The sequence below is a fragment of the Eumetopias jubatus genome, unplaced genomic scaffold, assembly GCF_037043125.1.
Source record: "Eumetopias jubatus isolate StellerSeaLion01/CBP00866 unplaced genomic scaffold, mEumJub1_p1.0 scaffold_1, whole genome shotgun sequence".
Lineage (NCBI taxonomy): Eukaryota > Metazoa > Chordata > Mammalia > Carnivora > Otariidae > Eumetopias > Eumetopias jubatus.
The window spans coordinates 175,946,650-176,090,828 of NW_028274807.1; the positions used below are offsets into that span (position 1 = coordinate 175,946,650).

At 36.9% G+C, this 144,179-nt stretch overlaps 1 protein-coding gene and 1 non-coding gene across 4 annotated transcripts; one reads left to right on the forward strand and one right to left on the reverse strand.

The window, feature by feature from the left end:
- Window positions 1-18,949: 18,949 nt before the first annotated feature.
- Window positions 18,950-97,712, reverse strand: CHL1 (cell adhesion molecule L1 like). Of its 3 annotated transcripts, XM_028101793.2 has the most exons (26): window positions 97,622-97,712; window positions 91,910-92,015; window positions 88,363-88,550; window positions 76,155-76,277; window positions 74,901-75,071; window positions 73,920-73,967; window positions 72,046-72,166; window positions 66,715-66,899; window positions 60,929-61,060; window positions 54,919-55,059; window positions 54,253-54,364; window positions 52,325-52,491; window positions 49,421-49,586; window positions 46,696-46,820; window positions 41,542-41,643; window positions 41,125-41,322; window positions 39,159-39,229; window positions 35,403-35,625; window positions 34,009-34,124; window positions 33,675-33,879; window positions 33,353-33,475; window positions 30,149-30,328; window positions 26,428-26,589; window positions 25,539-25,670; window positions 22,810-22,882; window positions 18,950-19,166 (listed from the first exon to the last, which is right to left on the reverse strand). In XM_028101793.2, the coding sequence occupies exons 1-26, from the start codon at window positions 97,710-97,712 to the stop codon at window positions 18,950-18,952; spliced, it is 3,678 nt and encodes a 1,225-aa protein (XP_027957594.1). The 3 variants fall into 3 exon arrangements, with proteins under 3 accessions (XP_027957594.1, XP_027957595.1, XP_027957596.1); XM_028101794.2 differs by lacking the exon at window positions 73,920-73,967; XM_028101795.2 differs by lacking the exon at window positions 26,428-26,589.
- A 41,314-nt stretch (window positions 97,713-139,026) lies between these two features.
- LOC114207826 (U6 spliceosomal RNA) lies at window positions 139,027-139,130 on the forward strand. The gene has a single exon (XR_003608923.1). It is a non-coding gene; the product is annotated as a U6 spliceosomal RNA (small nuclear RNA).
- Window positions 139,131-144,179: the final 5,049 nt, after the last annotated feature.

Consider the following 144,179-nt stretch of genomic DNA (forward strand, 5'->3'; position numbering starts at 1 on the left):
ATATTTACAATTGTTAGATCTTCTTGGTGGATAGACCCTTTAAGTAGGGTATAGTGTCCTTCCTCATCTCTTATTATGGTCTTTGTTTTAAAATCTAATTTGTCTGATATAAGGATTGCCACCCCAGCTTTCTTTTGGTGTCCATTAGCATGGTAAATGGTTTTCCACCCCCTCACTTTCAATGTGGGGGTGTCTTTGGGTCTAAAATGAGTCTCTTGCAGACAGCATATTGATGGCTCTTGTTTTTTAATCCAATCTGATAGCCTGTGTCTTTTGATTGGGGCAGTTAGCCCATTTACATTCAGCGTAACTATTGAAAGGTATGAATTTAGTGCCATTGTATTGCCTGTAAGGTGACAGTTACTGTATATTGTCTGTGTTCCTTTCTGGTCTATGCTGCTTTTAGGCTCTCTCTTTGCTTAGAGGACCCCTTTCAATATTTCTTGGAGGGCTGGTTTCGTGTTTGCAAATTCCTTTAGTTTTTGTTTGTCCTGGAAGCTTTTTATTTCTCCTTCTATTTTCAATGACAGCCTAGCTGGATATAGTATTCTTGGCTGCTTATTTTTCTCGTTTAGTGCTCTGAAGATATCATGCCAGTCCTTCCTGGCCTGCCAGGTCTCTGTCGATAGGTCTGTTGCCAATCTAATGTTTCTACCATTATAGGTTACATATCTCTTCTCTTGAGCTGCTGTCAAGATTTTTTCTTTGTCTCTGAGACTCATAAGTTTTACTATTAGATGTCGGGGTGTTGACTTATTTTTCTTGATTTTGAGAGGGGTTCTCTGTGCCTCCTGGATTCTGATGCCTGTGTCCTTCCCCATATTAGGGATGTTCTCTGCTATAGTTTGCTCCAATATACCTTCTGCCCCTCTCTCTCTTTCTTCTTCTTCTGCGATCCCAGTTATTCTACTGTTGTTTCATCTTATGGTATCACTTATCTCTCAAATTCTGCCCTCGTAATCCAGTAGTTATTTATCTCTCTTTTTCTCAGCTTCTTTATTTTCCATCATTTGGTCTTCTATATCGCTAATTCTCTCTTCTGCCTCATTTATCCTAGCAGTTAGTGCCCCCATTTTTGATTGCACCTCATTAATAGCCTTTTTGATTTCGATTTGGTTAGATTTTAGTTCTTTTATTTCTCCAGAAAGGGTGTCTCTAATAACTTCCATGCTTTTTTGGAGTCCAGCTAGTATCTTTAAAATCATGGTTCTGAACTCTTGGTCAGACATCGTACTAATGTCCGTATTGAGTAGGTCCCTGGCAGACAGTACTACCTCTTGTTCCTTTTGCTGAGGTGATTTTTTTCGTCTTGTGATTTTGTCCAGAGGAGAATAGATGAATGAGAGAACAAAATACTAACAGATTAACAATGTCCCCAGGAAATATACTCTAAACAAATCAGAAAAGAGCTGAAACCAGGGGAAAAGAAAGGAAAGAAAGAAAAAAGAAAGAGGAAAACAAAGAAAAAGAAAATGATAAAAACAAACAAAACAAAACAAAAAAAACAGAATATGCTCAAATATGATCAGGCTGGTGCATAGATCAGTGCCACACACTAGATTTTGGATTTATTTTGGTTTGTTAGAACAAAGTGCCTCCTAAAGTTTTAAAGAAAGAAAGACTTATATATGTACAACATAAGGGTTGATACAATGAAGGGATGGAAGATGACTGTAAAGATGAAAAATATAAAAGATTTTATAAAAGGAATTGATAAGATAAGAAGTTGTTTGAAAAAAGAAAGAAGAAGATTTAAAAAACAAAAAGGGGGAGAGAATGTGATCAGGCAGGAGACTAGAACAAAGCCATACACTAGTGATTTAGGGTATATTTTGATCTGTTAGAAGAAACTGTACCTCAAAATTTTAAAGAGAGAACAACTTATATATATATGCCAAAAATAAGGGTAACTACTATGAAGGGATAGAATATGACTCTAAAAATGAAAAATAAAAATGTTTTTTAAAAAAGAGATTGATAAGATGTTGCTTGAAAAAGGGAAAAAGAAAAATTCAAAATAAAAAGACAGTTAAAAAAATTAACTTTGAAAGACTAAGGAATCATGGTAAAAAAGCCATGAATTCTATGTGCAGTATTCCCCTAGCGCTGGAGTTCTCCCGTTCTCCTTGATCGGTAAACTTGGTCTTGGCTGGCTGTTCATGCTGATCTTCTGGGGGAAGGGCCTGTTGCCGTGGTTCCCAAATGTCTTTGCCGGAGGTGGAATTGCCCCGCCCTTGCCAGTCCGGGCTAAGTAATCAGCTCGGGTTTGCTCTCGGGAGCTTTTTTTCCCTGCAAGCTTTCCGTTCGGCTTTGGAGGACAAGAGTGAAAATGAAGCCTCCCAATCTCCGCCCTGGAGGAACCAAGAACTCGGGGCCCCGCTCCTCAGTGCACCCCCAGAGAAAAGCAGTCAGTCACTCCCGTCTCCTCAGTCTCTGGCCGCACTGCGTGCTCACCCGGCCTGTGACTGAGCATTTCTATCTCTGGCACCTGACCCCATGTGGAGTCTCCAAACCCAGCAGATCCTTGTGGTGCATTCCCACGCCACTCCTCCCTGGGGAGTAAGGGGAGTCTCCCCGGATCTGCCACCTGTTGGGTCCCTGATGCAGGAGCAGTGGCCCGACTGTGTCACTGATCACAGTTTATGGCAACCCCGAGCTGAGAGCCCGCGCCTCGGCTCCATCTCTGCAGCCGGCTTCCCCGCTCTGAAACCTGGGAGCTCTGCTGCTCTCAGGCATCCCCGGTCTTTCTATGACCCTGAGGGTCCTGAGTCCACACTGTCCCACAAGTGTTCCACCCCCCGCTTAGCCACTGGAGCAACGTCCCTCAGTGGAGCCGACTTCTAAAAGTTCCGATTTTGTGCTCCGGCTCTATCACTTGCCAGAAGTGGCTGATGGAGGCCCCCTCCCCCGCCATCTATCCTCCCGAATATCGCCTTGGATTCACTTCTCCACACGTCCTACCTTCCAGAAAGTGGTCGCTTTTCTGTTCAGAGAGTTGCTGCTATTCTTTTCTTCGATCTCCTGTTTGGTTCGTAGGTGTTCAGAATGGTTTGATCCCTATCCACCTGAGTTCCTGGGACCAGACAAAATCCAGGTCTCCTACTCCTCCGCCATCTTGCTCCGCCCCCCCCCCCAAGTTTGAAAGTTCTATCAGGTAAAATATTTTTACAATACTCTTAGATATCTGCCAACTGATAACTGATAGATTTGAGTCTATTTTAATACCTTTTCCATTATTATGGGTTTCTTAAAGCTATTTAGCTCAGTAAATATAAAGACTGCTTTATACTTAATACATTGGTTATTTGCACAATTAACATGAGCTCAGCAGCAGAAAGGGTTCTGTCAGATGACTTAGGGAACTCCCAAAAGGCCCAGAGGGGAAAGTAAGTAAATAAAAAAGAATGCATAAGGGTGAGTTTTAATGCTCAGCATAAATTTCAGACCAACATCAGTACCATGAGCATCAGTGAAGGGGGTGGTACCAGCTTTAGAGTGGACATTTTTGCTTCCTTCTCAATTTATATCCTCACATTTTTATATAGAATAAAAATAGTAGCAACTATTAGAATACAATTTATTAGCAGACATTGTGCTAACACTTTTATATTCATTATCTCCTTTAATCCTTTTGCCATTTAGAATGCCAGAAGAATTTAATAATCTGTCCAAGAACACATGATTAACAAACAGAGGTACTGAACTGATACCAGATCTATCTGGATCTATAACCTAAGCTCTTAAACTCTGCACTGTTGATGTTATTCCAAACCCTCTCTTAGGTTTTGTAGAAAACTTGTCCAAGGTCTGCTGTATCTTTCATGCCATGTATACACTCGATCTGTGAGGAGGCAAACATGTCCTGAGAGTTTATTCAATATTTTTTTCTTTAGTTTGGCTGGAGAAGAATCAAGTCATTTACTAGTTTAGAGAACAAGATTCTCTTTAAATTTTCCATATGGTCCACCAGGGACACAATCAAAATCAAAATCAATTTGGTCATGGGTTCAAAAGGTGCATTTTGTGAATATAAACAATAGAAAATAATTTTCTACTTCTCTGAGGAGAACCAGACAACCTACCATTAACTAGAGTGTTAGAGATTATGCCATGCATGAGTTTTAAATGCCCAAATTAAATAGATCTAAAATTATGGAGAGAAAGCAAGCAGTCAAGCAGTGTACTTAAGAGTTGGAGAGGAAATGACTAATTTTTACAATGTCTTGCATGATGTTGATAGAGATTCTATGAAAGAGCTCCAAGAACAACCAAGTATGTGAAACACTAGCTTGGACAGACTTCCATCCTATTACTTTCCCAGTCTTTAACATGATCTTGACTCTCTAAGAAGGAACTTCTTTACAGTGGACTCACATTCCTTTGATCACAGAAGGCTTTTGTCCCCTCCATCCATCCAACCCTCAGAAGGACCAAACAATACAGAGTGGGCTGTCAGCGCTCCCGGGACGCTTCTGTGAGAAACGGCGATCCAGGCAGTAATAGGTGGTCACTGCTCTAGTAAATCAATGTGAAGTGTGATTATTAGGAAAGAAATAAAAGTCAGAATTGTACGGGTGTTTTCATCTAAAGAAGAAAAATCAAAAGTTTTCGGGTGAGAAGGAAAGTGTCCAAGTCAGATGTTTCACCAGTAGGAACACTGCATAATGAGCTTTCACATTCAACCTAACCATCTGATGTGTGTACCCTGAAATGAATGGCAGGACTTCGGCTTCTCTTTGAAATTTTAAGTGATAAATGCTTATTTTTGGCACCAAAAGTCATGGTCTTTTTTAGATACTGATTTCCCAGCTGAAATAACTCATCCTAATGATCTGCACAGACCTTACACTACAGATAAACTTCCTTCTGCCATCTGTAAATGGAGCGTAAACAGTAGGAGGGCACTGTGGCTACAATATGCAGCTTCTGTTAGTAAAAACCAGAGAACAGATGTTAACAAGGAGAATGTTACAGTGCTTTCTTATTTATTTATTTATTATTTTATATCCCAAAGTGTTAAAGGAGTGATAGTAATCTCATTTTGCATTAGAGGAATAGGAGATAAGCTCTTCGGGTAGAAGGAGGCTACCCATTTTGCTGTGGAAGATGGTGCCCTTAAGATCCCTTTCACAGAAGCTGGATTTCCAGCTTCACTTTACTCTCAGACCCTCATTCCACATGGCTAAGCCCAACAAAATTGTCACCCATCTAGGGCTCATGTCGACAGCTCATAGACTGAACAGCCTTATGCCATGACCCTTATAAGCTAGTTCTCAAGTCACTCGGCCATTCCCGATCTTTGTGGGTGACCCCACAATTTCAGCAAACACTGCAACCATCACCTTTCAAATCTGTTCTTAATTCTTCGTGGAAATAGTTGCTGACACTTCCGACAGCATGAATTCTTTCCCACTGAATCTAAGGGATTCCAGCCCAGGGGATTGCCTCTTTAAGAAGTTCTGTTTTAATAATTAATAAAATAATCTTAAACAGATGTGACAAGATATTAATATTAGTAATCTCAGATATTGTGTAAATCGGTGTATGGTATTCTTTGAGCTTTCTGAAAATTTTAATGACATTAAAAGTCTTTATCTTTACATACATATAGTGCTTTTTAGGTTAGACATTACCTTTGCTTGCTGTGTCATGACGAAATCTTAAGAAAAGCTAGTGGAGAAGTAAGTATATAAAACCCAGCCCCTCGAATGGCCCAAGAGCAGCGGCTGAAATGGCAGAGCCTAGGTTCCTCTTCAGGCTCCAAGTTTCAAAGGTCAGCACACCTTCCACTATGCCACAGCATCTCTGCAAAGGTTATGCTTTCAGGTATTTAGTTTTGGACCTGCTTGAATGGGATGACCTCTGGGAGTTAAGAGAATAAGTGATTGCCGTGAATTCTTAATGTCGCTGCTGACTAGTTACTTCTTCAATGTGTGATGAACCTGAATAACTGTCCTTTCTTTATACTATGCTTGGCAGCAGTAGTAATAATACTACCTGACTGTATTGAATGTTCGACTATACACCAGCTCCACTTTACATGCATTTCATAGCATAAAGACAAGAGAAGGAGAGAGTTTCCTCAATTACAGGTTGATGAAAATGTGTGCTATAGGCTTTGAGAGATTAAAGAACTCTCTCAAGATCATTTAGTTATCTAGCTTGCAAGTGGTGATGCCAGGATTTACATCCAAGAATCTCTGGCTCTTAAAACCTATGTTTAGTTACCACAAACCCAGGAAAGGTAAATGCACTGTGTACGTGCTGCCACTGTCTAGTCCTTTGTCCATCGCAGACGTTGCTAATTGATCATGGCACTCTTTGTTGTCCTACGTCAATGTACCTCCCTTTCCGGACAGCCACGACTATGTGATTGGAGTGGGGCATGTGAAATGAGTTCCATTCTTTCCTTAACTTTGTTGACTTCACAGTTCATACTCTAAAGCATTAAGACATACTTTGAGGGGAAAAAAATAGCTTATATTTTATCATTGATTATTATCACCCTGTCACTGTTAATATGATATAATGCTATTTATATACATATTTTAGTTGTTGACAAGTAGGAAATGAAGTGAATAATTACTAATTTGGTACTGCAATGCATGCAGCATGAGAGTGATGATCACATACTTTGTTTGATATGGAGTATGCATTTTTAATTATTTAGGGAAGTGTAGTCATTTTGAGTAGTTCCAAAGTATAAATAACATTTTAGGTACCATGTGTCTAACCATCTGCAGTATTCCAGTTATAATGTGTATCCCCATGAACTTAACTATACAGTAGGGGATTGTACAAGCAATTAGCTGCATTCTTTGTGTCCTCTGATTTCACAAGGCTGGCAGAGAAAGAAATAATTTTGTAAGGAAAAGAATAAAGAAAAATATATGCTTTTAACGGATGGGATCATAAATGCTATAATATTATGCCCATAGTCCCAAAGAAAGTATAAGGACCCTGAAATCCTTAAAGAAGTTTAAGATCTCCTGTGTTTCATTAGTTTCTGAAAATCGTCACTTAAACTATAAAGATGGAGAACTACCCACTCAAGGGAAGCCCAGAAATGGGCTACCATTAGAAGTCCGTCCTCTATCACTTGTTTCAGTTATAATGACTCCCAGACATTTTTCTGAGAAAGGCTGCAGGCAGTGATCACTTTTGACATCATGATTTCAACTGGAGTACAGTAGTCCCCCGTGGTCTTGTTTTTCCAGGTTTCAGTTACTGGCAATCAGCTGAGGTCCAGAAGCAGATGATCCTCCTTTTGAGGTATCATCAAAAGGTCAGTAGTAGCCTAACATTACATCACAACACCTACATTCATTCACCTCACTTCATCTCATCACGTAGGTGTCTTAGCATCTCACATCATTACAGGAAGAAGAAAGGTGAGTAGAGTATAGTAAGGAATTGTGAGAGAGAGAGAGGGAGAGAGAGACCGCATTTACCTAAATTTTACTACAGTATACTGTTATAATTCTGTTTTATTATTAGTTATTGTTGTCAACCTCTTACTGTACTAATTTACAAATTAAACTTTATCATAAGTATGTGTAGGAAAAGACATAGTATATACAGGGTTTGGTACTATTTGCAGTTTCAGGCACCCCCTTGGCAGTATTGGAACCTATCCCCTGTGGATGGGGCCGGGGGGAGGCGCTGTTTTGGGGAAGTGGCAGGGGCTATTAGAGAAGCTTTACTTCTAGCAGTGGAGTAGAAAGATGTGTGACTTCTGGAGGGATTGAAGACTCAATAGTTCCTACCGGAAAACTGTTCTCCTGTAACTTGTGGTACAGATCTGGTTAAGATAGTTTATAAATATCCATAACATAAATTATAAGGGATTTATATTTTTTATAACCAGTCATGGAAGGCTCCATTTTAACCATCACAGTCATTATGTTACTTGCATTCACACATGACAATCATTATATCTTATAAGAATTTATCTTTGTTTTACAGTGTCCATCAACCATTTGGTAAGAGACTATTTTGTACCTTGTTATTTTGGTTATAATTTTCTCAATCATTCCTTCCACAAACCTGAAAGTTAGCTATTAGTACAGATGAGAAAACTGAATTTTAAGAGGCTTGTTAGGTCAGACTACTAAAAAGTTGGGGAGCCAGGCTTTGAAATCTGGAATATTGGATGCAAGTCTACCTAAAAAATCAGAGGATACCTATCTTTTAGCTTTCATCACTACAGATAAGCAATGTGACTTTGGGCACAGCCCTTTTACTGGGCTCATTCTATAAAATAATGATATTAAACTAGATACCCCATTTTTTTCTGAAGAGGCATTTTAATTTGAACAGTGACAAATATAAAAGCACAAACATCAAAATGTGTTATGGAGGTTTTATATATATATTTTAATATAGAGAGATATATCAATATATGGATATAAATAGAAGATAGGGAACTTTGCTGTATCCATACACTTTACCATACATTATAAATAGCACAGTGCCTTTGAGAAACTTATTTTTTTATACTCCAGTTTCCTCTTGTATTAAATGTGGGATTTACTAGTTAACCAACCTAAGAATGGTGAATAAAGCGGGCTTCAGAGAATTCCCCAGACGTCTTTTTAAATGCCAAACTGTGCATATGAGCAGCTTTGAGAATCATATTAAAGTTATTATGCACTTTTCCCAGAAAATATGCATGTGCACATAGATGGACTCTCTCTCTCTCCCTGTGTGTGTGTGTGTGTGTGTGTGTGTGTGTGTGTGTGTGTGTATATATATATATAAATATATATATATATTCCAGAGTATTGACTCCCTGATTATGAACTTGAGGTTTCTGTTATGACATTCTGTCACTATAAAATGCTATCTTGATAACAGGTGTTATTTCAAAAATTTAAAATTTGCATTATATTGATATTTTTCCCCTTAGAGTTTAATATAAATCGTAGGAAATGCAATGTTCTTAATTATATTCCAATACTTAATTATATTCCTAGAGTATATTTTGGGGGCTTCCTATACATTTTGATACATTTCACCAAATAGCTTTTTAATTTTTTTTTTTACGAGTTTGTGCTACCAGCAGGAGTTATAAACAGTTTGCTACCTTCCTTGCCAACCTTAAACATTATGATCATTTTTTATTTTTGCCAATTCTATGAACACGAATAGTGTTCTGTTTCTTTAAATTTTAATTTTACTATTATATTATTGCACTGGACTTACATGTTTCAGATTTGAACTTGCCACAGCTACAACCTAGGTTGTATATTTTTCTAACATCATGGAAAAACCAGAGAATGATGAATTTACCTCTGATAAGTTATAGTTTCAGGAAGAAGTACTAATATAGGTGCTTTGTCTCTAAAGAGCAAAGTTCTATGCTGGTCCATTTTGCACGGTAGTTTGCACGTTTTGTTTATCTTACCATGGACACTAGGTACCCCCATGAACACAAAAGCATCCTAAATATTTGTGAAACAGAGAAGCCTGGAGAATCCTGGGAAGTGGGATAATTTAGAAGAGGTTTACGTTTTAGGCATGTACTTCAACAGCTGCTGGGGGGATGAAGAAATAGCGGATGGAGTGGGGCAGGGGCTGATGAAGGGTGTTGAAGGATTTAAGGAAGTTCTGTGTTGCTTATCCCAGTGCAGAGGGACTTTCTGCCCAGATTGGGAGAGAACCAGGAGCAAATAGGAGATTGCTCTGCCACAAAACCAAAATGGATGCTGAAGCAATTTTCTAACCATTTTATAACTTCTGAGAGTCCATCAAGGTGAGATATTTCATTTGCTTAATTACAAAAAAAAAAATCTAATACAGCAGGAATTTGAGCAATTTTTCCTGGACCAGCATTTCCTGGGGTAAAAAATAAAATATCTGTTCAGATATTACAAAACATTGAAAATAGATACTCCTGTGTTGTGGATTTTAGTCCATAAATCATGAAGGGAATATGCTATTACTTTTCCTTCTGAAATTCAATGTACTACTTCTATGAAAAGAATATCCAGAAAGCTGATGGAACATTTCATTCTGTTTGAATTTTTCTCAAGTTTAACTGTTTTCAAATCTATGCATTGGTGTAGGTCAGTGGTTCTCAAGTTGCCATCTCTGAACCAGCGGGAAAAACAACACATCTGGGAACTTTTTAAAAATGCAAAGTCTTGGGCCCCATCCCAAATCTACAGAACCACAGACTCTGGGGATGGAATTTGGCACTCATGCTTTAACAAGCCGGGCAGCGGATGCTGATGCCTGCTGAAGTTTGGGACTATTAATTTGAAAGCTGCCAATTATGTAAAGGCATTTAACTTTTATGTACTGAAGTTCAAGTTGACTTTGATATTAATGCTTCATTTGGTTATATGTCAACTCAGATTTCACCTAATGACCTTTCTGGACAAAATTGTTTATTTCAAATGACCTCTTATTCTTTCCTGCAGAATTATCAACTATTCTGAACATAACTATACCTTCTCAGTTAACAGGTAGTTTCATAAAAGTATTTAATTACCACGTCATAATGTGTAATTAGCACATTTCACGGAGCTGAATTATTTGCATATTTTTATCTTTACAGTAGTCCTATTATATGGGTATTACTGTTCATATTTAGCTATACATATATTCATCACAAATTATTTTATCATTCACCATGCCTGGGTTATTCATATATTAAAGAAAAGAACTGTAAAAATATACCTTTGTTTAGAAATAGATAATAATATAAATCATTTAGAGATCACTTTTATCAGTTTCTACCAGAAGGAAAAAGGTTAAACTAAGAAACTATTTTTTTAATGTCCTAAGTATTATAATTTATCACACTGTGTTAAGATTTGAAAAATACTGATCCTTTCAAAATTAAGAAAGATTTGTATAATTCAGAAAACTTGAATTAATGAAAGCCAGTAATAATTATAATGAGATCACAATTTAGAAGTGAAGGACGAAGTGTGAAATCCCTAAGTAATACACACGTAATACATGTTTAAATCTTGAAAACTGCCAAGATAGAAAATGCCTTGGCGATAGGGTGCTTTCTGTACACACAGTTTATATTACTTTGAAACACTTCCATCTAGTGGTTGAGTCTTTTAATTACAAATTTTATTAGAGCAGTACAATTATTATAAGATGCTTCCACTGTTTAATTTCATGGAAAAGGCATGTGTAATTATTTTGTAAATTCATCTTGAAACATAGTTAACTTTCATACTATACATAGCAATTTACTGTTTCATGATATAAACATTTTCCCCATGGAATTACAAACATACATTAAAAACATTTTAATCATCATAATTACTCTAATATATATTGTACTGCAATTAGCTTCTTGATATGTAATTTACTGAAGTTTACCCAAAAGGAAATTTGTACTGATTCTTATTACTAAGTTAATTACTGAGTTACATAATTGTTTTACAAAACATTAAAAACTTCTTTTCCTAAAAGCAGAAGAAAGGAGGACTTGGTATCAGCTTTGGAAAAAAAAATTTTTTTCTTCTATGATCAGAACTTCTGTATACAGTTTTGTGTTCTTGTTGACATAGTTGTTTTTTGTTTTTGTTTTTTTTTTTTAGGTATAACTGACATGTAACATTCTATTGGTTTCAGGTGTACAACATAATGATTTGATATTTCTATATATTTCAAAATGAACAGCCCAATAAGCCTAGTATATTCTAAATATATGGATATTTTTAAAATATGAAACTCAGCTCACTGTGTTTTGATAAGCAGATTAGTTTTCCTGTATTTTAATTGTTGCATTGTTTCACATTTGGTGTTTTAGCTCATCCATTTACCCAACAAACATTTATCTGGAATGTATTATATACTGGGGCCAATTCTGGGAGTCAGAGCAACAAACAAGAGAGACAAAGTTGCTGTTCTCAAGGAGCTTACACTCGTGGGAGGAAGGATGGAAAAAAAATCACATAAGAATATGAAATAATACAGTAATGACTGATATAAAGGAATAGCATAAATAGCACCTGACTACTTTACAGCTGACAATCATAAACATCTTCCCTGAAAAAGTGACATTTAATCAGAACAGAAGCCAGTTTATACGAGATTCAGGAGAACATTCCAGACAGAAAGAACAGCAATTGCAAATGTCTTTTAGGCAGGAATCAGCTTTAGTGGGCCCTAGAAATACAGAGATGGTCAGAATGGCCAAAGCATGACTTTGGGAGGAACACTGTATGGGATACAGTCAGTCAGGTAGCAGGGCTCACTCATAGATGGTCATGTGGTTAGGAATTAGGGATTTTAGCTAAATTTATTGAGAAACTATTGGTATAATCTGATTTATATGTTAGCCAGTTCCCTGTTATTTTATTTTTCTTTAAAGGTTTTATTTATTTATTTGTCAGACAGAGAGAGCGAGCGAGCTCACAACCAGGGGGAGTGGCTGGCAGAGGGAGAAGCAGTCTCCCCACTGAGCAGGGAGCCCGATGCAGGACTCGCTCCCAGGATGCTGGGATTATGACCTGAGCTGAAGGCAGACGCTAAACCAACTGAGCCACCCAGCTGTCGCGCCCCTCCACCCCCATGACTGTTTTATAGATTGGAGAGGAGGGCAAAAAAAGGAGAAATATAAATAAATTTAAATATATATTTTGGAGTTAGGACTAATAGGAGGTGATGTAGAACAATGAGGGAAGGGACGCCTGGGTGGCTCAGTCAGTTGGGAGTCTGCTTTTGGCTTGGGTCATGATCCCAGGGTCCTGAGATCAAGTTCCATATTGGGGTCCGTGCTCGATGGGGAGGGAGTCTGCTGCTCCCCCTGCTTGTGTTCTCTCTCTCTGACCAAAAAAAAAAAAAAAAACAACTGAGGGAAAAAGTGTATTAAAAAGTGATTCTAAGTGCTTTGGCTTAAGTAATTGAGTGGATAGTGGGTTATTTATTAAGATGGAGAACACTGGATAAAAATTTGTTTAGGAGTACAAATGAAGACCTCTTTCAATATCTGGACTACAATTCTCTTAAATGCATTCATTATTTGGAATAGCTCCTTTTCATGACTCTCATTCTTTTATTTAACAAATATTTAATAACTCTTCATCAAGTGCCAGACACTATGCTAGATGGCTGGTATTTCCAGTAAAAATGAAGATGCATCCCCTGCCCCTATAGAATTTCTAGACTAATTGGAGAAATAAAGACAATAATCAAGTAGCCATACAAAAAAGCGCAAAATTGCAACAGTGTTTAGCACAAAAAAATGAAAAGTACATATTATGATACACTAAAATAGAGTGATTTGACCTAGTTATGTAAGTCTTAGGAGCTTTCCCTAAAGAAACATTAAACTTGATAGCACATCAGTGATTCTGTGAAGAAGAAACTCATAACAGGAAGGAATTTGCCAAATATTTGGACCTGATAAAAGATTAGGAGTCAGCCTGGAGTCCTTATCAGCAGAGTCTACAGCAATCAGTATATGGGCTATTAATTTATTAGGGAGTGCAATCCTAATAAGTTAGGATTAGGCATGAGGAAAAAAGAGAGTCAGGCAAAGAGGAAGACCCAAGAGAAGGTGCATTATTGGTTTGGCCACTATTAAATGCAGATTATTGCTCTAATCTGTGGGACCATTCAGGATAAGGGAGTGGAGAGGGGCCAATGAGAGAGGGCTGGAATTTATCCACCAGCTCCCTTCTCCCATTGGATAAACATTTGCTCCATATGGTGTTCATTTCTCCATGTTTCCATATGGAACCTGAATAGGCACCAGGCAGGGTCTCCCGGCACCTCATGCCATAGTGTTCAGGGAAAAGCCCCTCAGCAAGAGGTGCATCATGAGCACTACTGTTAATTCCCATCTGCAGTTAGTCTGTTGTAGTCTATAGAGTGGAGCTGCCCATGCCACCAGTGGCTGGTACCAGTTGGACTAGGCCTAGAGAATCTGAGGGATGTGATACAATCTTTATGACAGGATTGGAGAGGGGAAAGGGAGAATGGTGAATGATGGGATTGGGAGCTTAGTAGGGGTCTGACCATGCAGAATATTGAAGTCTAATTGAAGATTTTTGTCATTATCTTACAAGCAAAGGAAAGTCATTGGTGGGGGGTGGGGAGGATGGTCATCATAGGGAAACAGTATGAATAGATATGCACTTCAAATATCACCCTGCCTGTATACTGGTCAAAAGTTTGGAGAGGGAGCCAATGGACACAGAAAGCCCAGTTAGCAGGAAAGTGGTCCAGCCAAATGATCACAGTACAGAGCAGTGGGTAGGTTCAGGAGATACATAGGCAATAGTATCAACAGAATTTAGTCATGGACTGAGCATGAGGAAAGCGAGAAAGTTAGGGTTTTGGCTTGAATACTTGGATGGATACTATTGCCGAAAATCACTTAACTGTAGGTACAGTTGAGGAGTGGGGCAGTGTGTTGGACAGATTGGGAAGGGGAAACTTACTCGTTCACTTTTGAAACATTGAGTTTGAAATATCCTTCCAACATTAGGAGAGGAGATGTCAAGTAGGAAGTCATAAATAAAAAGCATCAGATATATGGAGAATTCTGGGCTAAAAATACCTTGAGGTCATGTGTCTGCACATGACAATCAAGCCTGATGTGTAAGACACATTTGAGGGACAGTAAAGTGGGCCAGAAACCTAAGATTGAGTCTGCAGAGAACTCCAGAGTCCAACAAGTTCGGATGCCATGTTTTCCTCTTGCCAGAATTGTAAGGCAGCAGATTTTCAATTTATTTCAATTACTGCTTTTTAGTTTACACACATTCAATTGTTTTATACATATAATATTGTTTCCCCCTATTGTATGTTTTGATCACATATCTTAAAACCAAGAAGTTTCTAAACATGATCACTAAGTGAACATTAAACTCAAACTTACCTTTCTTTAGCATTTCTAAGATAATGTGGAGGAGTGAGAGAATAAAAAAAATATATACTAATATAGACTCTAATATACTAATATAGATTCTGAGTCTGAGTTTTAGAGACAGACAGCATTGGGTTTAATTTCCAGCTCTAGCCCATGCTCGTTACACTCACCCCGTTATATAAGCATGTTGTGGCTTAATTCTACAAACAGAAGATTGAGTTTCAGAGGTTAAATGTGATAATGTACGTAAAGTGCTTAATACACATAAAACACTTTGCAAAAATAACAATTTTTAATAGATTGGGTGTCCCAATTAGTCGCTAGCCTTATTTGAAACTATAGTATATTGGACATTTTCTTGAAAATTGACATTTCTACATTTTTTCTAAAAACAATCAAATGAATACACATTCATCCTAATTTTACATTTATCATTAAGCACTGAATTTATTGGCAAATTACATTTTGTAGATGTTGCTATTAAATGGTCTATTTGTAAGTATAGTCATTCAAATAAAAATACTTTATTTATGTGTCATTTATACTTTATTAATTTATGCTTAATTTATAGATATTCCAGGATCAGAGGCAACTGGAGGTAAGGATGATTTATAAATTCTGATTCTTCTTGTCTGGAGAGAAAAGAATACAAACATTTTTAGAGTACACGAAGTTGAACTTTTATTTGGAAAGCTGAATTTCTTGTATAATGAAAATATTTTTAAACCATACATATTCATAAGCATAATACAAACACCACCTACAATACAAACACATTTTAATAAAGTTCTATTGTATTAATCTAAGCCAAAAAAAGAAAAGTAATCAGGTAAACCAGTTCTACACACCTTTTATCTCTTTTGATGATGTAATCAAACAATTTAAGACACAAAACAAAGTAAGCTTTGGCTCAACCCTACTTATTCACTATGGGAACACTAGGTTATATATACTACCACAGATTACAAACCCAATCCCTTTATAATCAGTTTAAAATTGTTACAAGAATCATATCTTAATGGCATGTAAACATATTTAGGGCTTCAATTGGCAATTATGTTTTAAATGCTTAGAAAAACACACCAACATTTCTCATTATTGTTCTCTCTTTATCTCATCTCTTCCACGAATACAAAATAGGAAAAAAATATTATTTGAGACTTCCAGCATAATTTCCTTGTGCTTTACACTTTTATAAACATGGGTACATCTAAAATATCAGATGCCTTTGTACTAATAGAATAATCCACCAAATTCACATTTTCTACAAATACACATGCAAAATCCATGAAAAACACTTTTGTATAGCAAAGACCCTGCTTAATTGTTTTCTGATTGATAATTTTGATGGCATGTGCAAATCATACTGCTCACTGAACAGTAGATTTTATTTCCTGTAGATTTGTTTTTCTATAAAAATATATTTATGTGCTCACAGGATAAAAGTTGAGTTGGTATGTGTGGGGTGGCTTTTGATACATTGTTAGATTAAAGGTTTGTTTACGAAGTTAAAAGGCATCTTAGCTTTTATCGTTTTCAAATTTTTCTTCATAAAAAAGAACACCCTGTGACAAAGATAAGGTAACTGAGATAATCATTAGCACTTTATAGTTGAGACAGTATGAAGCAAAAGGGGTCAAGCAACGTGCCTAAGGTTTATGTACAAAATCAGTGCTGGAACCAGGAAGAGAACTTGGATTTTCCCAACCCTTGGACAATTCTCTAGGAACTCATTCCCACCAACAATCCTTGAGATTATATACAATCTATTACATTAAATTAATATTGACAGTTAACAGAGAAAGTTAGTTACAAACCAATTCCTTCTGCACTGAAGATTCCCAGTAGAAGCCAAATGATATTAAGAAAAGGTACGAAAAATAATAGCAAAAGGCAGTGATAATGCAATGTCATTTATCCTAGCTGTGAGTTTTGGTCATTGAGAAAATATGAGCAGGAACATTCCTATTAGACTGCTAAAGGGAAACATAGAAGTCTAGGAAAATGAAACACTTCAGTACTTGCATTAACTTCTATCTTAAAGATTATCAAATTTATAATAAATCTATACCCTAATGCTTTTTGGAGATTATTTCCAACCTGCATGATTTTCTTAAAACCTTTTTGGCTGATGACAAAGAAGAGGAACTAGAAAAACAACAGAACTACAGTCAGAAGTCCTAACCTTGGCCTCATCAGTAGCTGAGTACCAGGAATTCCTCCCAGATAAGTCAAAACATGATGATTCTTCCTCCAGAAAAGTGCTTTAGAAATCAGATGGGGATGAAGCTCAAGGTGCACTGCTGGATGTGTGGATCCTCATACATTGGGTGAGGACCAAGATACCTTCCCCTTTGGAAACTCTTTCTTCTGGGAGTTTGGTCAGATCCTGAGCCCATGACACATTGTTTTAAATCAGACATTCTTTTGCTGCCTATATATTTTGGAGGACACACAAGGTTTAAAATGACAATTAGATACTCCATGTGGATTACTGCATTGATCATTATAAAAACATCCCTAATCTCGGTCCACAAGAAATACAGTGGGCTGCATAAATCAAAGTCAGGATTTAACAATATATGGCCACAGCTACAGTTCAAAAAATAAAGGAAAATCTGTGAGTCACTTTCACTTAATTAAGAATTTCATGGTAGGGTTAACAAATGTTTCCATAAAGTGAGAAGTTGAACACTGAATTTTACTGGCATTCATGCACAGTCCTTCATAATATTTTTAAACCATTTTCATGTGCAATTTTAGAAGGACTAGTAGCCCACATGCCAGGAAATTAATTCCCTGAATTTGTACTGACTTTGACAGAAGAGCAAAGAGAGCCCACCCTGAAGATATTTAAAATGTGAAAGGCAAACATATGTATGGAAATTTCTACCATAAACAGTTCTTTTTTCTTTTGGGGGCCAGGGTAAGAATATACTCAACAATAAAAACTTATTTTGAAAAATAGGAAAACATTTCCAATATTTATATGATATTTTATTTTGAGACTGTTGCAGAAAGCAATATAAGAACAAAATCCAAATGCTCTATACAAAGTCTTCAGTTTTGGAGCCTCATGCTAGTGGCATGTTATCTCACTATATACTCTAGCTGTACAAACATGCCTGTTAATGTTCTTTTTCTCACTTCAAAATAAAACACATCTATATTTTAAATTGTGTAAATATTAACATAATATGTACAATGCATTCATGAAATATATGCGAGCATACCATTATATAAACATAGAAAAAGGGTAAAAGCAGTCAATTTAGAAACGGAGATATTAAATGGGTTTAGCTATTAGGCTCTAGCATCATGGATACCTTGGCCTGTTCCTTCATAAGATAACCTTCTGACCACCACTTCCTTTGCAGCTGAATTTAGTCCAAGGAAAAAAAAAACAACAAAAAAAAAGATGGTTCTAGATGTCAGAACTGATAGACATAAAAAAAAAATTCATGTTGAAACTGAAAAAGTTAGCATTCTATTTTAACATGACCATCTCTGGGCAAACAGTTAGGTGCTCAATAAATACGAGTTGATTGTTCACCTAAGACTCCTGCTACTAACAATTTAAATAATAGATTTAGACTGTATATATTCAATGAACTGCTTTAATAAGACATTCATATTCCTCTTTACATTTTAAATAACCAGTTTGCTTACCATCTTTTTACCTGTAGTGAAGTAAAGTCACTAAGACAGTTCTCAGAGACTGAATACAAATGTGCACACAGAGAAAAACCCACAAGGTAGCAACAACTATGCAAACACAGTGAACAGTAAAACCAGGCAAAAATGGAGTACACTGAATCGATACTTTGGGTTCAGTTGAGGTGAATCTAAATACAGGATATGTTTTGTGTTCTGAATTTTCAGCACCTGAAGAACAAAACAAAACAATATAGGCCTATAGTGCTTGGTATTTTATTTTTTCAAGGCAGTGCTATTTTTCTCAATATAATTGCAAGATGTTCGAATTCTGGATGAAATCTTTTGCCAATACGTTTCTATTCCTATGTGAAAGTTCTTGCTCCCTTGAACAGATAAATATGGAAGGTTGGTGTGAACCACTGATGTTGTTTACATGGGATACATTTATGCTCGGAGTGGAAATGTTGCTGTAGAACTTCCATTGCTTTCAACAGAGCCTTTCTCCTTCGATCCAGCATAAGCACCGATAAATGATCCATCTTCACTGAACAGACCATGGTCGCCTTCTCCATACTGGACTAAGCTGTCGGCGCTTTCTGTGGCCTGCATATCCCTGGTAAGGGATCGAAGGCTTCCTTTGAGAGGTTTTTCATCACTGTCACTACAAAACAAAGAATCGTTCAACAAAATCTGAGATATTCACATAAAGCAAGACTCATGCAGTGGTGCTAATAGGTCTTAAAATTTTCAAGACATTCACATTAGCATTGCAGACACATAAACCCTAAATGACCCCTTCACAAATGAGTGCTTAAAAAGTCATAACCAATTTGCGTCACACTGAGTAATTGAGAAACTGTTTTCTATTATTCACAATACTTCTGCTTCCCTTTAAAATTGGGAGGTTTGAGATATGCAGACATTCAGTCTGCTGACATACATAGAGGATAATGTTATTCCCTCTGAGTTCATGAACTTTTGGAACTCCCAGTCATCAAGTCCTGATCTTTTGTCTTTACCTTTGATCCTGTACATACCCCTAAATCCTTCCCCAAATTTCTCTTTTGATTAGGGTAATCAGTCAAATTCTGTTTCTGGTAACCAAAGAACTTTCTTTAATATAGTTTATAAACTCAAGTTTATTCAAATTTTTTAAAGATGGCTGGCATTTTTAGAACCTAAATACTACAAGTATCCTAAATTTATGGTTTGGGTTTTATTCTTCAACAAAAATAACTCTTGAGGTAGTAAAATGTCTATAAAATGATATGGTCATCTAAATTTCTGGATCAAGATTTGTTTTTAAGTTCTAACTACTATCACACTATAAATGTGTACATCAAATTAAATGATTTCATAAAATTTTAACAAGGATGAATTTGGCAAAATATATATATATAATTAGAATGTGATTAGCACTGTGCAATTTTAGGTAATCAGTGTTGTTCATCAGATAGATCCATCTCTCAGCTTCCTGGGAACAGGGCAGGGTTGCATTTCTCTGTCTTTCCCGAGTTATACATTGTCATGTGACTTGCTGTGGCACAAGAAAAGTGAGCAAAAGTGGCATGTGTCACTTTGGAGCCCATGCTCAATTTGCTATGTTCTATTTCTCTTGCTGTGGTCCTCCTGGATGCTCATCTCCCAGCTAGCGCTCCTCAGGGATCAAGATGAATGGAGCCATCTGTGTTGGACACATAACTTGAGAAAGAAAAAGATTCTGGTGTTGTTTTTGACAGCAGCATAACCCAGGCTATCCTGACTCCTAGAGTAATTGGCTCCTGATATGGGATACTTACAGTTACCGAAACACAAAACAAAAACAAAAATATGGCATTAGCTTAGGGACCAGGCAACAAGTAGTGAAGAAACTATTACCAGAAGCTGGAAGGATGACAATTCATGTCATGAGCAAGAACAGCATCCAGTAAAACTGTCTCCTGGGATAACTTGGAGATTAGATCATTTTCTGGATGAACACGTAGTTTTGGGAAAAGACGATGGGAACATTAAGGGATTAAAGAGATTTAATTAAATTATTAATAAATAATTATATTAATGGGATGCCAGGTGAAATAGTGCAGGGGATGATTTTGTCTATCTTTTTTTTGTGCATTGCCAGTTTTTTTAATCAAAATATAATGTATTATTTGTTTCAGTATAGGTCTGTGATTCATCAGTCTTACATAATTCATGGCACTCACCACAGCACATAACCTCCCCAATGTCCATCACCCAGCCACCCCATCCCTCCCACCCCCCACCACTCCAGCAACCCTCAGTGTGTTTCCCGAGATTAAGAGTCTTATGGTTTGTCTCCCTCTCTGGTTTCATCTTGTTTCATTTTTCCTCTTTTCCCCTCTGATCCTCTGTCTTGTTTCTCAAATTCCTCATATCAGTGAGATCACATGATACTTGTCTTTCTCTGATTAACTTATTCCGCTTAGCATAATACCTTCTAGTTCCATCCACATTGTTGCAAATGTCAAGATTTTGTTTTTTGATGGCTGCATAATATTCCATTTTATACACACACACACACACACACACACACACACACACACACACACACAACATCTTCTTTATCCGTTCATCTGTCGATGGACATCTAGGCTCTTTCCATAGTTTGGCTATTGTTGACATTGCTGCTATAAACACCGGGGTGCACGTACCCCTTCGGATCCCTACATTTGTATCTTTGGGGTAAATACCCAGTAGGGCAATTGCTGGGTCGTAGGGTAGCTCTATTCTCAACTGTTTGAGGAACCTCCATACTGTTTTCCAGAGTGGCTGCACCAGCTTGCATTCCCACCAACAGTGTAGGAGGGTTCCCCTTTCTCCGCATCCCCGCCAACATCTGTCGTTTCCTGACTTGTTAATTTTAGCCATTCTGACCGGTGTGAGGTGATATCTTTTTTCAAGAGGCAGCAGGGTGTGGGGGAATGAGTTTTTGAACAAGGCATTATCATAGGTTTCTTGCCTATAAAATTGAACTATTAATATTTGTCTTTCAAATATATTTTGAACAGTTGCCATAGGCCCTTAATGATTCTTGCCTCATGGAATTTGAGCCACAATTTGTAAATTTGTAAAGTTCCAAGTTTCCCTCTCTTTCAGTCTCTCTTCTTCCCTTCCTTTTTCCTTCTCTCCCTCCTTCTCTCCCCTCTTTCCTTCCTTCTTCTCCCTCTAAGGATCCTTATTCTGGAAAGAACTTAAAGTGATTAATCAAGAAATATAAAAATATAAAGAGAGTTTTGGTTAAGTGGAAAAAAGAAGAATAAGTATAGAGCAAAGGAGAGCCTCTAATGAGGCTCAGGTGTACATCGGTTAACCCCAAACAGCTCATCATAATGCTCTATGTCATTGATTATAATAATAGATCCAGGGATAGGCCAGTTGGAGTCAATCAGGTCTCTTTTCCGATATGAATCCTGGCCTCCTGTGTGCTAAAGGCTGTAGAAGCCCGGGCATTGCAAGCTCTCTTGTCTGCAGTATACAGAGGATCTGACTGAAAACAAGAACATCCCAAATGGGAAGGGCTAAGAAACAGCGATGGTTGTGGAAGGGGTCAGATGGTGAGCAATGACAGGAGAATGGTAAGTTGAATGCATCCTCAAGAGCTACCTCCCTCCTCCAGATACCAGGCCATTCCTCCCAGGCATGGCACGCTTCTCCCCCTTGAGTTTGGTCATGTTGCACCCAGTAGTTAACAGTAACACAATCCATTTCATTCTTTACAGCCTATCTTATCTCTTTGGATGATCCATTATCAGCATCCCTTCAAGGCAGACAGAGCTGCTCCACTTTTTGCACTCTTACTCTCTACCTAATTACAGTGATTTGCAGAGATAGGTTTTTTTCCTCCTCCGACTAGGATCTGTAACTTGTTCACCTTTGTAAATCTAGACAGTAGGTGCACGGAGTACATGTTTACGGATATAAACTGGATACAACCTGGGCCCATAATGGCCATGCTGAAGACTTCAAGATGTTTTAATACTCCAAATAGATATTCACTCTAAATAAAAATAGTGAAATAGTGTCCTTTTGCATAGCACACAGAGCTTTAAGAAAAGTCTCCCAGCACACACATCTACCTAGAGTGTGGTTACACACACCCCTGCACCTGGAGGTCGGCTGCTCTCTCTTAAGCAGGTCCTATTTTTGCAAACTATTCTTTAAAAAGGCATTACAATATAGTAGTGTAACCTTTATTTTAAGAATACTTGTTTATTTTTGTATTTTTAAGCTTGTAACCTGATCAGTACACATTTTAATACATTTTAAAATGGAACACTATTTACCTGTATTCACCAAAGGTTTCATCTTTTACTGACTGAACTTCTGGATCTGGATGCAGATCTTCCTTTTCTTTCACTAAAAAACAAATAGGGGAAAGTAACACAAATAATTTTTGAAGACATATTAACAGTATTGTTAAAGATGGATAATCAATGAGAACAACATTGCTCCAATTTTTTGATACTAGTAAGTCAAGTTTTTTGTTTGTTTGTTTTGTTTTTTTTGTGGTTGTATCTACAACCCATTAGTTACCTCCTTGTTTATGCAAAAAAAGGGAAAATGATCTCCTGGATTCTCCTGATTTGTCATTAGAATTACAGCATGTTGTAGATCTTCATGTGGCTATTCAGTATTATGTGGGCAACAAGTCTTACTGGAAGAGTCAAACTTAGTTACGGTTTCTGAATGGAGACCAAATTACTAGATACACATTTTACTATCCAAAACTTTTTGATGATGTCATAGGCTTATACCAGATCTATGTCACTAAGCTAAAGTGATTAAAAGTCAACCGTTTGGTTGTTCTGCTCTCTCTCTCTTACTCATAATTGCCTCAAAAATCAGAATATTCAGGTCTATAGTGACATTTTAAATTTGAATTATTCCAAATAGTGGGACATAGGGCAAGGGGGCTCTTGTTTAACTTTACTAGGAAAACTCAAACAAAAATCCTGATGTGAGAGGCACCTGGGTGGTTCAGTTGGTTAAGTGTCTGCCTTCAGCTCAGGTCATGATCCCAGGGTCCTGGGATGGAGCCCCACATCGGGCTCCCTGCTTCAACAGGGAGTCTGCTTCTCCCTCCCTCTCTCTCTCTCTCTCTCTCTCTCTCTCTGTCTCTCCCCCTCTGCCCCTCCCCCTGCTTGTACTCTCTCGTTCACTCACTCTCTCTCTCTCAAAAAAAAAAAAAAAAAATCCTGATGTGGGAAACAAAGACAAAAGAAATGTAGCTTACATTAAAATCTCCTTAGAGCTTACAGCCCACTGATAGATACCTGAAACATGGAGAACATGACCTTCCTCAAGGAACTCATGGCTGCTTTAGTGCTTTAACATTTAAAATGAACCTTATCTTGGCAGCAGCTGGCCCCTCGAGGTCCTGAAAGCCTTGTTTCCAGATTCCTTAGAGACTTGCGCGATCCCTCAGCCCCACAAATTAAAAAGTATACAATCAGTCACTGCTCACAATCCCAGTATAGCAATTTCTGCCCACAGGTCCTGTCCCGTGAGTAGGGAAAGGGTTAAGGTCTAGGCAGGAGAGATAGGAGGCCCCTGACTCCCCTGGCCAGGCTTGGACACTATTCCTGGCAGGTGGAGATGCTGAGACAGAGAGGAACAAGAGATAAGGGAACAAACCAAGATGGCAGAAGACTCTCAAGACCACGAGCTTCCCAGTCCATTCTCAATAAAAGCCTGCCCTTAAAAGTCCTCAGTGGCAACCCTGTCGGGACCCCTCTCACTCGGAGAGCTTTTTTCTTTCCTTTCTGCTCTCACCTTCACTTAGTAAACTTTCACTTCACTTCACCCATGTGTGTCTGCAAGATTCATTCTTTGATTCTGTGAGACAAACCCAGCAACCCTGTAACGATTCTTCTTCATGGCATCTTTTACTACTACTTGCAGAGACCTAAGGGATTCTTTTAGTTGTCCTATAATGTGAAATGCTGACTTTTTTTTTCTTTTCTATTTTTTTTCTTTTTTTGTTATGTTATGTTAGTCACCGTCATTAGAATTTGAAGAGGGTCACATTTCACAAGTCTATTTGTTGGGGATCCTCAAAGCAGAATGCTATATGTCTTTAAATTTTCCAATTAACTAGGACATCTATTAATCACTGAAAATCTAATTCGTAATAATTCAGTCCTCATAGGAAAAAAAAAGAGATCTATGACTGCATAAATTTCCATGCATAATTTGCATTAGATGTTACAAAAATTTAAAAATTATGCTCGTCTTTGATTGTTCAATATACGTATAGATTCCCAATAAATATTTGTTAAATGAGTAATAAGCCAATAAAAGAACTTCTCACTAATCTGAACATCATCAAACTGATAGCAGTGGGATCTAAATCTTTCCCCTTATATAAAAGCATCTTGAACACTAAGCAATAACAATAACAATAATAATAATAGCAACAACATAATATGTATATCTAAAAGATAAATTTGGAAGTTGAATTAAATTAAAGCCAACTGTTACATTAACTTTGATGGTTTTTATTTACATTTTATGTACATTAATTCAGGAGGCAGTGTATCTAATATATGTCATGGTAATAAAAAATGCATTCCCAGCAATGGTTAACTCTAGTAAAGCTGACTAGTGGAGACAGTACTATTAGAAGGTACCAGTGCAAACATTCTCTGGGTCACAAACACATGACAAGGCATGCTATAAATAGGTCCTTCCTCTTAAAATATGTGTGTGTGGTTTAGTGATTAGTGTTCTGAACATCTCTGATATTTTACAGGCAGAAAATAGAAGGCTGGAAGTATTATGTGCCTCGTTAGAGACTAGTAACCACCAGAAAATAATACTCTAGACCTTACATCCTTTGGTTAGTTAATATAGGATTTTTTTTTCCTCTCAGTACATTGCATATCTATTGTGCTACCATAAATCTGACTTAAATGTGTAATTTAAAAAATAAAAGATGTCTCTGAAGAATGCCTCCTAGAAAATACTATTTAATAAACTGAAAGTATATTACTATATTAAGCAACAGCTTTACCTGAGTACTTCCCACCTCTGTTCCTCTTCACAAAGCAAACAGTTAACAGTATTAGTGTGAGAAGAGCAATTGCACACATCAGTCCAATAAACCAGCCTTGAGTGGAGATGTCATCGTATAAACCAGCGTACTCTGTTGTACAAAGAGAAGTCACACGTTGAATGCTAGAGACCATCTTTGGGATTATGGCCCCTTTGGGAAAGTGAAGCATCATTTTTAAACATACAAAATAGCATCCGTTTTATTTTGCCTTTCAGTGACCCTAGAGGGAATGTGATTGAAAGGACATTTCATTGGAAGAATACTAATGAATCGTTCATTCTGTATTTAGAAAGGGCCCTCTCAAGTTGCATTTGACTCTGAGGATGAAAACCAAAAAGGGATAGTGGAGGCAGACTGAGTGAAACACAGAAGCAGCGCAAGCAAGCAAAAGCATAAGCTGCCTTGGTTATATGCAGATCGCCGTGGGGTTTCTGCGGGTTTTATGCTGTTTTGGTTTTCTATGTTTAGTTTTGTTATTAACATGTGTTAATTGGCAGGAGGTATTTTTTTTAGTCAACTACTCTGGCAAAAACAATAAGGAATATGTTGGATCTTTGTGGAACATTTTTCATTTCGATAATTTTATAAATGCTATGATGAGCACTGGGTGTTATACGCAACTAATGAATCGTTGAACGCTACATCAAAAACTAATGATGTACTATACGCTGGCTAACTGAACATAATAATAATAAAAAAATGCTCTGCCAAAACAAACTGAAACTGTTATCTCTGTAACTAATGTACTCCATATTTTTATCTTTAATACAGGAAGTATGTAAAATTAAATAATCTACAAAACATATTTATTGTCTAAGAATGCCCCAAATACAATCTCATGTCTCACCTCTCCCTCTTGTCTCAATTACATCTTCAAAAATGCTATTGTTATCAACCCAATTCTTAGTCAATAGGCGAACTCTATGTTCAGCTCCCGGCTCAAATACCTCTACAGGGTGAGTCTTTTGAGTAAGATTCACTCCTTCTGGTATCTTCCCGATACTCTTACCTAAGAAATGTACACAGTTAAATCATATAAATTGTAATCATTGAAAAGCAGGACATGAAAAGTAAAAACAAAAAACAAACAAACAAAAACAGTGTTATTTGAGAAGAGAACCATTTGCAGCATTTTTTTTCTCAGATAGTTTTTGAATTACCGTGGAGATCAAGAAAATCAACATTTCAAGATTTCCTTTTGTAATATACTGAAGTGGAGGAAATGAAATGAATTTAATTCATGTCCTTTAAAGATGACGTACTTGTTGATGAAATGGTATTAAAAATCTGCCCGGTTACATGAATGGTTCAAAACCAAACACAGACTTCAAAAAATTATACAGTGTCATTCTGTGCAATTTGAACTTTCACAGATCTAGCAGGAAACTGAACATGGCCATTTTGGTTTATTTTTGAAAGCAAATGACATTATAATTTTAAATATATATTACTTTTTTTGTCTTGGTCTTCTCTATAAATATTGATGGAATAGTATCATAACATGGTCATATATTAAATACTTGAAATTTGTAGAAACATAAGCAGGTTTATAGGTACATAAAGTACAGGTTTATAAGTACCTTTAAATGAAATGCATATTTCATTTGAAATATGAAATGCAAATCTCATTTAAAAATGAGATTTTTAAAATATTATGAGACATTAATACTTTTAAAAAAGAAAGATGACTATATCAATATATTAACTGTAGAATCTCATAGTAGCAGATAAAAATGAGTTGAGTGTGATTAAATATACATTTAACTTCTGATGTTGCAACAAAACATGTAAAATATTTTTGTATTTGATCCATAGTTTTGCTGAGAATCAGCTCAACAAAATAAATGTAAATAATTTACACTGAGAATAAAATAATATATACCATGTTGAGAATATTAAAAGTTATGAAACTCTGTTTCAAATGGGTATATGCCACACATTAAAATCTGGTTATAACTTTTAACCATAGAATAGAAATTGATGATATAGTTACTGATAACAAAAGGGCTTCATTAAAAAATGTCATCATGGGAGAAATAAGGCCAATTATATTAGCTGAGCAAAGCCTTTAAGATCGAGCACCACTGAAATAGAACACAATTAATTTTGACTTTGGAAAACAGAAATATTAGTATAACATTAAATAGTGCAAGCTTTTGAAAAATAGTGCAAAGCAAGTGTTTTTTTCAAACCAGCAATGACACAAATATTTCTGATTAGCTCCACCATCTTCCCCCTCTTAGACTATGGAATGTGAGCCACCTCAAAATCAGAGTGACAATCAGGAAAAAAAAAAAAAAGCTTGTGTATCAAATCCTATTTTCTGAATAAATGTCACATGACCTTAAAATGTGCTATCTAGGCAGAGCAAGGAGAAGAAAGATACGCAGAAATAGATTCCAATTTGTGCAAAAGTTATTTTTGGAGTGTTTAGTGATATCAAGATTTATCTCCTCCGTGAAAATATATATGTATTTTTCCTTTTCCAAAGATCATGCTGAAATCCAGTGGCAAAAAGGGATTATTATAGTTTCTTTCCTGCAAATATGGCAAGACATGCCTACAGAAGAGAAAGCACTGTCAACGGGCAAAGGGGCAGTAGCTGAAAGTGCAGAATCCTGAAAAAGAGCACAAACATACTAGTAAGGAACATTTTCAAATTCCTGAGACATAGGGCAGGGAAGAACTAGGCCGTAGGACACTCAAGCACAGTAGCTGCATCTTTCATTTGCAATGAAGATGCAGCATCATTTATAAAACAACACAAACACCATTTTCCATCTGCTAAAAACAGTTTTTCCAACATGAAGGTGACCAAACTGAGATTTTCTAAATACTTCCATATATGCATATGGTAACTGTAACTATTGTAAGAGAATTTTATGAATTTTTTTTTCTTACCTGCTGCAAATTAGCATATCTCATGCATATTATGGTTTTGGTTCTAACAAAATAGCAACTCTCTCCATTCCTTAAACCCTGTTTTGAAAAATACGGAATTTGCATATTTAGATCACTACTCTTCTGACTTCTTTTCTCTGTATTGAACACTCGATGCCACTTTGACCTCTTGAGAAATAAGATCCTTTTAGTTACTAAAGTTTTCAATCATCATCTTTAAATCTCTCTTTTGAGTAGGTAAATGAGTTCTTCATTTCACTTGGTGTCTCATTTGTCCTTGGGAACAATGTGTGGGTTTCTTGGAAGAAACTCTTTGAGTATACATACTTTTCCCATAAAGGGGAGTTTTGAGTACTTCGGGTATCTGAGGAGAATGTAAATCTTTCATTAGGTAGACACAGTAGGGACGATAAGAAGGAGAAACAGACAGTAAAGGTCAGAGCGTAACCATTCACACACACAAACCCCCGCTTTGACAGTGATTCACATACACTTAAATATATTTTATAATAATATACATATTTTATAAGTGACAACTTAGTTTTTTCATTACTATTTTCTTTTTCCATTGACTGACTCAACCTTTCTTTTTCTTTTTATCTTTTAAAGATTTTATTTATTTATTTGAGAGAGAGAATGAGAGAGAGAGAGCACATGAGAGGAGGGAGGGTCAGAGGGAGAAGCAGACTCCCTGCTGAGCAGGGAGCCTGATGCGGGACTTGATCCTGGAACTTCAGGATCATGACCTGAGCCGAAGGCAGTCGCTTAACCAACTGAGCCACCCAGGCGCCCAATCTTTTTTTTTTCTAATCTAAAATTTGGAAATGCATTCAGGGCAGTGTCTGACACATAGTACATGATAAGCAAATGATTCTATCTGCCTTCCTGCCGTCTCCTTCTCCTTGCTCCCCCTATCAAATACCCTTCTAGGTCTGATCGACTTGAATCCAGCACAAAGCCCTCTTTTTTAACTTATTAGTGTGTGCAGCAGTTCCTCTGATTCATTTCCTTTTTATGCTCTGCCTTCTTAATTTTTCTCCTTTTAAGTTTAGCAAGAACATTGTTAAAATCATAACTGTCGAAATAATTAGGGAAGGGAAACGGGTCTGGGTTGGAAACAAACAAAACAAAACCGAAAAGTGCAATTGAATTTGGAGAATTATACAAATTAAATCAGAGGTTGATGGGCCATTTCCAAGCCAGTATTTGGCATCAACCCGTAGACAGTAAAATAAAACTGCTACCTATATATATATATATGAGCTAAGACATGGAAGAGAAATGTATTAGATAATTGTTACAAAACATCCACCAGGGCAAGAGGCAAATATTTTTCTGTATGAAAACACTTCCAAAAGAAAAATATCCCTCTAGTAACCTTATGAATAACTTTATGACCTTACGTACTCCTATTTTAATTAAGTAAAATTATAGTTCCTGACCTTACATACACTGAGGCTATAGTTTCACTGCTGTTGTGTAGAAATCCATAAATTGAGTCAATGTGAACTTTACAAACAAGAGAAATAAATTCTGTATCTATATCAGTGAAAAACAAAAGGTCACACAGATTGAGATCACAGTCATTTCTAATTTACAATGACTAGCTTGGTACAGTCCCTTCAGAGCAGTTTAAAAAACAGCATGCAGAAGTCTCCTGCACTTACCCCCTTCTCCTAACGTGGAACTTTCCTCTGTGATTGGTTTTCCGCAACCCTTTGAAGTACAAGCCCTCAAGTAGAATTTGTACTTGGTAGTTGCATTGAGGTTTGAGAGACGCCAGATGGGCTTCAATGGAGTCGTAATGTTGATATCATTCAGTTCTCCAAGTTCATAGGTGTCATTTACTAAAGAAATAAACATGAACAACAGTGCCTCAGATTTCACAGCCTTAATAATTCACGTTATGTTGTCCCTTATTTTTGATTCTGTGTGTGCTTGTGGTATGCAAGGCACTATCTTAATTATTTGCAGCCATCAACTTAATTCTATGATGTAGACATCATTTTATTACAATATCATACATGGGAAAATTGAGGTCTAGCAAGAATATACAAAACTTTGCCTAGTTTTAGAGCCAGTAAATGGCCAACCAAAATGTGAATCCAAACCAGTTTTTCTACTCCAGAGCCCATGTTCTTTATCACTATGCCATACTGGAGCACCACCTTCATCATACCGACTAAAATTGATGGACTTTACCCCATATTATATTTTCATTGTCTCCACTTAAGCACTTTTAATCTTTTAGTGTAATAATTTGGACAGTAATTTGTGTCTTCTATGGTTTCTGGTTTAATATGAGGCACCAAATAAGTACTTATTATATGTAGAATCAATAACTGATTAATAAATTACATATTTTAAAATATTTACTATATACTAAGCACTATTGCAAGTGCTAATCAGAAAGATTAATTAGACAGTGCCTTTCAAAGAATTTGCAACCAGCAAGACCAAGGGATTTGTGCAAGAGCACAACGTATTGTAAGATTACCACAAGGATAGTCCAAGAAATGAAACATGTCCCCAAATTGTGCAGCCATCTGTGGCAAGGGAAGGGCTAGAATAAATCCTTTTGGCTCTCAGTCCAAGATATCAAAAAAAAAAATATATATATAATTTTTTTTTTTACTCGACATAAAATGCCTTCCTTGGTCTATATAATGCAATTAGATAAAAAATGAAAAATGAACACACTAAAGATCCAAATGTTGGAAATTAGAAAGAAATATTGCTCTTTACAGATTTGAAAGCATTTGTATAAAATACCACAAAGTCAACTGAAAAACTACAGTAATCTATAATTGGAGAGAATTATATAGAGAGCTCTCATACACACAATCAACAACTATTTAGAACATACAAAGCAACAAAAAGAGATGAATTATCAGAGCGCCTGGGTGACCCAGTCAGTGAAGCATCTGTCTTGGGCTCGGGTCATGATCCCAGGATCCTGGGATCAAGCCCAGCATCAGGGCTCTTCCTCTGACCCTTCTCCCCCTGCTCATGCTCTCTCTTGTGCTCTCTTTCACATGCTCACTCTCTCTCAAATAAATAAAAATTTTAAAATTTTAAAAAAAGAGATAAATTACCTAAAAATATTTCCATCACTTACTAGAAAGCAAAGTATACAATTATGTCATTTTATTAAAAAATCCACAGACTAAGCAATACAATAATCACTGCCGTTAACTAATCACTGCCATTGTTAACGTTCCAGATCTAAGAACTTGTTTTTAAAATAATTTAAATCTTACATACAGCTCGACACAAAAGTTGGAAGTTAATTAACGCTGAGTTTCTTTACTGTTAGGATAAAGAAAAACCATAGCTTTACCAAACAAATTAACATTTAAAAAGTCTTCAAATATTTCTTCAGTGCTTTCTACATATTTGAAAACAAGTTCATGGAATACTATAGGCTTAAGAGCTCAGCATGGAGAATAAAACTGATTTAGGTTTAAATATTGCTTAATACTTTACTACATGGCTCTAGGTAAGTTAACTCTATATGACTCAATTCTCACATCCACAAAACAGTGAAAATACCTCCCTCATAGATTTTCTATTTTAATGAAAATAATACAGGGAGAGCACTTAGTACTGGTCCTGCTACATAGCAAACACTCAAAAAATGCTGAAATGCTACCTCTATTGGGATTATGTCTGTATCTATTTAATCATATGGCCCAAATCAGACAGGCCATCAGGAGCCAAACTCACGTACATGACCTGGATTGTGACAAGCTTTGAACTATGTGGAGGCCGAGGAGCATATCAGCTCCATCATCAAGGTGGCTTTTGCCAACGGCGTAGTCCTAGTGTTTCCACTGTTTGGAATTCATGTCCTCGAAGTCTAAAACTTTCCATGATTTCAGTTCCCTAATTTCCATTTTGAGATGATGCTTAGATGTGAAGACTGTTGGACATGGAAGGCACCATGATTAAAAATGACTTGATTTCCTCTAAACATGTTATTTTCAACCAAATGGCACAGCCGCACAAAGAGCAGGGTCCATTCTGAGTAATGGTCCAAAGACAACTCTTTAACGTTCTCAAAACAACCTGCCTACACCAGCGGGCTACCCATAGAGGATTCTACAAACAGTACATTTAGGGTTGAGACCAGAGCACATGTCAGAGAAAAAAGAGGCAGTGCAGTGTGGAAACTATGTGAGCTTTGAATCTCCGTGACATCATTTACTTACTCTTTTCTTTAGCATTTTTCTTAATTCTCAAGGCCACTCATATGTAAGTATTAAACATACGTCTTCTGGTACCTACTGACTCTTCTTCTAAAACAGGGATTGCCAAGCCTTTCTGAAAAGAACTAGACTGTATATATTTCAGCCTTTGTGAGCCACACCATCTCTGTCACAGCTACTCAGCTTGGGACACTGTAGTGAGAAGGCAGCTACAGACAAATGTAAATGACATGTATGGCCTGTTTATGAAAACATAAATCCAGCAGGCTGGATTTGGTCTGCAAGCCGATTTACAGACCCCTTTGTTGTAAGGAAGTATGCCAGCTTACCAACCGTGATCATTAGAATCTCAGCAGAGCAAAACAAATACTCAACCAAAAATGAAGTATTAATAGGTGAATCCAGGGGCACCTGGGTGGCTCAGGAGGTTGAGCATCCGACTCTTGGTTTTAGCTCAGGTCATGATCTCGTGGGTCATGGGAGCCAGCCCTGTATCGGGCTCTGCACTCTGCATGGAGTCTACTTGGGATTCTCTCTCCCTCTCCCTGCCCCTCCTGCTCAATGTTCTCTCTTTCTCAAATAAATAAATAAATAAATAAATAAATAAATAAATAAATAAATCTTTTAAAAAAATAGGTGGATCCAATTCAGACATCTACTTACTTATCTGATACTGTAATAGATAGCCAGTTAAGTTCCCATTCAATTTCTTAGGTAGTCCCCAGGTTAAAGTGGCAGTGTCTTTATCAACTTTGATGACCTTGAGAAAAGCTGGTTGTTCAGGTACTAGAAAACATAAGACCAAGAAGATAATTGGTAAATTTCTTTAAAAAAAAAAGCTCCATTAGATTCCAGTTTTCCATAGAAATTGAGAAGCTAACTCATATGAAGTACATATTTATTAACTACTAATAAGGAGGTAAATGTTTAATTTGGCCATTGGATAACTCCCATTGTTGGCATTATTCTTCACTGTTATTCTTACCTCCTTCTGGTGTTTGAAATATATAAGGCTCACTCTCTGGACCAGCTCCTTTGGAATTATAGGCTAAGACTGTTAAGTGAAATTCACTAAAGGCATCTAGAGAAGGAACCATTCCATAGTTTCTTTGTCCTGAAAATCTCAGAATGTTTACTTCTTTGGGATGTGCTCTTCCATCCAACAGACTTTTTGTTTTCCACCAATTTATCTGCAATGGAAATAGGAACCCTTTAACATATCAACCATGGTGGCAGATTCTCTTCTAGCTTCTTCTAAGATCAGTTCTTATTTGCATTTAAGATATTAATTCAGCAACAAGAAAATCTATGATAAAAACCTGATATCCTTTCAGATGTCCATGTACTCTGTCCTTTGGAATTGTTGACCAGGTAACTTTAACTAATGTGCTGTTTATAACGTCCACCCCATGGATCACTGGAGCTGTATCAGGATCTGTTAAGCACATAAGAATGACAAGCTTTCAATACCCTCAAATGTGATTATTAGGATCCTTTTCAAAAGGTGATTTTTCATATTGCTTAATCTGAGCACAGCACTCTTATGAAATCAATTCCAAATGGAACCAGGAGAGTTTCTCATTACAGAGGAGTTTCAGAGCCCAAATAGGTTTCTAGGAGGAGAGGATAGCTTATACCACACTAAGAAATGCAGTTTTCCAAGTGGATACAGTGTGGGCAGTGTAACTGGAACCAGTGGCCAGTGAAATATTCCGTGGGCATCTTGCCTTTAGAAGCAGATGAACTAAACAATATAACCAAAATTACTTGAGAGCTTGATCAATCTATCAATAACAATAGCTAACATTAACTGAGCACATGCTATGTGTAGGCACTGTTCTGAGCAACTGGCTCACTGGACTGGCTCACATAATCCTTAGAACAACCCTATAAAGTGGTATTATCCCCATTCTATAGGGGAAATAACTACAGAGGAATAAACCAAATGCAGGAGCAGCCAAGACAAATAATATCTTAGCTCACAGTGATATGCCCGGTGTAATTTTATTTGGGTAGAAGGATTTAGATAGCAGGTAAATAAGGAGTTAGTAATTTCACATTCTCAATCTGTTTCCATTCTTGGATCAAAGTATCACCTTGGATACTGGAAAAACAATGAGAATAACTCCTGTGTAGTGACATGGAATACACCATCTTTCCTTTTTTTAATCTATTTGTGGCAGTTATTATGGTATAAGAATTTAATAATGAGCATACCACTAATACCTCAAAACAGCGTGTGTGTGTGTGTGTGTGTGTGCATGCATGAGCGTGTGCATGTGTGTCTGTAATTCTATAGACAAATCTCAGTCTGTATTTCATCTGCATTAGGAAGGTTCCAAAAATATAACTGAGGCCAGGGATGGCAGCAGGTGGCTGTTAGAAAGTCTTTGACAAGTAAGGACAAATGTAACTGGAAACATTATGACAATTATGCTGCTTAACCATTTGTAGTGATGAGTACTGGTCTTTGATTTTTCATATAGAAATAGCTTTACTGGGAAACTGAATAAAATTAAAACTTTTAACATAATTCCTTATCACTCTATAATGATTGGCTATCCTGCAGTCAACCTTAAATTTCTTGTATCTCCCACAGCTAGTACATCCTCTTTGCATGCAGTAGTTGCTCAAAAATGGCATCAACAGAAATGCAATATATTTGAAAGAAATCGCTCTTGAAGTGCTTAGCAGTTTCGGGCACATCACTTACAGTCTTCTCCAGAATAGAGAATCACTGACTGAGGCTCAGGGCCGGAGCCAAGGTGATTGACGGCTTGGACTTGGACATCATAAGGAGCATAGACAGTAGGTGTCATCACCCGCAAGGTGTGGTTTGTGACGGTTTCTTCTTCCCACTCCACGGGGGCTCCCTGTGGCTTCCAGGTCACTCTGTACTCCAGTCCTGGTCCATTCTGCTCCATTGGTTTCAAAGGCTAGGACAGAAGGCAAGACTCCTCTAGTGTGATCGCAGATATGCTGAGTCAGAGACAGTGACAAGCCTCTCCAAATGGCAATAAGAAACACTACAACAGAGGGATCCTGTCTTGGAAGATTTTAAATCCCCCTCTTTGGTTTAGAAACACTTGTGAAAATTTTTTCTTTCTGTAAGTTTAGGTTTGAAAGTTAGTCCCTCCCCTCCCTAAGCAGTAAGAAGCCCACAATTTAGATGCCTTGATTATGCCCTTGTGATTAAATCTCACTGTTCATATATGAAAGAATTTACTAAGAAATTCCACAGAGGATTTTTGCTTTTGTCTATGCTTTCCTCTATACTCTACTTTTTTACTCCCAAAGAACTGGAAGATACAGAAAGGACATGATCATGAATTGTATGGTTGTGAGAGAGATTTCCCATGACTTTTCAGTCAGAACTCTTTCTATCTGACTCCATCCATCCTTCCCCATCTGCCTTCCAAAAGAAGAGAGAGATTGAGTAAACCTTTATTTCTGGATAATCTGCGTGTTATACATTAGTGCCTAGAAGATAGAGCTCCTCTCTCTAATAAAATAATTCCCCAGCTTCTTGACTATTTCTTTAAGAGAGAGTGCTCCCCACCCCGCAACCCCATCCCCACTTCCACTTTCTTTTGCTGGATAGGAAAATTTAGTGAAGGAATTTCTAGTATAGGGAATTGGTTATTTCCACTTTAGTTTTTTTTTAATTAAGCAATATTTTAATTAAAAAATTAACGTGATTTAAATCACCTGTTTCATTTCAAAAATGGGAATATGCATTCAAATGAATCATATATAGACTACATAAAAGAATGTGACTTAAGTCCTAGATTATAAGGTTCACCTATATAAACAGTAATTTTGTCTATATATATATATGTGTGTGTGTGTGTGTATATATATATATATATATATATATATATATGAGTAATTCAATAATACCATATATATCGGGGAGCCTGGGTGACTTAGTCGGTTAAGCATCAGACTCTTGATTTCCACTCAGGTCATGTTTTCAGGGTCGTGAGATGGAGCCCCGCACCAGGCTCTGCACTGGGGGTGTGGAGCCTGCTTAAGATTCTCTCTCTCCCTCTGGCCCTCCTCCTACTGCTTGCTCTCTCTCTCTCTCAAAATAATAATAAAATGAAATGAAATGAAATAAACAAAATAAAATAAATAAAATAATAAATAAAATAAAATAAAATAATGTCATATACAATGGTTTCTTACAGAATTTGCAATGCTTCTTGACTCAATCTAACTTAGTAAAATATTTTTAGATGGACTGGTTGGAATTAGGTTGAAAGTAATGCTGTATCAGGAAAACAATTTCAAGTCTATGCTAACTCCAAGGTGAATATTTAAATTAGCTATGAGAAAAAAAATCAGAACAAAACCTTTCTGAGATTTCACAACCATTATTTATACTTTGCATTCTAAGTTTTGCACCAAGATAATTTTCACTACCATACAAATATAAATCCACCAGGGCCTTTAGCAGTGCCCAGATGAATCAGGCCAGAAGCTTTTAGTTTCATACTGCAATCTGGAATTACAATTTCCTTCAGTCTCTACCAACAATAAATGAGTACAAATAAAATTATTCAATTTACACATGTTTCGTTCCAAGGAAAGGAGCTACATTTAATGAAGCTCTCCTGTAAATTTTAAAATAAAACTGCCACCATAATTAACACTTTTAAGAAAAATCTTATCTAAATTACCAGGCCCTTTGGTGCCTAGACTCCAGAAGAAACAGCAGGAGAATTCTGTACTTGCTTTCAGACAATGGGCAACAAAACCACAGCAAATTCTTAAACAGGCCCCCAACAAAGATAGCAGACCAGAGGAGCCAAAGCAGAGGTGGGAGTGGGGGTCTTCTTTTCATCACTGACTGAGCGCATGACATCTGGGGAAGGTCATTAAAATGAGAGTCCCAGCTCTCTCTATGAAATGTACGGCTGATACCATCCAGCTCCTGTCTCCCTTCTGAAGGAGTGCTGAGGATTAATGAGCTGATGTTGGTGGAACATGGTGTGCTTCTCTGAGGAACTGACCTGATAATTACATACTATTATTTTCAGCTAACCAGTTATATCATCTATCTTATGGAAATTGCTAGGGAACTTAGGAGAGAAAAAGACAGATACTCTACAAGAATGAGATATTAACATAATTTCAGATTATAAATTAAGCAATTATGAAGACAATGTGGTAGCAAATATGTGTGGCCACAAATTCAAGGAAAGAAACGATATTCTTGAATATACTTAGATTCTGTGTATTACCAATTTTTTTCCAATTTTAAATTTGCAAAACTTAATTTCACTGAAGTGGGAAAAGTGGGTTAGTGTTGATATAAAAATATTGAGTGAAAAAAATCAGACTAAACTTTATACCTCCTAAAATTCTTCCCAAAAGTCATATCTGGAAAAAGGTTTGGAAATGAATTAGTGTATTCCCGCATAAATTCAAAAATGTTCTACATTTGGGGCACCTGGGTGGCTCAGTAGTTAAGCATCTGCCTTCAGCTCAGGTCATGATCCCAGGGTCCTGGGATCGAGCCCCACATTGGGCTCCCTGCTCAGCGGGGAGCCTGCTTCTCCCTCCCCCACTCCCCCTGCTTGTGTTCCCTCTCTCGCTGTGTCTCTCTCTGTCAAATAAATAATATGTAAAATTCAATGAATTTAAGGTTGGAAGTCTATTATTAATCAGAATGTCTGAATGGTAATCTATATTCAAGTAGGTTAAATTATTTGTTCATGAATATGTCCGCATAGAGGGGGGAGAAAGTTACCCACTGTTACAGAAGGAATTTAGAAATGACACTCAAAACAATTAAAGTTCTCTGAACAGATATAAGATTTTACACCATATTCAAAGACAAAAGTCTATTTCATAACCTTTAATAGAAATATGTAAAGGGGTGAAAAGTGCAATTTGAAGTCCAAAGATACTTATGGTAGGTTTGTTGATTTCTAGTGGTATTTTAGTGGTATGGTGACAGGCAAGACTGCCTACCACCCTGTCCTCAGTTCCTATATCTAGAAAAAGGCAATAATGACAAAGCTGTTCTCAGAAAAGAGCATACAAAATGCTTAATAGTGCTTAAAAGGAGCAGCTATTTATTTGTCAGACATCCTTCTGATATGCATAATATTTATTAGACCATGTACTAAAATTTAGGAAAGTTTTTCAGTATTTTTTGAACAAGAGACGATTTAGAATATTGGTTGTAAAAATACTAGGAATCTGAAACTTTTGATAATGGCTTGCAATTAAATCAACCTGTAAAACCTTCCTTACATTATTTACCACTGTTTAACTATATCTCATAACATTCTAATCACAATGATCTATAAAATATACAAATGAAATATATTTATAAAACATACAAATCTTATATCTTTGTTCTTAAAAAATATTTTTCCATCATTACACTTAGCATGCAGACCTAAAATAAAGAAAAAAAGAACACAAAGTAGTGTATATCACATTAGAAAATACACACCTCCCATTTTATAATCATTTCCTTGGGTTGAGAAGCTTGAACCCTTATGTTTTGTGGATTCTTGTCTGGAGCTGAAAAATTGTAAGTATTAAAATTACTTTTTGCAATTTTATGGTCCATAGGTAAATCAGCACATCATCCCACCACCCCCTAAATCAGATTTTTAAATAACTTTGATTGTATTCATTTATTTCTATCTGGCCCAGTTTGTAAAGACTTTTCACCAGCTTTATTGAGAGACAATTGACATAAAACACTGTGTAAGTTTAAGGTATACAATGTAATAGTTTCATATATGTGTGTGTTTATAGATCTGTGTGTGTGTATATATCTCCAATCTATAGATAGACATTTTATATTTATGTGTATATGTTGTAAAATGATTACCACCATAAGGCTAGTTAACACATCCATGGCCTCACAAAGGCAGCTTTTAAATATATATTTTATTTAAAGGAGTAAACTCATATGCATGAAGTGATACTATTATTATTCAATGGGAAGTAGATTTACTTTAGATATCTTCATTATAAAACTGCTCTTTAAATTTTTCAACCTGCTTTTTTAAAAATAATCCTAAACCTACTTTTTTTTTTAATCCTTTCTCTCTTTTTTTTTTAAGATTTTATTTATTTATTTGACAGAGAGAGAGAGAGGCACAACCAGAGAGGGAACATAAGCAGGGGGAGTGGGAGAGGGAGAAGAAGGCTCCTGGCTGAGCAGGAAGGCAGATGCAGGGCTCGATCCCAGGACCCTGGGATCATGACCTGAGCTGAAGGCAGATGCTTAACGACTGAGACAACCAGGTGCCCCCTAAACCTACTTTTTAAATATACATTTTAATTTTAAACCTGCTTTCCTTTTTCTATTAGAATTATTGTTAGAAATGTGTGTTGTGAATATCTACCTCTAAGCTAATAAAATTAAACATCATCATGTATTAATTTCAACAGCCAACTATTAGGGACAACAAAAAGGTAACAGCAGATAATGTGCCCGTGAAATATATTCAAATGGATCCATTTAATAAGAAAGGGCTAAGTGTAGTTTTACTGCCAAATGCAACTTACATTTCAATCACACAAGTATCTGATTCAGTCACTATCTCTTCTTATTTTTTCCTCAATCCAAAATGGAAATTATACCCTAGCTTATTTATTTTGCTCCAGGGAAAAGAACAATAATACCATGCTATGATCACACTGTTGACCAATGACAATTAAGTAATAACACAAATTTTAGTATTAATCATTCTTGAGATTTAAAAAAAAATTCTAGAAATTTAGATAGATATCAGATATCTATTTAGATATTAAGAAACAATAAATATAGTAAATGTATAAAAGTAATGATATGAAATAATTAAGGTGCCTACAGTGAATGTTTTATTTCAGAAAGTTGAATAAAAAGAAAAATAAAGGGAGAAAGCTCATTTTCTATATATTGAACCTCAGTTTATAACATACTTGATATCTGATTTTAACATGAGACTTATCTATCACGAATAACTCAGAGTAATGTTTGCCCATATACCTCCCTGTAATCTCCGGCTCTCTATCAAACATATATACTACTTATGAATCTGATGTACTTTGAATATTTGTGTGCTGTCAGTTCACAGAACTTTTCAAGCTCTCTAGGAGAAGAAATTGAAAACCCTACATCTTCGGCGCCTGGGTGGCTCAGTAGGTTAAGCGCCTGCCTTCAACTCGGTTCATGATCCCAGGGTCCTGGGATCCAGTCCTGAATCGGGAATCCCTGCTCAGTGGGGAGTCTGCTTCTCCCTCTACCCCTCCCCCCTGCTCATGATCTCTCTCCCGCTCGCTCTCTCTCTCAGATAAATAAATAAAATCTTTGAAATATAAAAAAAATAAAACCCTATACCACACTATCAATCTTTTTCTAAAGATGTTGAAAGATGGAGAAAACTAAAATATTTTCTCAGAAAATATGAGAAGCCACATACCTGCCGGAGGTGTTTCATGATGGTCCGACGGCTGGCTGGGTTGGCTTCTCCCTACTTCATTCACAGCTATGACCCTGAACTGGTATCTGACGTATGGAGCCAAAGATAGTGTGACTATTGTTTCTTTGCCTTGGACTCTAGCCAATTCCTCCCATCGACCAGGTTCTTCTTTATTTCCTTCAAATTCAACAATATACTCTGGCCGTAGAAAGTAGAAGCATAGAGGGGAAAAAAAATCAAAAACATTAGAATGGATTTAGTATTTTTAAGTTACACTAACATTTACACACAGTATAAAAAGTTTTAAAGGATGTTTTAAGAAGGATTATCTAGCAACTGTGGTTAAAAAAAAAAAGGCTTGAATATTAATTTTGACTCAGGAGTTTAAGGAGCATAGTTATCCCAAGTCCTCCCTACCGCTAATATGGCTATTGTGGTCATCTCCAGCTTCCCACGTCAGCCGAACACTTCTGTTCTGTCTTTCAGACAATTGTAGGTTCTCTGGTGGATCCGGAACATCTAATTAATAATAAAAATAAAAGTAGGGAGAATGCAGACCATGCCTTTGTAACCCCATTTCCTCACCAAGGCACATTGCCACCCCCTTTCTCTCTGGGCTCTGGTCTCTAGGTCCAATCATCCACATCTCAGCAGACCTTCTGGCTCTTTTTTTTTTTTTTTAAGATTTTATTTATTTATTAGAGAAAGAGAGAGAGCACAAGCTGGGGGAGAGGCAGAGAGAGAGAGAGAGAGAAACTGGCTCCCCATGGAGCAGGAAGACCAACACGGGGCTCGATCCCAGGACCCAAGGATCATGACCCAAGCCAAAGGCAGACACCCAACCAACTGAGCCACCCAGGCACCTCAACCCTTCTGGATCTATTTCAAATGCAGCTTCAGGCACATCTACTCCCTTGTGTAATATTCTCACCCTCTACTCTGATTCCAGTTCTCAAAGGGTATCCTTGACCATGGGCATCAGAATTCTTTTAGGAGTAGTTATTAGCAATGAAGCTTTGGGGAACCTGGGTGGTACATTTGGTTGGACAACCAACTCAGTTTCAGCTCAGGTCATGATCTCAGGGTCATGAGATTGAGCTCCGGCCCCGTGCTCAGCATGGAGTCCACTTAAGTTTCTCTTTCCCTTTCCTTCTGCCCCTCCCCCTGCTCTCTCTCTCTTTCTAAACATAAATAAATAAATCTTTAAAAATAAATCAAGATTGGGGCACCTGGGTGGCTCAGTCGTTAAGTGTCTGCCTTCGGCTCAGGGCATGATCCCAGGGTCCTGGGATCGAGCCCCGCATTGGGCTCCCTGCTCAGCAGGAAACCTGCTTCTCCTTCTCCCACTCCCCCTGCTTGTGTTCCCTCTCTCACTGTGTCTCTCTCCGTCAAATAAATAAATAAAATCTTTAAAAATAAATAAATAAAAATAAAAATAAATGAAGATTTATTTCTGGACCCTAGATCTCTCTGGCATACTGCAGGAGCTGGGACCAGGAATCTGCATTTCTAAACGATTGCCCTGGGTTATAATTATGCACAATTTTGAGAAACATGATCTACCTCAAGTAGATCCGTGTCTTTCAGCTCATATGCTTATTTATATGCCTGATTCATTTCCTGTATACGACAGATCTTCAAGAGTAGGCCTGCATTTTATTAATATTTGCATCACCAACAGTGCTTTGCATATAAATGTTTTGTGACTAAATGAATAAGTGAATAGTATATTATCATTTCAATCATGCATGTAATTACCATATTAGAGCAATAAAATTAGGTCCTATGACTATAGGAAAATAAGATAAAGAATATGAACTCAGGCTTTCTTTTCTGCATGCTTTGGATTTTTATTGTAATTTCTAACAATGAATTCTCAGTACATTATAGCAACTTTATACTCTCTTGGCCTAGAGTTTTGAAAGAGTAGGAAGGCAGTTTATATTGGAAGAGAAAAATTTGGCACTGATAAATATTGGGTCAGAAACTATAAAACTGAGTAGGTGATGACTTTTTTTAAGTTTTTATTTAAATTGCAGTTAGCTAACATACAATGTAATATTCGTTTCAGGTGTACAAAATAGTGACTCAATACTTCTATACATCACAACCAGTGCACTCCTTAATCCCCTTCACCTATTTGACCCATTCCCCCCACCCACCGCCCTTCTGGTAACCATCAGTTTGTCCTCTATAGTTAAAAGTCTGTTTCTTGGTTTGCCTCTATCTTTTTTTCCCCCTTTGCTTTGTTTTGTTTCTTAAATTCCACATATGAATGAAAAGATATAGTATGTCTTTCTCTGACTTATTTTGCTTAACATAATACTCTCTACCCACCCATGTTGCTGCAAATGGCAAGATTTCATTCCTTTTTATGGCTGAGTAATTATATGTATGTATATGTACACACACACATACATACACACACACACACACACACACACACACACTCTACTTCCTTTTTATCCATTGATCAGTTGATGGACACTTGGGGTGCATGTATACTTTTAATTTAGTATTTTTGTATTCTTTGGGTAAATACCTACTAGTGTGATTGCTGGATTGTAGGATAGCTCTATTTTTAGCTTTTTGAGGAATCTCCATACTGTTTTCCACAGTGGCTGTACCAGTTTGCATTCCCACTAATAGAGCAAGAGAGTTCCCCTTTCTCCACATCCTTGCCAACACCTGTTGTGTCTTGTGTTGTTGGTTTAGCCATTCTGACATGTGTGAGGTGATATCTCATTGTAGTTTTGATTTGCATTTCCCTGATGATGAGTGATGTTGAGCATCCTTTCATGTGTCTATTGGCCATCTGTATGTCTTCTTTGGAAAAATGTATATTTATGTCTTCTGCCCATTTTTTAACTGGATTATTCAGTTTTGGGGTGTTGAGTTTTGTAAGTTCTTTATATATTTTGGATTCCAAGTAGGTGATGACTTTAAGAGTGTTAAGAGTTTCCATGGAAATTTTTATTAAAATAAAAGCAATTGTAAAACAAAACAAACAAACAAAACTTATCCCTAATGGTCTTTACTTCCAAAATTTGGTTTCAATGCTCTCTTGTATTCAGGGACATTTATCTTTTCTCAGAGGAGATAATTAAGTAATATCTCATAGGGCCTTCCCATGGGCTCTTTATTCTCCAAGTGGGAAGCAACATCTATCACCCATGCTGAGTACTTGCCGACTGCTGGAAATTTACACTGGCAAAAAATACATTGTTTTAAAATGTGGTCACTGACTGTGCATAAACTTTAGGGCCTTAAATAAATTATTTCCTCAACAGTTCTCAGATCTGTGAGCTCAGAGAATTTACATTTGTCTTCAGCACTGAAGAGCTCACGCATTTTTAAACTTACCTGAAGGAACCAATACAGCCTGTAGCATCTGACATTAAAATGTGCTTTTTCCAAGAATATGGAACTAAGCTGATGGGCTGCATTGATCCTTAAAAGACTGATACTCTTAAAGGACAGTTACTTCTAATTGAAATGGGTCAAGCATGTTTGCAAAAATTGTTTTCTCAGGAAAAGGAGTTTTTATAAAAACTACACAGGGATCTAGTTGTTATTGTCCGTTAGTGAGATACGCTTCCTAAGACCAAGGATTGGTCTAAAAAATTAGAAGGCAAACTCCTAGAAGTGGTTAAGAAAATGAAATCTGTGTCATAGAATATTTTTAAATTAATTTACTTTTATTCTTAAAAAATTGGTAAAAAAAAAACCTTCATATGTAAATATTACATACAATCATAGCAACTATTTATTAAAATTATCAAAATTTAATGGTTCTAGAAGATGGTAGCCTAATTACAAGACTGAAATATTAAATTTTATAAGGCAATTTGACAGCATGAACCAAGCAGTAGGGAGCCCAATCCCTTTGCTGGCTCCAGAGCTCAAAATATTGAGGAACAAAGTCTATGGATCCTGAGACTTACCCCTACACTTGTGGTGGCCTGGAATAAACTCCAGTGTTACCTGAAGCTCCATTATTTTATCTGGTGACTTACTAGTGAAATAATTCCTACAGGGTGGAAACTTTCTGTTTGTAGTCCCCTAAGTAGCTGAATTCCTATGGCCAAACATCTCATAAAGGTACAATTCTATCGAACCAAGTCCATTCCCTCTACTACCTGGGCACTCTGTGTGTGTGTGTGTGTGTGTGTGTGTGTGTGTGTGTGTGAGAGAGAGAGAGAGAGAGAGAGAGAGAGAGTATAGAACCCAGTCTGGTGACCATTTGCTTCACTTGAAGAGCTCCATCCTGTTTACTCATTTTTCACATCCAACCTCCAAAGAAACTGAATTATTTCCTCTCAGCCTGTACTTCTGTTAGCAACCTACCTGCGGATCCCAGCAACCAGAGAGCTAAAGATACAAACACCTGTTAATAATAACGATTAATCTACAAATCTAATAAAGGAGTTTAGGCAAAATCAAACACTTTCAAAAAATATCAGAAAACTTAAAAGAAAGACTAAATGGTGCCCACGGAAACAAAATTATAAAAGAAAACTATAAAAAAAATGTTTCTATCAAACAGGGTCCCAGCAGAAATTAAACAGTTCACACAATTTGGATAGTACCAAGAGTTGTTGTTGTTGTTGTTGTTTTTTCAAAGGATCATTGGCAGAATACCTGGGGTGAGGGTGGAGGGAGCAGTTAACAGAATCTTATCAGGAAGGATTTTGTGAAGAGATCCTCCCTGGGAGAAATCAATGACTTTGGACACAGCCTGCAGGGAGGGAATTTGGAGAATAAACACACCCACCCACCCATCCTCCTCTATTTCCAGAGCTCCCCACTGGCGGAACCAAATGGAAGTTTGAGCGTGAGTGGTTTGTTGGTGTTGTCCGCATCCCTCAGGTTAACATATCAGAGAGGTTGTGGAGAGTGAATCTGGCAAGGGAACTGAAGAAGAGATGGTCTAGGAGATGGTTTCAGAGCTAAAGGTGGTCTAAGAGATGCTCCAGGCTGGTCTAAGAGGTTTAAAGATGGGTGATTGCAGGGCTAATTGTGTTGATTACACTAGTACAGTATGCAAAGCATTTCCTAATTAGCATTATCATTAAAAAAAAAAAAATCAATGGCATTCCTTTGCAGAACTCTTGAACTCTGCTCCTTTCCTGGAACACTGAGAACTCAATCCGAGTCTCTGGTTTAGAGCATGACCACTGAGCCACCACCACGGGAAGCCTAGCCTGATCTCCCCAGCCTAACCCATCTCCATTCCTCAGTTCTATTTCTCTGCATGCTAGGAAAGGGCAGCTCGAGTGCCCTGACAACTCGAGCATGCTTCTGTTTTCTTTCTGCCGATAACATCGCCTACCTCCCACGGCTATTGGCAACATTACCCATGCAGTGAAAAGAAATTAAGCATTAACTAATTTCTTTAAAGCCAGAAGAGGAGAAAGCATTTGAAAGTGGAATGACTATTTAAATGAAAAATTCAAACGAACAGTATATGTGCAGGCACTCAAATGATTGTTGATTTAACGGCCTAAGAACAATGGAATTTAATCAGTGATGGGGAAGAAATGAACAGAGATTTCTCGTTAGTGCACTTACCGAGGACAGTTACTTGAGTTACATCAGTAACACTATCCAGAGCAGTTTGAGCTGAACAGGAGTAAATACCTTGATCCTCTAAGGTGACATTAGATATCGTCAAATTAGCTCCATCGATAATTATCCTACCAGTAAAAAAATTGAGTACACAATGAGGATGAAAACAACAGAAACATATATGCAAAAATATATATTCCCCAAAGGAAAAAAAAATTCAAGAGTCAACAAAACAAAACACAGCTTCACATGATGCAAATTTTATTGGTGCTACAGTTGAAACTGGAGATGAAATGTCACTTGAACGACTGTCTACACAGCCATGAAAGCTATCAGTTGGTTTGGTTTTGTTTTAATTACCAAGTCCAGCCATCTGTGATGCATGGGTCAGTGATAGAACTGTGTTGCCTGGTGTTTCTAACGACTGTACTATGTTATAATAGTTAAGATACATTTGGATAATTCTTAAGGTTTGTTAAGGGAATCACCTACATAGGATCAACTGGGGCGCTTCTTACAAAGGTACATTCCTGAATCACGCCCACATCTACAGAGCCAGACTGACCTGGAGTCTGGTAATCTGTGTTTTTGACAAGGGTCCTTTTTCTCCACCCCTCTACTTCACATGTAGAATGACCATCTGATAAATCTGGTAACAATTGCACTGGGATTTTTTTTGAACAGTAGAGGGCAGACTAGTACCGCTTTTTTGCAAATCACTGGCCACTAGCTTTTTATCATTTGTTCTATTTTGCCAATTTGTAATCCAGTTTAGGACACGAAAATTTCTTTACTATAAATTATACCTTTTACCCTATATCTATGTATTGTCAACTTAACTATTTAAGCACTTTTAGGAAAATTAAGTTCCACTAAATTGAAATATATTTACAACAGTTTGCTATGTAGTTGAAATAAATAATGTCCTTGTGGAAGGGACTTATATGATTGACATTTCTGATGTATAACTCACTTAACCTCTTCGGCCCCCTGCCTACCTACCAATAAGAAGTTGTCCCAGCAGAACGTGAAAGACAGGAGCTTACTAATGGTTAGCAGATACCTGTGATCTCAGCTCCCTGCTAGAATTCCATGCCCGCTCCGGGCCCCAGTCAACCCCAGCAGCAAGTGTTACTCCCCGCCTTCCCCACTCCAGAGATCTCTTCTAAGAGATTCTAGCTAAGGTTACTGTTCTTCACCCCTACCCTAGGGAAAACTGGCAGAACATCTGTGTCACTTTGCTTAGTTCACTGAGATAGAGGTTCATTTGAGTGTCAGCCCCAGGAGCCTACAGAAACTATTCAACTGGGCCACACAAAGGATGTTTGGAGTTTCTGGGATCAGGGCCTAAATATGCAGGTCCCATCACCAACTAGGCACCAATCTCTGATTCCCTTTTTGGCTGTAGCCCAGAGGTCATATGCAAGACCCCAGGCAACTAGGCAGTAGTGACAAAAGACAGAGAATATGGAGAGATCCCAGCAGTTGATAGATCGCCTTAAGACCTAACCTAAGGGTGAAGATCTCTACTGCAATGTGTAGTCTTTTAGGTCCATAATTAATCTCTTGTCTCAGTGACAACTAGTTGTTAATACATACGCTCCTTTCCACAAACTCTTATGTATGCAGGAGGGATGAGATGGAATCAATTAAGTACCCAGCCAAGACCAAAGCCCCTGCACGGAGGTGGTGCAAGCACATGCTTGCACACACACACAATAGGGGACAAGCAGGTGCGAGAAATGAGAGAAGCCATTAAATGTCTGCAGACATTAGTACAAATCATGAGAGCTAAACTGGACTGAGTACTTCGTGTTTTCTGAGTGCTAGGTATGTTAACTCATCAATAACCCCATGAAGGTATCTCTGAGTGTAAAATTAAGGCATAGAAAAGCTATGCAGCTGGTCTAAAGTCATAGACATAAGAAGTGACCAAAGTGAGATTTAAATCCAGGCCACTGGACTCAAGTCCATGCTCTTAATTACCACCCTGCCACAGTCTCACCAAAGGAATGCACGTTCTACCTTCAGATTTATTTTTTCAGAATGACGAATAACAACATAAAACCGCAGGTGAGATTTGGCTAAGGATGATCTATTTCTAACCCCTACTTAGTCACAATGCAAAAGACGAGAGAGCTAACCTCTGTATGCTTTTAAAGGATAGCATAGGCATTCAGTAAATATTGATTCTTTTCTCTTTCTCTGATATACTTAATACTGTCTAATGCTAGTCAGCATCTTTTCACAATTCCTTCCACATTCTCCCTTCTGTGTTTTTTTCTGTGTTCTCCATATGGAGATTAGGAGGCTTAACAGTGTATTTGTCAATACTTTCTAACTGGAAGGACTGGCGGTATGACTCAGGTTCTGCCCATTCATGAGATAGACTCATCAGAGTTTGGGATGGAAACGGGTGACAGGCAGGGTCCCCGCTGGGGCCATGTGAGCAGATATGCTTCACACACCTGGAGTGGGCTCTGTTTCATGCACTAACAGAAGGGCACACATTCTATAAAAAGTCAGCAGCAAAAAGCAGCAGCTAACCATGGGAGAGAAAAGTGAAACCCTGCACTGCATTACCTTTTAAATGTTGCCGTGAAGACTGAAATGTATTAATCACTTTTTGTATTTTACTTCCATGTGAACACATTTACAACTATTTTTTTGCAAGTGCTCAGTGTTGATCCCAAGCCAGGACGACGACAGAGCATAACCCCTTCCCTACCTGCCATCCTCTGTGGCATTAATTTCAAAGGCTTCTCCATTCTTACTCCAGGACAACTTCAAACTCTGCCTCAAATGTGGGTCACACGTGCTCTCACAATGTAATTCAAGCACGTGCAGTCTAGGGACTCGAGGATTCTTAGGAGCAACTTGAAGTTTTGTAGCATCTGTTTTTAAGCAAACAAAGAGACTAGTGAGACGCTTACATCCCAGCTTACTTGGCAATCAGATGCCTGCGATTTAATCAACCCCAATTGTCGATGGAACAGTCTTATCTTCAAGCAGTGTTTGTCGCGCTGTAATTTCCTGACATCATGTTTCATTACTATTTTCTTTCCATCAGGCCTGGACCTCTGAGGAATTAGGGTGGAAGTACCAATTAATATCTTAGAAGTTCCCCTTACTACCTCTTGGGCAAAGGGAGTAAAGAAGAGTGGGAGCCAACAAATGTCTTTAGAGGTTGAAAAAATATAATTTCCCTTTCTAGTGCTTCTGGTCATGTGATCACACCACCATAAGGGGAAAAAAAGGAAATTAACTGATTTTCTATTAACGTGTTTATTAATAATTCAGAAACTCGGGGTAAAGCCCATGCAAGGTGATCTATCAACATGAAGGTGGGAAATTAGAACTTAAGCCCGGTGAAGAAGAGGCTGTGTCTGTTTTGTTACATGAAGTATCTGCACAGCCAGAAGGGACCCTGTATACAGGAAGCACTTAACACATATTTCTTGAAATTCTTGTTGAATGAGGTATAGTGAGTGATATTTTAAAAGTAAATTAGTGGTACCCATAATCTGAAGCTCAAAAATTTAGCTTCAAATTCAAATATATCAAATAAATTCAATTCAATTTCACATCAAATGAATTAAAAAGAATCACATTTGGCTGTCTTTAAAATGTCTGCTCATTACAGCTGTTTCAAAATATAGGATCCTTATTCTTAGAGGCCATATTAAGGGTAGATGTACTTTACCCCACTGTACCACTTGGTGACCCTCTCAAAGGCCAAATCTCATGAGCTGACCTCCAATTCCACAATACGTTTTAATATTCACTATCTACATGTTACTACATGAACTGATTAAAAATTGAAAGTGATAGGGGCACCTGGGTGGCTCAGTCGTTAAGCGTCTGCCTTTGGCTCAGGTCGTGACCCCAGGGTCCTGGGATCAAGCCCCGCATCGGGCTCCTACTCAGCAGGAAGCCTGCTTCTCCCTCTCCCCCTCCCCCTGCTTGTGTTCCCTCTCTCACTACGTCTCTCTCTGTCAAATAAATAAACAGAATCTTAAAAAATTGAAAGTGATAAAAAAAAAGATCGTTCGGTATCCTAAGCATGAAACTTGAAGAGATTATTTAATTGAATTAATTGTAAGTGAATTATTAAACATCTACTCCTATTTCTAAATTTAAAGCCAGAGGTCCACTTAATAATAATAGATACCATTTAATAAAGTCCTTATTCTATCGACCAGGACCTCTGCTAGGAAGTTCATGGTCACATAACAGTTTATAATAATTCTACAAATATTAATATTTTCACCTTACAGAGAACATAAGGCTAAAATGAAATTAAGTAACACCAAAGTTTCCCAACTGGTAAGGGGTTGAGCTGGAATCTGAACCTAAGTTTGGCAGAGACCAAAGCTCTTGCTTTCAAACACTATGCAATATAGTCTCTTACTCAATTCCACTCCAGAAATTTTTTATATGCAAAAATTGTGGTTTTATCCTTCACTGATAAGATTCCTATATATGCCTTACATATAAAGTGGGTGTTTAGAGCAGATGAAAAGTTCATGACCCTGTCCATCCCTTTATCAATTACAGTTCTGAGGTCCACTCTGGGCCAAGCGCTGTGTAGGGCAATAGGAAGGTGAAGGTTCATTCAGATTCCGGGCTTCCCGCTCTTTGACTTTGAATCTGACTGAGTTGCTAAACTTTGATATAGGTTGGTTGTATAAAGAATAAAAAGAATCATCTTCACATACTTCACAAGGGCATTTTGAAAATTGTCCATGACACATAAACACCCGGGCAGACATGAGAGTTAAGCAGACATATGAAGAGAATATTTATGTGCTTTAAAAATACAGTCCACACAACATAATAAAATAAAATTAAAAAAAAATACAGTCCATGGGGTTGGCATGTTGGACTTAGGGTACAAAAAAACCAAATACTGTAAAAGAATATAAGACAGAAGAAAAACAAGGAAGGGAGGGTATGTGTGTGAAGAGAGAGAGAAATATCAGGATATCCATGAAAACGATGATTCAACAAATATACTTGTCATCTAAGCAGCAGCAGTGTAGGCTATGATAATAACATGTCACATGCAATATAGATCCTCCCTACAGTCACTGTAGGATCTCTCTATTATGTCTTCCTGAGAACGATTTTCGGAGCAATTTTAAAACCAAAATACTAGTGAAACCCAGGACTTTGTTCTGAAGAGAGAAAAAAATGCAAAGCGGTTTATGATGCAAAAAGAGGATAAAAAAATCTTCTGTCCTGTCATGCCCCAGTCTTTATGAAGCTGAACTTTTATGGGTTTGTGAAATTTTTAGCTCCAAGAGTTGATTGCTGATGACTTTATGTTGAGTTGGTTACTGAAATAAAATACAGTCACAGAAATATCCCAAAATAGAGCATTTTAAATTATTGCCAGTCACCCTCCAAATACCTAAGTCCCTCTTAAAATTGTAAAAAGCCATGAACACATCATCAGCACATCCTATAATTTTTGTGACAGTCTTTTCGATAAAACACAATCTGGGAGCTTAGAAATACAGTCTAAGAGCTTTAACAGGCACTCAATAAATCATATTGTTTTATTTGGGAAAATGAAGACAAACTAAACCCATGTGAGAATTCATGCAAAGTAAAACCAAAATAAAAATACTTCTAATATCCAAGTTGGCCGTGACTGCGGTTTTTCCTTTAGCATTTTCTACCCAACAAGAGTATGAGCCAGCATCATCTTCTGTGGTTTTGTTGATCTGCAATGTGCCATTTTCGTGGACATGGTACCGTCTACCTTCAAGAGGTTTCGCCTCTTCCACCTTCTGCCTATGAACACAGAAAACATAAATCAATTTTAGACGTGACAGAACTGTAGATGCTTCCTGAAACTGGTTGCTGATGTCATTCAAGCTTACCCTTTCTTCAGGAGCTCTGCAGACCTTATGAAATGTTCCATTGGGGTTTATGTTTTTCCGAGAATGGGTCCTAGCCGAGGTGTATATCTGATCTGCCCAGATAGACTGTGACTAGAGGAAATCCGGGTCTGTGCTCTATGCTTCTGCTGTATTTCTCGTAGCTATAAGGACCATTTTTGCATCTGTCCTCACAGCTTAATAAATATTTTCTGGTGTATCGATGGTGAACTCTTTAGTTAATGATTGCTTCAGGGTACTAAATGGGAAAGCTAGTAATTGAAAGAGATAATGAACCTTCTGAACCTCCTGCCATCCTGGGGGAACACTGGTCATTCAGAAATATTATAGGGCCGGGAAGTAGTTCCTGTCCCGTGGACATGGATTACATTTGCCCTTATCAACCCAGAGTCATTTTCTCCTACATTCATCCATTTTCTGAGCATTTGCTGCCAAAGCTTGATTTACCCAGTACATTTCACAATAAGAGGCTCTGCTAGAATAACAACAACAAAAAAAAATTCAAAGGGTAAACTCTGGCTGTCATTCACATGGGACTTTCTAGAGCTTGGGACTAGGGCAAGGCCAGTGAGGCACTTGCCTCAGAGGTAAAATGTAAGGATTGCCAAAAAATCTCAGGACTCAAGATAAATAGTATTTTAATGGAGTTATTTTTAAAAATAAAAAACACAAAAAAAATCCATGATAAGCAAAATATCCAATTTTTAAATAAAGACAGGATCTGACCCTACCCTTGCCTGACCCTGCCTCCCCCTCCTCACTCTAATCTCAGCCCTGCAGAGCCATGGCAGACTTATTTAAGAACAGTTCATCCAAGCTTTTCTGGTGAAGTAACAAATATGGCAGATCCACACGAGGTGTCTGGACTTATTACACAAATAGATACATTGAAATTAAATTCAAAATACATGTTGGAAAAGTTTTAAGCATGTGTTTGGAATCAAATGCATGCTTAGACAATTATTTAGAAAAGACCCAAAACAACAAAAAAAAGTACAGTTAAGTCTGAACAACATGGGTGTGAACTGCCGGGTCCACTTGTATATGAATTGTTTTCAGTAAATATATTGGAGAAATTTTTGGAAATATGCAACAACTTAAAAGAACTCACAAACTGTGTAGCCTAGAAATATGGAAAAACATTTAAGAAAAAGATGGCTATTATTACAAAAATAAAGCATGTGATACATATAACATCCTAAAGGTGTGTTAATCAACTATTTATGTTATGGGTGAGGTTTCTGGTCAACTGTAGGCTATTAGTAGTTAAGTTTTGAGGGAGACAAAAGTTATATATAGATTTTCCATTGCATGGGGGATCAGCCCCAACCTCCACAATGTCCAAGGGTCAGCTGTAATATATGACTTTTGATATACTCATAATGAAAAACCAAATCTATCTGTAAAATTGTCTTAGTAATCACTTCAATTCTTTGCTTTCCTTTGTAAGCAGAAATGGCGCTCCCTAATCTCCCCATGAGAGAAAAATCCTGCACATCTAGTCAACAGTTCGGGAGAGGTAGGTAATTAAGTTTGCTACCTTATTTCTCAGAGGCATTGGCTACATTTAACAACGGCCTGCCAAATGATGGATGAAGACACAAGGTGAAATCTACCACTGACATTCCCTTAAGAAAATCTTGTACCAGCTTACCAGGACACCGTTGCCTCAGGTGAAGCAAAGAACTCGCAGTGTAAGAAAGCACTGTAACCAACCACCGTAGCATAATTCTCTTCATCTTCAGTTTGTATCAGTGGACGGACATCTGTTTGAAAATGACATAAATACAGTTGTCAACGTTCATATAAGAAATAATGTGCACACATTAGATTTTTCTACAGCCTAGTCATATTAACAGAAAGGGGAGACAGCCGAATATTGCAGTATATGTTCCTGAATTAGAAAAATATCCAAATTCAATACATTTTTGAAAGTATGTAGGGGCACCTGGGTGGCTCAGTCGGTTAAGTGACTATTGATTTCGGCTCAGGTCATGATCTCAGGGTCGTGAGATCGAACCCTGCATCAGGCTCTGTGCTGAGTGTGGAGCCTGCTTAAGATTCTCTCTCTCTCTCCCTTTGCCCCTTCACCCCCACTCCTGTGCACACACATGCTCTCTCTAAAAAAAAAAAAAGAAAATAAAGAAAAAAGAAAAAAGAAAGTATAATTTTAGTATGAAGGCTAATACCCAAGTGTTAGATGAAAGGTACTTTGATGATATCCCCCCTCCCATGTTTTATGTGTCTGGAATTCAATCTACTTGTGTGCACGACCTTGAACATCTTCCCTTAGAAAACAGCAGGTAAACAGTCTGCTTACCTACAACATCGAGATTGGCATTAGCAAGGATGGTGCCATGGACATTTGAGGCTTCACACTGGTACACAGCAGTGTGATTTGGTTGCAGGTTGGTAAAACTGATTTCTCTGGGGGAGACAACATCACCAGCAAATGGATTTTCTGCAAGAGATTAAAGAATGTCAGTTTGATAAAAAATAGGACATAAAATATTTACATGCCATTTATTAAATGTGTCACACAGTATTTATATTTTAAGACCAGTTTAGGGTGAATAATAGTTCACTGAAGCCAATTTGTAGAATTTCTTTGCATCAACCATGGGCTTTTCTTTCCAGACCCTTCTCCAATTTCAATCTTCCTTCAGATTAATATTTATTGCTAAAATATTTGTTGATCTCTAGCTCATTGCCTCTCCCTATCCATACCCATAAATAAAATTTCAGATTTTCTGTTCAGCATTCAAGTCCCTATAACTAAACCTCACTTATTCTTATAAATTTAGGTCCCAATACTGCCAAAACAAATCCCATGATCAGCATGGAGTGATCCCACCAGCCCACCAACACTGGCTCCTTTGTTCGCCATTTGACACTTCTGTTCCTCTATTTGATTTTTCTTCCCTGTGCCATTTTCTGATCTATACCATTCATTTCAGTTGTCTTGCTTTCCTGTTTAACCACGTTGGATACACAGCTCATACATTTTGTTTTCACAGTAAGAGTAAACACTTCTTGAGATCAGGGGCTAGAGTTTCTACTTTTTGGCAATAAATCCAACCTTACTCCTGATCCAGGTGTAATTCTGGAAATATCTTTGGGAAATGAGAAAACCTAATATTTCCGGTACATTTATTAAGGGCCAAAGAATTCTGTTGGAAATAGCACATGTGCTGTCTCATTAAAGAGGAAACATATTAGCTATGAATGTTGAATGAGGGGCACAGATGTTAAAATTTTTAGTTTAAATGACATTACAAGGGGTGCCTGGGTGGCCCAGTCAATTGAGCACCCAACTCTTGGTTTTGGCTAGGGTCATGATCTCAGGGTTATGAGATCAAGTTCCAAGTCAGGCTCTGCGCTGAGCATGGAGCCTGCTTAAGATTCTCTCTCCTTCTCCCTCTGCCCCTCCCTGCTCGCCCTTATTGTGTCTCTTTTATACAAAATAGTGACTATACTAGGTTTTGGTTTATAGAAAACATAGAATATTGCTTATTAAAATAGAAGAGTATCCTTATACATTTGAGAGTCAAAAATGAACATAATTTGGGGCACCTGGGTGGCTCAGTCATTAAGTGTCTGCCTTCGGCTCAGGTCATGATCCCAGGGTCGTGGGATCGAGCCCCACATTGGGCTCCCTGCTCCGCGGGAAGCCTGCTTCTCCCTCTCCCACTCCCCCTGCTTGTGTTCCTTCTCTCGCTGTCTCTCTCTCTGTCAAATAATAAATAAAATCTTAAAAAAAAAAAAGATGAACATAATTTTACACTTGACTGTGAGCTCCACATAGGCAGGATCTTGTCTGTGTATTGTACACAGTGTCCCCAGCGCAGAGTGGAGGCAGTCAGTAAATATTTCCTGAAATGATGGAAAACCATTTATGTTGGATGGCATTTTATTCCTAGAAGGTTTCTGTGGTAGGCAGAGTAATAGCCCCCAACAGATACCCACATTCTAATCTCTACCATTAGAACATATTATACCTTCCACGGCAAAAGGGACTTTGCAGAGGTGATTAAAGTTAAGGGCCTTGAGATGGAAGGATTATCCTGGATTATCTAAGTGGGCCCAACATAATTACAAGGTTCCTTAAAATCAGAGAAGCTTCCCTGGCTGTGGCCAGTGGAAAAGGTGATGAGGCTATGAAAAAATGGTCAGATATGCAATGATGCTGACTTTGGAGATGGAGAGTATTGTGCCAAGGAATGTAGGCTCTCTCCAGGAACTGGAAAAGACAAGGAAAGGGGTTCTCTCCTAGTCTGTACAGAAGGGAACATAGTATGGCTGACACCTTCATTGCAGCCTAGAGAGGCTTATTGGACTTCTAACCTACAGAATTGTAAAATACTACATGTATACTGTCTTAAGCCACTAAATTAGTGATCATTTGTATAGCAAGAGTAGAAAAGTGGTACAATCCTGCAGGGCAGTTTATCTCTTGAGAATGCTCAGGATGAGTTGCTCTTTGAAGTTCTTTAAGGCTTTAAAGGACTGGAACCTCTGATCTGATTCCGCATTCCCACACCCAACACCCAGCTCTACAACTTTCAGAGCTCACCCCATCATTATCTTTACACTCCTTGTTTCATCTGCCCATGGTAAACCCTGACTCAAACACAGCATTACAAAAAGAAAAAATGAAACTGTAGCCACAGATTTGAGATGACAAAGGGCTAAGCATGGCTCGAGGCTGCCTTTCAGGAGAGGTATGGAAACTGCAGAGTGTTGCTGCATATGGGCCAAGGCTAACAGGAGCTCCCAGGATTCAAGAAAGCCAGTTCTCTATCAATATCCACCAAAACACACTAGTTCTGTCATAAGTTGTCTTTGGTCAGCTCAGTGGGTGATTATGCAATAAATAAAGTAGGAGAAACTTCAGCTCTGAGACTTCATCATTTCTGGGTTCCATGTCTAAATAGACTGGGGTTGTGTCTTCAATTAAGTAACGTGACCTCCCTGAGCCTCAGTTGCCACATGTGAAACTGGAGAATAAAAAATTAAAAAAAAAAAAAATTCTCTTCTGCAGGGCTTGTTAGGAAGCTCACAGATACTGGAGACAAAGCATTTGAAAAAGGTTAGGCCTGTTACCAATACTAGTAACCAGTTTCATTTAATTTTGAAATACTACATATAAAGGATATAGAATTGCTAGAACTGTAAGCTCAGAGAGATTTAGTCAGCCCACTGTGATCAAGCATCCCAACCTATAAACGGCTACAGCCCGTTTGCAGGGGAGCAAGGAGAGCTGTGGAAGGAACACCGAGCTTAGACTGCAAGGATGTGGCTTTGGCTCTACACCCACCATTATTCAACGGTGCTGTCTCGTGTAAGTTAATTTCAGCCCTGACCTCCTCATCCAGGAACAAACCTATTGGCTCTGCTTTGAGAATACATCCAGAACCTAACCATTACTACTACCAACCTAGTCCTCAGCTATAGGGTCTTTCAGGCTGCTTCTAGCTGGAGCACTCATATAGCTGCTTCTCCATTCAGAGGTCAGAACAAGCCTTTGTTAATAGATTAGAACACGTCATTCTCCTGCTCAAGAACCTCCCAAGTCTCCAGTCGGGCTTTCACCTTTATACGCATGATGAGGCTCCTGTGCAGCTGCCTGATCTTGTGTCCCAGCCCTTCAACTTCAACTCAGCGTCAACCACCCCAGACTCCTTGCTTGACATCAACACTCCAAACATACCTCAGGGTCTTTGCACTCACTGACCTCTCTACCCTGAAAACTCCTCCCCACATATTTACATGGCTGCCTCCCTCACCTCCTTCAGGCTTTCTACTTAAAGGTAAATTACCACAAGGGGCTTACTAGTATTATCTTAAAATAAAATAGCAACTGTAGGTCCTGAACTTCTCTTACACCCAGCCCTTACTCAGCTATTTTTTATTTACCACACTACAGCGCACGTTTACGTCCTTATTCGTCTATTGATTGACTCTCCCCACTAGGTTCATTTCATTCACGGCTACCTCCCAAGCAATAAGGCCAGTCGGCGCCTGGCACAAAGAACGCGTTCAATAAATATTATCAAATGAAGGAATCAATCGGTTAAATATGAATAATCGTACTTCCATTAAAAATGTTCACTTGGGGATTCAAAGCAATATGTGAATATCTATCCTTCATAAACAGTCAAGTGCCATTCAGATATAAATTTTATAATTTTGTGTTCCAGAGAATCTGCATTCCGTATTTCAGCATCCTTAACATTCTTTTTTTTTTTTTAAGATTTTATTTATTTATTTGAGACAGAGAGAATGAGAGAGAGAGAGCACATGAGAGGGGGGAGGGTCAGAAGGAGAAGCAGACTCCCCGCTGAGCAGGGAGCCCGATGCGGGACTTGATCCCGGGACTCCAGGATCATGACCTGAGCTAAAGGCAGTCGCCCAACCAACTGAGCCACCCAGGCGCCCCCTTAACATTCTTTATAAACAACAATTGTTTTCATTTCCCTTAGATCTACCTGAAGCCTCATCTTTCATTTCTTAGTCTGCTCTCTAGAGAGATGAAAAAAAAAATCTCAAATTTGAGGATATTAATAATGAGGGCTAAGGTTTCCTGAGTGCTTGCTATGTGACAACAATAATAGTAAACAATAGTTTAGGAGTGTCCCTGTCCCGAGCATTCTCTGCATGGTGTTTTCTTTAATCCGCACAACAACCCAAGAGTTGGTGCAATTTTCAAGCCCATTTTATTGATGAGGAAGCAGGTTTTAAGAGAGTCAGTAATAAGCCCAATTACACAACTAGTAAATGGTAGAGTCTAGATGCAAACAGAGGCATTCTGGCCCCAGAATTTATAAACTACCAAAATGTTCTACAGAAAAGCCACTATCCTAGGTGGTTGGCCACATTTACCTCATTCAATCACAACCAACTACCATTAGCTATGTTGTGCTGTTAAAATACCAAAGCTTTGGGGCACCTGGGTGGCTCAGTCATTAAACATCCGCCTTCAGCTCAGGTCACGATCCCAGGGTCCTGGGATCAAGCCCCACATCAGCCTCCCTGCTCAGCCAGGAGCCTGCTTCTCCCTCTCCTACTCCCCCTGCTTGTGATCCCTCTCTTGTTGTGTCTTTCTGTCAAATAAATACATAAAATCTTAAAAAAAAAAACTAAAACTAAAACTTTAGGGGATTCAGTAAACAGCTCAAGATCATACACTTGGGAAGTGACATCTGTTGACAACATCTGTTGCCTAGATGGGACTTCAGGTCTGTGGACCACCAGGATGTCTACCCTTGACATGAGTGGGTCCAGGACAAAAGGGACTTATGAAGGCAACAGATAATAACGTAAACACTCGAAATTAAGCTAATTAATTGACAAAATTTGTTCTATCCTACTTTCACAAAGACACTCAAACTGACAGACCTCTAGGTTCAAACTGAAGATTTTTGGAGTTCTCAGAGTTCTATGCTGGAAATGGTAGAGTAGGGAGAATCAGCCTTCAGCCTTTGGGCATCCCCATCCTTCCCTGTCCAGGCCTTGTTGAAGGGCTCAGAGTTGACTGGACAGGGATTTTTCTGGTCTTGGGTACTACTGGAGCTCCATCGAGAACACGTAGGGAGCCAGGGGTAGGGTGCCTGTGTCTCAGTGGCCCTGTGAATTTCTCAAATAATAGAGGAGGCAGGCATGACCAAAGGATGGCCAGAGCAGGTGCTTGTAAAGAGCAGAACCCAGGGCAGGGTCACTGTTGCCTGGGTCTATGGTAAGTCCTGACTTCCAACCCATGCTCTCAACCACTAGGTTGCTGCACCTATTTCTTCTCAGGGAGGAGAGTGATGGGCTTTCTTCCTTGGATTCCCTTTCTCATTCACTTGTTTTAATTTTTTTTTAATTTTTTTTAAAGATTTTATTTATTTATTTGCCAGAGTGAGAAAGAGAGAGAGCGAGCACAAGCAGGGGGGAGGGGCAGGCAGAGGGAGAGGGAGAAGCAGGCTCCCCCGCTGAGCAAGAAGCCGATGTGGGGCTCCATCCCAGGACCCTGGGATCATGACCTGAGCAGAAGGCAGACACTTAACCAACTGAGCCACCCAGGCGCCCTTTATTTTTGTAACCATATTTTTATATACAATTAATGTAACGACCCAACAAATACAAATATTATTTATGGCTTTTCCATAAATCTAAGCATAAATCAAACTGCTTAGAAAGATGCAATTTTTGGATTTCCTGGCTGAATCTGTCTTGATGGTCCAGCCACTTCCCAGGTACATTTTACACATAAGCAGGGTGTCGGATGATCAACCTTCCCAGCACACCATTGCCTTTGGCACTGCATCACAAGTGGTGTTTTCACTCACTGTCAATTGGGGATCCATTCACTCTCCACTTGATTGTGGGTTCAGGTTCTCCTTCTGCCTCACATAACAAGATACCACTGCTCCCAGTGCTGTACACACCACTCTGAGGTTTCTTTGCCCAGCGAGGAGGCTCTGGAAGTAAAGTGAAGAGATCATGAGTGAGTTTATCCATGTCAGAAGGTCCAAAAATGTTAAGGCCTGCACTTCTCTAATACACCAGCAGATGGCAGGCACAATAAAGTGTTTCACACTAGCTCTATCTGGTCCTTGCTCTGGAAGGCAAGATGGGCACTGTTTTTGTTATAGGGTGTGTGTATGTGTGCGCGTGTGATCTAATTCGGACTCTTAGCATGTATAATAAAATCAACATATAGACAGTCACTTTATTCAGCAACACAAGTATCTATCTCATTAACAGAAAATGAAGGAGGGATAAGCAGATGGTTAAGTTTATTTAGTGCTGGCTACAGCTTATTTTCAAGCTGCAGCAAGGCATCTAAAAAGGCTGATACTCGATAAACGTATTTTGAGAATTTTTTAATGAAATTAAAATGTCCAGCATTTATTTGAAATATTTCTTAACGACTTTGTAGCATCTATATACCATATCTATATCAACTTATCTATCTTAAAAATTGGGGAAACATTTTTTTTTCTAGAGATTATTTTTTGTAAGGCAGGGAGAAGGAAGCCTAAAACCAACATTTAGCTTACTGTCCTCAAAACAATGGAGGAAAAGATGTATTTAAATTACTTGCATCTTCTCATGCCCTAATGCTCCAATAGTGTAATTCTAAGTGGTGTTTCAGGACAGAATGAGACATTTGTCTTTAGTGCAAATATTACTGCCATACCTTGTCACCTTAAGTATATTACTATGTCAGGAGTGAATAAAAGATTTAGATTAAAGTGTGGATGGTTTGGATAATTTGATTCCAGAGAAAATTGCACAATACCTGCAGGGAGTAATTCCCATCAAGCGTAGCTTGGTTATTTCCCCCAAGACATTTTTGGATTTCCATTTTTGTCAAAAAGAAACTCTTTTAAAGGTACAGTTATGTGTAAAATGAAAAAAATGATTAAATGCTTTTTTTTAAGTAAAGGGGAAACAAAGGGATTATGTGAAAAGAAAATGCCTATAAATTCACCAAGAAAAACAAAAATATACAAATAACCCTGGCAAATTCAAGTCCGAGCACGCGACATGCCTTAGTAATTATTCCATAGGGTGTAGGCTTAGTTACTAAATCTTAAATTCAAAATGTGTATTCATAATCTGTAAATATTCAGTCATTTAGGTTAAAATGCAATCGTCCAAATTATAAACTGCTTATGACCCTCTGAGATGGGTGTGTATGTGCATGTCTATGCACATTTTTGATGTTGTTACTTCTGTCTTTTCATACAACCACAATAAAATAAAACATTCGAGTTAGAGAAAAAAGTTCCATGAACACGAAAATTTCCATGTTTACAACAGCAAACGAAGACTATTGCTTTCAGAGCAAAAATTAAATGTAGAAACATAAATCATAGGGATGTAATGTACAGTATGTTGACTGTAGTCAATCACACTGTATTGCATATTTGAAAGTTGCTAAGAGAGTAGATCTTAAAAGTTCTCATCACAAGAAAAAACAAAATTGTCATTATGTAGCCATGAATGTTAACTAGACTTAATCTGGTGATCATTTTATAATATATACAAATATCAAACCATTGTGCTGTACACCTGAAATTAATGTTATCTGGCAATGATAAAATAATAATAATAATCTGCCAAATAATAAAATAAAGGAGATCATGTAATGATATTTCTTTAAATATACATGAATAATAAAATCAGGATTTTATTTCTATTCTCATCCTACAAATTTCATTAACCTCTAGGTGTCTGCATTAAGCTTAAGTTATCACCCTGTCCAGCTCTCCTTGCAGACCAAGGACTGAGCCTTGGAGATGCTGTCTAACTTGCTCAGCGTCACCGAGAAAAGAAGCCCTTTTCTGTGTTCTTGCCTCTCCATGGATTTGCAGACCTATAAATTGAGCAGCATTGAGACTCCAATGTAAATGTGATGTTATTCCTAGTTAATTACTATTTTATTAATTTGGACCACTGATAGAAACCAAGACCATATGGCTTTACCAACTTTCCCCTGTGCTTCCAAATCGAAGCTCCTCCAACATCTATCCACTGGAGGTTGATAGCAAGATTTCGTATATTCACTAGGAATCATCACCCTTTTGGATGAGTTTCGTTTTTTGTTTTTGTTTTTTTTTTTTATAAATGCTTGGACATTTGTTTTTATGCTTCTCAGATAAATAAAGAGCCAGGGTGGAATCTTAGTCTTTTCTTGTGTCTCCTTTGCTTGGCACAATGAGAACAGACACATGTAGAGTAATTATGAGTTAAACTGAAATGATTGATCCCTAAAGACCCCAGTGAGAAAGGCATTGGGAGGAAAGAAGGAGCCTTAGATAGGAGGGAATCACTGACTTCTCAATCTCATAATTTCATGTCTTGGTTGAACACATTTAGCTAGTTGCTACTTTGTTCACAAAAGAACACATAGTGATCCTGAGGACAATGGCCATGGGTCAGGTTATTTTTGGTGAGTGAAGTTAGGCTAGGGACACGCAGGAACAGAGAACAAACAGATGTTTTCCAAAGCTTAGAACATGTAACTCTATTCCTGAAGGGTAAGATCTAGTGGAAAGGATGAAAAAAAGCTCAAGAAAAAGGGGGAGGGAAGAAAAAGGCTAAAATGGAAAATTCTGAGAGACAACATCATCACTGAATCTCATGCTTTTACCTATTATCCTAAGATACATGGTAACTGATGAAAACTACTTAGGTTGAAACTTTCCTCATTTTGTCAAATTATAAATAAAAAAGATGATAATTTCTGTATGCTGTTAAAAACTGAGATGCAAATGACTGAACATTTAGAATATAATAAGCAAGTTAGAGACATTTATCACTGGAAGGAAAATGAAATGAAATACAATAGGAAATTTGGTACCTAAAAATCAACACGGAAGCTTTTTTCTTAGTAACAGATTTTTTACTAAATACCTATATTCTATTAAATCAAACTTGTTAGGTTCATCAAACTTGGATTTAATTGTAACTCTTTTGAAATAACAAATTATTTGAAAATGAGGCTTTCTTAAGTATATCAATGAATTGCATTTGAGTTCATGATATCTTTTTAAGACAATTATGAGCATACAATTACATATAAATATTTTCCTTTTACACTAAAATTCAAAAGTCTTAAATGATTCCAAAGTTGACTACATGAATGCTGTTGGTGGGAGTTTATTTTTAAATAATTAGTTAAAATGTGATTGTGGTTATATTCTGATTCCTGGATTTAGAGTATTTTAGATGCCATTTTAACATCTCTCCTTACTGAATGTAAAATATTTATATCATAGATACCTAGAAAGGATAGCTGTCCCTCGTCAAGACAAGGATGTTTTTGCTTACACGTATTACAGAATTTGAAAATGCATACGGTTTTCATGTTTAGGATGTTGTAACTTCAATTACAGAATTTGATTGTGTTTAGTAATAAAGAAGAAACGTCACATAGACAGAGAATACAATATAATACATGCTTTTATTTAAGCACAAATGGGTGTTTTCAGAATGGACTCGATTTTCAAAGTTCACAGTAGCATTGTTCTGTGATCCTATGGTAATCCTTGCTATTTCATTTGAGTTTCTAAACAAGAGACAAAAAAGGGAAAGAAAGTGCAGGAAAGCAGAAGACAATTGAATAGAATAAGCTCATCCGTGCTTATGATTAATGAGGCTTATATTTACTGCTTTCACATTTAAAAAAAAGAAAAACTGACTTCTTGAGCCCAGTTTGCTTTTCACTTGCATGTGTGAAGAGAAACTACTAAAACATACAACTGAGGGCACATTTAGTAGCTTCTCATTAAGGAGAAAAGATTAAATGTTCCTAATAAAAACATAATTTACATCTCAATAGTGCTAATAGCTGTTTTATGAATAGTGAGGACAATTTGTTCAGGAAACCTAGATTCCTTTGGAGTACTACAGTCAACATTTTAAATTGCGTAATTAAGTTTACATCCTTTTTTTATTTTTTTTTGCAACCCTTGCAATTCTTTTGAAAGCTTCAGTCTTACAGTCAAGAAAACCGTGGCCAGATTGTTAAAATATTCAGCTACCGTAGCAATGTTCCAGCCATCTGGAAGGATTTCTAATAGTCAGCAACTTGGAGTAGGAGCCGTTAACAATTAGACATGTCTGGTTTGTGGGTATGTGTTTGCGCTGGGCAGGGGTAAAGGGTTACAGGAAAATATCCCTGTTGCATGGTATAGCTTAATTATATGGGAGCATCAAATGATGACTAAAAATATATATACAAACCTCTCAAACTCTTCCTCTCTGAATTTCTTTGTGAATAATTTAAAATCAGAGGAATATATCACTGTTGGCAGCTATTGATATTTATGTGTAATATTGGTAATATGAGTAATATTTCTCCTATATAGGTTTTGCTTTTTTTGAATCAAGGAAAATGATATTCTCATCTTTGGCTTTCCGCTCTTCCTAACTTAATCATATACACTGTGGGCTAGGTCTTGGAAACGCAGTGTCATTCCAAACAGCAGATGACTAAAACAATTATCCTAACATTTACTTGCAAGTGGAATGTGTGACTGAGTCTTCATTTTTTTTCCCCATTAATTAAAACAGTCAGCCTTTTACTTAGGTGTTCCCTGCACAAACTGAAGGCTTAAGAGGTAAACTTTATTGGAATACAAATGGAAACCCCAGAGCATCAGTTCACTAAATAGGATCCTGAAAGAGACAATTCCTTTCAGTAGTTAAGCCTACACAGCACTAAATAAGTACAAATGCAGTAATCAATCCATTAATTTGATCAATACAGTCAACCAAACTATAGATAGGAGACCTCAATGTAATCAGACCCACAGAAAACAGTCTGCATCAGTCAGATTCCCAAGATGCCTAGATAACCTTTACTTGCAGGGCAGATACAGCTCCAATATCTACATGGTGTGATATATAGATTTTTTTTTTAAATGACGACATCATGGCCCACTTATTTCTGTGAATATAAGAAACAATAGCTAAGCTTCTATTGATTAAAAGGCTTGGGTTTACAGAGATGACTTGAATATAATGTGTATTTTGCATCATTTGATAGAAAATAAATATTTCTAGCACCCAGTCTACCCTTTCCTCATAAGTAACATACTGAATGTCATGTGAACCCAAGGTATGGACAAAAAAATAATGTATCTAGGAAAGAACTAAGATAATTTGTCTGACACCCTCATTTCTTTGAGGAAGAAACTGATGTACAGAAAGGTGAAGCAAATTGATCAAGGACATAGTAAGTTAACCATAGGCCTGGGAAACAAGCTCATCATGATACTCATCATAATAATTCCTTCCTTTGTAATGCTTACTTCTTCTACGATTTAATATTATGCAGCATCATATGTTCATTATAATAAAAATTATGTGGAAGTCATCTGTGTTTAATCCCTAACGTGAGATCTTTTCTTGCCATTTGTCCCTTTTATAAGCTATCGTGGGGTATATGACAAATCTGGTTAATTGGAATATAATAGAATCCAGTACCCACTCTCAAATTAAAAGTTTAAATGGTTTACCTGTTTTAACATATATGCTTTAGAAGGGTAGGTCCACTACATATAGCAATTCACCTTTTTTTTTTTAATAGAAGAAAAATAAATCAACATGGGGAATGTACCTTCTACTATAACATGAAAATCATGAGTGGTTGATCCTAAGAAATTGTTGGCTGTGCAACGATAATTCCCTCTGTCCTGGTAGGAGACATTCTCTATCTTCAAAGTCTTGCCATAATTTTCTTTTGTTTCTCTTCCTTTTGGTAAGTCACCACCTATTTTGTTCCAATCAACCTGTGGAGTTGGTCTGCAACACAAACAAGTGGTAAACATTTTTTAAAGTGCAAAATTAAATTCAAAAAGCCTCCCAGGTCACATCCCTTAACATGATGCTTTTATGTATGCACTTGGAGCTCCAGTAAATAAAAATTAGCCTTCCCAGTGCACAGACCTGCACACCACCTTTGATGGTGAACGTCAGATTGGATCAGGTCTCCTTTACTGAAAGCTCCTTGAATAGTCTGCTTCTACAGAAATCAGGTTGCTTCTATTAAGAGGGTTGACTACTTATAATAGCTGAATAGGTGTGGCTAGATAAAAGGGTGGATAATTTGGACCCACAGAAATACCATAAGATATTTTTCAAACTTTCAATATTTATAAGATATATTTCAAGTGTGAAATCTCCTTGCAAGTGATTTGAAGTGGCTAATAATAACTGCCCCTTTCCCTGTAGGAGTTTGAAAAACAAGATAAAGTAGGACCCAAGAGTAAGCAGAGGGAAGCCATGATACCCTCTTAATCCTAATGAAGCTGACAGTGGAGAACACAGCTCAGATGTGACAGCCAAATGTGTTGGCTGGACCTCAGAACAGCCTGCTTTAGGGCAAGGTGGGCTCTCCACAGACATGGCTACGCAGGTGGCTTTCTCTCTCTATTAGGGAACAGAGGGAAGGGGGAATGAACCACATCTCCCTTCCTTGGAAAGATGAGATCACCCAATCAAAACAAACAAAAAAAAGTAAAAACAAAACAAAACTAAAACCAAACTGATACCTTGTCACACATCAAGAGGATAACTTTCTCCACCTTAGGGAGGGAAACAGGAGTGGAGAATCAAGCCAGCTGGGTTCAAGAAAAATCCCAGCTCACAAAAACTAGATGAGTGGAGGATGGGTGCCATCTATGACTCTTGTGATTTAAAAACTATGTGGAGGGGTGTCTGGGTGGCTGAGTCGGTTAAGCGGCTGACTCTTGGTTTCAGCTCAGGTCATGATCTCAGGGTCGTGGGATGGAGCCCCCTGTCCGCAGGGAGTCTGCTTGAGATTCTCTCTCTCCCTCTACCCCTCCCGCCACTTGCACTGTCGCTCTTTCTCTCTCTCTAAAATAAATAAAATCTTTTTTAAAAATTATGTGGAAAAAATATATAAATAAATAAAAATAAAAGAATTATGTGGAAAGCACTGATGGCTGATTTTAACTGATAATATTTTATTTTTCCTCTCCATTTGGGCTACATGAATGGAATAAACTTTATTTTGCTATTTTTTAAAAAAGATTTTATTTATTTATTTGACAGAGAGAGAGAGAGAGAGAGAGAGCACGGGGGTTGGGGAGGAATGGCAGGCTGAGGGAGGGGCAGAAGCAGGCTCCCCACTGAGCAAGGAGCCAGATGCTGGACTCGATCCCAGGACCGTGGGATCATGACCTGAGCCAAAGGCAGATGTTTAACTGACTGAGCCACCCAGGCGCCCCTATTTTGCTATTTTTAATGATGCTGCTTTTCCTTCCTCACTCTATTTTTATTATTAATAGCTACAAGATAGTGATATGTTCTAAAGATGGGCATTATTATCATCACTTTACCAGTGAGGATTCTGAAGCTCCAAGAAGTTAATTAATTTGTTTAAAGTTACTGGGGTAATAAATGACATGTTAGAACTTAAGTCTGTCCAACACTAAACTTGTCCTTTCTACCACTGTGTTCTATTATATTTGTGCTTTTTCCATCCCTTTTCCTTCCTAACTGTATATTCTTGGAATGTGTGCTTGTAGCCAAATTAATTAGCAATTAGTTGATAACTGAACAATTATCTCATATAGTCTCTGTCAATTATCTAAGATTGTATTGATCAGTTAAAATGATTCCATTATTATGCAAAAATATATATTGGAGGTAAAGATGTAGGTCCTTTAACTTATGCACATTTACTGTCTTCCCCTCATCCATTCAAGGCTCAAGTGCTTACAAACCATACAGAGCTGGAACCACTACTTTATATCTGCCCAGGCTGAGAGCACAGGGCATACTTCTCTGGGGAACAGCAATGATGCTCAGACAGGCAGCTGTGAGAAGATATTAGCTGCTGGCTTCCTGAGCACACCACCTAACAGGATGCCGAACTCAAGTCTCTTAACTGCTTGCTTTCCAAGCCATCTGTCAAAATGGCAGTTTGCCAAATTACAGGCTGCTCTGGACCTCGGTTCTTCCAAACCAGTTTTTCCATGAGTCCAGGTTTTAATAGTGCAAGCATCTCACTTTCTGCAACATTTTTTTTTTTTTTTGCTAGTCCTCAAAAACTAGTCTAATCCTCTATACCTATCCCTTAAAAGAACAGAATAAAAAGATTACCTATAAGTATATGGTGAACATGAGACCTCATTTATCTAGGGACATATCTATTCCATTCCAAGGATGTCCAGTTATATTCTTGTCAATTTTTTTCTTCTCTCTTTTTTAAAAATTTAAGGTACTGTTAGTAAATACTAACAGTATTTGAGCAATGAAATTTTGAATGAAAATACACTGCTTAATCCTTAATCCCTTTTACTATACAAACATGCACTATCTCATAATCATATTTTTGTTCAGGTCCTTGTCCAGCCAATTTTTGTTTGTATACTTCCCTATAGTTCCTACATTTTTACAATGTAGCATCTTGCAATACAATCACACCTAGCTTATGAATTTACAAAACAGAGAGGCGAGAAAGAAGAAACAGTGTGAGCCCAATGATCAACAGAGGGAAGCAACAATATCCCCCTCTAATCCTAAAGCAGCTTTTCCAGGGTGGGGGTGAGTGTAAACTGGCACATGAATGTGTACTTTCCACTCACTGCCTCTTCTTCCGAAGGAGATTTACAGTGTTATTTCAACTATTCAAAATTTCTGCCTTCTTCACAGAATCTGTAAACTTGAAACCCTGTTTAGTTTTTCCTGTTTTAATTAATGGTATCAGCATTTTCATTATGACTAACCATTTACAGAAATATCTATTACAGGCCACTTCTTCTGATTCAGAAACAATGCCATGCTTGGTTTCCCCACCCCACCCCGTCCCCTTAGCTGAAGAGAACAGTTCATTTGGTTAAAATATACGGAAATACGTTAAATTTAGAGGTAGTTCAGGGTCTGGAGGCAGAAAGGATGGAGTTCCAGCTCCACTTTTCACTGAGCTTGAAGAAGTGAATTCCAGCCTCTGGGCTTCATTTACCTAACCTGCAAATGGGAAGAGTGATAGCCCTGAAATGTGGCAAGGATAAAATGAGCTAAGGCATGTAAAGTGTAAAATAAGAGTGCCTGACACATAATAAAGGGTACAACGTCCAAGTTATAATGATTTGTTTCTACAGAACATTCACGGTTTAAAAACTTCTCAGAAAACGATTTTTAAAGGACTCTAAAAATTTTACAATACAAAATCTGAACAAGTACCAGGCAAGATTATCCAACACAAACCCAAAATGAGTAAGAGGAGGCCAGTTTAGGTGAAAACTCTTTGACAATCCATCAGGAATCATCCCATCCCAAGGACACAGATATTTGTGTCCATTTTCTTTCTATATATTGCTTCATGACATTGCATTTTCCAGAAAGCACATGAGAGCATTTGTGTTATTTTGAAAATCCGTGCAGTTCCCAGCCAACTCAAGAGGTAAATTATGGCGTTTGTGGGAAATAAGAAAAAAGAATTCCTGAAATGTTCACCCTGCCCAAAGAGGCAACCAAGAATAGTGATGAATCCTGAAAGAACTGAGTTGCTACCACTGTAAACACCTATGAATAAGAACAAAAGAGCAGGTAGTTACCATCAGAATTCAAACTGAACCTGAGGCTTTCACCTTCTCACATAATACAGAGACCAAACTTTTGGAACAGAGGTCATGTCACAAGGCACATCTAACTAGTTACATCAAATACACTTTGGCAATCTCAAACATATAAGCTGTAGACCTCTCTTTTTTTAAAAGATTTATTTATTTATTATTTGAGAGAGAGAGAGAGAGTGCACATGTGGGGGGGGGGAGGAGCAGAGGGAGAGGGAGAGAGAGAGAATCCCAAGCCAACTCCCCGCTGAGCATGAAGCCCCACTGGGGGCTCAATCTCATGACCCTGAGATCACGACCCGAGCCGAAATCTTGAGTCAGACACTTAACCGACTGAACTACCCAGGTGCCCTGCAACCTGCATGTCTTTGCTGGATGGAAGAGACATTTGCAAAACTTAGGGGTTGCGAAACCTTTAAAATTGACTCTTTTTCTTCAAAAACCAATTTAAAATCACCCATTCAGAATATATACAGAATTATGAATGACTACAATTTTTAAAATTTCAAATTCTACTTCACTAACCAGGTGCCCAGCCAAAAGAAGGCCTGAGCTTACAAACTAATTATGTAAACTCAGGGTATTGGGATGGTGGGATGTATTTTCCCAGGGTATTCCCAATGGTAGCAATGGACGTGTGGTGGCAAGCATAGAGGGATGGTGGCAGGAAAAAGGCAAACTTTCATGACTCAGAATTAAATAAGATGGTCCCTATTTGCATAGACTCAGGATACTCACTCAACAAATGTAACGATTTTAAGAGATGACCAAGTGACATTTCCTTAAGGCATTTTTTGGAGGATTTGGAAATGTGCACTGATTTTTCAGATATGAAAATTTGAGTTAATTATATTATTAGGTGAAGCTCTCTAAAATTACATGGTCTGGACCTCCTTGTATGCAAAAGTCAACAGGGTGAAATAATAGATACATAAGGCTCCTTGGAACCTGCAAAGGACTCAGAGCTCATTGCATAACGAGAAGGAGTGGGACAACATGGAATGGCCGAGACAAAAACCCAGCAGCAACAGTAAGAGGCTGATAACGAAGAACCTCGAGCTCTAAGGATGGCATCTCCCCGCTGCCTTAGGTAAGGAGAATGTTGTCATTGTCACCTCCATTCACACCATCACAAACTGACAGAACAATCTAATTATAAATCAATCTCAGTCACAGCCTGAAATCCGTAGAGTGAAGTGCAAATTACTTCCTCCAGAAATGTAGTAACAGAATTTTTTTTAAAGAAATAATTTAAAAATGTGTATCTAGGATTAACTGCTTAACTGAGGCATTATTCTTTACAGAACTGGATGGACAAAGTGATGAACAGAGGTCAAGTTACTCACAGGCCTTCCGCAAAACACTCCAGGAGCAGGGTGTCCCCTTTGAGGATAGTAACTGAAGACTCACTGCCACGTTCAGTAGGAGGCAACAGCAGTCTAGGTTTCCTCTGCTTGATCGAATTTGCTATAATACAAAAAAGTCACACATTTTTTCCAGACTAAGAGTGTTAAAATCCCATGGCACTAAATCTTTCTTAAAACATACTTAAACATATATACCTATATGTACCTATGTATATATATACATAGACTATATTTAATATAGCACCATTTAAATAGACTCCATTCTTACCATAAAGCATGGATTGTCCTTCAGATGCATTAACTTAGCGGAGTACCAGGTTTTAAGAAGGTTGTGATTGAAACCACATCTTCAAATTCCAGAAGTTCAAGATAATTAGTTTCTTAATGAAAGCCTTTGAAAGTTAACTGATAGTCTATGATTTTATATTCTACACTTTAATCATACCTGGCCATGTCTGATGGCTGTGTAAAAATAAAAATATTTTTATTTAATTTAATGTACCTAAGTATTTGATAAGATTCCTGTTATAATACAGCTCCCTAGGCCTTGTTCCCAGAAATTCTGATTCAGGAAGTCTGTGATGGACCCCATGCATCTATGAAGTTATCAAGCTCTTTAAGATGACTCTGTTTACAGTCTCAGCCCCTCAAAGAGAAACACGGTTGTAGGGAAGGATTAGCAAGCACTCTCACTAAATACATACAGAACCGTTCCATTCGTTACTTCTCAAGAGTACTTTTCAAATACAATGGCAAATGAGGACTTCCATTTTCAATGTACATTTTAGCAGCATTTCCAAATGTTTACAGAATTTTTTTTTTCCCATCCAATGTTAATGTGATTTGACATGACGTGGGAAGTATAAACAGCTGACATTCAGAGTAGAGATATGAAGGGCACTGGTACCAGTGTTTACGTGCGACACTTCCTTGTAAGTATTTATGGAAAAATAATTGTTGAACACACATTATATGCAATTGTTTTTCACTGAGTGCTATAAAGACACAATATACATGACTGGATTATTGACCCCAATGATCATGAAGGTGGGGATGTATGCTAATCAGTCCACCGTCAAACTGAGGGTGCACCAAAAAGAGCCCTCATCCAGCCCTTGTGATGTTGCCAGTGTATCAGATATCTAGATTAAGACACTGGTTCCAATGGTATAAAGAACCCGTGTTGCATTCAAGTAAAGGATTCTTCTCGTTGTGGAAAACTAGCTTCCTACAGAATTCAGATTTACTCAGGCATCTTCCAAAAAACACTAGCTCTATTAGATGTTCTGTGGGGGGGGTAAAAATGAAATATTTCACAGACAAATGAGTTTGGAAAATGTTACAGACTGTATTCTTTCTCACAGTTACAATGGACAGTCCCATGTTAAGTATTCTGAGAAGTCTTACTAGAAAAATAACCATTTAACTTTCTTAAATCTAGTGTTTCTCTACTTCTGTTGATATTCAACCATTTCTTTTTCCTTTCTGCATGTAACAGCTATCAACCAAAATGTCATTCAACCATGGCAGACATTTTAGGAGATGTAAAATAATTGCTCTGTTAAAAATATGCATATATATATATGTGTGTGAGTGTATGTGTATTTGTCTATGTGAATTATATTACATATATACATTCACAAAGTGATGAATTTATAAATATCACTCCTTCACACATATTTAAGGAAGGAGGAGGGTAAGAGAAACCTCTATGCTCAGGCGTTTTCCTTTATAAAAATATTAGTATTTTAATATACTCATGAAGATATTAAAGGAAAAATTTAAATTCTGAGATGATAATGAGCTACAAAAGGTAAAAATAAATGCCAACATTCTTCATGTGATCGACTTACCCTTGGAACCAATTTCTGTGGATGAACTTGAGTCATTAGCATGCCTTACTGAAATAAAAAAAAAAATGAAAGAAAAACTCACAAACATAATGGTAGATGCTGATATCAATAATGAATGAAAAGTCATAGTTTTCTCTTAGAAAGATTACAAAATGAGATACAACCATGCTTCACTAGAACATCATCTTTGGGGATATATTGGGAAAAAAAATATAATGAGTTTAATCTTAAACTACCACAGCTGAATCCAGGTCGAGTGGACACAAATTACAGCTCTGTTAAAGAGAATTGGGGCTGCCAAAAGGTATGCTATAGTGAAGCCCTGGCATAATGTATCTACACATAAGATGGAAAAAACCATGAACCAAATTAGACAATGGAATGGTAATGCCAACTTGCGACTCTACCAGAGCCAATTATTCAGTCAGTGAACTGTCGGGGATTATTTTTTGGTTCTTTCTCCCACTAATGACTTTTTCCCATTTGGGAACCCAGAATGGCATCTGCAGAATCAAGTAGGGAAGAGAAGCAACCCACATAACTTTGCCAATTTGGGAAGGACAACAAAGCTTGATGTGACAAAAATTATAATATTCATTCTTTTTCTTTTTGACTCTTGTTTTCTTTCACATTTGCATCCTGCTGTTTACTCAAGATCACAATGCATCAAAGCCTGAGATTTGCTTCAGAAACCCTGGAATATTGCTGTGTATTTCACCCACTGCAAAGGACCAGATCCTGCAGATGTCAAATGAAATATACTTGTACTGTGAACTGAGATTTGATTTTCTGGCTCTGAGAGACAGAGCTACTGTAGATCTGCAGCTGCAGATGTCTCTTTCATCTGGATGAAGTCTCTAGAGTTGAACTAAACAATGGCGGCAAATATCAACCCAGCTTTAACCGGCTTCAGCCAGAATGAAATTACAGGCACATTTGTATTCAGCATTCACGATGGAACGACAAATTGTTTGGACTTACAACTGTTAACTGTTAGTTTCATTGGCATTTTCTGCACAATAGTCCTCAATCTCGGGAATGCGGCAAAGCAACAGTAATCATTCCGGCTGTCTTTTTCTTCCACGTTTGCAAAGTACAGATCTCCCTTTTGACTCATGTATACTCTTTCATCTTGTTCGATGTGTTCTAATTCTGGAAAGAAACATCTTGTCATTAATAGGGGCAACTGTCCTTTATTGTGCCTCATCCCCCTTCTTCATTTTCCTTTCTTTCTTATTATTTCATTTTGTTTTCTTTTCATGCTTGTTCTTCCTATTCCTTGTAAGTCTGGTCTTACAAAAAGAACAATGAGTGAGAAGTAAAAAACAAACAAACAAACAAACAAAAAACAACCCTCTGGGAGCATGCTTTCGACCATTAACCAAAGAAGCCCCTTGGTGGACAACCAGTCTGTAGATTCCACCTCTCTTTTCCATCTAAGCCTCTACTTCTGTACTGGCTTATATGAAAACTGGTTCAATTGGTCCAAACAGATCTCCCCAAAAGTTGTGTCTGAGAGAGATATTAATCTGTCTTTCCTGGATGCAGCCTCGAATGTTCCAGGGTGATTGGAGTCTGGAATGTTTGGCTGCAGCCAAGAATAGTTTCTCTCACTTCCTTCCGAGAACTATATAAATATTATCATTTTTCTCTCAGGACCACAATGAGAAAACATTTAGGGCACATTGTGAAGGCACATGCCAGAAGGACTTTACAAGAAGCTGTAATTTCAACTCGAGTGTTAGTACAATTTTTTTTGGCAAATTAAACACAAAGGTTAAGACTAATTTCTCTGTAGGTCACTGTCTGTAGTGGTAGAACATTATTAAAATAGAAATCTAACACTAGCAACACAGACCCAAGCATCCTCAACTTTGACATGGATAATATTCCAAAGGTGAGTAAGTTGGTTGGAATATAGAAAGTATTTTCTTCATAGACATACTTTACCATATCAATAGCTTTACTCTCTTAGATATGATAAAACCAAGAGAAATATTTAGGGGCTTTCTAGTGTTTTCACATATATCCTTAATAGAACAGTTAAAACTTGGAACACACTATATAAATGGATATAATTTTTTGTAAATCTATTTCATTCCATAATGATAATGTTTTTTCCTTTTTGTCCCCCACGTTGATAATCTTAGATTATTTTTTAATCTTTGTTTCCCTATGTTATTTGACATGATGCATGAAATTAAAATCCTATGGATGGTACAGAATGTTACTTACCAATATTCATCCAATAAATGTGTAGAGGTGGAAGGCCTCTGGGAGGGTTGCATGGGAGGACAATTGGATCTCCCTCCTCCACTTCAAGAGGGTCAATTTTTTCTTTTGGGAATTTTGGAACATCTTGTAAAAAAAAAATTAAGACATTATGTTAAAATTAACTTTTAATGTTATAGGAAATATATTAAAACCTTCTTTTTAAAAAATAGAGTATTTTTAACAAACTCAATGCCCCAAATCTTGGTTCTCCTATCTCCCCTGCAGAAGAAAATACTGTTAAGAATCTGGGGTGCAACCTTATATAACTTTAAAAATGCTCCTACATTTTACAAGTGTAAACAACAAATATTTTTGCTATGTGACATCAATTGGCAACAATATGCTTGTGCATATTTCTCTGCACAGAGATACAAGTTGTGAGTTACAGGATTCACTGAGTTTAAATTCTGACAGATGTCGTACTTTTTTTCTTCAAACACTGTGATTTATTTTCTAGGCAGATACATATTCTCTGTCTCTGGCTTTATGGTGAAGCCCTTGAATGTGATGGGCAAATATTCTATTCAGAGTATAACCAACTAAATTAAAAATTCAAAGACCACATGGGAAAAATGGTACAAATAACAATGAAAAGACAAACATGACCACTTTAAGTTGCTAAGAGAACATTCCACGTTGGAATCACTCCCAGAAAATGAAATTTCAAATGAAATGGAACTGATGTAGGAAAGGAGACTTCGCAGTAATTTAACATATGGTTTCTTTCCCATGCTGGAGGCACTTTCCTAAAAGAGCAACACAATTACAATGGGAATAAAAGTCACAACTATGCAGAATTAGAAATCCAGCATGAAGGTGTGATTATTTTTATGAAATTATTTATAAGGTAGTTTTAAGAATACTCAAAATGTATTCTGCTTGAACACTATATTGATACCTTTAGATTTTATGAGGGGGCTTTGAATGATAGAATTACTCAGGCTCTTATGGAAGATAAGGACCTTAAGAAGGTATTTATAACACTGCTGGCTTGATGGAATTTATGAGGGGGTATTCCATCTCTGTATTTCATTCTTAAATGGTGGTTCACAAAAGATTATCATTATTCTTGGAAGTCTAAAGATATACTCATTTATTATAAAAGTCTTCTTGAGAAGCTTTGTGCATTTCCTAGGTATTTGTTCTCTTGCCCTCAACCCTGACCCCAACTCCTGAGTGGCTGAAGGACTTTGCTGACATATCTCTTATCAATGCACCAGCTAGTTACAATGAATTGCTTTTTGTCTAAATTCAAGGACCGTTCAAGGCATAGCACTTCAGGGGCAGTGGTCTATATACAGTGCCTTTGCCAATTTGGAAGGCAACCTTCAATCATGTGACAATCCTCGATTCCCTCTTGGTCAACCCATCGTAGCAGATTTCTCTCGGCAAGGCTGGAAACATGTTTGAAATGGCCACTATCTTGGAATCCTGCTTTTGCTTTGGTAGCATGAAATTTCCACCAAAAGACAGGAAAGCATGTTTGGGACATTCACTATGGTAAGATCTTGTAAATAAAATATCAGTGCCACCTATTTGGTAATGCCTTAGCTTTGACTGAAAGCAAATGCTATACAAATCATTTTGTAGAAAGTATACCTTATGCAAGTAATGTGTAGAAACTTACAAAACTATTATATGCCCAAATCTCCAAATTCACATCACTCGTTTAGCGTAACTTGCTATAACTAAAACCCTGTGTTCTTTGGTATTGAAGTTAACGGTGCTATTGGATAGCTATTGAATCTGTTTATACTCAGATACAAGGGGCAATAGAGGAAGAGAAACATAGACAAAGGAAAGAGCCTGTAATCCTGTTTCATAACAAGCGAACTTTACAATGCCTTACAGGAATACACAGTTCCCTGGGTGATATCTATTGTAAAGTAGCTAATTAATAAGATATATAAAGCCTTAATTGGAGAGCTGCCCCCTCAGAGTATTCAGAAAATTCTAATGATTCAAACTGCCAGTGAAGCACTAACATCCATGCATTAATTAAATCTAGATTATAAAATTCTAATTCCAAAGATGTAAATATGTAATTCAACTGGCTTCCAAGGCATCAATAATAAACATAAATAAAATAAAATTTATAAGTCTATCAAACACTTTATCACATACCATAAATCTTCAGAACAGTTTTTGACCAAAGATGAAATTAATATCAGGAAACAAGGGGAGAATATTTATATATTTAATCTTTTAAGGTCTGAGAATAGATAATATAAAAGACATTAATTTGTCAGTATTTTTTTTTTATGATCTTCTTCTTCGACTTTGAAACTATTTAGTAAGTATGAGTCCATGCTAGAAAGTGAACATTTTAATGGCCACAGATAAATGTGGAATTTAATTACTGTAACTCAACAGCAGGCATGAATTTTATCTTAATTCAAATAAAGAAATGACTCCACTTAAAAATAACTCCAACCAATGACTTTGGTTAATTGTATTTCTCTGGTGATAAACATTAGCATTGTTGAGTTTGGACAGATGCGATACTTTTAAAAGTGAATTGTAAACGATCATTTTTCTTTTGTGTAAGGCAACTACACTGCTTTAGCTTACCAACATATTTTAAAATGAGTTCTCTATCAACAGCAAAAACACAATCATTTAATTATGTTTCACTAACACTGGACTTGACCCGGGAATGGCCTTTCCATAAAGGAATCAGAATCTACTTGTACATCAGCATCTATCTAAGCAGAAGTTTAAGAATGTTTGAAAATCCCATAATAACCAAGTCTACATGAAGTCAATTTCCTTTATATATAATGTCCCTACCAGTCTATCTGCATCAGGTAATCAAGCAGTTGATAGCACCCATCTTTGTTTACTGTTCTCCAATAGGCTTGCACAGTTATTATTCAGTGTTGCAGACAAATTTCTAGTGACAACTCCAATGGTATAGGTTCCTAAAAACCCAGCCAGAATCTAGCATGAAAAAACTCTTCTAGAAACTAGATAGGTGGACAGCAGTCTTCTTACTGGAACTATCAATATAAAGCAAACCAGCAAATACAAAATTTCTAGGACTTCTACAAGTTCAGATGGTGACAATGAGTTTTGAAAGTCATCATTTCAATTCTTTCAACCTAAGATACTGAAAAAGTAACATCTTTGTACTTGAAATGCAGATGACTTCTAAAAAAAATATTTTGTATTTATAGTATAGTATAAACTGGGTTCTGGCCCAGGCACTAAAACTAACTAGCCATGTAGCTTCAGACCAGTATTTTTACCCTTCTGTGCCCCCATTTATTTTTCTCTGGGATCCTACAGTCCTTTGAAATCATCTCTCTACTAGACTAGAAATTTCTTATGGGCAAGGACATTATAAAATTTAAGTTGTACAGTCTCACCATGCCAACATGCTTAATAATAAAGAGTAATAATGGGATAGCATCAGGATAATTTAACTTAATACAAATTGTGCTAACTAAACCACTTAAATGAAAAAGGTACAGGCGACTTAACCACTATGAAGTTATGTAACTAGAGATAATCTTTCTCTTATACTCAAGAAATCACATCAAGTCTTCTTACACTCCTATCTCTCCATGAGTCTGACACTTGACTGCAAAGGTATTTCCAACAAAAAAGTATAACTCATTTCAGCTTATCTAGAGGATGTGTTACCTGAATGATCAAAGTATAGGCAGCACTGTACAGCATTGGGGTTATATACATAAACCCTAGAGCCAGCTGCTTGGGGCTGAATCCTGGCTTCCTCACTTACTATGTGATCTGAACTGTTACTTAATGTGTTTCCGTTTCCTCACTCAAACTGCAATGACACCTCATTTACTGATTTGTGTCAAAGTTTAAATAAACCATTTTATATAAATCAATTAAATAGCATGGGGCACTTGAAAATCACTCAATATATGTTGGCTATTATTCAAGTATTTTCACTTTGTACAGTACACCCTGCCATACTGTATGAAATGAGATGGGCAAAGGGTCATAGAGCTTTCTTCTGTTGTGCCTTCTGATTTTCCCTATAGCCTACATTGTAACAACTTCTGTAATTTTATGCAAATATTTGCAATTAGCTTTTACAGAGGAGGTAGGGAGGGGGCCAGAGGGAAGAAACAGTATGTATTTCATGTAGAACCTATGGTTTAAAGATACTCCTCCCCATTACTGGGCAAACGTTCCTATCCCACAGAACTTTATCTATCTTGACTTATCTCTCTATTTACAGGACTGGACTGGTGAGCTTTTTGAGTTTCCCACATTTCCATTGAATGTGTTTGGCGAATTGCTTACAGTCTGACATCATTATCATGAATGCATGCCACTGAGCTCACATGCTGTATCATCCCTAAGTTCAGTTTCCATCTGTAAAGAAATGTAATTGATTCCCACTTCCTATAGAGTACCCCATTAATCCATTTATGACTACAGAGAAATAACATTGCCTTTCAGTCTATGATTTCGTAATGAATTCACGCTAAGGACACCCAATCCAGCCCATTTCATTCTAGTCATTAACACAATCTGATAGATGAGAGGAAAATCCTTGATCTTAATTAAAACCTGTAAAACTCAAAGTTGCACTCTCAACAAATCCATCTTCTTTAGTTGGTTTGCATACATCGGTAAAAGAAATTAGCATATGCTACCAGACCCTGCTTTTACTACCCTACCCCTCCCAAATCTGAGCAGTAAATAGCCAAAGTCTGTCTTAAGGGAACTGTCCTGAGGCATCTGAGGAAGCTATACAAATGTAGAACACAGCAGACCAGAAATTCTAATTGGTTTCCATTAAAACAGTATATAGAGGATTGCATCTTTAAGCCTGCCATTTCCTAGATTATTTTAATAGTGTGTGGAAATTGCTTTAGTACCCTTATTCATTCTTTTATTCTTCAGCCTGTGAAACAATAAATCAGGCACTGATAATATGCATTCAAGCAGCATCTGGAAGCATGCAAAGAAGAACAGCATAGCATGACATCTTTACCATTTTTAAGTATCCCAGTTAGTACACATGACAACCAAAAGACTCCCAAATAGTATATAACTAAATGCTTCAAAAACTCCAGAGAATTTACATGTGGATTTCCTAACCTTCCGAAGGCCCACACCTGCTTTAATTGACTTTCCACCTTATGAATTGTATGAGAAGCTCTATGAGAAGCTGCTGACGGCCGTGGAGGAGATTTGTGGCTATGGAGTGAAGAGCAACCAAAGGCAACAGATTCTAGCCCATGACCACCAGACCTACTACCACTATTCGTAGTAGCCAAAAGCTGGAAACAATCTAAATGGATATCAACTGGTGAAGGGACAAACAAATAGTGGTATATCCATACAATGTAATGTTATTTAGCCATAAGAAGGAGCAAACTACTAATATATGCTAAAAGGTGAATAAATCACAAAACATGCTAGGTGGAAGGAACTAGATGGAAAAAAATCATGTATGGTATGATTCCATTTATATGAAATGTTCAGAAAAAAAAATTTACTGAGGCAGAAAGCAGATTAGTGACTGCCTAGAGCTAGGGGTAGGAAGAGAGAGTATCCACAAATGGGCATAAGGAATCTTTGGGGGATGATGAAAATGTTCTAGTACTAGATTATGATGATGATTGTACTTAAATTTTATTTTAAAAACTCACTGATTTTGCATTCAAAACTGATAAAATTTGTGATATATAAATGATGCCTCAAAAAGTTGTTTTAAAAAATCAGAAAGTGGGAGCACCTGGGTGGCTCAGTTGGTTAAGCATCTGCTTTCGGCTTGGGTCATGATCTCAGGGTCCTGGGATTAGGTCCCACATCCAGCTCCCTGCTCAGTGGGGAGTTTGCTTCTCCCTCTTCCTCTGCTGCTACCCATGCTTGTGCTCTCTTGCTCACACACACACACTCTCTCTCTCAAATAAATAAATAAAATCTTTGAAAAAAATCAGAAAGGGGGTGCCTGGGTGGCTCAGTTGGTTAGGCATCTGTCTTTGGCTCAGGTCACGATCTCAGGGTCCTGGGATCAAGCCCCCATTGGGCTCCCTGCTCAGCGGGGAGTCTGCTTCTCCCTCTCCCTCTGGCCTTCCCCTCCTCTCTCTCTCTCTGTCTCTTTCTCAAATAAATACAATCTTTAAAAAAATAAAAATAAATTTAAAAAAATCAGAAAGAAGAATCACTAGAGGCTGAGACAGAGGAGGGATGCTAACTGGAAAAGGCTGATCTGTACTCTGAATGACAGGCAGTACTGAACAGCCCAAATGGAATCATTTATATCACCATTTTAACTCCACTGGTGGTTGTCAAAATGAAGGCTAGAAAGAACCTTACCTTCTCCCCAAACTCACTCACCACATTCATAGGATAGAAATTTCTTGAGGACAGTCTTTGTTTTGTTCACTGCTATCTCTCAACTTCCTAGAAAAGTGATTGACACATGAGGGGAGCTTAATAAAGATTTGTTGAATAATTCACTAACTCTCCAAGCCATATTGTGGAAAATCCATTTAGTTAAATGATTTTTTCCATGTTTGAAAACAGTGCATTGTGTTTGGTTGGTTGGTTTTCTTACACTTTCATTCCCTAGCAAACTCAACCGCAGTGTGACTGAAAGCAGAAAACTTAACATCGGGTATAAAGGTTTCTGTTTGTAGAAAGTAATAACGGGATTTTCAGTTACTGTCCTCATGTGAAAACTTAGGTAGCTAAAGCCTTTAAGGTTAGTCTAATGAAAACTTTAGGAAATCAGATGAAACTCTAAAATTCGAATCACGATGTTTCTGTCGATATAGTTATAGAATTGATTCTCTACAGCTTAAGAATCAATTGATAAAGGTTGTAGGAAGCTTTAAATGGTCTCTGATTTATAAGCCCATAAGAATTGGGGTAGCGGTCCTATTCAACATAGAAATGATTGCAGAACGCTGTTAGACGATGAATTAATTTCAGAAGAGACTGGAAATGATGCATAAGAAACCTAATTTATTTTGCTCTTTTCAACAGCAGCAGAAAAACAGGGTAATTACCCACTACATGGCTCACACGTGACTCTCATCTCTTCACTGCAATGCTAGCAGATTCGAGCCAGAATTATCCTCACATTGTTCACCCCTTTACTTGGTCTGCTTAGATAATGAGAGAAAATATTTTTTAAAACTCTTTAATTTCTGAACCTTATACTAACATGTACCATTTGCTTCCCTGCAATAGATCTAGCTACTGCCTTTTCCTTTGTGTCTCCATGGCAACCATCAGTGTTCAGGTTAGGGAATCTCGCTAATGCCTTGCCTCCTACAACAGATTTTTAATACCTCTCTCTTGCACACGTATCTTATTTCAGTTATTTCAGGTAATTAGATAGGTAGATTATATGGTTATAGTTAGACTACAATATGTAGTTTTATAATATAAACTATAATATGACTACAGTTATATACCTAGAGACAATATATCTGTCTAGTTTTATGACCACAACCACAAATACCATGGTAATACTTTCTGATCCAGAATTCATGAACATCTCCTACTGGATGTCACTTCAAACCTACACTCCTGAGGCCAGTTTCCAAGTTTACTGTCAGTACTTCGTCCATTACTATGCTATTGTACCTTACTTAATAACCCAGTATATCTAATTCAGACAAATAAGCATGCTACTGATTAACTATGCATATATAAAAATGCCATTTATATAGAAAAAAATGAAACAAAGAAATACAACACTCTTTTATCACCACCCATCATACAAAAAACACCTTTACCTTCCTGTCTGCTACCGAATCCATCCCCTCCCCCATTCCCATTGAGGTAACTATTATCCTGAGTCTTTTTTTCATCATTCTCTTGTTTTTCATTATAATTTTACCACATACAATCATACCCCTAAACAATATTTTATCTTTACATATTTTGAATTTATATTAATAAAATCATATTGTATGTATTCATCCAAGATTTGCTTTTACTGTGCAACATATTCCTAAGATTCATCAATTTTCACTGCTGAGTAGTATTTTTTGTATGACTATACCACAATAGATTTATTCATTCTATCATCGGTAGACTTGTGTTTTTTCCAATGTATTTTTAATTCAAGCAAATGGTACTATAAATAGGCCCAATGGACATGGATGACAACGCATGCGTGACGAAGGAAATGGAATAGCGAGGTTACAGGTGAGAGCATCTTCAATTAAGGAGTCAATGACAAGTATTTTCCACAGACCAGGTAGGAAAGTATACCTGCAACACTGGTAGATACGTATTATAGTAGCTGCATGTTCCCACCTAAAATTGTTACTCTCAGACTTTGTAATATTTCCCAATTCTGTGGGAACAAATGCTTTTATATTTGGGTTATGGTTAATCTATTTCTGTTTACTAATGATGTTGAGCACATTCTCATTGGCCATTCCAGTCTGAGGTACAAGTTTATGTCTTTTGCCACTTCACTTTTTTTTCCTTATAAAATTATTTTTTATAATTTTCTTTTAAAATTATTTATAAATACATAACATTATTTTTAGTTATAGTCATTGGCAATGATTTTTTTCCCCTGGGTTGTGGGTTATCATTTCACTTTCTTCCTGAGGTCTTTTGATTTTAAAAAGGGGTTCTAAAAATCAAATGTAGTCAAATAATCCTTAGTGATTTCCTTAACAGAACTTCAATGTGTCTTATTTAAGAAAACTTCCCTACCCTAAAATCATAAATACACTCTCTGAATCATTTTTTTTAATTTTTAAAAATATTTTTTCCCTTTCAAAGTTTAGGCTTTAATCTACCTGGAACGGATTTTTTATATAATGTGAGATAAGACTCCAAATAAATGTATTTCTACATGGACAGTCAGTCATTTCACCCCATTAAGTTAGGAGGGAAGGAAGGGAGGGAGGGAGGGAGGGAGGGAGGGAGGGAGGGAGGAAGGAAGGAAGGAAGGAAGGAAGGAAGGAAGGTAGGTAGGTAGGTAGGTAGGTGAGGGAGGGAGGGAAGGAAGGAAGGAATCCACGCTAGTGTTTTCACAGTGCTTTCACATGTACATGGGTTTGTTTCTGGGTTCTCTATGCTGTTCCATCTATCTAATCCTATTCACAGCCATACTGGCTTAATCACTAAAGTTTTACATTGAGCCTTGTTATCTGATAAGGCCAAGTCCTCTTGACTTGTTCTTATTCTTCAAGAGTTTCTACCAAATTCTGCCTTTTGCTCCTCAAATATATTGTGAATCACCTGGTCACATTCCACAAACATATCAAAACCAACTAGAGATTTGGATTTCAATTATTCTATATATCAAGTCATGAAGAGTTGACATTTTAGCTTTACTTAGTCTTCAAATCCATGAAAAAGGTATATTCTTTCTATGTATCTAGATCTTTTAAAAATATTTTTCAGTAATTGTGCATACTTTTCAACTATAAAGGTTTCACACCCCCTTGTTGGATTTACTTATTTTTTAGATATTTTATTTATTTATTTGAGAGAGAGAGAGCGAGCAAGAAAGAGAGCATGAGCGGGGGTGGGTAGGGGCAGAGGGAGAAGCAGACTCCCTGCTTAGCAGGGAAGCCTGATGCCAATGCAGGGCTCCATCTCAGGACTCTGAGATCATGACCTGAGCCAAAGGCAGACACTTAACAACTGAGCCACCCAGGCACCCCTGCTTGTTGGATTTATGTTCTGCTTCTGTATTATTTTATCCCTTCAATCTCTTTTGAGTTTACTCTGTTACCTTAAATTAGCTCATGCATTTTCATCTTAAAATTATGTTACCTAAAAAGCTTAGATTATTATCATATCTTATTTTCTAATGTATGTTTCTAAGATGAAAAACGTCCCTCTAAATAATGCTTTAGCTAAAGCATGCTTTGTTATGTAGAATTTCTACTACTGCCACTTCAAACTATGTTCTATTTTCTTTTGCCATTTCCTATCTGACCTATGAGTTACTTAGACTTCCATTTATTAATTTTCAAAGATATAAGACTTCTCTAATTTTGTTTTTATTACTGATTTCTAACTTAATTGAATTTGGGTCATATTTACTTCATAGCTAATATGTCATCAAATATTGAAAAAACTGCATTATGCAGTTTTAGGTACAATGTTCTCTATGTGTTCATGAGATGGACCTTATATTTGGGTTCTTTAAATCTTCCACAGGCTTACTGATGTTTTCTCTGCTTGAGCTACCAAAAAATAAAGTACATATGTTAATATCTCTCATTATTATGATAGATGTGCCCATTTCCAATTGTAATCTATTTTTGTTTCATATATTTTAACATTATATATGTCTAGTGAATTAATCTTCGGGAAGCCTCTTAAAAATAAATTCTGTTTTGACTGATAATTCAGCCATTCCTACTTTGTTTTGAATAGCATTTATCTGGAACATTTTTTTCTATCTTTTAGTTTCAGCAATTCTGTACCCTTATGACTTAGATGTGTTATGCAGTAAACAATTTTTACCTTTCTTAAAAACAACAACAAAAAAACTTGAAGCATTTAATCTATTTACTTTCATCTTCAATTAATCATATATTTGGATTTATTTGCATAGTTTTTTCTTTTTCAAACATTTCTTACCTTTTCCTTCTTCTCCCTCAAACATAGTCTGTTAATCATTCATATTTTACTCTATACTTTTAATGTAATTGCTTTATAAATCTTAAGATGCATACTTTACTTGTAAGACTCTAAATCTGATCTATCTTCTCTCCTCTGGAATTATACAAGGACTTTAGAGTAATTTAAATCCAGTCGCCTGTCCCAATTTTTAGGTAAGGCACACATGTTTTTCAGTGTTTGTTTTTCTGAGGTTTATAGACATTCTGACCCGACCCCGCTGCCTCCAGGATAAAGTGTCCACATCCTGGAAGGTCTATGACTCTGAAACTCTTCAGTATCTACAAGTCTGCAAGAAGAAATAGCCAAGTGGAAGCTGTCGAAAGTTTTCTACATAAGAATTTACTCTGCAAAGATTTCGGTTAGGACCATGTAATGTTGGATACCTTAAGATGAGGGAAAACAAGAGACCAAAAGTGGAAGCTGGTCACCAGCGATCCCATGCTGCACAGGCAAAAATATGGTAATGAGGAAGTCACTTAATCTTCATCATAGTTATTGATAAGTATCACCCTTAACAGTAAAGGAGTTTACAGTTTTCCATGATTATTATTTATGGAAAACATTAATATATATCGATTGCTCATTCTCCTCCCCTAATGGGAACTCATATTACTGAAGTTAAGTAGGGCTATGGGATATGCTGTAGCCCTAACAAACTATGAGAAGTTGCCTGCACAATTTCTTGTTGGAAGTAATTTTTCATGCTCTCTGCCCCAGACTCTTTGACCAAGGTGGCATTAAGTTTTCACATGGTACAGCCACAGCCATTTTTATCAGCTTGGACCTCCAAGAGGCTTCATGGAGAACAAATGCCCTGAAAGCTGCGAGGCCCACAGCCAAACGCATAATCAGGGAATAAACACAGGGGCCTGGAAAATACTTGTTACTGCAGTATCATGAAGTCACATCCAACCAATATATTTAACTTAATTCTCATCCTATGAGGCAAAGCAGACACTATTTTTTCCCCCCACATTAGATATAAGAATACTGAAACACAGCAAATTTATATTGCTTTCAAAGATCATCCATTTTGGGGGCACCCAGGTGGCTCAGTTGAGTGCCCAACTCTTGGTTTTGGCCCAGGTCATAATCTCAGGGTCATGAGATGGAACCCCAAGTTGGGCTCCACACTCAGTGTGGAGTCTGCTTGAGATTCTCTCCCTCTGCCCCTCCCCCCACTGGTTTTTCTCCCTCTCTCTCTCTAAAACAAATAAATCCTAAAAAAAAAAAGATCATCCACTTTTAAGTATCAAGACCTAGAGGATAGTTTCACTTATAAATGAAATATAGGTTTCATTGATGGGGTGGGAGTATGGGGTAACTGGGTGATGGGCATTAAGGAGGGTACGTGATGTAATGAACACTGGGTATAAGACTGATGAATTACTGAACTCCACCTCTGAAACTAATAATACACTATATGTTAATCAATTGGATTTAAATTAACAAAAGGAAAAAAAAGAAATATAGGGCATATATAAGCTGGTAATTAAATTAAGAATGTGTCATTATTTTACTCAACACTAAAACATTTGTAAAGTGAAATCTCACTTGTAACACTTACTTGGAACTATAAATTCTATTTCTTCTGACATAGCAACTCCCAGTTTATTAGAAGCAAAGCAGCGGTATTTCCCTTGAAAGTGAGATATGTGCCCCTCATTTGGTATCTTAAAGGTTCCTGAGTTGTTGGATACAATGATCCGAGAGTCAGAGAGATCAAAAGGCTTGTCATCCTTAGTCCACATAAATCTGTAAGATAAAACTAAAGTAAACAATCCTGAAAAGTCAAAACACACTTCCTAATTTTAAAATGGTAATAAACAAATGCACAGAAATGACAAAACGAAAACATTTTATGGTAAAAAAATATTTTTAATTGACTATATAATAGAAAACAAAAAAAAGTCTCAGAAGAATCTGAGAAATCTTATAAGTTACTATAGACTGAATGTTTATGTCTCCCCCAAATTCGTATGTTGAAGCCTAATCCCTAACGTAGGAGTGTCTGGAGGTAGAGGACTGGAGAGGTGATCAGGTCATGGGGGTGGAGTTCTCATGAATGGGATTTGCATCCTTATGAAGGAGGCCCCAGAGAGCATTTTTGCTCTCTTCTGCCATGTAAAGTTACAGCAAGAGAACAGCTGTCTATGAACCAGAAAGCAGGTCCTCATCAGACACCAAATCAGTGAGGGCCTTGATCTTGGTCTGCCCAGCCTTCAGAACCATGTGACAAATGTACATTTGTTGTGTACGCCACCCAGTCTGTGGCATTTTTATTATAGCACGCTGAAGTAAGACCAAGCCATAAAAAGCTCTAACAACTGAGAAAACAGAAATTCAAGATAGGTTTTGTTCTGTTCTTTTTAAAGTTATTTTTTAATGTTTTCAATTGGAAAGGTATTTTACTAATACTTGAAGACTACTAAATCTAAAAACATACAATATATCATCACGTGTGTGTGTGAAGCGCTCACTCAAAATTTAAAAAAACAAACAAGTACTATTGAATGTGGTCACATTTCCTATCTAGATTTTTAGATATATTAGTAACATATTTGAGACCACAAAAAATATAAAAATTTGCAAACTAAGTTTTTCCAATTATTACAATGCTACTAAAGCCAGTTTCTATGACAACTTTATCTTCTGTCATATGATTAGTATTTAAATTACTTAATGATTTGCATTTTTCCCCTTTTACAAATTGTGGTAAACAACCTTAACATAATTTATTTTTTGGCACTTATCCAAATATTTCATTAGACCAATTTCTTCAAAGTAAGAATGATAGACCAATAACAAGAAAATTTTTATAGAAACTGTTGATAAATGTTGCAGAATTGTATTCCAGAAAAAAATATACATAGTTAAATTCCCACCCCAATGTGTAACCATGTAGTTTCTGTGGATGAGGCTATAAAAAGCCTTTTAAAAAAATCTTATCTAGGGTGCCTGGGTGGCTCAGTTGGTTGGGCGACTGCCTTCGGCTCAGGTCATGATCCTGGAGTCCCAGGATCAAGTCCTGCATCGGGCTCAGTGGGGAGTGTACTTCTCCCTCTGACCTTCCTCTCTCTCATGCTCTCTACCATTCTCTCTCTCTCTCAATAAATAAATAAAAATCTTAAAAAAAATCTTATCTAATAATGACTTCCCAATTTGATTTTATTCAACATTTCATATATGAATTATCAATGCAAATTGTGGAATGTTTCAGGACACCATTTTCTTACACTAAACTGTCTTTATTCTTTCACCAGGAATAACAAACCTTCATGGTACACATAGTTTTGTTAGGAGTATGCCTGCCTTCTCCCCCAACCCCAGTTCTTTTATGTCTTCTCTCTCTGTCTGTTTTATGTTTTATTGGCTTTACTTACAAAGAACACAAAGAATCTATTCTTTTAAATTCCATCATGTTGAATGGGATCACTTCACCTATACAGAATTAAACATTTCCACTTGGAAATATGTTACATATTTTCATTCATTCAAATCTTCTTTCCTGATCCTAGGTAGAATTTTATAGACACTGCCCCCAATTTAAATCCCACATAGTTCTTGTTACATAGTATTTGATACTGTTTTTGTTAATGTTGTTACCACTAACGGTTAAGACTGCTGGATTTTTTTCCTTTTGCTATTGTGATGGGATATTTTTTCCTTCTTGTTTCCCAATTATTTTCTAACTGCCTTGTATGGACATCTAATTATGCTTTTTAAAATTTATTTTTAATTTTTAAATCATTTTATAACTGACTACTTCAGTGTAACCCTTTGTATTTATAAAAGCTTGTTTTTATCCAGTGAATAGATAGAATAACAAATTATATAATAATAATAATATTAATCATACTGTCTCATATGTATAGATTTTATTTTTTTGCATAATTATATTAGACATGGCTCTAGGAAAATAAGTAATAATGATACCAGACATTCTATTTTTATTTCTGAATTTATTGTAAATACTAGTAGTAGTTCATAATTAAATTCATACTGGTTATAGACATAATAGATAAATTTGATCATTAATCATCTCTGATGATTGTAGGGTTTTATCTTTTGATATAATAATTCAGTTCATTACTATTAATATATATCATAATATTGATTGATCCATATTGATCCAGCCACAATGACTGACTAAATTCTTCTTCATATAATTCTATCCCTATTTACATATACTAATTGAATATATTCCATTTGGTAAAGTATAGATAATAATGATAATTTAACATGTCAATGATTAAGAATGATTTTTAAAATATCAACTTATCAGGCAATAATAATGTTAGTCACAATACAATTTCAAATAATTAATTTTCCTTAAATATGTATCTTCTTAGTGGATATAAATGAATTAAGCAAATCAGTACAAGTATGTAGCTTTGTTGCCCATATTAGAATCACCTACATTAAAATCTAGAATTCCCTCTACAGCTAGCCTCTCCTTCCTCATTCCCAACACACACACATTTCTTTCTCCCTTCCAAAGTATAGGAAGTATTTTGAAAAAACTTCATTCCTGATTATGATCACCTACAGTAACAATCATTTAACTAAGAAAACACTAGATAACAGTATACCATGCAGATAGCATTCAGGATGACGAAATATTTCTATGATAACTTAAAAAATATCAAGTAACAACCTACTTGTTGAATAAGATATGTGTCACTTTAAAAAAAAAGATATGTGTTACATTTAAAGACATGCAATAATAATTATATATAGAATGTCATTTATCAATATATTAACTTTCAGCTTAACAAATGCTACCTTTCACTAAATAGAATAAAGGATCTTCTGGGCTTTGGCTACCTTGTTCACTTGTAAGGAATTACTGAATATTTCCATGGTGCCAAAACCTATGCTAAGTATTTAACATAAGGCAATTTATTTGTGGTAAAAATAATTTCAACTTCCAAGAGAACATATGTAAAATAACCAAATTTTATTTTCATAAAAATAGCTATTATTCTTTTGGCAACTCTTATCTTTAATCATACATAGATTTATAGTCCAACAACTTTATCGTGGTCAGAGTACAAAGAAATTTAAAAAAATATATACGTATAAACAATTATTTCGTTTGCAAGAATACTCACGTTGGTTCTGGATTTCCTTTAGCTTCACATTCAATTTGAAAATATTCATCAAAGGGAAAGGCAACTTGCACTTTTGACTGTTTTATGATTGTTGGAACCTGTTGAACTAAATATCAAAATATGTATTTAAAGAACGTGGTCCTCAAATACTAGGTCAGGTGAATTTAGCTATAACAGAAACACTTGAAACATGCTTCCTATATTGATAAGTAAGAGAACTATAAAAAAAAGTGAAAATTACAGAACAAATCTGACTTCCTCTTTGAAAAATATTTTTTATTAATTAATTGTTTTAGGTTTGCCCTTGGGTCTTTTTTTTTTTTAATCCCAGTGTAGTTAACACAGTATTATATTAGTTTCAGGTGTACAATACAGTGATTCAACAATTGTATACATTACTCAGTGTTCATCGTGGTAAGTATATTCTTAATCCCCTTCATCTATTTTACCCATCCCCTCACCCACTGCCCATCTGGTAACCATCCTTTTGTTCTCTATGGTTAAGAGTCTGTTTTTTGGTCTGTTTCTTTTTTCCTTATTTGTTTGTTTTCCTTCTTAAATTCCACATATGAGTGAAATCATATGGCATTTGTTCTTCTCTGACTTCTTTCACTTAGCCTAGATCCTCTAGATCCATCCATGTCACTGCAAATGGCAAGGTTTCATTCTTTTTTTGGCTGAATAATATTCCATTGTATATATATACCTCTTCTTCATTCACCTATCAATGGACACTTGGGGGGCTTCCATAATCTGGCTATTTAAATAATGCTGCAATAAACACAAGGGTGCATATATCTTTGCAAATTAGTGTTTTTGTATTCTTTGGGTAAATACCCAATAGTGGAGTTGCTGGATGATATGGTAATTCTATTTTTAACTTTTTTGAGGTATCTCCATACTGTTTTCCACAGCAGCTGCACAAGGTTGCATTCCCACCAACAGTGTATGAGCGTTCTTTTTCTCCACATCCAACACTTGTTGTTTCTTGTGTTTTGGAGTTCAGCCATTCTGACAGGTATGAGGTGATATCTCATTGTAGTTTTAATTTGCTGATGATTAATGATGTTGAGCATCTTTTCATGTGTCTGTTGGCCATCTGTAAGTCTTTGGAGAAATGTTTGTTCATGTCTTCTGCCCATTTTTAATTGGATTATGTAAAATGTACTTAATTTTAAAGAACATACTTCACTGATAACATTTCATTTCATGTTACCAAAGGTGTTCATTTTATTTAAACCTAGAATAAAGGAACCACTTAGAGCAGAATAAAAATTGCCATATCATTACAACTTTAAAATCTCTATTTTTAAATTACTGACATTTAGTCTGCTGATGTGTGTATATATATTTTTATTTAGTTCAGTCATTTTTACAGTTGTTTTTTTAATTTATAGTTTTTTAAGACATTATAATTAATTTACCAATTTTACATTATTTATTCCCATTGTTTTGTGATGACTTCTTGGATAATTTTCTTTTTATTGGACATTTGATATTTTTCATTTTTCTCTTTCCAGATAACATGTACTTCCATAGCCATATAAATTTTTCAAGCATGTAAGTTTTTCCTTTATTGAATTAGTGACTTATGATAAATTTCCAGGCATAGACACAAATAGTATTTACTCTGGATAAATGATGATATCATTTCACAAGAGGATATTTACTATAAACAACATATGAGTATAGCAGTTTCCAAATCCTTTCCACAAATGAACACCGACATTTAAAAATGATAAAAAATATTTTGCTAATTATTACAAAGGAAATTATAACATCCTCATTCTATTTTTTCTATTTTTATTTCTACTTATTGCTTTTATTAATAAATGTTTTTCCCTAAACTTGTTTATTACTTTTGTCATTCCCCATTTATAAATTATCCTTTCACTATTGTTGGGGGCTTGGGGTTAGTTTTCTTCCCCTTAGAATTTAACACTAATAATCTGCAATAAAAATAAATAATGGTATTTTTAAATGGATTCCACATTATCAAATACCTCTTCATCTTGTGATAAACTTTTTTAGTGTCTCACAAGTTAAATAATATTCAAGACAAACTTAAAAAGTAGGTGGGTGACTGTGTCTCTCACTAAGTGAAGCAGCTGGATGGCATTAGAGAATTGTGTTTATAAAATAAGTGTACTAATGCTGAAGATACAACCATGGGTTAGGTTTTGAAATGGGACACAGATAATAGGTAAAGATCTACTGTCAGTGAGCACTCAGCAGTTTTCAAATTGATACATTACCATTTTATTATCATTCTTACAACCTCTAGTAAGGAAAGGGACAGCACTGAATTCATAAGGAAGTGTAAGCGATTCAGCAACAGGAACCTGATTTCAGCAAATATGTTTTGAGAAAAGCAATTCGCAGAAAGGCACTGAGTCTGATTTAGGTAAGTACTATTCCACAGTGGACTTACAAATAGGGCCCTAAATCCATTACAAACCCAGGCCCTGAACCACTCTTTTTTCTCATTTGTAAGGTTAGGAATTCAGGATAGATAAATTGTTCTTAGACTTTTTGGTCTCGGGATCTCTTTATATTCTTAAAAATTAGAGGAAGTCCCAAGGGGCTTTTGTTCATTTGGTTTATATCTAACAATATTTTACCATATTAGAAATTAAAGCTGAGAAACCTTTTAAAAATTTATTTATTAATCCATCTGAAATACTCTTATATGTTAAAATAAATACCTATTTTATCAAGAACATGAAATACAAAGAGAACAGTGGCATTGTTTTCACATTATCACAAATCCCTTTAATATCTTCATAGAAAGCAACTGGATTCTCACATCTACTTCTACATTCAATCTGTCACAAAAGTTGTTCTGCTTAAATATATGAAGAAAATCCAGCTCTACATAGATACGTACTTGAAAAAGGGTGAGATATTGTATCATCCTCTCTGATGATTGTGAACATTCTTCTTAAATAGTACACCAAAACTCAACAAGTGGTAGTTTCTTAAACATTTACTACAATATGGAATCTGAAATCATATCAATGAACTTTTCATATTCTATTATAATAACATGTTTTATCCATGAGTTGTTTTTTTTTAAGATTTTATTTTTTTAAGTAATCTTTATGCCCCATGTGGGGCTCAAACTCACAACCCCGAGATCAAGAGTTGCTTGCTTCACCAACTGAGCCAGCTAGGTGCCCCTATCCATGGCTTCTTTTTAACCATGTAGAATTTTGTAATATTATGCAATAACCATTTAGAAAAAAAAATACTGCTTCATGGACCATGAGAGATCCACGGGTCACATTTTAAGCATTGATGGCCAGCCTAGAATAATAACTCAAAGCTATTTCCAATTCTAAAAATTTTTTTGGTTTAATCAATCTGTTAATTGAGTTTTACTAGTTTAGGTACATGAGTCCAAGTTCAGTCTTTATCCATTGGCTATTCATAAACATTTTGACAACATGCAATAAACATTCATACCTTCATGGACATTTACCTTGTTTCTGATTGCTACTGCTTCTAAGTAGAACAAGTCTTGAGCTTATTGCAAATTCACATTATTTAAATTTTATTACAGTTATAAAAGGTGAGGGATGATGCACAGTAGCAACAGTCCCTAAGATATCAGCTAATAACTTGGAACAACTTGTTTATTAGAACATTATTCTTCTTAAATTTGCTAAGGTTGTAAAGTCTCAGCAATAACTAATTACTCAGGGAATGGAATTAATAACCTTTGAGTGTTTATAAGAATGTATATTCTACATTATAAATCCTTTCCTCCATAATTAGGCCAAATACAGAGACACCAGGCTCGTTGACATTCAAATTGGATACCTGCCTTAGTTGCATTTGCTAGTGAGTGCTCTAGAGTACTGAAACAAATGGATAATACTCAGTTATTCTGAAAACATGTCATTAATATTTTATAACAATTGTTGTCTAAGGACATTTACAGAATAAAAATGCATTAAGTAATTGAGACAATCAATAAAAAATGTGTGCTATGGATTAATATAAACTTTAAATTCTTTACCACGGATGAACTAAATGAGAAAAAATGGAAAGAAAATATATATTCCAAGAGAATATGGTCAGGAATCTGAACAGGAATCCCAGTGCCTCTTTGTTGCTACTGGGGGAAAGATGTAAGATTATTAACCTCTTTCCCACAAAGATCACCAAGAACTTTGCTCTTAATTTGGCACTGCACACTCAAACCAAAAGAATGTACTAAAGATGAATAATTTCCAGTTCTTGACCTGAATGTCTACAACTAGGCTGATACATTTTGTGTGTAGGCTAAGAGATTTCAGCTTGATTTAAAGAGAACTTTAAATCTGTACACCTACAGAACAGGTAGTTGGAATTCCTTAAGAAGAAAGAATATTCAAAGAGAGACCCACCATCTGTCAAGGACAATGGAGAAGGAATTCTCACATAGGGGTGAATTAAAAGGGCAGGGCTGCCCAAAGTGTATGATATGAAACTCCTATGTGAAGTAACTTAAGGTGGCCATCAGAAAAATGGTTAAAAAACACATTATATAGTCAGAGACTATCTTCCTTTTCTATTCACATTCAGATTGAGTACTTCAGAAGAAAAGTTTCAGTTCAGAGTTAGCAAGTCTCTTAATGTTTATTCAACTTGCTGAGCTGAAGTCTAATTGCCTAGAGCTTAGATGATGTGCAAAGGTAATTTCCAAGGCTAAGATTCAAATAAACAAGCACTGTCTCTTGTATTATAAATCTCCAAATTACATATGGAAAAGACAGGAAGAGGGGCATCTGGGTGGCTCAGTTGTTCAGTATCCCGGGGTCCTAGGATGGAGCCCAACTGGGCTCCCTGCTCAGCGGGGAGCCTGCTCCTCCCTCTCCCTCCCTGCTCCTCCCCCTGCTTGTGCTCTCTCTCTCTCTGTCAAATAAATAAATAAAATCTCTTAAAAAAAAAAAAAAAGACAGGAGGAATAATACAGGAAGCATATGGATAAAAATATCTAAATAGCCTTTCAAGGTTCTTTTATATTCCCTGTCCTTATAACACAAGGCAAATTCCCCAGATCTCTGTTACATAGCTGATACAGTATTACATAAACTGTTTGTAAATGTAATATTTTTTGTATGTTATTTCTTATGTATGTCAAGATATATATTTGCATAAAACCAATGACTAACCTATAGACATGAATTCACAGTATAGAATGCTCTAGATTTTCAGAGTTGATATCATCTTATATTTTTAGTTGTATAATAATGGCTTTTTAATATTTTCTTAATTCATTGTTTTCATTCTTAAATATACAATCATTTTGAAAAAAAAGGTACAAAATGTATTGCTTTCCTTTTTATCATAATTGGTTGAACACCATTAATTTCTGAATCATAACACTCCCTAAAATAAACTAATGAAGCATATAAAAGTAACAACCATTGGTAATATTGAAGAATATCTTATATGGCAAAACACCTGATCTATAGGTCATGTTTCTTGTTATGTGCCAAGTTTTATAAGAAGGCAAAAAGCCTGAGCTGCAAAATAATTAGAGCAAGCAGCCAAATCCAAGACATCCAGTTTTTTAAAAAGGGAATGATGTATTCTGATGACAGACTGCTGGAAAATAAATAGAAATATGGTAGAAGAATTTCCTCAACCTACAAGTATTCTACTTAAAAATGAAAATGCAAATACAAAATTCCATGAAGTAGGTATTGAATGCTGTCATTTTACCTGAAAGTGGTATTTCCATGGCTGTAGAGAATTTTACCAGGAAACAAATTAGAGATACAATTAATCCTCTGCCACCTAACAGCATCTCCATTGCTCTTCAGGATGGAGGCAACTCAGGAAGAATGAAAATCGTAATGCGTCCTTTTACTTTTGGTTTAAAGCTGAGAAGAATGTAGTTCACCTGGGAATTCAAAAAACAAAATGACATACATTTTAAGTTCATATACTCTGAAATGACAACATAATTTTTTAAAAGATATTATTTATTTAAGAGAGAGAGAGAGCATGAGCAGAGGTGGTGGGAGGGTGTGGGGGGAGAGTAGCAGAAGCAGACTACTCACTAAGCAGGGAGCAAGACCAGGGCTCCATCCCAGGACCCTGAGATCATGACCTGAGCGGAAGGCAGACGCTTAACCTACCGAGCCACCCAGGAACCCCTGACAACAAAATTTAAATAAATGTTTCCGTTGCAAAAATTTTCCACTTGATGAAACATTTTACTAGTAACTCCACAAATATATAATTAATCTTTCTATATGTTTTATCAAAGGACAGTTGATACATACTATAGTGCAAACGATGACCCATTCCAATGAATTATATTTTTTGGCCAGATAAGTTTTTACTTCAAGGCACTCTAATACACTCTATCAGGTGTGGGTGTCAGTGCTATAAGAATAACTTCATTTAACCCATTTTGTTCAAAATGTGGCTCTTTTTCAAATAATTCTTTGTATCAGGCATCTAACCCCACTTGAGTCATTTATGAAGCATCACAAATCTAACCATTGATTTTTCTGGCAAAAAAACTTTTCATGTTCAAAGTTATGACACTAATAGAAAGTGAACAGCAAGATAGAGGAGTGGAAGAATGAAGGACAAATGGATAAAGATCAGCCACACTAACATTTATAAATTTCGGTTTTGTTCAAGCAGAAAATAATTATCTTTAGTTACTTTACACTTAAGCAGAATATTTATTCACTCCATATTGTACAGAAATACAAATTGAAATGTCCATTTTCCAGGCACCTGGGTGGCTCAGTCAGTTAAGCATCTTCCTTCGGCTCAGGTCATGATCCCAGGGACCTGAGATCAAGCCCCACATCGGGCTCCTTGCTCAGAGGGAGCCTGCTTCTCCCTCTCCCTCTGCCTGCCTGCCACTCCCTCTGCTTGTGCTCTATTTCTCTCTCTGTGTCAAATAAATAAATAAAATCTTAAAAATAAATAATAAAATAAAATGTCAATTTTCCTTAAGAGAACTGAGATTTTCCTTATGAGAACTCATACCATTTCAATTTTATAATGAAACACTGTGATAATAGACATCTAAACATTGTTTATAACGTATGTTTAAAAATAAATTTGCTCAAATGCAATAGTTTTTTAGGTACCTAATTTTCTTTTCCCATAAAAATCAGTTACTCTATTCACTTACAACTGGTACAAAACAATTAATGAATATAGTGTCAGACAAGTCATCAAAATTGATACATTCTTTAACTTAAATTCAATTAATTAACATATAATGTATTACTGGTTTCAGAGGTAGAGGTCAGTGATTCATCAGTCTTATATAACACCCAGTGCTCATTACATCACATGCCTTCCTTAATGTCCATCACCCAGTTACCCCACCCACCCACCCCACTCCCTCTAGCAACCCTCAGTTTGTTTTCTATGGTTAAGAGTGTCTTATGGTTTGTCTCCCTCTCTGATTTCATCTTCTTTTATTTTTTCCTTTCTTCCCCTATGATCTTGTTTGGTTTCTTAAATTCCACAAAACAGTGAGATCATATGATTATTGTCTTTCTCTGATTGACTTACTGTGCTTAGCATAATACCTTCTGTTCCATCCATGTCATTACCAATGGCAAGATTTCATTTTTTGATGGCTGCATAATATTCCATTGTGTATATATACCACATCTTTGTTACCCATTCATCTGTTGATGGACATCTGGGCTCTTTCCACAGTTTGGCTATTGTGGACATTGCTGCTATAAACATCGGGGTGCACGTACCCCTTCGGATCCCTACATTTCTATCTCTGTGGTAAATACCAGTAGTGCAATTGCTGAGTCATAGGGTAGCTCTATTTTTAACATTTTTATGAAACTCCATACTGTTTTCCAGAGCGGCTGCACCAGCTTGCATTCCCACCAACAGTGTAGGAGGGTTCCCCTTTCTCCACATCCCCGCCAACATCTATAGTTTTCTAACTTGTTAATTTTAGCCATTCTGACTGGTGTGAGGTTGTATCTCATTGTGTTTTTGATTTGTAGTTCCCTGATGCCAAGTGATGTGGAGCATTTTTTCATATGTCTGTTGGATATTTATGTCTTCTTTGGAAAAATGTCTGTTCATGTCTTCTGTCCATTTCTTGATTAGATTATTTGCTCTTTGGGTGTTGAGTTTGCTAAGTTCTTTATAGATTTTGGATACTAGCCCTTACACTGATAAAACATTTACAAATATCTTCTCCCATTCTGTCAGTTGTCTTTTGGTTTTGTCAACTGTTTCTTTTGCTGTGCAAAATGCAAAAGCATTTTATCTTGATGAAGTCCCAATAGTTCATTTTTTGCCTTTGTTTCCCTTGCCTTTGGAGATGTGTCTAGCTAGATTTTGCTGTGGCCAAGGCCACAGAGTTTGCTGCGGTGTTCTCTAGGATTTTGATGAATTCCTGTCTCACATTTAGTTCTTTCATCAATTTTGAGTCTGTTTTTGTGTATGGTGTAAGGAAATGGTCCAATTTCATTCTTTTGCATGTGGCTGTCCAATTTTCCCAACACCATTTGTTGAAGAGACTGTCTTTTTTCCATTGGATATTCTTTCCTGCTTTGTTGAAGGTTAGTTGACCATAGAGTTGAGGGTCTATTTCTGGGCTGGGATTGATCTATGTGTCTGTTTTTGTGCCAGTACCATACTGTCTTGATGATTATAGCTTTATAATAGAGCTTGAAGTCCGGAATTGTGATGCCACCAGCTTTGCCTTTCTTTTTCAACATTCCTCTGGCTATCTGGGGTCGTCTCTGGTTCCATACAAATTTTAGGATTATTTGTTCCAGCGCTGTAAAAAAAAAAAAAAAAATTGATGGTATTTTGACATGGATTGCATTGAATGTGTAGATTGCTCTAGGTAGCATAGACAGTTTAACAATATTTATTCTTCCAATCCATGAGCATGGAATGTTTTTCCATTTCTCTGTGTCTTCCTCAATTTCTTGCATGAGTGTTCTATAGTTTTCTGCATACAGATCATTTGCCTCTTTGGTTAATTTTATTCCTAGGTATCTTATGGTTTTGGGTGCCATCATAAATGGGATTGACTCCTTAATTTCTCTTTCTTCTCTCCCATTGTTAGTGTATAGAAATGCAACTTATTTCTGTGCATTGATTTTATATCTTGCTACTTTGCTGAATTCCTATATAGGTTCTAGCAATTTTGGGGTGGAGTCGTTTGGGTTTTCCACACAGAGTATCATGTCATCCGCAAGAGTGAGAGTTTAACTTCTACTTTGCCACTTCGGATGCCTTCTGTTTCTTTTTGTTGTCTGATTGCTGAGGCTAGGACTTCTAGCACTATGTTGAACAGCAATGGTGATAGTGGATATCCTTGTCGTGTTCTTGACCTTAGGGGGAAAGCTCTCAGCTTTTCCCCATTGAGAATGATGTTCGCTGTGGGCTTTTCATAGATGGCTTTTATGATATTGAGGTATGTTCCCTCTATCCCTACACTGGGAAGAGTTTTAATCAAGAAAGGATGCTGTACTTTGTCAAATACTTTTTCTGCATCTATTGAGAGGATCATAGGGTTCTTATCTTTTCTTTTATTTATGTAGTTTATCACATTGATTGATTTGTGGATGTTGATCCACCCTTGCAGCTCAGGGATAAATCCAACTTGGTCATGGTGGATAATCCTTTTAATGTACTGTTGGATACTACTGGATAGTATTTTGGTGAGAATTTTTGCATCCATGTTTATCAGGGATATTGATCTGTAATTCACCTTTTTGGTGGGGCGTTTGGTTTTGGGATCAAGGTAATGCTGGCTTCATAGAAAGAGTTTGGAAGTTTTCCTTCCATTTCTATTTTGTGAAACGGCTTCAGAAGAATAGGTATTAATTGTTCTTTAAATGTTTGGTAGAATTCCCCTGGGAAGCTATCCAGCCCTGGACTCTGGTTTGTTGAAGATTTGTGTTACTGCTTCAATTTCCTTGCTATTTATGGGTCTGTTCAGGTTTTCTATTTCTTCCTGATTCAGTTTTGGTAGCTTATACGTCTCTAGGAATGCATCACTTTCTTCCAGATTGTCCAATTTGTTGGCATATATTTGCCTCGTTCATTCAGGATTTTATTTATTTGGGTCCTTTCTCTTTTCTTTTTGATAAGTCTGGCCAAGGGTTTATCAATCTTATTAATTCTTTCACAGAACCAGCTCCTAGTTTCATTGATCTGTTCTACTGTTCTTTTGGTTTCTATTTCATTCATTTCTGCTTTAATGTTTATTATTTCTCTTCTGCTGGGTTTAGGCAATTTTTGCTATTCTTTCTCCAGTTCCTCTAGGTGTAAGGTTAGGTTGTGTTTTTGAGGTCTTTTTTGTTCCTTGAGAAAGGTTTTATTGCTCTATACTTCCCTCTTAGGACCACCTTTGTTCCATCTCAAAGCTTTGAATAGTTGTGTTTTCATTTTCACTTGTTTTCATGAATTTTTAAAATTCTTTAATTTCCTGGCTGACCCATTCATTCTTTAGTAGGATGCTCTTTAGCCTCCATGTTTTTGAGTTCTTTCCAACTTTCATCTTGTGATTGAGTTCCAGTTTCAAAGCATTGTGGTCCAAAAATATTCAGGGAATGATCCCAGTCTTTTGGTACTGGTTGAGACCTTATTTGTGACCCAGTATATGATCTATTCTGGAGAACGTTCCATGTGCACTTGAGAAGAATGTGTATTCTGTTGCTTTAGGATGGAAGGTTCTGAATATATCTATAAAGTCCATCTGGTCCAGTGTGTCATTCAAAGCCCTTGTTTCTTGTTGATTTTCTGCTTAGATGATCTGTCCACTGCAGTGAGTGTGGTGTTAAAGTCCCCTACTATTATTGTATTATTATCAATATGTTTCTTTAATTCTGTTATTAATTGGCTTATATAATTGGTTGCTCCTATGTTAGGGGCATAAATATTTACAATTCTTAGATCTTCTTGTTGGATAGACAAGATTATGATACAGTGTCCGTCCCTCATCTCTTTAATTATGATATAGTGTCCGTCCCTCATCTCTTATTACAGTCCTTCTGATATAAGGATTGCCACCCCAGCTTTCTTTTGATGTCCATTAGCATGATAAATGGTTTTCCATCCCCTCACTTTAAATCTGGGGGTTTCTTTGGGTATAAAATGAGTCTCTTACAGACAGCATATCAATGGGTCTTGCATTTTATCCAGTCTGATACCCTGTGTCTTTTGATTGGGGCATTTAGCCCATTTACATTCAGAGTACCTATTGAAAGATATGAATTTAGTGCCATTGTATTACCTGTACTGTCACTGTTTCTGTATATTGTCTCTGTTCCTTTCTGGCCTATGTTACTTTGGGGCTGTCTCTTTGCTTAAAGGATTCCTTTTAATATTTCTTGTAGGGCTGGTTTGGTGATCAAAATTCTTTTAGTTTCTGTTTGTCCTGGAAGCTTTTTAATCTCTCCTCCTATTTTGAATAACATTCTAGCTGGATAAAGTATTCTTGACTGCATATTTTTCTTATTTAGCTCCCTGAATGATCAGACAGGTGAGGAGAACAGAGCCATACACTAGATTCTGGGTGTATTTTGGTTTATTAGAAGAAACTACACCCCAAAATTGTAAAGAAAGAAAAAGTATATATTTACAAAAACAAAATTAAATACAATGAAATGATAGAATGTAACTTTAAAAGTGAAAATTAAAAAAGATTTTTAAAAAGGAGTTAATAAAATAAGAAATTGGTTGAAAAAGGAAAGAGAAAAAAATAAAATTGAAAGACTAAAGAATTGTGGGGGAAAGCCCCATGAATGCTTTTTTTTTTTTTTTTAAGATTTTATTTATTTGTCAGAGAGAGTGTAAGCAGAGGGAGTGGCAGGCAGAGTGAGAAGCAGGCTCCCCACTGAGCAAGAAGCCTGATGCGGGACTCGATCCCAGGACTCTGGGATCATGACCTGAGCTGAAGGCAGATGCTTAACCGACTGAGCCACCCAGCCACCCTCTGCTGGACTGTTCTATGTGACTTTTGTTCCCTGAAAGCTTTCACGAAGCTTTAGAGGATGAGAATGAAAATGGCAGCCTCCCAATCTCCAGCCCTGGAGCCAAGATCGCAGGGCCCCATTCCTCATTGCACCCTCAGGGAAAAGCAGTCAATCACTCCTGTCTCCCTGGTCTCCTGCTTTACTCCGTGTTCGTGCTCACCCAGCTTGTGACTGAGCATTTGTATCTCAGGCATGGGACCACCTTTCAAGTCTCCAAACCCTGCAGACTCCTGCAACATGCACCCATGCCCCAGTCCAGGGGGAGGAATGGGGAATGGGGGTGGGGGGGTCTTGCTGTTTCTGCTGCTTGCTGGGCCCCTGCTCAGAGAGCAGTCCACCTGACCATGCTGGGGTTGGCAGTTTATGGCAACCCCAAGCTGAGAGCCCACTCCTGGGCTCTCTGATTGTAGACAGCTTCCCCGTTCTGATGCCTGGGAGTTCTGCCGCACTCAAGCACCCCCGGTCTTCCTGTGACCCTAGGATATTGAGACCACACTGTCCCATCTAGGTTCTGCCCCTGCTTCACTGCCTGAGCACCTTTCAGGCAGGGACATCCCTCACTGGAGTAGACTTCTAAAAGTTCTGATTTGGTGCTTCATTGCTCTATCACTTTCCAGTGGCTGGTTTACGGAGGTTCCCTCTCCCCCGCCATTTATCCTCCCATATATCACCTCAGATTCCCTTCTCCGCACCTCCTACCTTGCAGAAAGTGGTTGCTTTTCTATTTTTAGAGTTGCAGCTATTCTTTTCTTAGATCTCTGGTTGTGTTCGCAGGTGTTCAAAATGATTTGATAGCTATGTAGCAGAATTCTTAGGATCAGACAAAACTAAGTTCTACTACTCCTCTGCCATCTTGGACTCTCTCAAATTTATATTTAATTCCAAGTATTTAGGCTTTTTAAAAAATGTCACCTCAACTTTTATCTGAAGAGATTATGCACTGGCATCTTTCATATATGTATAAAATGCTTTACATTTAAAATAGTAACCAAGGCTGCTGTTCTGCTGTTTTATTTATAACTTTGAGAATGCAAAGACACAAAAATCCCATTTATATTTTAATTTGAGAAAAGTTATATATGGATCATAAAGGAAAATACTCCTATCCCACCCACCCCCCCCCAAAAATGTTGAATTAGAGTAATGGCTTTAGTCTGTTTTCTCTGATCTCAACTGACTCATCTGTAAAAATGGGAATTGGGAAAAAAAATATCATTATGTGGCTCAGAAAATTTCCCCAAATGAAAAATAACTTATATTGGTAATTAAAAATATTTTCAAATGCACCATTGCATTGACACATACTTTCTTGATAAAATGAATTATTCTAATCAAATGTGGAAAAATTATTTATAAAAATCAGAACATTGTTTAACTACAAAAACTGAATTCTGCACATTTATACAAAGTTGGGAGATACTGAACCATATATACAGCGATTTCTAAGATGAAAAATGAGAAGAAAATATTAATACCTTATTCTCTGAATTTTCATTTTCCTTCTCTCTCTCTCTCTTTTTTTTTAAGATTTTATTTATTTGAGAGAAAGAAAGAATGCACGAACGGGGAGAGTAGGGGGTAGAAGCAGACTCCTTGCTCAGTAGGGAGGCCGAAAAGGGGCTTGATCCCAGGACCCTGAGATCATGAGCTGAGCCGAAAGCAGATGCTTAATCGACTGGGCCACCCAGGCCCCCCTTCTCTCTTCTTGAAACACTTTGATAATAGTCCTCTCAATTCATTATAGTTATATGTCACTCTTTACCTGCAATCTATTACTTAATACCCTGTCCCATTAATATTCAATGCTGACTTCTTTAAGGGCATTTCATGTATTTGTTTAATGATCCTGTCTTCTATTTGTTAGGAGAAAGGCTTTCAAAACCATAATACTTTTAGGAGACCATATTTCCAGATTCATACATCAAGCTATAGTGTCACAGAAAATAAAAACACTAGATAGCCCAAAAAGTGAGCACAGACTCAATTTCAATTAATCTCCTGATTTAGGCTAGTGAGCGCAATGGTCTCTAACTGTCGTAGTAAAATAGCTTGCAGACACTAATTGTTCAATAGTGATGATCTGACTTTGGAATTTTAATGGTTTTAACTAAATGGTCTTGAAGAGAGAAATTCTCTCTCATAAAAGGATGCCACATTGAACCCCTGGCTTAAAATAAGGCTATAAATAAGAGACATAACATTAACGACACCAACAGTTTCCAGAATATGGAATGGTTAACTCTACATCTGACCTATTCTCCTGCAGGGATTAGCTTCAATTTACCTGAGACTTATATGTTAAGAGGCTGTTACATAAAAGTCACTGGAAGTTAAAATGTGACTCCTTGCAAGTAAGACTCCATTAGTTGATGATGATAGCCCCAAAATAGCTTTCATATTATAAAGGGAATGCCAGTCATAATTTCATTGTCAGAATGCAAAAGGGCATACTGTTTAGTAATTGTGTTTTGTAACAGTAAGGTAGCAATAAAATTATATTCCCATTTATCTTTCTTCAAAGAAAATGAATTTAATGCCACATACCAGACCTCAAAGATAAAAGCCATTATTGGAACTTAGGATGGAAATGACAGTAAGACAAGAACAAAATAACACTAAAATATTTTGAGGCCTAGTCACATAAAGCTGATGTCTGATTGCTTATGTTAATGACATTAACTCAGATCCAAAAAAGAATCAATGAATTTTCATGGATTTAATCCTAGCTCATCCTCAGAAAGAAGAAACCATGTCTGACATCTAACTCAAAAGAAAACAGATGTCATATACGATTGACCCTTCCTGACTGCCTTAGCTTGTCCAGCATGATAGCGGGATAAGGATTAAGAACACACTGGTTCTGAGACAGAACAGAAACATGGAAAGGCATGCATACTACACAGACCTAGTTCTAATACAATAAGGAAATAAAGCTCTTTGTTTCTCCCAAATAATAGCCTGTAGTATACATACATCACTCATATTATAAAATGACCTCAAAGATCCCTCTCATGTTTTTATTTTCTTTTATTTTTTTTTAAAGATCTTATTTATTTATCTGACAGAGAGGAGAGCACAAGCAGGGGGAACTGCAGAGGGAGAGAGAGAAGCAGGCTCCCCGCTGAGCAGGGAGCCCAGTGCGGGACTCGATCCCAGGACCCTGGGATCATGACCTGAGCCAAAGGCAGACCCTTAACTGACTGAGCCACCCAGGCATCCCCCGTCTGATGTTTTTAAAATAGCTCTGCTATGGTAAATCTAGAAACAATTTACTCCCTTAACTTAAATTCATCTTCTGCTTTAAGAAACGGAAAAGAGAGTTGGCTTATCTTTTGCCCATTCTACCTGTCTATTCCAAGTATATACAAAGATACTAGAGCCCACGGGGCAGCTAACAGAAGACAGTGATAATGTAGTGCATAAGAACATGAAAAACAGTGTCAGAATAGCATAGGTTCAAAGCCATCACTTACTACCCTGTGGTCTTGGGCAGTTTATCCAACCTCTCTTACTCATCTCTACAAATGAATAGAAGAGTTTCAGCCCTCTAGCACACTTAGGAGGGTTAAGTGAGCTAATGTATGTTTAGTACAGAATAAGAAAGGAAATTTACTACTAGTAGCCCCAGTGATGATAATTTTGTTGTTACCAATAAATAAGTAGAATACAGCCTCCGGTAATAATATTCTGATCCAAAGAGTATGGTTAATCTGCACGGCTTCTACTATAGTTAGAAAATCCAATGACTTAAAAAAATAAAACCCTGTTCACTAAAGTACTTAGTGGTGAAATTATATTGATTTAAAATTCTCTTAAAACTTTTTTTAAGGTGGGGGATGTGGTAGATTGATGACAAAAAGTCTTTAGTTCTTCTCCCCTCCCTGTCTCCATGTGCCTTGCCTCTAACTTTACAGGTTCTGCCACCAAGAAGCTGTTTCCTCACTTCTTGAATCTGGCTGGCCTTTGATCAATAGAAAGAGCTCTGAGCTTAGGCCTCAAGAAGAATTGTACATTCTTGCTCTCTGTCTCTCTGTCTCTTTCTAGAACCCTGCTCAGTCTGCATTCAGCAAGCCTGCTGAAAGATGAGAGACATTACTCCATTACCCTCTGTAATCCTGGCCAATAGGCAAGCAGCCACCAAATGGCAAAGGGCAGCCACCCTAGATGAGCCAGTCCCAGGTGACCTGCCAGCTGAACACAGCTACAAGAGCCAGCCCAGTCAGTATCAGTCCAGACTGGTTAAGATCAGCAGAACTAGGGGCGCCTGTGTGGCTCAGATGGGTAAGCGTCTGCCTTCAGTTCAGGTCATGATTCCCAGGTCCTGGGATCGAGCCCCATGTCCGGCTCCCAGCTCAGCAGGGAGTCTGCTTCTCCCTCTCCCTCTCCCCCTGCTTGTGCTCTCTCTGTCTCTGTCTCTCTCTCAAATGAATAAATAAAAATCTTTAATAAAAATAAAAAAAAAAGATCAGCAGAACTATCTGACAAGTGTCAGTATATGCCACCTCCAAACACGGAGATTTGGCATATGGGATATTTTAAGCTGAAGAAATTTTAGAAATGGAAGGTGCTAGGACTCTGACCTTCCCCTGAAGTAGGTCTAAAACCCTCCTGTGAAAGATGCGCTCCTTCCTTCTACCCTTCTAGGAGATGTGCTCCCTATACCTGGAGGAAAAGGAACATGCTTATCTCTGAAGATGGAGGGACACTGAGATGAATCTGAATGAGCAGGTCTGGCTACGGTTTCCACAGCTGACTACACTTAGCCCAGACTCCTTTTGTTCTATCACATTTTCCACAACTTTCTGCTCTTCATAAAATCTAGCATAAAATTGCTTCTTCAGGTCCTCATTTCCTTCTGAAGACTTCTGTGTCACATAAAACTTACATTAAATAAATTTATATGCTTTTCTCTTGTTATTCTGTCTTTTGTATAGAGACCCAGCCAAGAACCTAGAAGGGTAGAAGGAAAAAAGATATTTTTCCTTCTCTATGCACTCAGAGTACAGGCAGGAACAACAGTAAATGTTTCTTGTGTTAAATCAATCTGCTTCAGCATGGCTTGCAATGCAGAAATAGCTAAGTGATATGAGGAGAAAAGAATACCAGAATTCCTACCAGACTGATAATTGTGGAAGCTGTGTGATAGATACATATGGAGGTTCTTTATACTACGGTCTCTATTTTCTGGTATGTTTTAACATTTCCATAATAAAGACATTTATAATGTAGCCATTCAGTCTGTTGAAATCAGAAATAAACCTAAAATATTCCAGTGCAACAAGGAGATTCCTTTAGCAAAAGGAAAACAACCCCTACTGGCATATTTTTAATACAAAAACAGAAAATAGCCAGAAAGTCTCTCTTAAGGCTACCGTGCTATCAGACCTCTTCTGTTTGAACTACATTCAGAAAAGTTGAGATCCCTTTGAATGTAAGTGTATGTGTTCTGCATATGCAGCACAAGTCCATAATTAAACACAATATTTGTTCCTTATTGCTTTATGTGTTTGGAATGTCATGGTCCAACTAAAGGAAATATAAGCCCAACTTATAGTAATTATTTAAATCTGGGTAGCTATTAGTACATCCTCTGGATATCATGCTTTGTTTCTTAATACACTGATTTTATACACTGTTTCCATTAGATTCTGTTAAATTCCATTAATAAAGTATAAAAAGGGTAAAAGGAAGAAAATTTGGTAAGAGTACACAGTCACTTTGGACTATTACTTATATTTATGTGTATATGCCTTGTCTCTAAACTGAACAGAAACACAAATTATTTTAAAGTAAGTGTAAAGGTCTCCAGCTATTGTTAATATATTCCAAAGAATGATCATTCCTAATAACCACTTGTTTTTTTACACTTGACAGTAATGGTGTCATGTTTACTCAAAACCTTTGACACTATGTTTTTCTAATGGTCCCACTGTATTATAAATCTTTTTCTTTCCTTTAAGCAAATAATATGCCACAAATTTATACTCCTGAATTCCAAAATAAAGAGATTCCTATTTTATTGTAAAAAGAATAAAATCTGATAGTGTAGTGAATGGACCAAAAGCAGCTTAAAAAGGTAGATAGTATGGGATAGTAAATTTCACCTTGGCGATGTTTTTCACATCCTTGCCATCTTCTGTCAATAATTATTCACAAACATGTTCAAGTCAAATTTCTCAAGAGAAAATATAACAATGCAAGTCCAAAGGGAAAAAAAAAACAACTCTTAGGATCACTATTTTTAAAACTCTCATTTCTATGGTAGCAGCTTACACAAATAGTCATGTCAGCGACAGTCCATCTGCCATTTCTAAAGAAGGCATAGAATGCAAACAGCCCCCCAGAAAGTGCTGTGTTGACATTCCTGTTCACTAAGAAACAGCATTAAGTTGTTTCAGCCACTATGAATTCTAGAGATCAGAATTAACTTCATGCATGCTAAATCATTAAACAACGTTTTTCTACTTGGAAAGCTTGAAATAGATCAGCAACTTTTATTATAGTCAGCAGGAAGGGATATATTATCACACTGACATCCAAATTGTAGTTTTAAAAATAACTCAGTGGATTTGTGTAATAGTCTGGGACGGTGCTATAACTTGGAATTGTTTAAATTTTATTTTCTCTTCACACTAAAAGGACTTAAGAATCGCTGAGCTGCAACAAGCAAGTGTCTTATATAAGGACCATTTGACATTTTCATGATGGGATAGATGTCACCTTCACTTCCCTCTGACCTCGGCTGTCCCTTTATAAAACTCCTTTCCATGCAATTGTCAGGCTAGGGTAAACTATTCTCTTGATTCAGGAATTAGGTCTTCTGGGGAGGAAGTCCAGCACATTTCCATAAGCCTGAAGTGTGATCTGAATCACTCAACACCTTGAAACTGGGAAAGGATAAACACAAAAAATTCAAAGGCTTTTGTTCAATCATCTGCTTTGATAATACCACAAATCAATTTACAAGTGTCATAAACACAGTAATCCTGAAATAACTGTTAATGGCTTTTCTGCTCTGAAAACAAAGGAAATATTGTACATTAAGGCCATATCCATTAAAACTCTGTTTCATGTCACTGAAGTGACAAGACAAAAGAATTGCTTAGAGTGTTAATTCATCCTCCCTGAAGAAGATCAAAGAAATGTAGATTTGTATTATAAGCAAATTGATTTTATTGGAAAAATGTCAGCTTTAATTAATAATTATATTGGATAACTTAATATTATTAATAATACCATTTATTTAACTAAATAGCAAAATATAATGTGGTTGAGCTCTGACAGGAATATAACTGGATGTAATCAATATTTTCAAGTGTTTGTTTTGCCTTCATTTACCTATGCATCCTAAATTCTTACTAAGTAGCATGGTGCAATGATATCTAATTTGAATTCTTTCATAATGGAGCAAAAGAAAGAAAAAAAACATCAAAATTCAAGATCACTTGACTTGCAGGGATGGAGAAAATGATCTAACATTCCAACATATAAGTCAAATTTTGAATCATTTCTCACAAGACACCTTATAGGCCAGTGATGGTCATCCAGGGAATTTTTTAAAAATTGAAGAATAACACAGATGTACTAAAATACACAAAATTTAGGTGTACGTTCAGTGAATTTTTGTGTGTGTGTGTGTATATATATATATATATATATATATATATATATATATAAATCTGTTTAATTACTTCTTGAAACTTTTATTGAGTTTTGGTCACAGAAACATTCCACCAGCCTCATTCCTAGAGGACTCCAGATGACTAGTTCACAAGAAAGCAAAACCTCTTTGCATTCCCCCAAACTACTGGATCCCAACCAGGGTGGTATCTCTCCCCACAGCTGATGTTTGGATTATGTGGGGACAGTGTGGGTTGTCTTAATGTCTGTGGACTGCTACTGGCATTTAGTATGCAAGAATGCAGGAACCACAGACCCTAAATGACCTATAGTGCTCAGCAGTCCTGCACAATTGAGAAGTGCCCTACTTGAAAAGTTTCCAGGTCTCCACTGTGAGCTAGACTGATGTTTATCATGCTCAGTGAAAGGAAGCTTATGTCATCAATAAACAAGGGATAGGCTATACACACTACTATATGCAGCTTTGAAACTTCTTCAATGCATGCTAACATATAAAGGCAGAGAAATTTACTTCACCTAATTCAGGGTTTCATAAACCTATTTGACTATGAAAATCTGTGTGTGTGTGTGTGTGTGTGTGTGTGTGTGTACTTTTTACCAAAATTCACATGTGGAAGAAACTGCTTTATGAGTCATCATCAACAAATAATAACTGAAATATCAATAATAATAGCTATCAGCCTTTAACCTTTATTGAGCAATTTCTACGTGCCACAAATTGCTTTTCCATTTGAACAACTTGTTTAATTCCCACATCTTCATGACGTAGATATAATAATATCATAACAGTAACATCCATTTAAATATAGGGAAACCAAAACACAAAATGCCCAAAGTCTTACAAATAAAATTTTGAGTTGAACTTAAATGGAATGGAACTCAATCTAGAAACAATGGAATCTGTTTCAGGAACCACTGTTCTTAATTATTATAACTAGAACTATTTGGGGAAAAGATCTTCAAGATTTAAAGATATTTAAGACTATCAGGGGAGCAAGATGGCGGAGGAGTAGGAGACCTAGATTTCCTCTAGTCTCAGGAATTCAGCTGAATAGGGATCAAACCATTCTGAACACCTACGAACTCAACAGGAGATCGAAGAGGAGAGTAGCAACAACTCTCTGAACAGAGAAGCAACCACTTACTGGGAGGTAGGACGTGCGGAGACGTGAATCCGAGGCGATATTCGGGAGGATAGATGGCGGGGGAGGGGGCCTCCGTCGGCCGCTTCTGGCAAGTGATAGAGCCGCGGAGCACAAAATCGGACCTTTTAGAAGTTGGCTCCGCGGAGGGACGTCGCTGCAGTGGCTAAGCGGGGGGTGGAATCCTCCCGGGACAGTGTGGTCTCAGGACCCTTGGGGTCACAGAAAGACCGGGGGTGCCTGAGTGCAGCAGAGCTCCCAGTTATCGGAGCGGGGAAGCCGGCTGCAGAGACAGAGCCGAGGCGCAGGCTCTCAGCTCGGGGTTGCCATAAAATGTGATCCGCGGCCCAGTCGGGACACTGCTCCTCCAGCAGGGACCCAACAAGCGGCAGAGCCGGGGAGACTCCCCTTCCTCCCCCGGGAGGAGCAGCACGGGAGTGCACCGCAGGGATCTGCTGGGTTTGGAGACTCCACACGGGGTCGGGTGCCAGAGATAGAAACCCTCGCTCACAGGCCGGGAGAGCACAGAGTGTGGCCAGAGACCAGGGAGACGGGAGGGACTGCTTTTCTCTGGGGGTGCACTGAGGAGCGGGGCCCCGATTTCTCAGCTCCTCCGGGTGGAGATTGGGAGGTCACCATTTTCGCCCTGGTCCTCCAAAGCTGTACCAAGAGCTTGCAGGGAACAAAAGCTCCTGAGAGCAAACCCGAGCAGCTTGCTTAGCCCGGACGGACAAAGGCGGAGCAATTCAGCCTCCGGCAAAGACATTTGGGAACCAAAGCAACAGCCCGCCCCCTCCCCTCAGAAGATCAGCACGAACAGCCAACAAGCCAAGACCAAGTTTACCGATCAAGGAGAATGGGAGAACTCCAGCGCTAGGGGAATACTGCAGATAGAATTCATGGCTTTTTTTTACCATGATTCATTAGTTCATCAAAGTTAATTTTTTAACTGTTTTTTTTTTATTTTTCTTTTTCCCTTTTTCAACCAACATCTTATCAATCCCTTTTTAAAAAAAAAAATTTTTATTTTTCATTTTTAGACTCATATTTTATTCCTTCATAGTAGTTACCCTTATTTTTGGCATATATATATTTAAGTTCTTCTCTCTTTAAAATTTTGAGATACAGTTTCTTCTAACAGATCAAAATATACCCTAAATCACTAGTGTATGGCTTTGTTCTACTTTCTTGCCTGATCACATTCTCTCCCTTTTTTCTTTTTTTTTTTCAATCTTCTTTCTTCTTTCAAACAACTTATCTTATCAATTCCTTTTATAAAATCTTTTATAATTTTCATCTTTACAGTCATCTTCCATTCCTTCATTGTATCAACCCTTATTTTGTACATATATGTCTTTCTTCCTTTAAAATTTTAGGAGGCACTTTTTTCTGACACACCAAAATACACCCAAAATCTAGCATGTGGCACTGATCTATGCACTAGACTGATCATATTTGATCATATTCTGCTTTTTTTGTATTGTTCTGGTTTTGTTTTTATCTTTTTTTTTTTCCTCTTTCTTTTTTCTTTCTTTCCCTTTCTTTTCCCCTGGTTTCAGGTCTTTTCTGATTTGATTAGAGTATATTTTCTGGGGACGTTGTTAACCTGTTAGCATTTTGTTCTCTCATTCATCTATTCTCCTCTGGAAAAAATGACAAGATTAAAAAAATCACCTCAGCAAAAAGAACAAGAGGTAGTACCGTCAGCCAGGGACCTACTCAATACGGACATTAGTACGATGTCGGACCTAGAGTTCAGAATCATGACTTTAAAGATACTAGCTGGGCTTGAAAAAGAGCGTGGAAGTTATTAGAGAAACCCTTTCTGGAGAAATAAAAGAACTAAAATCTAACCAAGTGGAAATCAAAAAGGCTATTGATGAGGTGCAATCAAAAATGGGGGCACTAACTGCTAGGATAAATGAGGCAGAAGAGAGAATCAGCAATATAGAAGACCAAATGATGGAAAATAAAGAGGCTGAGAAAAAGACAGATAAACAACTACAGGATCACGAGGGCAGAATTCGAGAGATAAGTGATATGATAAGACGAAACAACATTAGAATAATTGGGATCCCAGAAGAAGAAGAAAGAGAGAGAGGGGCAGAAGGTATATTGGAGCAAATTATAGCAGAGAACTTCCCTAATGTGAGGAAGAAAACAGGCATCAAAATCCAGGAGGCACAGAGAACCCCTCTCAAAATCAATAATAATAGGTCAACACCCCGACATCTACTAGTAAAACTTATGAGTCTCAGAGACAAAGAGAAAATCCTGAAAACAGCTCAGGAGAAGAGATATGTAACCTACAATGGTAGAAATATTAGACTGGCAACAGACCTTTCCACAGAGACCTGGCAGGCCAGAAACGACTGGCAAGATATCTTCAGAGCACTAAACGAGAAAAATATGCAGCCAAGAATACTATATCCAGCTAGGCCGCCATTGAAAATAGAAGGAGAGATAAAAAGCTTCCAGGACAAACAAAAACTAAAGGAATTTGCAAACACGAAACCAGCCCTCTAAGAAATATTGAAAGGGGTCCTCAAAGCAAAGAGAGAGCCTAAAAGCAGCATAGACCAGAAAGGAACAGAGACAAAATACAGTAACAGTCACCTTATAGGCAATACAATGGTGCTAAATTCATACCTTTCAATAGTTACCCTGAATGTAAATGGGCTCAATGCCCCAATCAAAAGACACAGGCTATCAGTTGGATTAAAAAACAAGACCCATCGATATGCTGTCTGCAAGAGACTCATTTTAGACCCAAAAACACCCCCAGATTGAAAGTGAGGGGGTGGAAAACCATTTACCATGCTAATGGACACCAAAAGAAAGCTGGGGTGGCAATCCTTATATCAGAAAAATTAGATTTTAAATCAAAGACTGTAATAAGAGATGAGGAAGGACACTGTATCCTACTTAAAGGGTCTATCCACCAAGAAGATCTAACAATTGTAAATATCTATGCCCCTAACATGGGAGCAGCCAATTATATAAGGCAATTAATAACAAAAGCGAAGTAACACATTGACAACAATACAATCATAGTGGGGGACTTTAACACCCCCCTGACTGAAATGGATAGATCATCTAAGCAAAAGATCAACAAGGAAATAAAGCCTTTAAATGACACACTGGACCAAATGGACTTCACAGACATATTCAGAACATTCCATCCCAAAGCAACGGAATACACATTCTTCTCTAGTGCCCATGGAACATTCTCCAGAATGGATCACATCCTAGGTCACAAATCAGGTATCAACCGGTACCAAAAGATTGGGATTATTCCCTGCATATTTTCAGACCACAATGCTTTGAAACTAGAACTCAATCACAAGAGGAAAGTCGGAAAGAACTCAAATAGATGGAGGCTAAAGAGCATCGTACTAAAGAATGAATGGGTCAACCAGGAAATTAAAGAAGAATTAAAAAAATTCATGGAAACCAACGAAAATGAAAACACAACGGTTCAAAATCTTTGGGATACAGCAAAGGCAGTCCTGAGAGGAAAGTACATAGCAATACAAGCCTTTCTCAAGAAACAAGAAAGGTCTCAAATACACAACATAACCCTACACCTAAAGGAGCTGGAGAAAGAACAGTAAATAAAGCCTAAACCCAGCAGGAGAAGAGAAATCATAAAGATCAGAGCAGAAATCAATGAACGAGAAACCAAAAGTACAGTAGAACAGATCAATGAAACTAGGAGCTGGTTCTTTGAAAGAATTAACAAGTTGATAAACCCCTGGCCAGACTTATCAAAAAGAAAAGAGAAATGACCCAAATCAACAAAATCATGAATGAAAGAGGAGAGATCACAACCAACACCAAAGAAATACAAACAATTATGAGAACATATTATGAGCAACTCTATGCCAGTAAATTAGATAACCTGGAAGAAATGGGTGCATTCCTAGAGATGTATAAACTACCAAAACTGAACCAGGAAGAAATAGAAAACCTGAACAGACCTATAACCGGTAAGGAAATTGAAGCAGTCATCAAAAATCTCCCACGAAACAAAAGCCCAGGGCCAGATGGCTTCCCAGGGGAATTCTATCAGACATTTCAAGAAGAATTAATACCTATTCTCCTTAAACTGTTCCAAAAAATAGAAATGGAAGGAAAACTTCCGAACTCATTTTATGAGGCCACCATTACCTTGATCCCCAAACCAGACAAAGACCCCATCAAAAAGGAGAATTACAGACCAATATCCTTGATGAACATGGATGCAAAAATTCTCACCAAAATACGAGCCAATAGGATCCAACAGTACATTAAAAGGATTATTCACCACGACCAAGTGGGATTTATCCCTGGGCTGCAAGGCTGGTTCAACATCTGCAAATCAATCAACGTGATACAATACATTAACAAAAGAAAGAACAAAAATCATATGATCCTCTCAATAGATGCAGAAAAAGCATTGGACAAAGTACAGCATCCTTTCTTGATCAAAACTCTTCAGAGTATAGGGTTAGAGGGTACATACCCCAATATCATAAAAGCCATCTATGAAAAACCTACAGCGAATATCATTCTCAATGGGGAAAGGCTGAGAGCTTTTCCCCTAAGGTCAGGAACGCGGCAGGGATGTCCACTCTCACCACTGCTATTCAACATAGCATTAGAAGTCCTAGCCACAGCAATCAGACAACAAAAAGAAATCAAAGGCATCCAAATCGGCAAAGAGGAAGTCAAACTCTCACTCTTTGCAGATGATATTATACTGTATGTGGAAAACCCAAAAGACTCCACCCCAAAACTGCTAGAACTCATACAGGAATTCAGTAAAGTAGCAGGATACAAAATCAATGCACAGAAATCAGTGGCATTCCTATACACCAACAAGACAGAAGAGAGACAAATCAAGGAGTCGATCCCATTTACAACTGCACCCAAAACCATAAGATACCTAGGAATAAATTTAACCAAAGAGGCAAAGGATCTGTACTCAGAAAACTATAAAATACTCATGAAAGAAATTGAAGAAGACACAAAGAAATGGAAAAACATTCCATGCTCATGGATTGGAAGAACCAACATTGTGAAGATGTCAATGCTACCTAGAGCAATCTACACATTCAAAGCAATCCCCATCAAAATACCATCCACTTTTTTCACAGAAATGGAACAAATAATCCTAAAATTTGTATGGAACCAGAAGAGACCCCAAATAGCCAGAGGAATATTGAAAAAGAAAAGCAAAGTTGGCGGCATCACAATTCCAGACTTCCAGCTGTCATCATCAAGACAGTATGGTACTGGCACAAAAACAGTCACATAGATCAATGGAACAGAATCATGAGCCCAGAAATGGACTCTCAACTCTATGGTCAACTTATCTTTGACAAAGCAGGAAAGAATGTCCAATGGCAAAAAGACAGTCTCTTCAACAAACGGTGTTGGGAAAATTGGACAGCCACATGCAGAAGAATGAAACTGGACCATTTCCTTATACCACACACAAAAATAGACTCCAAATGGTTGAAAGACCTCAGCGTGAGACAGGAGTCCATCAACATCCTAAAGGAGAACACAGGCATCAACCACTTCGACCTCAGCCGTAGCAACTTCTTCCTAGAAACATCGCCAAAGACAAGGGAAGCAAGGGCAAAAATGAACTATTGGGATCTCATCAAGATAAAAAGCTTTTACACAGCAAAAGAAACAGTCCACAAAACCAAAAGACGACCGACAGAATGGGAGAAAATATTTGCAAATGACATATCAGATAAAGGGCTAGTATCCAAAATCTATAAAGAACTTATCCAACTCAACACCCAAAGAACAAATAATCCAATCAAGAAATGGGCAGAAGACATGAACAGACATTTTTCCAAAGAAGACATCCAAATGGCCAACAGACACATGAAAAAGTGCTCAACATCGCTCGGCATCAGGGAAATCCAAATCAAAACCTCCATGAGATACCACCTCACACCAGTCAGAATGGCTAAAATTAACAAGTCAGGAAATGACAGATGTTGGCGGGGATGTGGAGAAAGGGGAAGCCTCCTAACACTGTTGGTGGGAATGCAAGCTGGTGCAAACCCTCTGGAAAACAGTATGGAGATTCCTCAAACAGTTGAAAATAGAGCTACCATACGATCCAGCAATTGCACTACTGGGTATTTATCACAAAGATACAAATGTAGAGATCCGAAGGGGTACGTGCACCCCAATGTTTATAGCAGCAATGTCCACAATAGCCAAACTGTGGAAAGAGCCAAGATGTCCATCGACAAATGAATGGATAAAGAAGATGTGGTATATATCCACAATGGAATATTATGCAGCCATCAAAAGGAATGAGATCTTGCCATTTGCAACGACGTGGATGGAACTGGAGGGTGTTATGCTGAGTGAAATAAGTCAATCAGAGAAAGACATGTATCATATGACCTCACTGATATGAGGAATTCTTACTCTCAGGAAACAAACTGAGGTTTGCTGGAGTGGTGGGGGGTGGGAGGGATGGGGTGGCTGGGTGATAGACATTGGGTAGGGTATGTGCTATGGTGAGCGATGTGAATTGTGCAAGACTGTTGAATCACAGATCTGTACTTCTGAAACAAATAATGCAACATATTTTAAGAAAAAAGAAAAAGAAGAAGATAGCAGGAGTTGAAGAATGAAGGGGAGTAAGTCAGATGGGGAGACGAACCATGAGAGACGATGGACTCTGAAAAACAAAATGAGGGTTCTAGAGGGGAGGTGGTTAGGGGGATGGGTTAGCCTGATGATGGGTATTAAAGAGGGCACATTCTGCATGGAGCACTGGGTGTTATGCACAAACAATGAATCATGGAACACTACATCAAAAACTAATGATGTAATATATGGTGATTAACATAAAAATAAAAAATTTAAAAAAGACTATCAGAATAAAACTGTAACACATCAAATTAGTTAAAAAAGAAATTTATGAAGCAACTATGGAAAATTTCCTACTGATTAATTCCATCAGATTTTAACTAGTATTTCCCAGGAAAATTGGTTAAAGTACACTAATGGAACATTATTGTCAGGGAAAAAAAATAGCTGCAACTAGATAATCTAAAACTTTAGCATTCAAAATTTTCTCAACCAAGAAGTTCCTGTCACTTCTAATCTGAATGAAAGCATTCATGTATTATATTCTCATCTAAAATTATCAAACAACAAGCTTCCTAAAATTTAAGAACTGCAATACATGGTGGTAAGAGACTATAAGAGATTTTTGAACTATAACCAAAGATTAACTTCAGGAAATGAGTTCTTAAGTTAAAGAAAGCATCCTCTTAGATCCTTTTTCTTTTTCCAGCTCCCAGCCCCGCTTCACAATACCTATAATTACAGAAGATTGTCAACAGCTTTTAACAAATAAGCTATTGATATCCAGCTGGCAATTAGCTCAAAGCTCAATTTGTAGAATTTCTTTTCTCATTCTCTACTTTTCTCCTGTCATTAAATACTATTCCCTCTATTTACTTCTTCTTTATTTATTCCTTATATATTTCAAATTGGCTCAGTATCAAGAAAAAAACTTTCAAAAAAGAAATGGAGTATTTCCAGATAAATTAAAAGCTCTTTTCTTTATTCCTTATTAATAGATCAAAAACACAAACACATGTGAAAATAGGTTTCAATGAGTCTGGAAATCAATGATAAAAATCAACCATAAGCAAGAAATTTGGAATTTTTTTTAAAATCATAATGAATTATATATAATGTTTGATTACAACTAACAATTACATTTAAAAAATAGAAAACTGATTTTTAAAATATACCTCAGTTTTGGATGATTTTAATGGGGTTTTCCACTTTCCTCTATTAATCAAATGCTTTTAATGAGCACACACTAATTATAGCACCAAAACCCGGGCTAAAGAGCTGTTTTTGCACCTGCCTTGTACACATATCTGTAAGAGACTGTCTACTTCCTGAGGCAGGATCCAGATCCTACTTACCCTTATTGTGCCTGCCTAAAATACAGGAGACACTTGTTAAATTTTTCTGAATAAATGAATTTCATACATATGCCCACAAAAGAATATACTCAGCATACTAAATGTAGAATGTCAATAAAACCTTAAATACCATTTTTTCCCTTGTTCACCCAAAGACAACTCAGAAATTAAATTTTCTGCATTACTTTTAAAGGAAATGTGGGTCTGAATATGTAAAACATTGATCTGAATATTGCTAGGCTTATTGCAATAATAAACGATAACAGAAATAGAACTTTCAATAAATCTCATTAATTTTATCAGTGTCTACTTGAAGCCAACTATATTCATAGGTTTTAATGGTTTTGACCAGTGCCAACAGAAGCAAAGCATTACATTTTCTAAAATTTACTTAAAATACTTATATCATACACTGTATGAGTCATGTAGGTGTGACTGAATTTTATTCCACCCTATAGTGAGGTTGGGTAATATTTGCAAGGTTTTAATCAGACTTTGCTAAACTTCTAATCAAACATAGCAGAAATGGCTACCTCAAGTGCTTCAGCTATCTTTATGATTCAAAATATCAGGTGGCTTGTTAATGTTAAAAGAATGCTTCACAATAAAAACAGTGGTATTCAGGATATAGGTGGATTCACTAAAAATATATGTCCAGACACAAATACCCTTTCATGAATAGGGTATAATAAGCAAGCCATACACCTACAGACACTCTGATTGCATTCCAGGCTTACGATTCCACTCATTTGTGCAATGAGAGATTTTTCCTGACTCCAGTTGGAAGGATAGCTGAATCCTATAGCTAGAATATCACATCTGCCACTAGGGAAGCTTTCGTACAGAGTTCTATCACAGTTCCTCAAAGTTTTAAAATCTGGGACTCCCCTGAGTGGAAAGAACAGAGGGTATAACTGCGTGTGTACTGTCTGCATGTCTGTGCACCCACATATGTAGATTTGATAGCTACTAAATTTGTGTTCATCTGGGGAATGTCAGCCTAATACTGCCCTTGTCATGTAACACCTGGTAGCCTAAAATAGTCATCTTCCTCTGAGTCTTGGAAAGTACCAATATCTACAAAAAGAACCTAGTGATGGAAAAATGAACAAATTAGATTAGGTCAGGATGCAAGAAACATCAAGAAATCATCACATGCTATAAACCTCCTGTTGGAGGCATTGTCTCAAAAAAGATACTGTTATAAATTTGAAAAAGTTAAACACCATTAACCTTAAATCTAAGGTCACTGGGGCTCCTGGGGGGCTTAGTTCTTAAGTGTCTGACTCTTGATTCTGGCTCAGGTCATGATCTCAGGGTGGTGAGATTGAGCCCTGCGGTGGGCTCCACGCTTAGCTCAGGGAATTTGTTCTCTCCCTCTCCCTCTGCCCCTCCCCAACTCCACACATGCGCATGCACGCGAGCTCTCTCTCACTCTCTCAGAAAACAAAACAAAACAAAACAAAAACCTAAGGTCATTTTGCCGGCTTTAAAGAATGAATCAACAACTGGTACTTGATGGTACTTGAATATGGTTTTATTTTTCTTTAATCGTCAAAGGCACTTAAGGATCTTATCATGACTAGGAGGGCCACCATAATTAACAACTTCTAGTGAATATTAAACACATGAACCGGAGACGCTGATAATATTCCTTCAGGGAGGACAAGGCTGTATTATGAAGATAACCAGTTCATAGCTTGGAGTATCTCATTTTTGATTTTCTGTCCTTATACTATTTTACAACCATTGACTATTTTTTCAGCTCTTCTGTTTCATCCCCACATTTTCTTTTCCATTCTCTGAGGCAAAATCCAAAGCAATTTATCAGTTAAAAATGCTAAAGGCCGTATACTAAACTGCAGACTTTTTTTCCCCTTGAAATTTGGAGTTCATAAAAATATCTCAACTTATGGATGGAATGTAATGAAGGAAATCACCTGTAATCAATGAGATATAGGGCATATTAAATAACATTTATGCATAATCGCAGTCTAGGTGCTGTCCAAGCTGTATGTCTTTACTCAGATTCATAAAAAAGGCATAAAGCAGTTTTGTTACAAATAGTCTAAAAGATGCATGAATACCTAGGTATGTTAGAAATTTTAAGCTTGCCATTACACAAATCCTAAAAAGCAATCTTATTCTTTTATTTTTATTTTTTTAAAGATTTTATTCATTTACTTGTCAGAGAGAGAGCGCACGTGAAAGCACAAGCAGGGGAAGCGGCAGGCAGAGGGAGAGGGAGAAGCAGGCTCCCCGCTGAACAAGGAACCCAACGTGGGACTTGATCCCAGGACCGCGGGATCATGACCTGAGCCGAAGGCAGACACTTAACCGACTGAGCCACCCAGGCGTCCCAACAATCCTATTCTTTCAAAGTCATAAAATACGAAGTGATATTTCTAGGAGTAAAGAGAAATGTATAAATAGCTTACAATTTCCTTTAGCTCATCATCACTCTGCTGATCGCATTAGAGCTCACAAAGTTGATTGATCATCCCTGTACTTTTATGAGATGAATTAATGTAGAATCCTGGACCAATGACCTAGATCCCTACACCATTCATATCTTGTACTGGTTTTCCACGGATAAGAAATAAGAACAAGAAAGCAATATCAGCTTTATATGTCATTCTGAACTGACTGCCTTCTTTTATTGGTATGATAACCAGTTAGATACAATTTTCTGGGATAAAATTATACAGCTTACCTAAATTCATATGTTAACAACATAGTCTTATGACTTTTGATTCCAATACTTTTTTTAAATTGTACTAAGTTTTTATCACATACCATTTTAAATAGTTTCTATTTATTTTATAATAAAAATACATCCCTGTAAAAGTCCAAAAGAAAATAATGAAACTTATCACTATATAAAACATTAAATATAATAATTAGCTTGTTAATTAATAATAATTAGATTAAAGATTACACATTTCCCCTCTTCCTTCCCACTCCTGAATAACACTTCTAGAAACTCTTCTATAGAAATATATGAGACATAATACCATATATAATTTATGCTTTGTTACATAAATGCTATCATATATCTATGATATTCTGTTAAGTAAAAAAGGCAAATTATAAAGTGATATTCACTGAACTAACTTGTAAGGGTCATGGGGCCCTTCCTGGGAAAGTCAGAAGTTATTAGTTAGTCTAATTTCAGTTGAGGAAAATAATAATTGAAGGAAAACTGAAAGATTTCAAACTTACCTGGCTATAAATTTATAATGAGGATAGAGATCACTGCCAGTGTTATGAATGCTCTTAAGTTTAACATTTCACCATTAATTCATTTATTGTGTTTTTTGTTTTATTTAAAGGACCACAATGGAGTCACTTGTTCTAAGCCTCACATCAACAAAATAAGACTTAATACCTAACAAAGCTCTCCCAGGCGTGTAATTCAACCTCTCCCAGGAGTGTAATCTTAAAGCAGTTAGTTTGGAATTTCCTGCTCAGCAGTAGTGAGGAAATCAGCCTAGTAGACCCAATCTATCCCACATAGATGGGGTAAATCCACTTTTTCCTTGTTTCTGCGCTCTTCTGCCTGTAAGTCTCCCATTTTGTACAGCATTTCAGAGTGCCTGTCGGTTTGCTGGATGGGATGCTGCCCAATTCATGAATGATTACATAAAGCCAGTTTGATCTTTAAATTTTACTCAACTGAATTCTGTTTTCTTAACAATTAGTTGTCCCTGAATACAGAGAACATTCACTCTAGAACAATTTTCTTTCACATTATATTTTGCAATTCCAAAGACACTACTATATTCATTGATATATCCCAAGTCACTAACCACTGTGACAAAAAAAGTGACAAAAAAAGGTGTTAGGTAAGTGGATCAAACTTCATGTGAACTAAAAGTGACTTTTTAGCCACTTGGTACTTCTTCCTTGTTCTAGAGCTCTTTCCCTTGAATGAGAGGACTCAAACTACCATTCTTTGCTACTAACGTATCATTAATAAATGATAGCCATAGAAATAGTCTGTTTTCATAAATATTGTGGTTTGTCATGCAATCTGAATTCAATATAGCTAACAGAGTCAAAAAGGAAGTAAAATGTATCCATGATCAGGTATAATTACAGTGTAATTTATTATAGAATAATTGATAAGTAAAAAACCGTCACCCAGTCACCCAAAGGGGCTTCTTTTTGGAAGAAGAGCTCCAGGCAGGAAGGCAATTTCCATAAAGTAAAAGCGCAACAATGACAACTATTATATGGCAATAAAGCATTTCTTTAGAAGAAATGATTTTCACAGCAAGAATTCTGCATTTTGCTCCTTACACTTTTAACTAGGCAATGCTGAGTCTCAGCAAAGTGCTATATAATTGCAGAAGACTCCCTTCCGAGCAACCAAAAATCACCTCCGTTAAGTGCTGAGTCATTTAGCGGAGGATAATGGTACTCAAAAGATAACTGCGGGCTCTAACAAGTCACTTCTGCTTGTTTATCAGATTAGAATTGCCAGTAAGAGGTTGGCTATGAATTCTCTTAAGCAGGAAAAATAGTGGTTTTTTGCATTCTCTTGATTTTTTTTTTTTTTTTTTAATACGGCTGGAACAATCTAGTTTCTCCAGAGATGGGTCATCTGCCATCGAGGCACTAGGTGATACCAAAAAAAAAGTGGTCTGCAGACTAAGCAAGCCAGGCCTATTTGTGCATGAAGAGAAAACTGTGCAGACAGCTTCATGAGGCTCGGCCCATTCCTAACACACATCCTCTGGGAAAATGATGATCTGGTTCCTCCTGTTTGTGATCTGGTTTGTGATCGGGTTCCTCAGCACTCCCTGTCTGGGCTGTATTATCCAGGTATGAAAATTAATAAAGGGAAGCCCCACTAGAATGAAGTCAAGAGGTTTGGCAGGGGGAACCCTCATGTCCTATCACTTTTTGTCAATTGCAGACCCAACAGGAAGAGAAAGATCTTGTATACTTGGATAGTGCTTTATCATCTCAGCAGGAGGAAGAAAGGCTCCCCTTCTCTCCCCGTAACAGCCCAGCCAATGAGAAACAGTCATAAACTAGCTTATGAAAAACCACTATACCTCAAACTCCCAGTTTACTACAGTAGACGTTTTGGTTATAATAGCCTTCCCAACTCCCCCTTTCCTGTGTAAAAGAGCCTTCCTTTCCTCTGTTCCTCAGACTATGGTTTTGCCATAGCTTGGTTGACCAGGAGGTCCATTCTCTGCTGTTCCTGAATAACCCCATCTTTTGCTGGTAAAATAACTGGCAGTTTTATTTTAAGGTCAACAAAAGTAAAGAAGATCTAAGTTAATAATCTTTTAAAAACAAAAACCTTCAATGGCATTGTAAGGACCAAGGGCACACCTAAGATGGGCCACGTTGGAATGAAGATTATTTTGAGTTAAAAAGCAATCAAAACCCAGTAGATTCAGGAAAAGCTCTTTACCTCCCCACTCAACTACCTAAAACTAATTTAGATAGAGGACCTACTCCAAGAAGAGAGCTATCACCATAGATAACTACGTTATGATATGAACTTGGTATGATAGACAGGGAGGAACCTAGCAAGGCCTGTTTGATCAAAGTCCCCTATGCCCCATTGTTTCTGAGTGGCCCACAAACATTTCTTTCCCAAACATTTACTCTTTTTCATCTTCCTGAGGATTGCATTCATTCCCTTTGAGGTCCCAGACCCCTACCCCTTCCTAGTTCGGAATAATGTATATACCTCATTTTGCCCGATTTTGTTTGGAATTTACACATTTGTGTGGATTCCCAGTACACACAAAATTAAATTGGACTTTGCCCTATTAATCTGTCTCATGTCAATTTGATTCTTAGTCCAGCTAGAAGGGCCTTAAAGGGAAAGGGCAATTTTTCCTCCTTGATAGCATCTCATTACTTTTAGGATACAGATCAAAAGTCTTATCATGTTCCTCAAAGTCAAAATGGTCTTGGCTCTGTACACATCTCTCACTCACTCCCCCTTGCTCATAACTGCTCTCAGACTCCTTACTGTCTCTTGCCACATGATTTCCCTCAATCTAGAGCACTCTTCACTTCCTTCACTTTTTGCTTAGACAACTTTTTATCTTTCAGGTCTCAACCTAGCTTTACTTTCTTAAAAAGCTTTCCAGTATCACTGGGTTATGGTTATATTGTTTGTTTTTTCCAAGTTTGGAACACTTGACCAACATCTCCCCATTGCCTCCAACCCCCACCCCTGGTAACCACCATTCTATTGTATCTCTGAGTTCAGGCTTTTTTCGGTTCCACACACTAGTGAGAACATACACACATAAGTTGGAACAGTATTTGTCTTTCTCTGTCTGACTTACTTCACTTAACATAATGCCATTGTGTATTATTTGTTTACCTGGCTGTGTCTCCTCCAAGACTGAGAGCTCACAGGACCCAAGAATGTTCTCTATTTATCCTCATATAGCATCTGGCACATGAAAAATTGTTTGGTAAATGTCAGCAGAATGGGTAAACTTGAAACTTATGCCAATTACACTATCCACTAAGACTTTACCTTTCTCATAAATTAAACCATGTTATAGCCTCACTATTGCCTTGATAATACTATCTTTTAAAATATTACCATCTATTCAGAGACTTATTATATGCCATGTACCATGTTCAGGGTTTCAGATTCATTATCTGTGGTACTGGTTTTGTGTTCCTCTCCTTCGACTATAAAAATATTGGAGGGCAAGGGATGTTTTACTCATCTCTGTATCCTCATCACCAAGAAAGCATGCAGAAAAAACATGATTATGCAGCAGGTCTGCCATTCATTCTATCCCTTTACCAAGGGACCACCCCTCCTAGCATGTAAGGTAATGGCACTGACTGATGGGAGAGCCCTTATCTATGAAATGCTGACTGTCTAACTTTGCCTATGTCAAACAAACCTGGAATCTATGGCTTATGGGGCATGGTGTTTTGGAAAAGGCTATGCAATTATCTGAATGTAAAATTGAGATTTTTACAACCTATACTCCATTTGTGCAAACAATGAAAATGTCACATACCACTTACAGATCTCCTCTGTAAAAAGTGGGCCCAACACATGCTCTGATGTGGCAAGAAAGAACCTAGAAGCTTCATTCACTGGAATTCAAGGACTTCTCCCTTAGGTAATCATAAGGCACAGGAAAAACAGGAAGAAGTTCTTAACCTCCAGTGAATGAACTTCTCAGGTCTTTGCTTGCATTAGACAGACCATGCACTGAGACCAGTTTTATACAGGGCATCCTGTGCCTCATGATTAAAATTTTAGTAAAGCTAGGTATTTGGTCAGATCCATAATTCACAGGAGTCTGTAATAATTTGACCCATTGTATCATCTTAGCCTCTAATAGGTATCTCCCAAAAGAACACATTTTTATATCTATTTAACATAATGGGGTGAAATTCTGAGTGAGAGCTCATTGGATATATCTGATGAACATTCATACATTGTACCTTTCCAGAATTATAGATTGATAATTATGTTATTGATATAATCTCCCTTTCCAGAATTATAACGACTGAAAATGGTGAAGAAGACTGATTGTCTACACTGAGATGGAAGTAACAAATCCATGTAGGAGGTTTATTAACATAGTCACAGATGATTGTCAAGAGGGCCACCTAATACACTCTACCTCTGGCCCTTATAGCTATACCAGATCTACAGAGTCGATTTGCATTTTGAACTCTATTCCAACCCTATAATCACCAGACCACAGAGATGGCCCAGATAAAATTTCCTGCATCAGAGTAAAGAATTCACAATATTAAAATCAATTTGGTTCCTGTTGTTAACCAAGGGTCTGTTTCTTCAGTCCCGCAGAGATGAGGCAAGAATGGAGCTCTCTTTGAAGCTAACAAAAGCTTAAGGTCAGATCATCTCCATGGGATACAAAGCAAACCAGGGAGAACTGACAGCCAAATGGTATTTGAAGTGTTCTATCAGAACAAGTACTTCCATAATACAGATCATTCATGCATTATTGGAGACAGCTTTGTTCTCTCTCCACAATGTGTGAGGTATTGTATGATTTTAAAATATATGATGTTCTACCTTCCATTGACTGAAAATAGCACTATTTGTTGAGAATTGTTATTATATTTGTTCATACCACATTGAAAGGCACTTTTAAATATAAAATTAATTTTACTCACAATTCTCAAATTACAATAGGCTTCTTATAAAGCCAGAATGTTCTACTTGGCAAAAAAAAAAAAAAAAAAAAAGAGCAAATGCAAAGATAACATTATTATTAATAACAATAACAATATCACCTTAATTTTCTCACCACAAATTACACTTTTCCTGTACCTTCTCTTCCTCTATTCTTGTACCCATGTCACTCTTTGATCCTTTTCTCTCATTATCTCTGATTCTCTACCTCATATTTATTTCCCCATCCTCTAACTAGGACTCTGTTAGTCCTTTCACTTGAGACCTTTCCAATCTATGCCCTACTCACATATTAATTTCCAGATCTCCCACATTTCTTTTAATTCTTCTCTAATGCACAGTCTCTCCTCTCCACACTTCCTATCATTTCACCCTATTCCCCTGAATTCACTATCAACTCTACTGTTGTAATTATATGCATATGTATTTCAAGAAACCTAAAAACAAACAAAAAAACAAACAAACAAAAAACCTCATGTACCTTGGCTTAACTGCTCTGCTCTAATTTAAGTCTGTATTTTTCCCCTTATATAATAGTTGTCTATCCTACCGAGAACAGAATACTATGTTTGCCTCCCACCTCTTCTCATTTGGAGACAGCCTTTGAGACATTAGTCCAACTATCTTCCTGATGTTGGCCTCACTAAAATAATCCCTTTCTTGCTTCACCATCACTTATCTCTCTGCTTTTGGATTTTGTCAGTGCATGGCCGAGCTTGTCTGTTTTGGACCTCTGGAGCCAGGTGCTCTTACACCCTTAGGCCCCAGTCACACAAAGAGAAGCAGAGATGGGTATGAGATTTGAGTCCTAGTACCAGGTATCTCTAAGGCCAAGTCCACCCATATTTTCACAAAGTTTTCATATATGATGTAATGAATTCTGTATTGAGTATAAAGCAGCTTAAGTTTTTGTCACTTGCAGTATCTATAAAAGATACAAAAATCTATATATTTGAGTACAGATCTTAACCCAGTGACAGGCCAGGCATAATTTCCAATTTGGAGAAAAAACAAGTATTTATCAATTAAGTAATTAAGCACATAATGGGATGTTGCAATAGAAGTTTCAGCTGAGACAACAAAAAACTATTCTAAATAGTATGCTACATAAAACGCAGCATTCACCCCGAAGAGGTGAAACCCTTACCATATCAAAGATTTAAAAAAAGAAAAAAAAAAGATGAAATGTTGAAACATTGAAATGAAATTAGAAGAGTATTTCCTTGGGGAGAGTTGTGCTATGATTCTGATTCCTACCCTCCCCCAGGAAGGAGACATGCTATGGCTCTATCTTCCAAACTCGTATCAAATGAGAGAGAATTAAGAGTTAGTGATGATTTTATAAACCCACTTACAATCATTTCTTAAAACATAAGCCTGGGATCAGTGGAACAGAGCATACTTTTTCACTAGATAAGTGGCCTGACATTTGCTAAGTAGCAAATAGTTTATAGTGAAGGAAGTACAAAAGAAAAGCCAATGTCATTGCTTTGCTTTATCAGTCTTTTTCATTTGCTTAGCAAATTGTGCTTCATTGACATTATAATACTTCCAATTCAGATTGCATACCCAAAGGCAGATAATTTATTTTTCATTGTTTTAGAATAGGCCTAACATTTCCCTTTTTAGTTAGGGACCCTGGTAGAAGTCGATGATTCAGAACAGAAGAAAAAAAAAAGTTACTTTTGAAGAGAAGTAGAATTTGCCAGCTAAAATATGCCTCAGTGGCAAAAGGATTATTTTAGGCTTATTATCTTTAAGGAACAGCAGGCACATGAGAAACTTGGAGTTATCCTTTTGTAAAAGACAATTACATTTATAAGGGAAATCTCCATTTGTAAGGGTGTCTTCCAGGCTGTACCAGGAAGAGAGGGGGAAATGACTTTAAATCTAGAAGCTCTTATCAATAAGAAGGCAACAACTTAAATCTAGATTAAAACCTGACCTTTGTTTACTGTGGTTTTTCTGGTAACCTTCCATATTAGGCCTCCCTTTCCCCGAACATCTTCTCTTGCTTTAGTGGAAAGATGGTATTTAAGGTGATGGCTTGGACCATTTGGAGAGTTACTCAGTTTTCCTGAGTATCTCCCATATATACAGAAGGTACACATGTTATTAAACTTATGTTTGTTTTTTCTCCCGTTAATCTGTCTTTTATTACAGTCAAGAACCTATAAGAGTAGAGGGAAAATTATTTTTCCACATCCACAGTTTCAAAGAACAAAACAATGGATAATTCTGCATCCATGATCTCTTTCTTATTATAACTTCAAGTTACTTTTTAATGTTTTTCGGTGGTAGTGGTAGTGGTGGTGGTATTACTTTTGTTTAAGTCTTACCCGTGGAAGTCCCATTCAGTGCCTTTGCCTATTAGTCAAAGGGCAAGTAATGTTTAAGCAGCTGCTCCTTCTGTGCTTTTGGAGCACTAGAAACTCTCACAAATTAAATGCTGTTTGCTCTTTCACTTCTACCCTAACCTTTTTGGTATGGTAACTGTTTATGTAGGGAAAGTAATTCTGCATGGACCTTTAGCTCCCTATTATTCTAATAGTCCCGCCCCAAATATGTGAAGTCCAGCTTTGTCTCTACACTCCGTTAGATGTAGAATGGGGATTGGAAGGCAAATTGTGTCTTATAAACAGAAATGAATTGATGGCATCATATTTATGGTAAACATGAAAGAAAAGGAAAGAAAGAAAGAAAGAGGAAGGAAACAAAAAGGGAGGGAGAGAGAAGGAAGGAGAAAAAAAGCCAAAGTTCCATCTATAAATTATCATTTTAGTAAGTATAACTACAATAATAAGTAATCTAAAATATCTTAAAATGGGATGACAGTGTCTGGCACACAGCAAACATTCCATAAATGTTTATTAAATCAATAAAAAGGAATAAATTAATGACCTGTAATTTTATGCCAATTAGGCATATATTATCCTGCATTTTCACAGTGAGTAGGCTGAAAGCTGAGTTCTGGTTAACCTCACTTCTGAAGGTAAAAATACATTCCATCCTGGGATGTGGGGAATCCAACTTATTAATTATGTTAACCATATTAGTTTTCACTGTGGTCTACTTTTGCTAATATAATAATTTCATTTTCAGAAAAAGAAGAATATATGCACCCCCATGTTCACTGCAGTAGTATTTACAATAGCTGAGACACAGAAACAACACAACTATGTATCAATGAACAAATGGATAAAGAAATTGTGATACACACACACATACACACACACGCACACACACATGCACACATGCTGGAATATTATCCAGGTATAAAAAAGAATGAAAATGTGCCATTTTCAACAACAAATTGTCTTTTGTATGTGCTCACTGTTTCTCAAATACTACTCAAAATGTAACCCTAGTTTGTTTTTCTAAGCACATGCAATTAAATATTACATGAGTAATAGGAGTTCTGATTAATTTACTTTTCTAGTTAAGACTCAAAAATAGGGGCACCTGGGTGGCTCAGTTGTTAAGCGTCTGCCTTCGGCTCAGATCACGATCCCAGGGTCCTGGGATGGAGCCCTGCATTGGGCTCCCTGCTCCACGGGAAGCCTGCTTCTCCCTCTCCCACTCTCCCTGATTGTGTTCCCTCTCTCGCTGTGTCTCTCTCTGTCAAATAAATAGATAAAATCTTAAAAAAAAAAAAAACTCAAAAATAACCTGCTTGATTCTAATCTTTACTATTAACAATATTTCATAGCCTTTCCTCATAATAGCATGAGGAAGCACAATATAACACACACAAATGTATTCAATGACATCTTCAAGTCAGTGTCCCAGAATCATCATTTGGAATCTTTACAGGAGCACAGGATGAAAGATGTGGGACATTCACCAGCATCTCAACCAACATTAGAACATATTCTGCTTGACCTTTGATTTCTGAACAAATATTCCATATCTATTGATTGGCCTTTTGTTTGTTTGTTTTGTGTTTTGGTTTTACATTTGCTTATTTTTTCAGAAAAAACAGGGAAGTATCCAGCTGGTTGAGAATCTAATCTATTTCTTTCCCAGCTAAGCAAGTTTTCTTTTATAGTTTCTACCTCAGCATTTCTAAACTTTAATAACTGCATAATAGTTCATTACTTAAAGTAAATACAATATTTATTTTCTAAACTAACCTAAAGCACTGTGCTGTATCTATGTATTTATATCCAAACTCAATCAATAAACATTTGGTCTTACCATAAGCCCATAAATCAGGTTGATAATAATCATTAAAAAGCATTGGTACTTCACTTAGGTAAGAACATCAATTCTTCCCCCTAACAAGATTTACCTCTTCGGGCCTGGGGAATCAAACTTACTAATTACTAGTGGAAAACTAATTTCCACTGCGGTGCTGTAGACAGTGTTTCTAATATAATACTTTTATATTTAGAAAATAATTATTTTAAAAGGATATACTAAATGCCTATACAAGCTGACTCTTCATTTCCATAAGTAAAATGGCAAATTAAGTAAGTGTATGGTAAAGGCAAGCCAAACTTTGTGATTAAATATATGCACTTACCATAGATAGCCCCCTCAGTGCCTAAAAGATTAGACTGCCATTCAAGCAAGAGCGGCCCTGTTTGGGGTAACAACACAAACTTTATGGTCCTGACTTAAAGCATTTTTAATGAAAATGGTATGTCTGCCACTTAGATATGTTTACAGTACTTAAAAGACAGAGTCAGCATTTCTGGAATGTGAATTTCTAAGGAACACCTTCATCATTTCCAGAGCTAATACACAGTAGTAAATGAAACAGAGAATGAGACACTGATAACAGATAGTTTTAACATAATAAAATGTGCAATGTGAACCACTGTCAGGTCTTCTTTCTCCTGTTTAACACTGATACCGAAATAAGCACTTGGATTCGAGGCGTAAGTATAAATCCTGCCTCAGAAGGAGTATTTCCAAACATGCAAAGGTTATATTCATAAGCTGAGCTGCAAAAGACAATTTTCCTGCTGTGAAGCTCGACAGGACCAGCACAGTCAGCAGGATGTTAAAAATCCTTCTGCAGACATATGTTAGCAAAGCTACCGGATGGATCCAACGCCATTATGCTTGCTGACAATCATTTTGAAAAAGCACAGACCAAACACTTCCAAGGCAGCCAGTGCAAATATGGATCAGTCAATATTTCAAAAAGAAAAAAAAGTGTCCTTTAAAAATCTCCTATTTGAAGAGTAATTATATATTAGTAATTGCATTTATCAATGTTCAGAATTTTTTTCTTACATGACTGCTTATATGAACCAAAATATTTATATTGTAAGTTTATATTGATCATCCTAAAACCACTATTACAAGAAAACCACGTGTATGGCCAGGGTAGTAGGGCTTGATATTTAATTCCCTGCTGGATATTTAATTCCCTCTGAAGAACAAAGAATAAAAAAACAAAACCAAAATCAACATGAGGAAAACTATAGTTTACTTCTTCAATTTCTTTTGCAACTGACCACAAAAATGAAAAGATGCAGCTAAATATAGCTATAAAAATTAGGAAATAGAATTAGGCTGATGTGTCTGATACTGTTAGAAGTTTACATTTTATATTTCCAGGGGATGAAAATATTTAAAAGTCATTCTTCTTTGTTAACTGCAAAAATTAACTGTTTCATTTGTTAGCAAATCTTTTGTCCTGTTCATTATTATATTTCAAACATGTATTAAACAAGCAATCCCCCTTTTACAAAAGGTCCTATATTAATGCATGAAACCATACAATATCATTTATAAGTTAATACAAATGAGAATTACTGGGTTATCAAAAATAATTACAACTATCACCATAGCTAACATTTTTGTGTGTGCTTACAGCCGTACTCATCTTAATGGCATTTGATGTTCACAGTGATTCCACAAAATTTCCAACAATCTAACATGAAGATTGGACTCAGGGAAAGGAGACGCTAGATAAACCATCACCCTCCAATGGAAAATGAAGGTTAAATCTTGAAGTAGTAACCAACTTTCTGGTGGAAAATACACTAAATTGTATTAAATGTATTGACTTGGGCACCTTAATTTAGTTAGTTTTGTTCTGTATACTGAGGAGGAAATAATTCAGTCAGAATCTAAGTTAAAAAAAAAAAGTCTAGCTAAAGGACACAAATAAAGATTCTTATTAAATCCAGTTAGTTCCATGTGTTATAAATGTAATCTAAAGGGTTAATTATATCAAATAAAAGACTGGCACTTACAGTCTCTGTAGATGAAATTTTAGGATTGATTTTAAGATCACAAAGAGATGGCTTCTTCATCTTTCCCAAAGCACATTCCCATTGCAACAAATTACTACCACAACATATGCCTTTAGTAGCTTGTACCGGTATATCCAAGAGAACATGAGAAGACAATCCAAGATGTAAACCTGCCAGGGGAGAATTACAATCTGAAGGGAAAGAAGATCATCAACATCTACTATACACCGAGTATCTACATGTGTCCAGAGCCAGAGTGATGAACAAGATAGACTTTGTCACTGACCTATTAAAATTTACACTTCAATGATGGGAAAAAGAAAAGACAAATTAAAAAAAAAAAAACGGTGTGGGAGGTGCCAAGCAGAAGACCAACTGGGTGCTACAATCCAACATCGGGTGTGTGTGACTATCTCAGAAAGGGGACTCAGGAAGGCCTTCCTTAGATGGAAATATCTAAGTTGGAACCAGAATTATGAAAAAGGGGGTGAAGAACTCTATAAATTATCTTCACTATGAATGCTGTTGTTTATTCTAATTACGTTCAGTTATGAACGTGGGGGGAAAAACCTACCAGAGACAATCGTACTGGGGAAAACTGAACGAAAGCATCACAAGATTGGAAACAGGGCTCCCCTCTCACTATAACTGTTTTCCTTTCCCACCTCAAACATCAATGCAGAGTCACAACTTGTTCATAATTAGCAGTGACCACAGAAGCAAGGGAAAATCCTGGGGTTTTTGTTGTTGTAATGGTTTTTAAGCTACTACTGGAGGAAATAAACATTGCTAATAATAAAGCCGTTATTTATCAAGCAATGGCTCTGTTATATGTATGTTACATTTAATATTGCATTTAATCCTCACAACAACCATAGAAGACAAGGGTTATTATCCACATTTTACAGCTGAGGTAAACTGAGGTAGAGTGTAAATAACCTGTCCAAGATTACATAGCTGTGGGGGAGTCAGGCTTGCACCCCAGAGTACAGTTGGACCTTTGAGATTTTCAACTATGTTAGAAAGGAATATTAAGGAGATAATTGAAATCATTACATTCTGTGGCTCCCTGCATTCATCTCACTGTACTGAATTTTGTACTCAGTTAATTAATAGCAGTATAAAAAGCTACTTTGGCTTCTCTGGTGACACTACTTTCTAAAAGCCAATGATATTTGTAGAGAAAATGGTGGGACCTCTTCAAAGTTCACTGAAATGCCCAAGTCACGCAGCTGTAATGATGTCTTCATCCAATGAGAACTACCTTATTTTGTAATTCATCTTCCTTTTATAGAACTCTGCCTTTCATCAAGATGTGTGACTTGCAGCTGCAGTTTTGACTCGATCCAGAATCTAGCATAAAAGGTGAAGACTTGATAATGAAACCCTTGTTCTAATTAATATCTCAATCATGCTTGTAAACAGCCTTTTACTTCCAGTAGGTAAATCTGCTTTTAAAATGCAAGTATAGTTCAAGAGGGGAGGGGGGTGGGGGAATGGGTTAGCCTGGTGATGGGTATTAAAGAGGGCACGTACTGCATGGAGCACTGGGTGTCATATGCAAACAATGAATCATGGAACACTACATCAAAAACTAATGATGTAATGTATGGTGATTAACATAATATAATAAAAAAACATAAAAAAATAAAATAAAATGCAAGTATATGCAAAATGGTTTACTCAGGATTTCTGTTTATACAGAAAACATTCATGAGCATAAAAAGCAAACTATATTATTGTGATTGGTCAAAGAATGACAGCATAGGTCCTGCAATGTTTTATATTTAATTTCATTATCTACTACCAATGAAATTATAAATGAATCTACCTCCTCAGAAGTTTATAGGTTTTTTCCCCCATTACCACAAATGCATATAATTATCCATATTACGAATCAGCTTATCCATTGTTATGCCCACCTTAAAATGGGTATCTCAATCCAATTCAAATTTATTGAAAAATTAGAAAGTTCTGAGTAGTCTTTGAATCTACTGAAGTCAGAGAGAGGAGACATTCTTTTTTTTTTTTTAATTTATTTGAGAGAGAGTGAGAAAGTGTGCGCATGTGTGAGTGGCGGCAGGGGGAGGGACAGAGGGAGAGAATCTTAATCATACTCTGAGCTGAGCATGGAACCTGAAATGGGGCTTGATCCCAACACCTATGAGATCATGAATTGAGCCGAACCAAGAGCTGGACACTTAACTGACTGAGCCACCCATGTCCCCTGAGTAGAGCCATTCTTTAAGATAAACATCATTTCTCCTCTTTCTTTTAAATATATCAGGTTCAGGATTTTCCTTTGAGTAGCTTTCTCTGGTCATGCCCATCTCCTCAGTGATATGTTATGAAGCTAGAAATGATACTTGTTGTGTTCTCTTAATAACTCCTAGTTCTTGACACATGGGATATTTAAAGGCCTGCATATCTCACATTTGGTTTTTATGGTCCACTTTTCATGGTATCCTTAAAGCAGTGAACAGCATATTAGTAGGATTATATACTCTCGTTAAAAAATTTGCCAGACTTCGCAATTAGTTTGGAACAATTCCTAATGATTTCCACACAAACACTTCAGTGTTGTTCACATACAGATGGTAGATAAGTACGTCAATATACCAGACAATGCTCATCTTTTTACACTCATGACAACGTTTGTGTGCCATAAAAAATAAGTCAACATGAATAAATAATTCATTCACTTCTTTACTTTGATGTCCTCTTACTACTCAGTGCTCACATGAAATGTCACCTCAGAGTCCTTGCCAGTCCACTAATCCAGTGTTACCCATCATTCCCTTACAACTTCGTGTGTGATTATCAACAAAACACTTGTCAGTGATATCTTTTGTTTAGTTATTTGTTCTTCCCCCACCCCCTCTGGTTATTTCCAAAGGTGGTAAGCCCTATAAGGACAGGGATTTATATTTCCCTAATGTATCCCCACTCCTAGTACAGTATCTGGCACATAATAGGTATACAATAAATGCTAACTGAATGATATGAGTAGATGAATCAATGAGTGAGAGAGTGAATACCTGGAAAACACAGATGTAAATACATTAATTCATCAAATAATTAGCCCTACCATTAGTCAATGTTAAACAGTGATTTTCATGAATATGCGTATTATGATAAAAGAAGGGGAAAAAATGCCTTTCTACCAGTAATTCTCATCTGGATGAGGGAGGAAGGGATTTTCCCTCCACGGGGTATTTCACAATGTCTGGAGAGGTTTTGTGGTTGTCACAGCTGAGAAGGTAATACAGGCATCCACTGGGAGGTCAGGGATGTTGCTGCTAAGGATCCAACATTGCACAGGATAGACTCCTAAAGAAAAAGAATTATCCAGGCCAACATTTTATAATGCTAATGCTTTCTACTATTTTTTACTCCTCATACATATTTAATTTAACACATATTTATTACACAACCACCACATGCTAATATTGAATTTCTCTGAGGAAAAAGACATGTTATAAATGTATTACAAACAGACTGACTAATAGATGGTTGGCTGGCTAGACTGATAGATGGAAGGATAGATGAATGGATACTTCATAGATGGATATATACATACATATATAAGTGTGCTATGAAATAAATATAATAATGCCTTCCTTCGAATGAAAGGCATATGTCTCCTTCCCATAAATGAAAATCCCTATGCCAAGTGAGATCTGTATTAACTATGTGGAAGGAATGGTTCTGTAGTACATGATGAAAAAAGAAAACTGAAATCCAAAGAAAGAGTTCGAACAGAGGCAGTTAGAAAACAACCAGAGGTCCAAATAGTGGGGCTTATACTTAGATTACTGGATGGAAAATAAAAATTTTTTGTTTCCTAGAAGAGGTGCTGCATTCTATGGATGCAACATGTTCCATGAAATAGATGAGAAGTAGCAAAGGCAGGATTTATATTAAGAAAAGGACAGAGGTTGCTTCCTCCAAGTCTTCCTCATTTCCATTGTAGTATGGAGGGATCCAAAGTGCTTGCTTTACTAGCACATATACTAAAATTGAAACGATGTAGAGAATACCATGGCCCCTATATAAGGATGACATGAAAATCCATAAAGTCTTCTATATTTTTCAGTGGGATAACACTTTGAATAAAGTGCTAATAGTAACCGAGAATTCTATGTCTACCAAAACTATCCTTTAAAATTAAGGAGAAATTAATACATTCCCAGATAAGCAAAAACCGAGGGAATTTGTTGCTAGCATATCTGCCCTACAAAAAACATTAAATCCTTCAACCTGAAATGAGAGGAAACTAGACATTCACCTGAAATCTACAAACACAAAAAATAAAAAACGCTAGTAAACAAAAATATAAAAGACATTATATGTATTTCTTGTAACTGTCTTCTTCTCCTACATGATTAAAAAACAATGGCATAAAGATGAAATTTGTATGACAATAACAGCCAAAGGACAGAGGAGGTAAAGGATATACTGGAACAAAGTTTCTATATACTATTCAATTAAGTTAGTATTTATATGAACTAGATTGTTTTAGGTAAGATGCCAATTGTAATCCTCACGGTAACCACTAAAAAAAAATTTTAAATACAGAAAAAGACAAAAGGGATATAAAATATACACTAGAAAAATATTTAAAATGAAAGAAGACAGCAACAGAAAAACAAAAATGTAGACATATAGGGAAAAAAGCAAAATAAAAGATGTCAATTCCATCATATCAATAATTTCATTAGATGTAAATGGATTTAATATTCTAATAAAAAAAAGAGATTGCCAGAGTAGTTTAAATAAAATGATCCAACCAGATGCTGCCTAGAAGTGAAAAACTTATGGTTAAAAGATGTTTACAGGATGAATGTAAAAAGATAAAAAAATTTGCACACCTTGGAAAAAGTAAGCAAAACAGATCTTGGGTGGCTATACTACCATTAGACAAAATAAACTTTAAGAAAAAAATGTTACTAGAGACAACAGGGGACATTTTATAATGATAAAAAGTCAATCGGGAAGATACAACGATTACAAACATAAGTTTACCTAAAAACATAGCCCCCAAACATACAAGATAAAAACTGACAAAATTGAAGGGAGAGATAGACAATTCAACAATAATAGTTGAAGACCAATATCTCATTTTCAATATCTCATTTTCAATAACAACTATGCAGAAGATCAAGGAGGAAATGGAAGGCTTGGAAAGGTCCAGAAGTTTCCATGGACTTCTGTGGGACAGCACAGGTATTGCTGAAGATAAAAGCCACAGGGCCACTGCACCAAGATGAAAAAGACCTTTATTAGTAAGAATTCTCCACAGAAACAACAGGGTGTGTGTGTGTGTGTGTGTGTGTGTGTGTGTGTGTGTGTGTGTGTGTGTGTGTGTGTGTGTGTATCTATATCTATCTGTATATAAACACGCGCACACACACACACTCAGAGAGAATGACAGAAAGGAAGAGAGAGAAAGTGGTTTCTTGTTTCTTTTAAGGGCTCATCCCACACAATTGTGGAGATCTGTTAAATCCAAAATCTGCAGGGTAGACTAGCAGCCTAGATAATCAATGAAGAATGACAATTTGATTCCAAAGGTCATCTGCTGGAATATTTCTTCTTCCTCTGGGAAGGTTAGACTATTCTCTTAGGGCCTCAGCTGATTGGATGGGGCCCACCCGTATCACAGAAGGAGATCTGCTTTACTCAAAGTCCAGTAATCTAAAAGTTAATCTCATCCAAAAAATACCTTCACAGAAACACGTAGAATAATGCTTGACAAAATATCTGGACACTGTGGCCCACACCAGTTGACACATAAAATTAACATCACAGGACTCCAGTGATGAGTTGGATAGATGATGTTGCCAAGACTCAGAGACACCTAACAGCATGAGCAAGACTTGAGACGGACAATAAAAAAGGCAGGGTTTTGGGACCCTGGTAATCCAGGAGAACCAGCCTGATCACAACTGTACCAGTCTCATAATTTACAAGAGGTGGTGGTCATAACTGGGTGACTGACATTAAATGCTAATGGCAAAGCATTGTCCTGAAGGCAAGCAAGGAACTACAAGCTAGCATAAGACTGAATACTTACATAGGAGTCCCTTTCTACTGCACTCTTGATTCATGTACATTCCCAAGCTCCTGGGCAATGTCTTGGGGTATATAAGTGGAAAAAGGAATAATTCTGAAACACTGAGAAACTAGGGAGATTAAGCTACTTAAAAGGGTTGCAGAGTTTCTCGCCATGAACATTATTCAAATTTTAGACTGAATAAATTTTTGTTGTGAGAGGATCTCCCATGCCTTGTAGGATTTTTAGAGGGAGCACTGACCTCTATCCAGGAGAGGTCAGTGGTACCCCATCCCCCGTCATGACAATCAAAAATATGTCTATATATTGTCAGGTGTTCAGGGGGGCAGGGTACAAAAGCAACCCAACTGAGAACAACTGGGTTAGAGATTGTGATATTGTTAATTGGAAAATTATCTGGCCAATTATATTTGTGTGTGTGTGTGTGTGTGTGTGTTGACAGGGGCACTTGCTAACAGTTAACTCTTAAAACCAGGGAGGAAAGGTTTCCTTTCTAGTATTCATAAGTAGAAGAGTATTCATTAAACTTATTTATTGAACTAAACATCCAACCAACAAACGAAGTTCTAGTTCATCTCTTTACCCTTCACTCTCTCCTCATATAAAAAGTGATTTACTTGATTGTAGTCAAGGTGATGGTTTATAGTAGTGGAAACTCCTGAGTCTTTACCCTAGTGCTCATTCTTAAATGCTTGCCTTTAAATAGATTCAGGTGTCTTTGTCAGATCGTCCTCACATGTAGTAAAATTACCAGAAGCAGTTATGATTCAGCATTATCAGTAATAAAAATGTTTCAGCATTTTAATGCTTACCTAAATTAATTTCGCAGGTCCTCAGTTTGCTCTTAATAATAAAATGAGATGCTACAAATTGTTTTCTTTTTTAAGAAGAATGCTTTTCAATTTTCTTGACATATTTTGTTGGAAAATGGTTTAGATACAAGCCATGCCAACACCGCACTCTCTTGAATATCCCCTGCAAAATCTCCCACTCTTTTAGGTACAAACTGCCATCGTTGTTTCTGCCTTTAAAATAAATACCTTTAGTTTGCCAATAACATTTTTAAACATTTGTTTTCTTTTTATCTTTTATATTGATCCTGACTTAGCAAAGATATGCCTTAAGATCAATACAGTATCAGTACAGATTTTTTCTTTTTTGTTTTCTTTTTGTCTAGTAGAAACCTGATTTTATCCCAACATAATCATAATCAGCACTTAACAACAACAACAACAACAACAAAAAACCACTAGACATGTGGGGGAAAAAATCTATATTTTCATGCGATGGTTTTGCACTCAGTATGAAAAAAATGCTTGCCAAGTAAAGGCATTAACACATTTTCAAGGGATTTTTCAAATGTATTTTTTTCCCCTTGGCTCAGCATTTCATTTTTACAGCATCTATTAATCAAGTCTAAGCAGGCTTTAAATCCCCAATTCCTGCTTCAGATTATTTCACAATTGCTGTCCTCTTCTGTCTTTGTCTCTGGTACCATCTTCCCCTGATTCCACTGTTTTAGTTGAGCTCTTTGCTCTGCACTTTCAATCATCCCACGTCTACCACCCTTTGAGAAGAGCAGCCATTAATGTCTAAGGCCATACAACGAGGACTAATATTTATACTTTCAAAGAGAATTCACTGAATAATAAAGACCATTTAAGAAATGCCAGGAAAAATGGATTACTCCAGAATACAGAGCAACCAGTCCAGATTGGAGAACAACGCCATTTAGTTCTGAGGCTTGGAAAAAAAAAAAAAAAAAGGAAAAAAAGAAAATGACTAAAATCCATCGTTGTTCTTTATTGTATTTGGATATTAAAACTCCCAGAATCTAAGAACCACTTAACTTAATCAAGAAGAGGGGAAGACAACAGGTATACATTTTAAGAAGTTAAAGATGTATAAGAAGATCAAAAACTACGGTAATGCACAGAACCAGATACTTTCCCCATAGAAAAATAATTTGATCAAAAGGGTTTTACTGTTTCACTGAGGTGGAAAGGCACAGATAAGTGGTTGCCTATTTTCTTCTCTGGCTTATTCTTAAAAGTAACTGACAAATTGCTAAGAATCTAAAGGCTAAACACCATTAACCTATTTTTTCAGGTATCTGTCATAATTCTAAATATTGTTATTCTATAGGTCCATTTTTATGCATGCCTCCAGAATAATAGTAAGATCTGGGCATGAGAAAGATAGAGAGAAATCAGAGGAATCTCAAGTTGCTTGAAACCAGTGAAAACCAAGAGCAAGCCCCTCTCTGAAACCCAAGCTTCCTGGATTTTTCTTCCACAACAAGATTCAAAATAACATCATTTCTTGTTTTGTTCCAATCCTTGATGAAGTTCAAGTACTGAAACATTTTCCTGTCTGAAATTTGCAGACTGCCATTCAGAACTTCATAGAATATTACCTTGATTGAATAACTGTGTGTGTACCTCTGCAAGGAAATGGTGTGTCTATTCATTAGCTCCGGTATCCCAAATCTACCATTATGCTTCTTGAAAGTGACAATAAATTGCTTCCAAATACAATTTCTTCCCATCCTTTTTATGGATATTATAAAAAAGCAGCAAATCAAAGAGGAAAACAGGTTAATTTTATGCCAATCACAAAACCTGGTGACAGGTGTCGCCATGTGTTGCGACAAAATCTCTTGGCCATGGGTCATTGCTTTGAAAGGAACTAACGAATGGCTTGCAGTACTGTGACACACTGAAATGCCCCTTGGGATCTCATGCAAAGATCTCATGACAGGTATGAAATTAACTCGTGGTATCATGGTATTTTCCAAACATGACAGCTTCCAGAGTAGTTGCCACTTAGCACAGTGGGGATTGTGGGAGGAACTGAGACATCTAGTAAATGATTTCAGTGGGATCTCCTTAAGGGCCATAAGAAAAACCATCCCCCGAGAAAATGTGGAGGAAGTTAAAATTATAGAAGGTGGGGCTCAAATACGTAGCAGTTAAGCAAAAATAATTCTGTTTTGGATACTCTTGTAACTTTAATTTGCTTCCTGGACTAATTTCCACAGAGAAGATGAATAAAGTATCCATTATT

Coding starts and splice junctions, on each gene's coding strand:
- CHL1 (XM_028101793.2), bottom strand. CDS start 97,712: ATGGAGATGCTGTTAGGTGGCAGAGGATTAATTGTATCTCTAATTTGT. Junction 76,278..88,362: donor AATAGAATTTATAGTTCCAA/GTAAGTGTTACA, acceptor TTTTTTTACAAG/ATGTTCCAAAATTCCCAAAA. Junction 72,167..73,919: donor CACAGAAATTGGTTCCAAGG/GTAAGTCGATCA, acceptor TTTGTATTATAG/CAAATTCGATCAAGCAGAGG.